This window comes from Pagrus pagrus (assembly GCF_965226575.1).
Source record: "Pagrus pagrus genome assembly, chromosome: 5".
Classification (NCBI taxonomy): Eukaryota; Metazoa; Chordata; class Actinopteri; order Spariformes; family Sparidae; genus Pagrus; species Pagrus pagrus.
In genome coordinates, this window is record NC_140189.1 from 32061283 (window position 1) to 32205461 (window position 144179).

Sequence of the window (144179 nt, forward strand, 5' to 3'; positions counted from 1 at the left end):
CCGTAGTGGGGCAACAATCAGCCACCTGCTCTACATGGATGACATCAAGCTGTATGCCAGGAGCGAGCGAGAAATAGACTCACTGATCCACACCACCAGGATCTACAGCGATGACATAGGGATGTCATTCGGATTGGACATGTGTGGCCGGATGGTCTCAAAGAGAGGCAAGATGATCAGGACTGAGGGGATTGACCTACCAGAGGGCAACATAGGTGATATCCAAGACAGCTACAAGTACCTTGGCATCCCACAGGCTAATGGAAACCATGAAGAGGCCACAAGGATGTCAACCACAGCCAAATACCTCCTGAGAGTAAGGCAGGTCCTGAAAAATCAGCTAAATGGTAAGAACAAGGTCCGTGCCATCAACATGTACGCACTACCAGTCATCAGATACCCCGTGTTACGCTCGACCTAGGGAGCCGAACCTAACATGTATAACCGACACCCAACACGGTGCAAGTTGAGTGACACAAAACAATTTATTTACAACACGAGTAATAAGTGCAGTTATGTACAGTGAAATAGGTGCTCTATATACAAGCGGTGAAGCGTGGCTTCAGGGTGAGCTCAGGCCTAGAACAACAAACAAAACACAGATCTAAACTCCAGGGTCCGAATCTATCTAAGCCCTATGAAAAAGAAAAGAAACAAAAGACAAGTGCTGAACCTAACTCCCTAAACTAATCAAAAACAGGAAAAAACTGATGTAAAGAGGCAGCTCATCCCTACTGCTTCCCTAGCCGCAAACACTCTTGCTCTGGTTTTACCCAGAGCACACGCACACTCAGAGACACTTGCACTCGGGCTCACAAACACACTCTAACGAATTCGACTAATTTCACAGTCAATCAACAATTGTATCACTTGAAAAGTTCATATAATGAAGGAAGAGTACCATCACACAGGACAGTACGAACCTCAACCTCATGTTCCCGGATAAAATAATACATTTCAGTAAATATTAGTTTTTTTTCTCCACGTCATTAATTAATGTAGCATCGAACATGTAGCACAATTTAAGTCAACAAATTGCTGTTTTTTCCTTGTACATTGCACAATTGCAGGAATTAAAGATTTCCAACTGTATTCATTTTTAATTTTGATTGAAATGTGTTAAATCAGTGGAGGATCCTTATGGAAAAATCTGATTTAGAACAAAATGTTCTTGTTTTTATTGAATGGCAGGAATAGAAGGCATACCTTCACAAGCAAGAAATGACAACTCGAGCCAACCAGTATGTGATATTGTAAGTATTGCTATTTCATAAACATAATTCACAGCAGCTCTGCATAAAAACATAACTATTCGGTCTAAAGAGCCTTTTATCTGCTGCACAGATGGAAGGTGGAGATGATCTGAACTATGCTGCGTTGCATTTAACTGGACGGAAAGCTACAAGAGGACGTATGAAGAAAGAGTTGAAGACTGAAGAAAGTGTGTATTCTCAAGTTAGATGCTGAATGTGAAAGTGTGTCCATGAAATCGTGTGAATCGTTGGTTTACAGTACTGGCTGACTGACATCGTAAATAAATAACGTGGCTTCCCTTCAAACTACAATGAGAATGAGGCGTTTCATGATAAACCATCCTGCAGCACATGCTCTTTATATTTCATGCTTGTATATTGATCATTGCATTATATTATGTGTTTGCATTTACTTGCCCTAGCTGACTTAAGTCAAGAAATAATACACGCAAACTTTAACAGAGCTATTAAAGTCTATAACTTTTTCATTACATATCTTTCAAACAGATTGATTTCTGCTTTTATTGTATTAGTTGAAAGAATTGATTGTCTGTATTTGAAATCTGAGGATTAAAACAAATTGATCAAAAGCTTTGTGAGTGTTAAATGTTGATGTTCAACAGGCCTGGTTACATCAGGGAACATAACGTCAGACCAAACGTAGCAAGTGCGGCCACAGATCACAGGTAGGGGCAAATCTAGTCTGGGAGAGCAAAACTTATATCCACATGTTAACTGAAATTGAGCAGTGTGCAAGCAATGTAATGGGAGGCAATACAACTGGTCTTCTCAGGCATTACTGGTTGCAATGGATATTGCTCCAATCATATTAGCTTTAGTGGAACAATGGATCTCAAAGAAAGGCTTCAGCAGTGTGATTGGTCAAACTACGGAGGCAGCTTCCAAAGTTAGAGCCCAATGAAAATTCAACTTTGTGTTTCTATTCCTCCAATGTGGCTCAGCAAGAAAACACAGTGCATGAAAACATAAAGAGGGAATATAAATACACAATATTATACATTATAAATAATATATATAATACCACACAACCAAAACAAATGTAAAGTAGCAACATAGAGAAACTTTAAGTTTTAACTTGTCTGTGGTTTTGTAAAAACATACTTAGCTCACAATTATTATGTGCTTCATTATCAAATCTGTTCCACTTTCTTTTGGGGAAAATTCCCAAATCAATGAAACTCCAAACCACGTTCTACCTGCTACCTTGCACACCGGTAGATTAACACATAGCACACACACACACACACACACACACACACACACACACACACACACACATTATAATAGATCTCCACTCATGTTCTTGCAAGACCTGCCCTACTCTGCCTCTGATTGGTTGTCATTGTTGGTTACCTTCTCTGTGCTTGACTCAAACTGTTAACTCACACAGTACCTCTGGTAATGTCTGCTTTTGGTGGTTTATAAGCTGTAGTTTTACGGGTAAACACAACAACCTCTTCAGCTTCTCTCTGTCTGCTGCTGCTCCTGTCTGGATTATTCATCCTCTGGAGCTGCTCTTCAGAGGGTCTCTGAGCTTGTTAGGTAGAGTGGACAGGTGGGCTGCCCTGCCGCTGTTCTGCTACCCGGCCTGTCTGCTCTACCTAACGAGCCCAGAGACACTGCAGCTGTGAAAGCCAGTCGTTGTGGTGTGTTTACCAGGGCAACTATGGCTCACACTCTGCCGATCCACTGCTGGCTGTTTGTTTTTACAAACCGCCTACAACCCCCCCCAAAAAAACACAAGCCATTAAAACCTGACAGCCACTGAACATACAGTTAGGAAATAATAACACATCAGTTATGCTCACAGAGATTTTTGTGAACCTTGTAGTTTACTGGAGAAAAGCGACAGAGACCAAGTTGAGAGACCTGGTAGTCCACTGTACAACCAGAGAGAGGGAGGGAGCTTAGTGGGCCTCGATAAATTTACTGTTAAATCAGATGACAAAAGAGACAAGGAGTGGCTAGCTAGCATGCTATTTCCTTACTGCATGCTCAGTGGCTGTCGGGTGATAATGGGTAGTGCTTGTGTTTTCTCGCAGTTGCTTAAAACAAACAGCTACTGCAGTGTCTTTGGGCTTGGTAGGTAGAGACAGGCCAGGTGGCGCCTGTCTGCTCTTCCAACCAAGCGCAGAGACACTATGAAGTGCAGCTCCTGAGGATGAGTGACTCTGACAGGAGCAGCAGAGGACCTGGAGAAAGACTAAAGAGGTCATGTGTTTACCCGCAAAACTACAGCTTATAAACCGCTGAAAACGGATGGTACCAGAGCTATTGTGTGAGTGAGCAGTTTGAGTCAAGCACACAGAACACAACTAACAAGGCCAAACAATCAGAGACATAGTCGGGCAGGTCTTGCAATATGTACTTTTAGCCACCAAAAAGGCTATATATCAGGGGCCTGGGCCACAAAGTTATTAGCCTATAAATTAGTCATCAAATACATTTCTGTACTTTTAGCTTTTTAATATCTTTAAATATGTGATCTGTACGAAATTACAAATGTACCAATAATTTTTAGCAAGTCAAAAGGAACCAGAATACATGAAAAGACGATGAAAAATGTGCGATGGGAGAACCCCAAGACCCTCGCTAGATTGTCCCACCCACATTTTAAATGCTTCCTAAGCTCTTGACAGTTGATACTTATCAGCAAGATTTGGTAAAAATGAAAAACCATTCCAAATTGAGAACAAATGTTGAGAAGTTACTGAAATTCAGAATAAATATCTTAATCAACACCAAAAAGTTTAGTGAGTACATAAGAGAGAGAGAGAGAGGTAACATGCTTCACACAGAGCAGGACACGACCCGTGTGGCAGGAAATGCACTTTGAATATATATTCTGTGATAACCAATCAGAAGCATTAGATGGTCTGAGCGTCTTGCCCACGTCACCACCTTCACTCTCTGAAATACAAACAAGCTTCCTTATAAAGTCAGTGTCAAGATGATCGTGTTCTGCGTTACACTGCTTCTCCTTCATCAAGGATGTAAGTGCTGTCGAATCATGACCATTATATTTTCTCATTGAGTATGGTGGTTAGTGTGATTATCTTTTATCTTATTTATGTTTTTACATTATACTCTAATTGTCATTTACTGATTAATCTATTGTAGGGTTTAATTTTATTTAGATGCACTGGTTCCAGTGACCACAGCTCAACTTGGTGAACCTGTGACCTTCACATGTCTTCTGCCGTTCCATGAGTTGGGCAGTAAACCTCTTCACTGGTACAAGCAGAGTGTTGGAGATGATCTGAAATTAATTGTAACACTCAAGAAACATTCAAACCCTGCCTACGGACCAGAGTTTTCTGCCTCTAGATTGGATCTGAAAGTTGAGAAGAATATTAGTAATCTGACCATTTTGACAACAACTGAAGAAGATGAGGGAATGTATCACTGTGCAGTCACAGACTGGAATGAGAATTTTTGGAGTGGAACCTATTTGTCATTAAAAGGTAATTATGTGATCTGTTTTTTAAAATGTTTTGGAGTCACTTCAACCACTTTCAGCTTCATTGTGTTAATGTTCTTTAACTTAACTGACTTACTCTCAGTAAATGCATTAAGCTCTGATTAATTTGAACTTTAAACATGCATTTAACACAGTTTTGCATCACACAGGAAACACTCAGAGGACATCGACCTACACTGTTGTTCAGCGGCCGACAGCCTCTGATCCAGTCCGTCCAGGAGACTTGAAGACTCTCCAGTGTTCAGTCCTCTCTGACTCTGAGAATAAAACGTGTCCAGGGGATCACAGTGTGTTCTGGTTCAGAGTCGGATCAGATAAATCTCATCCGAACATCCTCTACACTGATGGAAACAGACGTGATGAATGTGAAGACAGATCTGACACTCAGAAAAGCTGCGTTTATCACTTCTCTAAGAATGTCAGCTCCTCTGATGCTGGAACTTACTACTGTGCTGTGGCCACATGTGGAGAGATCCTGTTTGTAAATGGAGCTCAAGTGGAAATCGGTATGATTCTGTATTTAATACTGGTATTCATAACATTTTAATAACATCATGACTGGTAAGTTTTTCTCTTTGTTGTCTAGAGCGAAGAATGAGTCCTGAATGTATTGCTCTGGTGATAGCAATAATCTGCTTGGTCATTTCTCTGATTGGAAATATTGTTTTCATCTGTCGCCAAACTTCAAGATCAATATGTGAACAAGTTAAAGGTAAGTGTTGTTGACTGAACCTACAATGTTAGTACTCCAATTGTATGACTTTAAAAGTGCTTATAATGTAGATGATTGAAATGTGTTGAATCAGTGGAGGATCCTTATGGAAAAATCTGATTTAGAACAAAATGTTATTGTTTTTATTGAATGGCAGGAATAGAAGGCATACCTTCAAAAGCAAGAAATGACAATTCGAGCCAACCAGTATGTGATATTGTAAGTACTGCTATTTTATAAACATAATTCACAGCAGCTCTGTATAAAAACATAACTATACTGTCTAAAGAGCCTTTATGTGCTGCACAGATGGAAGGTGGAGATGATCTGAACTATGCTGCGTTGCATTTAACTGGACGGAAAGCTACAAGAGGACGTATGAAGAAAGAGTTGAAGACTGAAGAAAGTGTGTATTCTCAAGTTAGATGCTGAATGTGAAAGTGTGTCCATGAAATCGTGTGAGTTGGTTTACAGTACTGGCTGACTGACAGCATAAAAAAAATAATGCAGTGGCTTCCCAACAGACTTTAATGAGAATGAGGCATTTACATTGATTACATCGTTCGATTAGTTACATCATAGTGTGTTTGGATTTTGTTGCACTAGCTGACTTAATACACAGAATACTTAAATAGAATTAAATTCTATAACTTTTCTATTCTATATTTTTACAATTATATTTCAGATTTTAATTATACAAGTTTAAAAAATGTATTGACTGTATTTGAAATCTGAGGATTTGAGGATGAAAATAAATGGATCAAATGCTTTGTGAAGTTAAAATTTTCTTACCATGGTCTGGGTGTCAAGTAATTCCTGATGTATGAACACAAATGAAACTACTAAGTTGTTGTATAATATATATAATAATATGCTATACTAAGTGTTTTAGTGGTGCTCAACTCTACACAGTAGTATAACATTGGCTCTGTGGCTAATAGTTGAGCTGAAGGGCTGCATGAGTCGACTGGTCTAGGTTTTGTCTCGTTAAAATAAAGGTTTGAATAACATATCAGTGGTTTTAATTCCGATACACTCCAAACAATGACATCTGTAATCTGACCATGTATATTGTGAGCAACTTTGACATTGATCTTTTTAAAAATAGATACACACAGCACAACACACAAGACTGTCCGGAGACTATTCACCTGCCCATGACGCTTATTGCCACACATATTCAAAAAGTCGTACGTTAGTTATCCTGGGGCTCTACCACTGACAAGTGTTTGGACCAGAGGAGCTGACAAGATCTGTCCAAAAGAATTGAGACTTGTGGCTCTGGTGAGCCGCTCACAGAACGCCTCTCACCTGCTCGTCTTTAGTTGCTCGTAGTTTCTGTTTGAAGATCAACAAAGCCAGAGTACGATCAAAGTGACACTGAACAGAGGCGGATGTCTTAGACCCCATCTGTACACAAGGCAGCTTTATTTACACATAGCATGCGTCAGTTAGAGGCAATTCAAAGTGCTTTACACGGGTAAAGAAACGCCTTAGAATGATATTCAAAACAGAAGACATTAAAACCAAAGTAAAATACAAATTGAATAAACAAGAACTACAGTAAGACTGCAGCTAAGGTACAGTGAATGTTTGTTAAATGTCCCAAATGCAAAAGAGAAAAAAAAAAGGAAATAAAAGTCCATTAGAGAAACTAAAAGTATTTGAAAGTGGCCAAGGCTGGGGTGCATTTGACATCATCATGAAGTTGGGTTTTTTTCAGTATACAGCACAGTAGTTAACAGCTTTGCCATGTTTGTTACAGCACCTAACTACTTCCAAAAGATCTAAGTGCAGTACTGGGTTTATATATATATTTTTTCTATTGCCTGAGATAATGAAGTCCTTTAAGAAATATTTAAAAATCTATTCTATAAGTAGAACAGTGTACTGCTGCCATGCCAGAAAAAGCTAAATGGATTAGTATCACATTATAACGTCAAAAGTTATGACAAGATAATTTACCATTATTAGGTCATACAAAAGGTGTCAATATAGCAATGTTATAATAATATACAATTTATCTAGTATAACATGACAACGATTGTTCACACAAAAAGTAAAGTGAAAATATCTTGTTACAATGTGAAATGTTTCACAGTTTAACAAGTCAATAATATATGAACAGTCCTTTTGGGAAGACCAATCAAGCTGAGGAATAACTTTCCTCTTTCTTCCATGTTGCCAAATACGATCTCTGTCTTTTCTTCATTTCATTTAAGAAAATGTAATTGTATCGCACCATTTACTCGCTCTACATCTAAATTAATATCAGTAGAGTGTAATCTGCATAACTGTGATAAGCTGTTGTTGTCATGTCTGATTTGACATAAAGGATGAATGTATAGATTAAATAGTAGTGGTCCAAGAATCAAACCCTGGGGGACTCCATGTCATGGTGATCTGGATCTCATATTAACATCTGTTCTGTATCTTGACTATAACATTTCAACAGTTACCTTGTACATGAAGATCGAATTAAATAACATCGGGATAGTAATTAGGACAACTGATGTGTTCAATACTAAACAATCTGATATCTTAGCCTTAGGATTTTTTTTTAATGAAGACTGAATATTTAGAACTAATATCACAACAAGCAGAGCAGAGAAATTTAACAACAAAGGTTTAGGCTTTAATAACTCTATTACGAAAACCAGCAAGGGTTAATATTACTAAGATGAGAGAATGACAAAACAAACCAGTAATAGTAAAAAATGGAAAATAACAAGCTAGTCTGTATGCTATGATTTTGGCTTTTATCATAAAACACTTAACTCGGTAAAGTTAAAAGTGAATAATTTGTAATGTATATTGCTGTCAGAGGTCAATCTGATACACATTCATCATTCAATCTTTTTTTATGTGGACACACTTTCACATTCAGCGTTGAACTTGAGAATACACACTTTCTTCAGTCTGCAACTCTCTCTTCTTCCTCCCGCCTGTAGCTCTTCTTCCAGATAAATGCAACGCAGCATAGTTCAGATCATCTCCACTTTCAGTCTGTGCAGCAAAAGTCTCATTAGACACTGTAGTTTTTAAAAAACTGTTCTGGAATAATGTTATTAAAAAAAGAAATAATGTAAATTGGTATCAGTACTTACAATATCATGTACTGATTGACTTGAGATGTCATGTCTTGCTTCTGAAGCTGTGCTTTCTATTGCAGACATTGAATGAAAACAGGAATGTTATGTTACAAACCATCAGAGTATTAATGTTTTGATTCAGTCAACAACACTTACCTTTAACTTGTTCACATTTCGGTCTTGTAGTTCGGCGACAGATGAAAACAATATTTCCAATCAGAGAAATGACCAAGCAGATTATTGCTATCACCAGAGCAAGACATTCAGGACTCATTCTTTTTTCTAGACAAAGAAGAAAAAGGTATCAATAATGTTATTGTTATTAACATGTTATGAATGTGATCTCCAGTACTGAACACAGAATCATACCGATTTCCACTTGAGCTGCATTTCCAAACAGGATCTCTCCACATGTGGCCACAGCACAGTAGTAAGTTCCAGCATCAGAGGAGCTGACGTTCTTAGAGAAGTGATAAACGCAGCTGTTCTGAGTGTCAGATCTATCTTCACATTCATCACATCTGTTTCCATCAGTGTAGAGGATGTTAGGATGAGATTTATCTGATCCGACTCTGAACCAGAACACACTGTGATCCCCTGGACATGTTTTAGTCTCAGAGTCAGAGAGGACTGAACACTGGAGAGTCTTCAAGTCTCCTGGACGGACTGGATCAGAGGCTGTCGGCCGCTGAGCAACAGTGTAGGTAGATGTCCTCTGAGTGTTTCCTGTGTGATGCAAAACTGTTAAAACGATGCAGATTTTGTATGTCTCAAATGTTACTTTAATAGTTTGACATGATAGTATACTGATTGAACAAATGTAAAGCCGTTTCATCCAGGACATGAGATCTCAGAGTAAAATAAAAACAAATAGATGAACTGTATCTGAATACTATAATTGGAATGAAATGTGCATATTTGTGTTTTTCAAAACAGGCTTGTGATACTAAAGGGGCACTACGTAGTTTAGGGAGAAAAACATTCAAACTCAGAATTTAACTCAAAATATTAATGGAGGTAATTAAGCAAACTCAGACATATATTTTTTCCATAACTGAATAAACAAGCTGTTTTCAGAACACTGTTTGAAGCTAGAAAGGTGGCAGGATCCGCCAAATATAAACAAATTAAAACAGTATGAAATTGTGTTGTCCCTTGACATCAGTTTGTTTACTCAGTTTATTGAGTCATGAAAATGGAGAGTTTGTTTCTGCAAATTGTTCCCCCCAAAACTACACTGTGCACCTTTAAAGCTACGGCAAGGAACCTTAACTTTTTGTCGAGTCTGGTGGCCCCTTTGGACAAAAAATGATGAGGCTGAAACAAACTAAACTTTATAGTAGTGTAGAGTGTGAGACTCCTCAATTCATCCCCAGCACTCTTACATAACATTTTTTACTTTATTTTATGACTCATCCAACCTGGTTACAGGCATTAAAAGCAACGATAATAACTGTACAGATCTGGGCAGGCTTGCCGTTTCAGAACATGTTAAAAGTTCCTTGTAGTACGTTTGAAAGGTTCTTTTTCGTAAACATTTATATCCTGCAGCTTTTGATCAATGTGAAGCATGAGCAAAATATTTTATAAAAGTAGACAAGATTACCTTTTATTAACAAATATGTCCCACTCCACTCCGTTGGCATCAACCACTCCATTATTGCACAGTGATACATTCCCTCATCTTCTCGCCTTGTCCTCAGAATGGTCAGGTTGCTAAAGTGGTCATCATTGTTTACCGCAAATCTTGAGTCAGAAAACTCTGGTGCATACTCCGGTTGCGTAGATTTCTGCTGATTCATGATTAATTTCAGTACATCTCCGGCACTCTGCTTGTACCAATAGATGCTTCTACGGCTGACCTGAGCATTAGGAAAAGCACACGAGAAGGTTGCAGGTTCACCGAGTTCAACTGTGGTTACTGGCACCAGGGTGTCTGAGTGAAATGGAAAAAAAAAACAACATACAATACATAAAACAGTAAATAACAATTAACGTAGGATAAAGAAAATGTAGGAATTTCCGTACATCTGATTGACATTCTTAACTGAATAATTAGATATCACTTACATCCTCGATGAAGAACAAGCAACGTGAACAATAAGAGGATCATCTTGACATTGTGTCCTCTCAGGAACCTCGTTGGTATTTAACTGAATACAAGGGGTGACGTGACATGGGAACTCTACTGTATGTAACACCATCAATTGCATCACAGGACACAGATCAAGGCCACTTCCTGTCACATTGGTCTCATTCATGTCTTTGCGAAGCTTCGTGTCTTATCCGTCCACTACACATCAATGAACCAGCAGCGCAGCGAGTGTAACGCACAAGAAAGCAGATGGCTTTGAAGTTTTCACTGGAAACAGGAAGCCACAGGGTTAAGATTCCCTGAACAACAACATGGGTATTGTAAATGTGAGATGGTGTAGTAAGAAAGAAACTGGATTCACAAAAGCAAAGAACAGCTTTCATTTTAGTGCCTTGTGCTTCATGTCAGGAAAAGTATCGCTCGTGAAAGATGAACATTAAGTACTCGTAAAAAGCAGAACTCAGTAGGAAAGAGTTAAAAAAGATAACAGTTCATTAACAGATATGTAGAAAGTTGCATTAGCAGTACATTAGCCGGAGACAGCTAGTGTAATGGCTAGCTTGTCAACAGTAAACTGGTCACAGAAAATCTAAATTTCCAAATCACAAATCAGTAATCACAAAACAGCTGTAATATAAAATACCTATAGACAACACTGTCTTAACAAGGGCATGTGCGGAGAACATAAAAGATGTCCGTTAATTTCTGTACAAGTCACAGATTTGACAAAATGGTGGATGTATCAATGTCAGTTAAACTGCAACTGCTTTGGATCTTCAACAGAAACCGACTGATGTCAGCAGACAAGTCCATCAATCAAGATCTGTGATGAGTCAAAATCTGCAACTTCTCACGATGTGCCGGCCGTCAGCGTTCTGAAAACCTTTCCGGTTCACACACCACAACTACAAGAGTCTGGACTTCCATTCAAACTGCCCTCTATTCAGGCGTTTTTTTTTTTATGTTGAATATAATGTGTAGCACCTTAAAATATGAATGAGCATAGTGTGCATGATGCAAAGGGTTAGGGCCAGGAGTGAGAGAGACAGAGTGTTTGGGAGTGACTGTGAACGAGAGCAGAGCAGTGGAAAAGTGGTGAATTGCATGACGTGTATTTCGTTCTTTAACCACAAGCTGAGTTGAAGGCAACACCATCAGCCGGCCTGACTCAAGCTGAGACGGGCAGGTTCACACTGCTGCAACTTTCCCCTGCAGGTATACGAACGACACCACCATCGTCCACCGCATTTTAAACAAAGGTGGGAGGAAATCAACAATCTTGCAGAGTGGTGCACAGACAGCAGTCTACTGCTTACTGCTGATTGTTGATTTTAGAAAAAAAGGAGGCAAAAACACCTGTCCAGAACATCACTGGTGCCATCTACAGAGCATCAGCAACATCGGTGAAGTCAGATGTCTGCACAGAGCCCAAAGGATACTAAAAGACGACACCCACCCAGCTTCAGCCTGTTCACCCTGCTGCCACCTGGCAAAAGATACAGAAGTATCTGCTGCCGTACCACCAGACTATGGAGCAGCTTCATTCCCCATAAATTGAATCTTTGGTCTGAACTGGACTTTACAATGCTGATTAAACTGCAACTGCTGTCGAGCTGTGCCACTAGTGGTTGCTATAACAACTGAATGATGAACTGAAACCACCTGCTGATGGCAGACCAGTTCATCCCTGTCAGAAACCACTCCCTCATCCACTTATTCACTGCTCACTTTATGATATACAATCAACAGATTTCTGATGCTTGCTCATTATCATATTACATCATCACCGACAGCTGTAGGCTTGCATTAAGGTCACTTTGGCATTGGCAAGCTGCAGCGCTGTTAATTTGGCAAAAAGCTGAGGACCCAAATGCAGAAACACTCAGACAGGATTGGGAATGAAAAGCAGGCTTTAAAGAAACACTAGGAAGAGCAAAAACACCCCAAAAAAGGATCAACCGAGAGTGGCAAATTACAACTCAGGAAAAACAGGAAGAAAGCAGAAACATATAGCCTGGAACAAAAAACAGAAAAACATACCGTGGGGAGACACTGGAAGACTCGTGAACAGGTTCAGGAAATAACACAGGTGAGAACACAGGACAAGACAAGAGGGAGCACAAAGACTACACACACACACACACACACACACACACACACACACACTAACGAGGGGATGAGGTGCAGGTGGATTGAGGCGGGGAAAGGACAGGTGAGGGAAAGGAACGAATAAACACTGGAAGGAGGAAAATCACACAGAGGCAGGAACTGAAAAGCAACACACGACACGAGGGCACACTTTCAAAATAAAACAGGAAGTATGAGACCAGGATCATGACACAGAGCATTTCATTGTGGGATTGTTTTCAGAAAGTAGTGTACATGTCAACATCAATATCAGTGTGTTTAAATAAAGTTAAAACTACTGTTTTTTGTCTGGGATACAAGTTATAGTATTTTCTTTTAAATTGATGTACATCATATGTGTTAATCATGGGACAGTTCAAGCGGGGTAGTAAATTATAAGTAGGCTTTATTTAAATGTATGTATGTACTGTATGTTACAGGTCAACAGATCAGTTGAGCAATCAGTTTTTTCCCTCCAAATCTGATTGGAGATAAAATAAATGAATTTAAAGATGTGCTGCTTTCGCTCCGATGGCTTCACTGATAACAACAGTTAATATTTTCATTGGTTGTTTCTGCACTCATTCATCAAACAAGACATTCAAGGTTGAAACTTGTATCTTTAATCAGTTTGGTATCATACCTGGTCATAGTGTGTATTTATTTATGAAGAAGAAAGAAAAAGTTTCCTCGTAGTGCAACACCCCTGCATGGCATTGACACAAACATAGAATATGAGACATGGAGGAAGTTCAAGAGTGATGACTCACAACGAAACACACGTTTACAGATATAGATCCCTGCAGTAAAGGTCAAAAAGTGCCAAAAGCTTATCTATGATATTATTGATGCATCATCAGGAGCCATTATCTTTACAAAACATACAAATACAATGTGAAATTAGATATAATTCATGTTTTAAATAATTATGAATAAGAAAAATAATGACGCTGACTTTTAATCCAACTCCAGAGCCTTGACGTTAGTGTAGATACACTCCTCCTCCTCTGCTTTTGCTTCCCTTCTGTTTGCTCGGCCGGATTTTCTGCCGGTGAATGTCGGCGCAGAATAAACCAAAGACACCTCACTTGTCTGAGAATATATATAGAGACATATTATGAGACGGCCGATGACAAACATGCTGATAGCTTCACAGCTACGTCTTTTCTCTTTATACCTCACCTGCTGACTTTGGTGATCGATGCCGGCTGCTGCCGTGTTTGTTTGCAGAGCAACAGCAGCTGTATCACAAAATAAAAAGCATGAATATGAATCCAGTTTTACCAAACTATGTATGATAAATCCATGCGAGTGAGTTTGCTTACCAGTGCAACAACCACACGATTTTTTCTTGAGTTTCTTGATTGAATAAAGGAGAAAGGCTGTGACGATCAGACTCAGAGTCAAAGCAGCACAAAGCAGGTAGAGAACTGTATCTTTCTGCTGATCCAATTTGTCGGCTGCTGACGCAACATAAAAATGAGAAAATAGTATTAAGAGCAAAAACTTGAACTCAATAACACAAAAATGCTTATTTCGATATAAAGAAATGTGATGCAGTTACCTTCGCTGTCAGGTTTTGATCTGTTGCCACAATCTATCTCCCCACATGTGGCCACAGCACAGTCACAAGTCGCTGCATCAGAGGAGCTGACGTTCCAGAAGAAGCCGTAGATACATTTCTTTGTGGAGAGTCCTTCTGGGTTTTCTTGAATGTAATTAAAACTTGGATCAACATCTGATCCGGCTCTGAAACAGCACACACTGTGTCCTCCTGGACATGTTTCGTCATCAGAGCCTGAGAGGACTGAACACTGCAGAGTCACTGAGTCTCCTGGACGGACCGGGTCAGAAGGAGGGACTGTAGTAAGCTTTTCTCTGATGTCTTTACCTTGAACTTTCAGGTCTGCTCCTTTCAAAAATGTCAAGTTTTGTTTTTCTATTTTTAAACAGTAGTAAACTCCAGTATCTCTCAGCATTGCATTTGTGATGCGCAGGACAAAAGTTCCAGACTCTTCTGTGGATCTGATGCGAGGATCAACACTTGCAGAGCTAAATGTTTTATAGACTTCAGGAAGTTTTCCAGAAACAAGTCTGATCCAAAACAAGGTTTCTGACAGCTTGCGACGACATGTCAGAGCCACATTATCTCCAACTGCAGCAGTCTTTGTCTCAAGGATCTGCTGAACTGTGCATCCTGAAAAGACATTATTTTAAATCAACAAAAGATGAAGAATGATGTATGTCCTATCCTAAATAAGTCTAAGAGGATATACAATACTTTAAAAGCATATCTGGAGTAAATCTGATGCCTCTACTTCTACTCACCCACTCCGCTGAGCATCAGCAGTAAATAAAATACAATCATTTTCTGGTTATTCCTCTTGAGACTGCAGTCGAATCAGAGGAAATTAAAAGAAGATTCACTTTAATATAATCATATCAAGTGGGAGGCGACAGTTTCAGAGCAATCTGATTGGCCTCTCGTTACGTTGGCGTGTCGCTGTGCTACCACAGAGGATATAAATATCAACCATCTTTCCAACCTGAACACACGACACAACCCCAGCTGCAAGCTTCTGTTTCATGGTGGGTTTCTGTAACTGACACTGAAACCAAACACAAGAAATGACTTGATTTGAACTTGATTTTCCACTTCAGTTGATGCTCACTTAAGCTGTTGAGGAAACACACACGTCACTAAATGACATGTAGTTGTAACTTGTTTGGTTTGTGTGTCAGGAGACACAACACAGCACGTGTTTGTGTTGTTCATCTTCGCTGTGTTGCCTTCATTCACGACCATATTTATTGAGGTTGTAGCTCGATTTCCAGAAACGCTAAAATAGATGACAGGTGCTAATATTTCAGTGATTTATGAGGTGTGATATTGTCTTAACTTCGATGTTAATAAACTTAGTAAAGCAAAGAGACGAGGCCTGCCAAACCGCAGTTTGAGTGTGTGTTTCAGCAGTAGTAGGTGTGAAATTACTGCATATTTTAGATGAGGGACGACAGAGTTTGAATGGGGAGTCGTGCCATCTCCAGTCATGTTTGAATTTTAAGCCAGACCATTATGTCTTCCTCACCATAACCAGGTGTTTTATGTGCCTGAAGCTAACCAGATCACAGCCTTGTGACAAGAGAGGGACAGAAAATTAAGCCTAAGAAAACAACAAACTTGTTTGGTTTAAGTTCTCTGTGGTTAAGCAGAAATGTACTTAGCTCACATTTATTCTGGTGATTGAGTTGCAAATGGAGAAAAGCTAAAAACCACACTGGTGATAGGAACCACAGTATCAGAGGCTGATTCTCTGTGGTTTGTTTTAACACGCAACCTCTCTCACATACAGGAAGTGATGAGATCAATTGTTGATGTAAAATTACTGGAATTACATAGGAATTAAATTGATTGGTTTAAAACATTAAAAACATGTCGAGGTATCTGTGACGGTGAAACATGTTGATGGACCCAGGTGAGAAAGGAGACTGAGGAGACGTGATGCCTTATGTTGAAGTATTTAATGAGGCTCGATCGAGGAGAACAGGCTCAACAGTACACGTAGCAACACAGTGACTATGTCACCCTGATGATCAATATCCATATTAGGCTGTGCCTGAACCCCAAATATATATAGTGGGTGTCAGCACATCACAAGGAGCAGCACAGTGGACACAGTCATGGTGCTGCTACACCATCCTACTACTATACTGTACTAGTTTGTAATTCAGCTGACCCACATATGATCTGAAGGAGGGAGCTGAGTGAAAAATAAAAATAAAAGAACAACAGATTTGAGCCTAACACCTTGTTATGAAGCAGCACGACAGCATTAGCCTACACCTGCCAGTGTAAAACAGTCCATTACAACACCACAAACTCTGGGCGCAGGCCTCTTGAACAACTTCACCTGACTTACAAGACACCACATATAGATCACCAACTGTGAGAGTCAGAGCTGCAGCAGCATTGTGGTTTGTGGCCTTCAGCAGGGTCAGCGTGTTGTTTGACCACAAGCCAAAACATGTTGGTTTGATGATAAAGTTGTTAAAGATAAAGTGGTGCTGGAGGTGTGACTCATTAAAAATGCCCACACATTTAAATCAGCAGCTCCCTGACACAGTGCTGTGTTCAGCCCCTGTACACATAATACACACACACAGTTAAACATACAGCAGGGTGGACACAGGACACAGGACAAGCTACAACTGTTAAATGTCTTGCAGTGAATACTTTCATGTACTTTGTGTACTTTCACATGCACAGACACACACACACAAACACACATTTACAGGCACCAGTGACAAACGAATGATGCATGGAAACTTTGGCCTTGTTGTGGTTGGGCTGCAAACTGAGGTGTGAATACAGAGGGGCTTTCTCTGCCTCTCTCACTTTCTGCTTTAGACTCAGGAAGTTGGGCTCGAAGTGGAATAAAACTACAGCGTATTACTTTTAGAAGTGTATGTTTTATTACACTTTGGTCCCTCTGAAGGTAACACCTGGTCCCACCCTGATCTTTTAGGTGAGAGCAGGAGCTTGAATTGTGATCTTAAAGGAACAGTACTCCACATAAGCATTTCGAGAGCTTCACAGCAAAACATTGGTGCAGCGTTCTCTGAGATAACTGAAGTAGCTGAACACAAAAATATAACCTCCAAAAAATATAAGCTAGACGCATTAGTGTGCACGTGGCTGCATCATCTTTTCAAATGAATTTGAATGTGTTTGTCCAGTTTATTTATTCCTACATCTTTACAACGACTACATATTTATTTCTGGGTGAACTGCTCCTTTAAAAAGGTCTCACACTGTCTCTTTAAGGCCTCCCCTCCTGAAAAAAGTCTGCTCTGATTAGTCAGCTCTCGACGCACTAAGCTGATGTATGTGGTTGCATCTTAAAAAAAACATGATTCATTGACTATATTTCTTCTTTAAATGATCAATCAGGAAGAAAAACTGAATGAAGACACTTTGTTCAACTAAAAAACGGCGTGCTGAGACCTCGTGCAGGCGCCTCTTCCCTCGCTGCATCGTTACCCTCGCTACATATCCTGTTGAAGCACATAGTCAGGTCTGTTCTGAGTAAACAGCCTTGATGGTCGGTCAAAGGGTGGAAAAATGGCCCACCGCAGCTTGTGTCAGGCCGTGTAGTTGTTGCATGTGGCTTTGCTTGTTGTTTTCTTAAGATATACACACACACGCGCGCACGCACACACACACACACACACACACACACACACACACACACACACACACGCAGAGGGCCTTTACAAAGTGCTGTGAGACGAGGAAGATGGAGGACTTCATTCATTTGAGTAGTTGTCTGCAAACACTTTTTGTACTTTTTTTTTAAAGAAATATTTTGCGTGTCTCAACAAAGATTAACTGTGTCTACAACATAAAATACTGTGTGTGTATTTTATGTGTGGTGTAATCACACAACCAGCAACACCCTCTCAGAGCAGGCCTGTGAACCACGATCACCGTTTTCAGACCCTTTGTTTTCTTCTTGGTCCGATTCAGGGACTAACTGAATATTAATTTTGTGTTTTCAGCTTTGTTCATTTGTGTTCACATGGCAACATTCAAGAGCGTCTAAAACTTGTAATGGCTGAGCAAGCTCTTCTCTCATTGGTCAGAAATATTACCAGGGAGGAAGGCTTCCTCCTCTTTGTTTTTCCTCTTTTTCATTATGCAGCACAAGCAGTGTGTATTACTTTGTTTGCATGTATATTATATATTTATATTAACTGTGGTCATTAAAATTGAAACATGTAACTTTTCCCTCTTCAGTAAAATTCATAGTGAAAGTGAGGCGTATAGTGAACCAGTGTAAATGCCGATTGTGTCGTTACTGTATAGAGATTACATTGTGCAATCAACATTTACTGACAAAAATGTGTCTCAGTAGTTTGAATAAATAAAATATCCAGCTGTACAGAGTTTCTACACTGCAACTAGAAAACAGTGTCAGGATGCATTATGTTATCAGAACATGTGCCACCTCAAGAGTTGCTGTTAGAGATGTGCTCTGATGGGCGCACAACACCACACACTCACACGACAACTGTTCTTTAAACAAGATATTAAGTCTACTACTACTGTACTGATTACTTAGTGATTACTACTGTAGTGATTTTAACAAAATAAATTAATCATGGCGAACAAACTGAATATGAAAAATTATGAAATTAGAAAAACAAAATGAAAATGGTGCACATTAAAGTAAACAGGTTTTAATTTAATTATTTTTGCACTGCATTGAGACATATAGGAGAAGTTAACAGCCATAACATTGCATCAGACAGATTGGAGCCTCACTCAACAACATTTTCAAGAGTCTGTTCGATCGGTAGCATGATTAACCTCCTCAACAACGAAAACTGCACAAAAATGAAGACTTAATATATATGAGATGCAGGATATTACTGACAGCCATTAAAACTTACATGTTCTTGTCACGAACATTTCCATCATGATAATCTATTCCCTTTTATACACTTTTTACAGTGATTACAAACAGGTAAAATAATGTCACAATGAGAGAATTTTCAGGTTATCCAAATAAAACCTCGTTACGATATCAGGTGTGAAATTGTTGTGAAGCTGTAACTTTTTCCAAATGATACTGTGTTGAATTAGCAAATCCATAGTTCAGATTGTTAATCTATCACAAAAGTCCTGATGTCAGAGTAGGTCGTCTCTGCCTCTGATGTTTTTACCTTCAGTCTCTCTGCTTTGCGAGCTTTCTTCTTGGTGAAGGTCGGTGCAGAATAAATCAATGAGTCCTCATGTCTCTGAGCAAAGACATGAAACAAATGTCATGAGATGACGGATGTTAATATTTACATACGGTAATAACTTTCCCACTCATCTCTTTTCTTTGCACTCCTTACCTGCTGTCTTTGCGGACCACCGCTGGCATTTGTTTCCAGGACAGCATCTGTATTAGAAAAACAAATAATAATAAAGACATATTAGATAAAAGATGCTGTCTGTTAATTTAGATTTATTTATGGATATTTCAATGTAAATCCTGTGAAGTTAGCTTTTTACAAAATGCTGTTCGATGGATTGAAGTGTGAGAAACTTCTGTTACCTTTGCAACAACCACAAGATTTCTTCTTTATGGTGTAACTCAGGTAGGAAATAACAACCAGACTCATCACGAGAGCAGCACAGAGCAGAAACACGACTGTACCGGCCGTCTGCAAATCCCACATGTTGACTGCAGAAACAATATGAAAAGGAGAAAATAATAAAAGTCAACAATTATTTTAATAAGACGTTTAAATACATTGAAACAAATGTTCTTCAGAAATTACCTTCAATGTCCAGTTTTGTTCCATTCCCAAATAAAATCTCTCCACATGAGGCCACAGCGCAGTAATAAGTCCCAGCATCAGAGGAGCTGACGCTCTTAGAGAAGCTGTAGACACATTTCTGTGCAGAGTGAGCCTCAGGACTCGTCTCACATTCGTCACCACTGTTTCCATGAGCGTAAATGAAACTGGCATTAGATTCTGATCCGGCTCTGAACCAGAACACATTGTGTCCTCCTGGACACGGTTTGTTCTCAGAGTCAGAGAGGACTGAACACTGCAGAGACACTGAGTCTCCTGGACGGACTGGATCAGATGGAGGGAGTTGAATGACGGTGGTGATATCAGGTTCTGCTCCTGCAAAATAAAACATTTTACTCCCTTTAATGAAAATAAAAGTAATTAAATATGTTAATTTATAGTTTAAGGAAACGTGACATCTTTATATATAAATTAAAACTTCTACATATGTAAAGTGCTGTTATAAATGATGTTTACCTTGAATTCTTAGAAAAGTTCCTTCCACAAATGTCAAGTCAAGTTTGTCAACTTTCACACAGTAGTAAAGTCCAGTATCGTTCAACTGTGCTTCACTAATATGTAGAAGAAATGTTCCATCGCCTTGTTTTGCTGTAATGCGAGGAGTTTTGTTCACACCATCATAATCAAAGCTATGTGTTCCTCCCAAGAATTCAGGCTTGTTTCCAGAAACCAGCCTGATCCAAAACAATGTAGGTTGTGAAATCGAAGACTTCTGGCGGGCACAGGTCAGAGTCACATTATCTCTAACAGTCTTCACTTCAAAGTTCAGATCGTCTGTGCATCCTAAAGATAAAATTAAATAGAGCAGTGATTAACAACAGATACAGTCAAATGTTCTCTGCTCTAAACTGATGCGTGAATATAACAAACCTAAACTATATATGGATAAAAGACTGACTACTTACGCCCGACTCTGAGCATCAGCAGTAAATAAAACACCATCAGCATTTTCTTGTTGATTCACTCGAGACAGCAGTTAAATTAGATCGTATTAGAGGAAGATTGATCTTAATGTAACGGCATCGAGTGGGAGGGAATCATGTCAGAGCAGTCTGATTGGCTCCTTGTTATGATGTAGTTTCAGTGAACCACCACAGTGGAAATAATATCGACCACTTTTCCAACCTGAACACATGAAACAACACAAACAGCAAGCTTCTGTTCAGAGTTTCATGTGGACACACAAGAGGACTGACAGGGTGAACAGGGTGAAAGATGTGTTGGAGGGCAGGACAGGGCCTTTAAAGAGGAGGTAAAGGTTTGTTTTTACCGTGCTGCATCAATGACACAGTGCAGCAGTTCCTAAACATTAGTAGTGGATGTATCTCGCCATAATGTGTAATACACTTGCTGGTCCATTGTGAAACTGTTGCCTTTGCACTCACCTGCCCCTGAAAGCACCACGGCCTCATTCAGTGGTCAAGTCAGAAATAACAAAAACTTGATGTTCGCTAAGTTTAGGAGAAAATCATGGTTTGACTTAAAATAACTATTTCAGTCATCATTAAATGAAGTTCAGACAGGAAGATTACTCTACTGCGTGCTTTGTTGTCTAGTTTATTACTCGTACCATCATGTCATTCACTCCTCTCACTTAAGCTCACAATGTCCTGATTTGCTGCCTCATTATTTGGGGCTGTCAGTTGCCATCAGCTGGTCACATCCATCCAATAGACAGTGACACATGTTCACTGTTAGCCTATCATCTTGCTGCTGTCTGTTTAAATATGATGCCTTCAGTCCATTTCTACTGCTGTTTTGCGCGCCCCTCCACCTCCCCACCACCGTCCAGTCTTCACAGATTCATCAGCTGCATCATGTCATCAGCCATTTTTAAAAAAAAAATCAGATGCTTTACATCATCAGTGATGACCCGCCCCTCTGCCTGTCACTCACATAAGCAGGAAGAGCACAGCGTCCATCCTCTACACTCGCTTCACTTCTTGTCAGAGGGCTGGTGAAAGTCAGCAGTAGAGCGACACTCTCACAGTATCACACAAACACATTCACCTGAAGGCGACTGAGAGTTTCTGAACTATGTATTTTTTATCTGAGGAGAAAACCACAACATAACACAATCCAATACAACACCACACACTGACACACACAACCTATCTATCTATAGGGCGTGCAGTATATCTGTTGGACCAGTGTGTTGTGGTCTGTGGTCTTCATCAGGGTCAGTACTGTTGACCTCATTGGTTTTCACAAGAAAAGCACCAACTGTAAAATAGAGTTTCAAACAGAAGCTCTTCATGTTCTTTGTTTTCAGCGTCGTACTTTTGAAAACAGACGCACATGAACACACATTCACAGTCACCACTGAGAAACAAACGATGCATGGAAACTGAAGTGTTGTTGTGGTCGGGCTTCAAACTGAGGTGAGACTCGTCGACCTCTCTCACTTACTATTTCAGCCTCAGAAAGTGGCCTGTAACACTACAGTGCCTTCCTTTTATGGCTCGTGTTTAATATCACAACAACTTCAAAAGGGGCAGTTACAAGAAACAGGACGGTTGGAGACACACCTACCCAGTCACGCTATGTTATGATCGCCTTCAGCTCAGTTTTCTGTGATTCGGTCCTTCTGATTGGTCGTTCATGTCAGAGGGGGAGGTGCTAATCACTCACTGGTCTCAACCCTGATCCGTTCGATAAGAGCATGAGTTCTTTAATGAAGGAGTACTCACATGAAGTCTGCCTGATTATCCACCAACAGGTTTCACATGTGTGCTGAAGTCTCAAGTGATGGACAGGAATCAATACTATATAAGGATTGTATGTTTCAATATAACTGATCCGTACGGTTGTAGATCCCTTTTGTTGAATCTTTAAAAACCCAATTTATAATCAGTAGTTGTCCTCTGAATGAGCACATTAACCAGAAAATAAAACCAAAACTTTGTCTTTTGTTCAACTAAAATTAGCCTTCTGAAACCTGTTTTAGCTCTTCCCTCACTACGTATCCTGTTGAAGCCCGTAGTCAGGTCCTGTTCTGAGTAAACAGCCTTGGTGGTCGGTCTGACGGCCCACCGCAGCCCGTAGCTGTCAGTGCAGCTTGTTGCATGTGGCTTTGCTCGTTGTCACGACAGACGTGCAGAAGAGCTTCACAAAGTGTTGCAGCAACTGGACGAAGGAGGAGTTCATTAAGTTCAGTGGTTTTTCCCTCACGTTATTCATGCAATGTATTTTCTTGTCAGTGCATTTCTCTGAAGAAAGATTAATTGTGATGAAAACATCAAAGTTTCCATAAGTTTGTGTCGACAGTTGTGGTGAACAGACACACAGCAGTTCACTGTCAAAACCTAAAGAGTGTTTGTCCTCTGTTGTTAGAGCAGCTCACCACAACCAGCAGCACCTTTCTCTACAGGCAGAGCAGCGCCTGTCAACTGCTCTGCAACTGTGTTCAGAGGACCTCAGTTTAATTAGGGAGTGTTCACATGTGACATTTTATCCCCACTGACAACATATTGACTAGAGGTAGTTGAGTATCAGTCAGACTGTGTAAATACTGATCAGTGTTTTTGTGGGAGAGCTCCAGCTTTTCAGTTGTCTTGGTAATTAGCAGCATTAACCGCCAGTGTTTCTGTAAGGGGACATGTCGTCAACATGTCTGTGGACATCTGATTTGTGTTTTGTTGGACGTTTAGGAAATCTGCAGAATAAGCTAAACTTGTTTGACTCAATAACAGATGGAGTCAGTAGTTTAGCACTACGAAGCACAGTGTGTTTTATTTACTGAAACAGTTTGTTACATATTATAGTCGTACTGACCAGAAATCAGTGCTCTTCTCTAATTTCTGATCAGATCTGTTCCTCTGATATCTGAGCCATCTAACATGTCGGTGCCTACACTGATACATTGGAGCCTCTGGAGACCCTGCACAGAATAAGCAGGTAAATACAATGATCGGAAAAGTTCAACCCCACGTTCAATGTATTTCTATCTATTTCAATCTAACTTGTTTCTACAGTTATATGTGTATAATAAGTATAGAAGCTTGACCTAAGCCACTACTAGCTACTGTACATAAACCCATTGAGCTCAAAATGGACTGACATCAAGCAAACACATCATTTTAAGTCACTAATCCAACCCAAAAGCCTTGACAGCAGTGTAGATCCTCTCTCTCTCTGCTGCTTCTGCATGCTTCATCGCACCTCTGTCAGTTTTCATCGTGGTGAAAACAACCGCAGAATAAAGCCTCATGTCCACATCTCTCTGTGAAAATACACCAGAAGACAACGTTAAAAAACACAAACAACCTCAACTGTTTCAATAAGGTTAATCCAACATTTAGATTCCTCACCTGTTGACTTTTTTGACCACCACTGATTTTCTGCCCGGCAACAGCAGCTGGATTTAGAAACAGAAAGTATATATTTAACAATAAATAAGGATGGAGTAGCTTTAAAGTTGAAGCGTTGTATAGAGAACTATGAGTAACTTCTGTTACCGATGTAACAACCAGACTCTTGTTTCTTCATGGCGTAAATGAGGAAGGCAATAACAACCAGACTTATAGCCAAGGCAGCACACGGCAGATAAATAAGTGCATCAGCTGTGGGTGACCACATCCTGGATCCTGAAACATTATCAAAAGGAAAAAACAAAGAAAATTACAAATGGGTAAAAGTTGATCATCACTTATTGTATAATTTGAGATTTAAATGTGAGATAGCCTGATGAAGGTCTCAGTACCGAAACATTGTCAAGAAACTTAATCGCAAGTGAAGTGGACAGTGGGCGGCAGTCTTTTTCCTGATTTTGTCGGCCTTTGGTCTTCTCCTACGCACCTGTCGACCCTAAGGTGACTTAAATGTTCAAATTTTCTAAAAAACAGAACGTTACCTTCAATGTCCAGTTTTGTTCCATGTCCAAACAGTATCTCTCCACATGTGGCCACAGCACAGTAGTAAGTTCCAGCATCAGAGGAGCTGACGTTCTTAGAGAAGTGATAAATGCAGCTTTTCTGAGTGTCAGATCTGTCTTCACATTCATCACGTCTGTTTCCATCAGTGTAGAGGATGTTTGGATGAGATTTATCTGATCCGACTCTGAACCAGAACACACTGTGATCCCCTGGACATGTTTTAGTCTCAGAGTCAGAGAGGACTGAACACTGGAGAGTCTTCAAGTCTCCTGGACGGACTGGACCAGAGGCTGTCGGCCGCTGAACAACAGTGTAGGTCGATGTCCTCTGAGTGTTTCCTGTGTGATGCAAAACTGTGTTAAATGCATGTTTAAAGTTCAAATTAATCAGAGCTTAACGCATTTATTGACAGTAAGTCAGTTAAGTTAAAGAACATTAACACAATGAAACTGAAAGTGTTTAAAGTGACTCCAAAACATTTTTAAAAAACAGATCACAGAATTACCTTTTAATGACAAATAGGTTCCACTCCAAAAATTCTTATTCCAGTAAAAGAATGCACAGTGATACATTCCCTCGTCTTCTTCAGTTGTTCTCAAAATGGTCAGATTACTAATATTCTTCTCAACTTTCAGATCCAATCTAGAGGCAGAAAACTCTGGTCCGTACACAGGCTTTGTATGTTTCATAAGTGTCACAAGTAATTTCCGATTATCTCCGACACTCTGCTTGAACCAGTGAAGATGTTGACTGCTAAACTTATACAGATCCGGGCAGGCTTACAGCTTCATAACATGTCAAAAGTTCCTTGTAGTACGTTTAAAAGGTTCTTTTCGTAAACATTTATATCCTGCAGCTTTTGATCAATGTGAAGCGTGAGCAAAATATTTTATAAAAGTAGACAAGATTACCTTTTAGTAACAAATATGTCCCGCTCCACTCCGTTGGCATCAACCACTCCATTATTGCACAGTGATACATTCCCTCATCTTCTCGCCTTGTCCTCAGAATGGTCAGGTTGCTAAAGTGGTCATCATTGTTTACTGCAAATCTTGAGTCAGAAAACTCTGGTGCATACTCCGGTTGCGTAGATTTCTGCTGATTCATGATTAATTTCAGTACATCTCCGGCACTCTGCTTGTACCAATAGATGCTTCTACGGCTAACCAGAGCATTAGGATAAGCACACGAGAAGGTTGCAGGTTCACCAAGTTCAACTGTGGTTACTGGCACCAGCGTGTCTGAATGAAATCAAAACGTACAATAGATTAATCAGTGAAAGACAATTTCAGCATAATGTAAAAACATAAATAAGATAAAATATAATCACACTAACCACCATACTCTACATCTAGTTTACATACAGATACTTAAATGAGAAAATATAATGGTCATGATTCAACAGCACTTACATCCTTGATGAAGGAGAAGCAGTGTAACGCAGAACACGATCATCTTGACACTGACTTTATAAGGAAGCTTGTTTGTATTTCAGAGAGTGAAGGTGGTGACGTATTCAAGACGCTCAGACCATCTAATGCTTCTGATTGGTTATCACAGAATATATATTCAAAGTGCATTTCCTGCCACACGGGTGTTGTCCTGCTGTGTGTGGAGCATGTTACCCCTCTCTCTCACGCACTCACTATTTGATGTTGATGAAGTTTCTCAGTCATCCAGGTCAGGGTATATCTAGGTGCTACATTGTAGGCAACTACATTTATTTCATTTTCTTGAAGACGTTTCACCTCTCATCCAAGAGGCTTCTTCAGTTCTAGCTAACTGGAGGGGAGTTGCAGGCTTTTAAACCCTGTGTGGGAGTTTCCTCACAGAGACGTTAAGGACACGTGTGAACTCTGAGTTTCAGAGTCGTTAGGGCCACTTGTGGGTCATTGGTTGAAGTCGTTGGTCCAACCGGTTTTCATATAGGTTGTTAGGGCTAGGTGAGTCCAGGTGTGAATGGTTGTTAAGCTGTCTGGGGAGAGAACTCAGTACAGCATTGTAAGTGGGTGATAAGTAATATCTTAGGCCACCTCCTCTGTTCAAAGATGGGTTTTCCTCTGTTCAAGATTTCAAACCATCTGTCTTCTCTGGCCAAGATGTTCACATTGTTGTCCTCAAAGGAATGATTTTGTTTCTTCAGATGTAAGTGGACAGCAGAGTCTTGACCTGAGGAGTTGGCCCTCCTGTGTTGTGCCATTCGTTTATGGAGAGGTTGTTTTGTTTCCCAAATGTACAAATCTGTGCAGTCCTGGCTGCATTGAACAGCATAAACTACATTACTCTGTTTATACCTGGGTGTTTTGTCCTCAGGATGGACAAGTTTCTGCCTCACACTGTTGGTACTTTTAAAGTGAACTGGGATATGATGTTTATTGAAGATCCTCATGAGTTTCTCAGATGTTCCCATCACATAGGGAATAAAGATGCTGTTACGTTTTCTCGTTTGAAAAAGGAGAGTCAAACACCTGGTTGTATAAATCAGTAGACAGGTTTTGTCTCATGTCCTGATGGAAAGGGGAAACTCCGTCTTTGCCTTAGGTGAAGTGTAGAGTTTCTCCAGTTATTCCTGTTGTTATACTGTTACCTGGGGATAGCAACCAGGGAAAACAGTGAACCCCTTCCTGTTTTGGCTGTGCAACGACAGACTTGCTGTCTTTGTGCATGTAATTTGTTTGTGATATAAAGCCCAAAGTTCATACACTGAAAGGAGTTATTCTCTTTTGTGCCACCTACAGCTAGATGACCCAGCTTCACCTGTGTCACAGTCCCACCCACTGAAATCTAGTGGTAACAGTTCAAGCTTGAGGATGTATGATATCAGCTGACCGTGACGTGACTTCAAACTTGGAAGCTGACAGTTTTGCCTTGTTTTATGTTCTTTTAGTCTTTAATTTGTAGGTTAGTCTGTTGAAATTGGCGTGCTATTCTGAGGAACAATTGAGAAATGATAATTCCAGTATTTTTTAACCTGGGCCCCATTTCTTTAAATGTAATTTTTTTTATTTTTTACATATTTTGGTGTGTAATGTGAAAACGAGCTCAGATTGTTATTCAAAGAATCTGACAACATTATGAAGAGGATCCCTTCACAAAAGAACTGGTCTCTTATGAGAATAATGGAGGCCAACCCAAAGATCACAAAATCAGAAGTTAAGTTGTCACCATATATACGATGCAATGTATTTTAATAAAGCACAGCAGCAGAAAGAGACAGACACCCCCTTGGCTTTCCAAGTGATACTGTGAAATGTGTGAGTGTGACCCCTATTGACCAGAAGCCAGGAACCTGCCAGTGATTAACCACCAACTCATACAACTCATCATAACAATATCAAGAAAAACAAGAGCGGGAAATATAACTTTCTTTTCTTGCGACAACAGAGATGAGTGGCCAATTAATATAAACACTTAAAATAAAAGATGCATGTATGTACATGTAAAAGCTCATCATGGTCAGAACATGTGTAGAAAAGGAAAATATGTACAGTGAGTCCAATATGTATTTGATCCCTTGCTGATTTTGCCGGTTTGCCCACTAATAAAGACATGATCAGTCTATAAATTTATGATAATATGTATTCAAACATGGAGAGACAGAATATCAAAAAAAAAATCCAGAAAATGAACCTAAGGAATATATATTAATTGATTTGTATTTCATTGAGGGAAATAAGTATTTGATCCCTTAGTATTCATTAGGAGTTCTGGCTTTTAAAGACCAGGTAGACACTCCCAATCGACTTGTTACCTGAACTGAAGCCACCTGTTCTCACTAATCACCCGTGTGAAAAACACCTGTTCACAGAATCAGACAATCAGACAGATTCCAAACTGTTCACCATGGGGAAGACCAAAGAGCTGTCTCAGGACCTCAGAGTCAGGATTGTTGATCTCCACAAAGCTGGAATGGGGTACAAAAAGATTAGCAAGGTGTTGGATTTGAAGGTAACAACCATTGGTGCAATTGTAAGAAAATTTAAAAAGCATAACATGATCATCAACAGACCTCGGTCCGGTGCTCCTAAGAAGATTCCACCTCGTGGGGTAGCAATGATTCTGAGAACGGTCAAAAATCATCCTGCAACCACTCGGCAGGAGTTGGCAAATGACCTGAAGGCAGCTGGGACCACAGTTTGCAAGGAAACAATAGGCAACACTTTGCGAAGCAATGGGTTAACATCCCGCAGTGCCCGAAAGGTACCCCTTCTCAAGAAGGCACATGTGGACGCGCGCCTTAAGTACGCCAATGATCACCTGAAAGATGAACCAAGTTATTGGGAGAAAGTTATGTGGTCGGACGAGACCAAAATTGAGCTTTTTGGCCTCAATTCTACCCGTCATGTGTGGAGGAAAAAAAATGCTGCTTATGACCCCAAGAACACTGTGCCCACCGTCAAGCATGGAGGTGGAAGCATAATGTTTTGGGGGTGTTTCTCCGCCAAGGGTACAGGGCTACTTCACCGCATCACTGGGAAGATGGATGGAGCCATGTACCGTACAATCCTGAAGGACAACCTCCTCCCCTCTGCCAGGAAGCTGAAAATTGGCCGTGGTTGGGTCTTCCAACATGATAATGACCCGAAGCACACAGCAAAGGCAACAAAGGATTGGCTCAAGAAACATCACATCAAGGTCATGGAATGGCCCAGCCAGTCACCGGACCTCAATCCGATCGAAAATCTATGGAGGGAGCTGAAGGTCAGAGTGGCCAGGCGACAGCCCACCAACCTTCATGATTTAGAGAGGATCTGCAAAGAAGAGTGGGCCAAAATTCCACCTGGTGTGTGTGCTAAACTTGTAGTTAACTACAAAAAACGTCTCACTGCTGTGCTTGCAAACAAAGGCTTTGCCACTAAGTATTGAGTGTGTTTGGCCAGAGGGATCAAATACTTATTTCCCTCAATGATATACAAATTAATTAAAATATATTCTTTAAAGTTATTTTCTGGAATTTCTTTTTGATATTTTGTCTCTCCATGTTTGAATACATATTATCATAAATTTATAGACTGATCATGTCTTTATTAGTGGGCAAACCGGCAAAATCAGCAAGGGATCAAATACATATTGGACTCACTGTATATACATCAATTAAAACACCATCAAAATAATATTGATAATAAAAAAATAGTCATAAGCGATACATATACACATATATTTGCTTATGTTTAGTATGAAAATCAATCAGCATGTATATTGTTATGTTGTTGTAGTAATAACAGAATGCAGTGTAAACTTAGCACATGCAGAATCTACAGCGAGTATACTGTACAGATAGATACAGATTTACTAATGGAGATGAAAAATATAAAACGTAAAGTCTGGGTTACAAATGAAGTGTTTTTGATGATTTAACCAAAATGTTAAAAATGGAAGGAGGGTCAAATAATTTATAACAAACCATCTTACACAAATACTTTGTTTTGCCGGACTGCGTTGCTAATTCAACCCAAAAACTTTGACAGCAGCGTAGATCTTCTCTCTCTCCGCTGCTTTTACATCTCCCGTTCCACCACTGCCTTTTTTCATAACGGTAAAGGCGGCAACAGAATAAACCTGAGAAAATATATGGCAAATTCTGTCAGATGATTATCCTGATGAATGCACTTAAAAAGAACAACAGTACTAACTTTAATTTAGAAGATTAATCTTACCCTTAAATTGCCTAAATTCTGGCTTTGCTGCCCACCAGCGTTTTGCATGCCTGTTAATCAAAAATGAGAAATGTATTATAAAATGTACAGCAAATGAATACAATAACAATAATACAAATTAAAGAATACAACAAATAAATAAATTTAAAGGATTGAGTGAATGTCACTAAATTAAAGAGTGACGGTTCTGTAGGTTGATTATATTCTATAGACTAGTAATGTGAATCCAGTGAAGTTCGCTTTTCCCAAATTGAACAATGTGTAAGTAATGTATCCTTACCTTTGCAAATGTCACAAGAGTTTCTGGAATAAATGAGGACAGCTATCACAATCAGACTTACAGCCAAGGCAGCACATAGCATGAACAAAATCGTATTGGCCCACATGTTGAGTGCTGAAAAACAAAAAAGGACAAATAATAAAAATGCAAAAAAGCGTAACTAACTGTAATATGATCATAAAGTTTAAGGACAATTATTTGTCAAAGTATATCTTAATGGACTTCCAGGTGAACATACACTGATGCTGACTTCACCAGTATGTGAAAATGGTCTCCAGTTACCTTCGTTGTCAGGTTTTGATCTGTTGCCACAATCTATCTCCCCACATGTGGCCACAGCACAGTCACAAGTCGCTGCATCAGAGGAGCTGACGTTCCAGAAGAAGCCGTAGATACATTTCTTTGTGGAGAGTCCTTCTGGGTTTTCTTGAATGTAATTAAAACTTGGATCAACATCTGATCCGGCTCTGAAACAACACACACTGTGTCCTCCTGGACATGTTTCGTCATCAGAGCCAGAGAGGACTGAACACTGCAGAGTCACTGAGTCTCCTGGACGGACCGGGTCAGAAGGAGGGACTGTAGTAAGCTTTTCTCTGATGTATTTACCTTGAACTCGCAGGTCTGCTCCTTTCAAAAATGTCAAGTTTTGTTTTTCTATTTTCAAACAGTAGTAAACTCCAGTATCTCTCAGCATTGCATTTGTGATGCGCAGGACAAAAGTTCCAGACTCTTCTGTGGATCTGATGCGAGGATCAACACTTGCAGAGCTAAATGTTTTATAGACTTCAGGAAGTTTTCCAGAAACAAGTCTGATCCAAAACAAAGTTTCTGACAGCTTGCGACGACATGTCAGAGCCACATTATCTCCAACTGCAGCAGTCTTTGTCTCAAGGATCTGCTGAACTGTGCATCCTGAAAAGACATTATTTTAAATCAACAAAAGATGAAGAATGATGTATGTCCTATCCTAAATAAGTCTAAGAGGATATACAATACTTTAAATGCATATCTGGAGTAAATCTGATGCCTCTACTTCTACTCACCCACTCCGCTGAGCGTCAGCAGTAAATAAAATACAATCATTTTCTGGTTATTCCTCTTGAGACTGCAGTCGAATCAGAGGAAATTAAAAGAAGATTCACTTTAATATAATCATATCAAGTGGGAGGCGACAGTTTCAGAGCAATCTGATTGGCCTCTCGTTACGTTGGCGTGTCGCTGTGCTACCACAGAGGATATAAATATCAACCATCTTTCCAACCTGAACACACGACACAACCCCAGCTGCAAGCTTCTGTTTCATGGTGGGTTTCTGTAACTGACACTGAAACTAAACACAAGAAATGACTTGATTTGAACTTGATTTTCCACTTCAGTTGATGCTCACTTAAGCTGTTGAGGAAACACACGTCACTAAATGACATGTAGTTGTAACTTGTTTGGTTTGTGGGTCAGGAGACACAACACAGCACGTGTTTGTGTTGTTCATCTTCACTGTGTTGCCTTCATTCACACCCATATTTATTGAGGTTGTAGCTCGATTTCCAGAAACGCTAAAATAGATGACAGGTGCTAATATTTTAGTGATTTATGAGGTGTGATATTGTCTTAACTTCGATGTTAATAAACTTAGTAAAGCAAAGAGACGAGGCCTGCTGAACCGCAGTTTGAGTGTGTGTTTCAGCAGTAGTAGGTGTGAAATTACTGCATATTTTAGATGAGGGACGACAGAGTTTCAACATCTGTAAGCAGGAAACTTCTGGATATTTTTAAGAAGAACTCAGGACAATTTCCAGCTGTGCTGTTTGTGACAAAAACCTGGTATTTTTCATTGTCGTGCCATCTCCAGCCATGTCCAGCCAATAACCTCCCTGGTGGAGAAAAGCTAAAAACCACAATGGTGACAGGAACCACAGTATCAGAGGCTGATTCTCTGTGGTTTGTTTTAACACGCAGCCCCTCTCACATACAGGAAGTGAGGAGATCAATTGTTGATGTAAAATTATTGATCATAGGAATTAAATTGATTGGTTTAAAACATTAAAAACATGTCGAGGTATCTGTGACGGTGAAACATGTTGATGAATTTTTGTTCATCTGATGGACCCAGGTGAGAAAGGAGACTGAGGAGACGTGATGCCTTGTGCTGCTACACCATCCTACTACTACACTGTACTAGTTTGTAATTCAGCTGACCCACATATGATCTGAAAGAGGGAGCTGAGTGAAAAATAAAAATAAAAGAACAACAGATTTGAGCCTAACACCTTGTTATGAAGCAGCACGACAGCCTCACATTGGTTTTCTTGTTTTCAAATAAAGAGGAAGCTTTTTACAGCGGACCCCCTCACAGTGAGAGTGACAGGAGCACCTGCCAGTGTAAAACAGTCCATTACATCACCACAAACTCTGTGCGGAGGCCTCTTGAACAACTTCACCTGACTTACAAGACACCACATATAGATCACCAACTGAGACTCAAAGCTGCAGCAGCATTGTGGTTTGTGGCCTTCAGCAGGGTCAGCGTGTTGTTGACCACAAGCCAAAACATGTTGGTTTGATGATAAAGTTGTTAAAGATAAAGTGGTGCTGGAGGTGTGACTCATTAAAAATGCCCACACATTTAAATCAGCAGCTCCCTGACACAGTGCTGTGTTCAGCCCCTGTACACATAATACACACACACAGTTAAACATACAGCAGGGTGGACACAGGACACAGGACAAGCTACAACTGTTAAATGTCTTGCAGTGAATACTTTCATGTACTTTGTGTCCTTTGTACTTTCACATACACAGACACACACAAACACACATTTACAGACACCAGTGACAAACGAATGATGCATGGAAACTTTGGCCTTGTTGTGGTTGGGCTGCAAACTGAGGTGTGAATACAGAGGGGCTTTCTCTGCCTCTCTCACTTTCTGCTTTAGACTCAGGAAATTGGGCTCGAAGTGGAATAAAACTACAGCGTATTACTTTTAGAAGTGTATTTTTTATTACACTTTGGTCCCTCTGAAGGTAACACCTGGTCCCACCCTGATCTTTTAGGTGAGAGCAGAAGCTTGAATTGTGATCTTAAAGGAACAGTACTCCATGAAGACACTTTGTTCAACTAAAAAACGGCGTGCTGAGACCTTGTGCAGGCGCCTCTTCCCTCGCTGCATCGTTACCCTCGCTACATATCCTGTTGAAGCACATAGTCAGGTCTGTTCTGTGTAAACAGCCTTGATGGTCGGTCAAAGGGTGGAAAAATGGCCCACCGCAGCTTGTGTCAGGCCGTGTAGTTGTTGCATGTGGCTTTGCTTGTTGTTTTCTCAACACACGCACACACACACACGCAGAGGGCCTTTACAAAGTGCTGTGAGACGAGGAAGATGGAGGACTTCATTCATTTGAGTAGTCGTCCGCAAACTTTTTTTGCACTCTATATATTTTTTAAAAGAAATATTTTGTGCGTCTCAACAAAGATTAACTGTGTATACAACATAAAAAACTGTGTGTGTATTTTATGTGTGGTGTAATCACACAACCAGCAACACCCTCTCAGAGCAGGCCTGTGAACCACGATCACCGTTTTCAGACCCTTTGTTTTCTTCTTGGTCCGATTCAGGGACTAACTGAATATAAATTTTGTATTTTCTGCTTTGTTCATTTGTGCTCACATGGCAACATTCAAGAGCGTCTAAAACTTGTAATGGCTGAGCAAGCTCTTCTCTCATTGGTCAGAAATATTACCAGGAAGGAAGGCTTCCTCATATTTGTTTTTTTCTTTTTCATTATGCAGCACAAGCAGTGTGTATTGCTTTGTTTTAATTGCATATATATGGTTTATATTAACTGTGGTCATTAAAGTGGAAACATATAACTTTTCCCTCCCTGGCAAAGCTGACAAAAATGTGTCTATTCCAGTTGTATCTACACTGCAACTAGAAAACAACGTCAGGATGCATTATGTTATCAGAACATGTGCCACCTCAAGAGTTTGCTGTTAGAGATGTGCTCTGACGGGCGTACAACACCACACACTCACACACATCAGGTAAACTTGATAAGATTATTGTTCATCAGTCATTTCTGATGGTACAGTGGGTTTGATAACATTGTGACTGCACTGCAAATAAACTGCTCAAGAGTTAAAGTGGACGCAAGCCAAGACTACACTGTCTAGATGTGCCAGCAGCTTATAATGAGCCATACATGTATTTATGATTGTTCTTAGATGGCAACCTCTAGTGGCCATGGTAATTATCATGACAGCAAAAGAGGAAGTCAGGTAAAGTAGCATTAAGAGAGACAAAGTCCGCTCTGGGAGGAGATCGGGGCGTACGGGTGCTAAAGCGAACACAGGGCTTTCACTCAGGAGGCCACTGTTTGTGTCTAGTGCGATACTTAAGTTACTGTATGAACTTAAGTCACATAAGTAACATATTTAGTTTAACCCAAACCACAATGTTTTCCTGAACCTAACCAAATATTTTTCTTGCATAAACCCAAAAAAAACTGCACCCTGACAAAGTCCTGTCAGCCCGTCACTGGAACGCTGCAATGGTCACGTCATTTTTGGGACAGTGATGTATCTCGTTTTGTGAGTCACTGGCAGTCAACAGTCGCTTAAGTCTGAAGATGTGTTGTAATGTCCAAACAAGCTCAATATAAATACACCCACATTGATAAAGTTCCTAAATGTCCATAAAATGGTTTGCTTAGTTTTTCTTCTGTGCTTCAAACATTAAACAAGATATTAAGTCAGTCTCATTTTCTTACACTAGTTGCATCCTGCAGTGATTACTACTGTAGTGATTTTAACAAAATAAATTAATCATGGCAAACAAACTGAATATGAAAAATGATGAAATTAGAAAAACAAACTGAAAATGGTGCACATTAAAGTAAACAGGTTTTAATTTAATTATTTTTGCACTGCATTGAGACATATAGGAGAAGTTAACAGCCATAACATTGCATCAGACAGATTGGGAGCCTCACTCAACAACCTTTTCAAAAGTCTGTTTGATCGGTAGCATGATTAACCTGCTCAACAACAAAAACTGCACAAAAATAAAGCAAGACTTAATATATATGAGATGCAGGATATTACTGACAGCCATTAAAACTTAAATGTTCTTGTCACGAACATTTCCATCATGATAATCTATTCCCTTTTATACACTTTTTATAGGGAATACAAACAGATAAAATAACGTCACAATGAGAGAATTTTCAGGTTATCCAAATAAAACCTCGTTACGATATCAGGTGTGAAATTGTTGTGAAGCTGTAACTTTTTCCAAATGATACTGTGTTGAATTAGCAAATCCATAGTTCAGATTGTTAATCTATCACAAAAGTCCTGATGTCAGAGTAGGTCGTCTCTGCCTCTGATGGTTTTACCTTCAGTCTCTCTGCTTTGCGAGCTTTCTTCTTGGTGAAGGTCGGTGCAGAATAAATCAATGAGTCCTCATGTCTCTGAGCAAAGACATGAAACAAATGTCATGAGATGACGGATGTTAATATTTACATACGGTAATAACTTTCCCACTCATCTCTTTTCTTTGCATTCCTTACCTGCTGTCTTTGCGGACCACCGCTGGCATTTGTTTCCAGGACAGCATCTGTATTAGAAAAACAAATAATAATAAAGACATATTAGATGAAAGATGCTGCCTGTTAATTTAGATTTATTTATGGATATTTCAATGTAAATCCTGTGAAGTTAGCTTTTTGAAAAATGCTGTTCGATGGATTGAAGTGTGAGAAACTTCTGTTACCTTTGCAACAACCACAAGATTTCTTCTTCATGGTGTAACTCAGGTAGGAAATAACAATCAGACTCATCACCAGAGCAGCACAGAGCAGAAACAGGACTGTATTGGCCGTCTGCAAATCCAACATGTTGACTGCAAAAACAATATGAAAAGGAGAAAATAATAAAAGTCAACAATTATTTTAATAAGACGTTAAAATACATTTGTGGTACAACTTAACAGATTTGAAGAGATCAGAATGAATGATTATTATTGATCTTTTTGGAAATCTTTACCTTCAATGTCCAGTTTTGTTCCATTTCCAAATAAAATCTCTCCACATGAGGCCACAGCGCAGTAATAAGTCCCAGCATCAGAGGAGCTGACGTTCTTAGAGAAGCTGTAGACACATTTCTGTGCAGAGTGAGCCTCAGGACTCGTCTCACATTCGTCACCACTGTTTCCATGAGCGTAAATGAAACTGGCATTAGATTCTGATCCGGCTCTGAACCAGAACACATTGTGTCCTCCTGGACACGGTTTGTTCTCAGAGTCAGAGAGGACTGAACACTGCAGAGTCACTGGGTCTCCTGGACGGACTGGATCAGATGGAGGGAGTTGAATGACGGTGGTGATATCAGGTTCTGCTCCTGCAAAATAAAACATTTTACTCCCTTTAATCAAAATAAAAGTATTTAAATATGTAGTTTTCATTTATAGTTTAAGGAAACGTGACATCTTTATATATAAATTAAAACATCTACATATGTAAAGTGCTGTTATAAATGATGTTTACCTTGAATTTTTAGAAAAGTTCCTTCCACAAATGTCAAGTTAAGTAGCGTATGTTTCACACAGTAGTAAAGTCCAGTATCGCTTAACTGTGCTTCACTAATATGCAGAAGAAATGTTCCATCGCCTTGTTTTGCTGTAATGCGAGGAGTTTTGTTCACACCATCATAATCAAAGTTATATGTTCCTCCCAAGAATTCAGGCTTGTTTCCAGAAACCAGCCTGATCCAAAACAATGTAGGTTGTGAAATCGAAGACTTCTGGCGGGCACAGGTCAGAGTCACATCATCTCCAACAGTCTTCACCTCAAAGTTCAGATCGTCTGTGCATCCTAAAGATAAAATTAAATAGAGCAGTGATTAACAACAGAAAGAGTCAAATGTTCTCTGGTCTAAACTGATGCGTGAATATAACAAACCTAAACTATATATGGATAAAAGACTGACTACTTACGCCCGACTCTGAGCATCAGCAGTAAATAAAACACCATCAGCATTTTCTTGTTGATTCACCCGAGACAGCAGTTAAATTAGATCGTATTAGAGGAAGATTGATCTTAATGTAACGGCATCGAGTGGGAGGGAATCATGTCAGAGCAGTCTGATTGGCTCCTTGTTATGATGTAGTTTCAGTGAACCACCACAGTGGAAATAATATCGACCACTTTTCCAACCTGAACACATGAAACAACACAAACAGCAAGCTTCTGTTCAGAGTTTCATGTGGACACACAAGAGGACTGACAGGGTGAACAGGGTGAAAGATGTGTTGGAGGGCAGGACAGGGCCTTTAAAGAGGAGGTAAAGGTTTGTTTTTACCGTGCTGCATCAATGACACAGTGCAGCAGTTCCTAAACATTAGTAGTGGATGTATCTCGCCATAATGTGTAATACACTCGCTGGTCCACTGTGAAACTGTTGCCTTTGCACTCGCCTGCCCCTGAAAGCACCACGGCCTTATTCAGTGGTCAAGTCAGAAATAACAAACACGAAATGTTCGATTACATTTTTCAAAATAAAGGCACCAAAACTATTAAGTTAAGTTTAGGAGAAAATCATGGTTTGACTTAAAATAACAATTTCATCAAAACAGTCATCATTAAATGAAGCTCTGGCCAAAGTTCTACTTTATTGTGTGCTTTGTTGTTTAGTTTATTACTCGTACCATCATGTCATTCACTCCTCTCACTCAAGCTCACAATGTCCTAATTAGCTGCCTCATTACTTCGGGCTGTCAGTTGCCATCAGCTGGTCACATCCATCCAATAGACAGTGACACATGTTCACTGTTAGCCTATCATCTTGCTGCTGTCTGTTTAAATATGATGCTTTTAGTCCATTTCTACTGCCGTTTTGCGCGCCCCTCCACCTCCCCACCACCGTCCAGTCTTCACAGATTCATCAGCTGCATCATGTCATCAGCCATTTTTAAAAAAAAAAATTCAGATGCTTTACATCATCAGTGATGACCCGCCCCTCTGCCTGTCACTCACATAAGCAGGAAGAGCACAGCGTCCATCCTCTACACTCGCTTCACTTCTTGTCAGAGGGCTGGTGAAAGTCAGCAGCAGAGCGACACTCTCACAGTACCACACAAACACATTCACCTGAAGGCGACTGAGAGTTTCTGAACTATGTATTTTTTATCTGAGGAGAAAACCACAACATAACACAATCCAATACAACACCACACACTGACACACACAACCTATCTATCTATAGGGCCTGCAGTATATCTGTTGGACCAGTGTGTTGTGGTCTGTGGTCTTCATCAGGGTCAGTACCGTTGACCTCATTGGTTTTCACAAGAAAAGCACCAACTGTAAAATAGAGTTTCAAACAGAAGCTCTTCATGTTCTTTGTTTTCAGCGTCGTACTTTTGAAAACAGACGCACATGAACACACATTCACAGTCACCACTGAGAAACAAACGATGCATGGAAACTAAAGCGTTGTTGTGGTCGGGCTTCAAACTGAGGTGAGAGTCTTCGACCTCTCACTTACTATTTCAGCCTCAGAAAGTGGCCTGTAACACTACAGTGCCTTCCTTTTATGGCTCGTGTTTAATATCACAACAACTTCAAAAGGGGCAGTTACAAGAAACAGGACGGTTGGAGACACACCTACCCAGTCACGCTATGTTATGATCGCCTTCAGCTCAGATTTCTGTGATTCAGTTCTTCTGATTGGTCGTTAATGTCAGAGGGGGAGGGGCTAATCACTCACTGGTCCCAAACCTGATCCGTTCGACAAGAGCATGAGTTCTTTAATGAAGGAGAACTCACATGAAGTCGGCCTGATTATCACAAACAGGTTTCACATGTGTGCTGAAGTCTCAAGTGATGGACAGGAATCAATAAACTAATATAAGGATTGTATGTTTCAATATAACTGATCCGTACGGTTGTAGATCCCTTTTGTTGTATCTTTAAAAACCCCAATTTATAATCAGTAGTTGTCCTTTGAATGAGCACATTAACCAGAAAATAAAACCAAAACTTTGTCTTTTGTTCAACTAAAATTAGCCTTCTGAAACCTGTTTTAGCTTTTCCCTCGCTACGTATCCTGTTGAAGCCCGTAGTCAGGTCCTGTTCTGAGTAAACAGCCTTGATGGTCGGTCTGACGGCCCACCGCAGCCCGTAGCTGTCAGTGCAGCTTGTTGCATGTGGCTTTGCTCGTTGTCACGACAGACGTGCAGAAGAGCTTCACAAAGTGTTGCAGCAACTGGACGAAGGAGGAGTTCATTAAGTTCAGTGGTTTTTCCCTCAAGTTATTCATGCAATGTATTTTATCAGTGCATTTCTCTGAAGAAAGATTAATTGTGACTAAAACATCAAAGTTTCCATAAGTTTGTGTCGACAGTTGTGGTGAACAGACACACAGCAGTTCACTGTCAAAACCTAAAGAGTGTTTGTCCTCTGTTGTTAGAGCAGCTCACCACAACCAGCAGCACCTTTCTCTACAGGCAGAGCAGCGCCTGCCAACTGCTCTGCAACTGTGTTCAGAGGACCTCAGTTTAATTAGGGAGTGTTCACATGTGACATTTTATCCCCACTGACAACATATTGACTAGAGGTAGTTGAGCATCAGTCAGACTGTGTAAATATTGATCAGTGTTTTTGTGGGAGAGCTCCAGCTTTTCAGTTGTCTTGGTAATTAACAGCATTAACCGCCAGTGTTTCTGTAAGGGGACATGTCGTCAACATGTCTGTGGACATCTGATTTGTGTTTTGTTGGCATAAATGGATGTTTATATTGTCTTCTATCAGGAAATAACTTCATCTGAACTCACTACAAATACTACATGAAGTGTACACACACTCTGCTGTGATATCCATGTGAAACTGTGAAGGTCAGGAACTTGATTACAGAATAGTTTTTGTAAGACTTAAATACTGGCTGGATTTCAGTGATTCTGTCAAGAGATCACAAATCTGCAGAATAACCAAAACTTGTTTGACACAATAACAGATGGAGTCAGTAGTTTAGCACTACGAAGCACAGTGTGTTTTATTTACTGAAACAGTTTGTTACATATTATAGTCGTACTGATCAGAAATCAGTGCTCTTCTCTAATTTCTGATCAGATCTGTTCCTTTGATATCTGAGCCATCTAACATGTCGGTGTTTACACTGATACATTGGAGCCTCTGGAGACCCTGCACAGAATAAGCAGGTAAATACAATGATCAGAAAAGTTCAACCCCACATTCAATGTATTTCTATCTATTTCAATCTAACTTGTTTCTGCAGTTATATGTGTATAATATGTATAGAAGCTTGACCTAATAGCCACTACTAGCTACTGTACATAAACCCATTGAGCTCTAAATGGACTGACATCAACCAAACATCATTTTAAGTCACTAATCCAACCCAAAAGCCTTGACAGCAGTGTAGATCCTCTCTCTCTCTGCTGCTTCTGCATGCTTCATCGCACCTCTGTCAGTTTTCATCATGGTGAAAACAACCGCAGAATAAAGCCTCATGTCCACATCTCTCTGTGAAAATACACCAGAAGACAACGTCAAAAAACACAAACAACCTCAACTGTTTCAATGAGGTTAATCCATCATTTAGATTCCTCACCTGTTGACTTTTTTGACCACCGTGGATTTTCTGCCCGGCAACAGCAGCTGGATTTAGAAACAGAAAGTATATATTTAACAATAAATAAGGATGGAGTAGCTTTAAAGTTGAAGCGTTGTATAGAGAACTATGAGTAACTTCTGTTACCGATGTAACAACCAGACTCTTGTTTCTTCATGGCGTAAATGAGGAAGGCAATAACAACCAGACTTATAGCCAAGGCAGCACACAGCAGATAAGTAAGTGCATCAGCTGTCGGTGACCACATCCTGGATCCTGAAACATTATCAAAGGGAAAAAACAAAGAAAATGACCAATGGGTAAAAGTTGATCATGACTCATTGTATAATTTGAGATTTAAATGCAAGATAACCTGATGAAGGTCTAAGTACCGAAACGTTGTCAATAAACTTAATCGCAAGTGAAATGGACAGTGGGCAGTATTTTTACTGATTTTGTTGGCCTTTGGTCTTCTCCTACACACCCGTTGACCCTAAGGTGTGCAAAAGCTCCACTCTGCAGAGACTTTAATGTTCAAATTTTCTAAAAAACAGAACGTTACCTTCAATGTCCAGTTTTGTTCCATGTCCAAACAGGATCTCTCCACATGTGGCCACAGCACAGTAGTAAGTTCCAGCATCAGAGGAACTGACGTTCTTAGAGAAGTGATAAATGCAGCTTTTCTGAGTGTCAGATCTGTCTTCACATTCATCACGTCTGTTTCCATCAGTGTAGAGGATGTTCGGATGAGATTTATCTGATCCGACTCTGAACCAGAACACACTGTGATCCCCTGGACATGTTTTATTCTCAGAGTCAGAGAGGACTGAACACTGGAGAGTCTTCAAGTCTCCTGGACGGACTGGACCAGAGGCTGTCGGCCGCTGAACAACAGTGTAGGTCGATGTCCTCTGAGTATTTCCTGTGTGATGCAAAACTGTGTTAAATGCATGTTTAAAGTTCAAATTAATCAGAGCTTAAGGCATTTAGTGACAGTAAGTCAGTTAAGTTAAAGAACATTAACACAATGAAGCTGAAAGTGGTTGAAGTGACTCCAAAACATTTTAAAAAACAGATCACATAATTACCTTTTAATGACAAATAGGTTCCTCTCCAAATATTCTCATTCCAGTAAATCAAAGCACAGTGATACATTCCCTCGTCTTCTTCAGTTGTTCTCAAAATGGTCAGATTACTTATATTTTTCTCAACTTTCAGATCCAATCTAGAGGCAGAAAACTCTGGTTCGAACGCAGGGTCGGTGTGTTTCATAAATGTTACAATTAACCTCAGATCATCTCCGACACTCTGCTTGTACCAGTAAAGATGTTTATTGCCCAATTCTTCAGAAGGCAGAACACATGTGAAGGTCACAGGTTCACCAAGTTGAACTGTGGTCACTGGAACCAGTGCATCTAAATGAAATTAAAACGTACAATAGATTAATCAGTAAAAGACAATTAGAGTACAATGTATAAATAAGATAAAAGATAATCACACTAACCACCATACTCTACATCTAGTTTACATACAGATACTTAAATGAGAAAATATAATGGTCATGATTCGACAGCACTTACATCCTTGATGAAGGAGAAGCAGTGTAACGCAGAACACGATCATCTTGACACTGACTTTATTAGGAAGCTTGTTTGTATTTCAGAGAGTGAAGGTGGTGACGTGGTCAAGACGCTCAGACCATCTAATGCTTCTGATTGGTTATCACAGAATATACATTCAAAGTGCACTTCCTGCCACACGGGTCGTGTCCTGCTCTATGTGAAGCATGTTACCTCTCTCTCTCACGCACTCACTATTTGATGTTTTGACAGATTCTCATTTATTTGAATTTCAGGAATTGTGCAACATTTGTTCTCAACCTGGAATAGTTTTCATTTTGTATCCATTTCTGCTTATACATCCCTCTCTCAGATACCAGATAGCACCTCTCACTTTGCTTCATAGTAAAACAGACGGTGAGCAGCCATGCAGATTGGTATTTTGCGCCAGTGCAACACTTCTCAAATCCGAGGCTGCAGATTGATCCACGACAGCACAATTTAAGGAAACATCATAGATTTATGAAAACGTTTACCCATGCTCACAAACATTTTGGAAACAGGGTAAATTGGCGACGGTAGAACTTGAGCAGCCAGACTGCCATTTTAGCAAAATCAACATCATTAGCATTGATAGCTATAACATGGATAACAGCATGGAGCAATATGAAGGATAGCTAGTCTTCTTGTGTATTGAGGAGCTGTGTTTGGAAGTGCAGTACTAGTAAGGTAGCCGTGTCTTCTTTGAAGTGCTAAAGTGTTTTTTTCTTCTTCTTAGGTGAAGTGTGAAGAGATACAAAATATACTTGGAGAATTGCTGATCCTGCTTTCAAATTTCAACGGTCAAAAAAGAAACCCCATCTTGATCAATGTTCAATTAAGAATAGAAATTGTGATTGAATGAAGAGGCTTGACGATTGAATACAGCAAAAATGCTTTTGTGTTCCCGTGTTAAGTAAAATTCAAGTAGGATAAGAACAAAGATAAGACTGAAATAACTGTTGGAGCCGAGGAAGAACGACAATGTTGAAAACTACAAACCAAGCCAGAAAACTCGGTGTAATCATGGACTCAGACCTGAACTTCAGCAGCCACACTAAGACGATTACAAAGTCAGCCTACTATCACCTTAAGAATATATCCAGGATAAAAAGTCTTATGCCTCAGCAGGATTTGGAAAAACTTGCATCCATGCATTTATCTTCAGCGGACTCGGTGGACTACTGTAACGGTGTCTTTACAGGACTCTCTTAAAAATCCATAAGATCCAGAACGCTGCTGCTCGAGTCCTAACAAGAACCAAAAAAGTAGATCACATCACTCCAGTTCTCAGATCTTTACACCGGCTTCCTGTCTCTCAAATAATAGATTTAAAAATCCTGCTTTATAAAGCACTGAATGGTTTCGGGCCAAAATACATTTCTGATCTGCTGCCACGTTATGAACCATCCAGACCTCTGAGGTCGTCAGGTTCAGGTCTGCTTTCAGTCCCTACAGTCCAAACTAAATGTAACCTTTTTCTCAGTCTTCTCAAGTTCGTTCTGATCAACTAGGTTCGGGTAAGGAGACTGGCAGTAGCACTTAAGCACGAGAGCAACTGATCTCCAGCCCACATAACACACAACACAGAATGTGGTATAAATGTATATATCTAAATGTTCAATTTTTCTCTCAACATAAAATATTCAACCTTAAAAAAAAAAAAGTGTTTCTTTCCCCTTTAATGGGTTCAATTGTCTTTATTCTTCCCTGTTTCCGTTGTCTGTTTCAGTTAATTTATTGTCTTTCAGGGTCCTCCAAGGAGAAAACACTTCTTTAAGTTCCTTTGTCAGTTTGTTTTTTGCAAAGGGGTAAAAAAAAATAAAAAAATAAAATAAACCAAAAATACCGAGATCTCAGAAAAAAAAGTGCAACTAAAATGTGTCACTCCTCAGGACTGAGCCTTGTCCTACCACACTGATGTCCACACTGCGGTCCGATGAACCAAGAGCCTCCATGCAGCATGGCGGGTGATACAGGTTGCAGTTGAACCAAGAACCTCCATGTGGCAATGGCGGGTGATGTGGATCACAGTTGGGCGGAAGAACTGGTCCCTCAAAAAAAAACCAGCCTGCATAATATGCAGCGTAATTATTTATCAGCTTAAATGACTGTCTGTTTACTTCTTCCAGTGTGAAATTAAACAATGCAGCTTCATTACATAGAATGTAAACAGCTCAAATACAGAAAATATAAAACACATGAAATACTGCATCATGTCGGGGTCTGAGCTACAGCGACAGCTATGGCGCTACGCTCGGCCTCATTAGCAGGCCGCAGCGGAGCTAACAGCTCGGAAAACTGCTAACCGTTTGTCACGGTAACACACAATAACAACATATCATCACAACATCACAAAAAACATGTCTCAGTACGATTAAACATTTATTTACCAATCTGACTGGCTTTTTCTTTATGTACTGAACCAGAATGATGCTGCTAATCAAGCTAACGGTGCAGCTAACTCACCAGAATAGTTCAGAAAAGCTCGAGGAAACACTGTCGGAGTCGCTCCCGGGATCGATTTCACTTCCACCGGGTAATTATCTCTTCACACTCACTTCCTAACGACAGTTTTATCACAACATTCACAAAATATCACCACGTTTGGTCGCCGAACAAGGACACTTTGCTCCGAGGCTACATGAGCTTTCTCCTTCCTCCGCCGCTCACCTTCTCACACACCGAGAGCTGCAGGTGGTGCATTCAGGTAAGCTCAGAAATTCCACTACCAGACGAGAAACAACTACGATGAATTCAAAGGGTTCTGTAAATTACAGTACTATGAAACTAACCAGGGTTAAATAAACATGGAGGTTATTATGGAACAAATCCCCAGAAACCTGCAGGTCTGCTCCAACTCTCACCTCTTTTGAATCAAGGCTGAAGACTCTCTGTTTGCCACAGCCTTTCACTAGGGCAACTTTAAGGCTTTGAACTGCACTGTGGATTTTATCCTTTAGTTATGTCTCTTTTAAACCTTCTACTTTAGCTAATTTTTCCATTGTTAACTTGTTTTAATGTTCTGTTTCTTGATGTTTTCCTTCTTGTTTTTTAATGTATTTGAATGCAATTTTTATGCCCCTGTAAAGCACTTTGAGTTGCCTTGTGTCTGAATTGTGCTATACAAATAAACTTGCCTAAGTGAGGTAAAGTAAAGTAAGCAATGTGAAGCCATTATCTGATGCTAAATAAACTGTTTGTTGATGCGACTGAGTTATTGCTCTGAGAAGTTACACACATGCTCTGAACTTAAATTAAATGAAGTAAAGAGGCGTTTCTTTATAGATGGTTTATGAACAAACTGAACAACAATGCACACACATAATAAATCCACTCAGTACAATTGTTTTGCATTGATGCATACAGTAGATGAGAGTCTTACGAGGAAGTTAACAGCTTTAAAACTGCAGATGAAAGAGACAGAAAGACAACTCATGTCACACTTCTGCAAGATGAGTTTTCACTTATAAAATGTAGGAAACAGCAAAATTACAACAGGCTATTACCAAAAAATGGTAGTGGTATTTTAGTTTATCCAATTTATTACATTATTTTAATGACTTACAAAAAATAAAAAATACAAGTGCAAATTCTAACAAGATCTGTGGCACTCATTGTTTTTATGCTGGACCAATAACTAGAACTACATTTACACAACACAGAACCAAAGCTTGGCTGCAAGAAAGTGAAAGATATGAATTTTTGTAAAAGACAGATTCCTTGTTCTGGTAAAATGACTTTCAATTATTAATATGATTACTCTAACCATTCAGCAACAACGATTTAAAACAAAACATGTTGGCAAGTGTCCTTACGGTCTCTTGGATGTCCAGAACAAATTTCAACCCGATCCAGTGAAAAATGAACAAGATTTTGCAAGGTCCCGTGAATATAATAGAAGTTTCCACAGGAATATCTTCAAGAAAATCCATGTCAAGTACTGGCAGGCCCGAGGCGAGGTGAAATGCTTATTACCCATAAGCATCAATAATCAATCCAGTGCTGAGATTGTCAATCTACTGTATCACAAAAGCCCTGACATCAGTGTAGATCGTCTCCTCCCCTCTTTCACTTCTTCTTCCTGATTTTCCGGGTTTCCTCCTGGTAAAAGTTGGTGTAGAATAAACCAAAGCGTCCTCATTTCTCTGAAAAATCAAAGAGCAAAATTACACATGAGAGAGCAGATTGTAACACACGGTGATCACTCGTCTTACTCGGCTTTATCTTCTTTACCTGCTGTCTTTGCTGATCACCACCAGCCGGGGCAGCGTTCGTTTGTGGTGTGACAACAGCTGTATTATTAAAAAACATAAAGAGCAGATGTTTTAAAAAAGTATAGGTTCTTGTTATGCCGGCAGGAATGTGAACACTGGAAAACACAGTTTAATAGATCGATGTATGCATGACGTCTCTTACCGTTACAACAATCGCAGGACTTTTTCCAGATGGCATACACAAGGAAGGCTATCACGATCAGACTTACAGCCAAAGCAGCACACAACAGCAGGACAATTATATTGCTTCTCTCTGAGTCACACGTGTCGATCACTGAAACATGAAAGTTAAGAAACAATTATAGATAATTTACACTCTCAGATGAGATGATGCTGATAAAATGATACAGTTACCTTCAATGTCCAGTTTTGTTCGATTTCCAAATAAAATCTCTCCACATGAGGCCACAGCGCAGTAATAAGTCCCAGCATCAGAGGAGCTGACGTTCTTAGAGAAGCTGTAGACACATTTCTGGTCAGAGTGAGCCTCAGGACTCGTCTCACATTCATCACCACTGTTTCCATGAGCATAAATTAAACTGGGATTAAATTCATCTGATCCGCCTCTGAACCAGAACACACTGTGTCCTCCTGGACACTGTTTGTTCTCAGAGTCAGAGAGGACTGAACACTGCAGAGACACTGAGTCTCCTGGAAGGACTGGATCAGACAGAGAGTCTTGAGTGATGGTGGTGACATCAGGTTCTGGTCCTGGGAAATAAAAATTAATAAATAAGTAAAATAATCTTGTTTCACTCAGTTCTATAAGGATATATTATCAGAGGAGTGTTGATGAAAAACATAAATGTAATAAAAGCTTGTAAAACTGCCGTTATAAAAGCAGTGCTGCACAAAACAGTTCTGAAAGCAAAGGAATCTCTATTTTGCTGTATTTACCTTTAATTCTCAGAAATATTCCTTTCACAAATGCCATCTTGAAATATTTCGCTTTCATACAGTAATAGATTGCAGTATCGCTTAACTGTGCTTCTGGAATATGCAAAACAAATTTTCCAGGCTCTTGTTTTGCCGTTATGCGACGAGTCTGAACAAAATCCTCTACATCGTAAGCATATGTTCCTCCTAAAAATTCAGGGAAGGTTCCAGAAACAAGTCTGATCCAATATAAGAATTTTACATCCTGAGATTTCTGGCGGGCACATGTTAGAGTCACAGTTTGTCCAACACCAACAGTCTTTGTCTCAAAGATGGGGTCGTCTGTGCTTCCTGAAAGTAAAATTAAACACAGCAGTGATGAACAACAGAGATACATGTGCCTCCTCTATATGACTGCAGGAGGATGACTTTATATTTTAAAAACATACCTGGAGTAAATGTAACTTTAACACTTACCTCCAATTTCGAGCACGAGCAACACAAGAAATATGATCAGCATGTTCTGTTTCACCACCGGAGACCAAAGTTAACTTGGACTGTACTGTAAGATGAGTCACCTTAATGTAGCCAAATTAAAATGGGAGGGGACAAATTCAGAACAATCTGATTGGCTTCTTATTGTGCCGATGCTTCACTGTATTACCACAGCGGAAATATATCAACCAAAACTTTCCAACTCACGCACATGAAGCGACATCAGCAGTCCACTTTTAGCCATCTCACGTCTTGTTCTCACAGTGGGTTACTTACAGTGGGCTGTTTACAGTAAACACAGCACATTTTGTTTACAACATTTCTCCTGTGAAGAAATCAACTTCTCACATTTCTGCCCTACTGCAAGTTTATCTTGAAGTGAACTCATTCCCCACTAAACTCAACATTACTGCAGTTTAAGTATGTTTGGTAAATGTCAGTGGTTTAAAGAATAATGTTTTTGTACAGTGTCTGTCCTTGGGAACTACATCATGGTGAAGCAGTGGTTAAAGGTAGGTAACTATAAACACACTGTGTACACCACGCTATATCGACGGCACACGACTGGCACAGAATATGTGAGTAGATTTCTGCATTAAAATGTCTAAAAATATCTACATCTTTGTTTTTTATTTTGTCGAGTTGTGTTTACTCAAGTTAATGTTAAGCTGTGTTTGATTTCAGGTCAAACTCTCGCTGAATGACTCCAGTTCTGTCTCTTCTTTGTCCCCTCTCCTCCCTGTAATGTTACCTTCATGAAGTAAAGTACATTTCCCTCTCTGGCTCTAGTTGCTAGTCACTGGTCCATAAACACTCCACACATGGAGGTCAACTCTGCAGATTGCTACCACAGTCAGCTTGATAAACAGGAGTGAGGATAAATCTTCTTCCACTAAAATTAAACCTGTGAGCTCTCCTTCTGTTGGTAACCCCCAGATCAGAGCAGCATCTGGTGTGACTCCAGGTGTTTATTCCTCCAGAAGGTCTGGCTCTGCCCCGACTCTTGCAGAGCTGGCTGGGTCTGAGCAGTGCAAGATTTAAATACAGTAAATGATCGTTGTTGCAATTCTGCTGTTGAAGGTTATCATAATATTCATAAACCGAAGTGGCATCATTGTCTCCTACTTCGCACTAAACTTACAATAGTAGATTGTTGAGAAAGATAGTTGATTGTTTAGTCTCATTTCCTGGTCCTCAACCTCTGACCTGTGTGTTGGAGGGTCAGGCCTCCAACACTTCGGACTTTCTGTGTCAATCACTGAGAAACCATGGCAACAGCTTTTAAAAACAAAATGAGGCTTTGAATGTGCAGCAGCTAAAAGAAAACACTTGAAACTTGCAATCCAGTATAGCAACATCCCAAAATCCATGAAACAATCGAACACTTGCAGAGAAGTTTCTTTATGTAAAACACTAAACAATGTGCAGGATCTGAACACAAGGAAAGTAACAACTGAAATCTAAAAGATTAACACCGTGTGATAAATACATTTGTATGCTGCCCTGTGCTTTCTTGTGAATGTTTGTTCACATGCAGTTTAAGTCACCGCTGACAAACAAATGTTGGGTGGAAAGTTGAGCGTGGTTGTGGCCAGGCTGCCACAAGTAAGGTGTGATTTTAACTTCCATTTAACTTTCATCGTCACCATTTTAGTTTTAAGAAGCGGGGTCTTTTTCTTTTTCTTTTTTTTTTTGCAAAGCAGGTGTTATATTAACAGTTTCATAATGATATGCAGGACCTAGAGTACTTCATGGTCACTGAGTTATTTCAGTGTACTTGCTGAGAGACAGAGGATTTGCAACACATTCAGTGGTCACATCTCTGTGTAGTTTTTAGCGTATCAATGTGTAAACCATATCATACTGCTGGACAATGCGCCCTGACACACTGCAAAAACTGCTCAGGAATGACCTGACAAACATCACGAGGGGCTGCGATGAGGCCACATGCTGAAAAGCATCTGTCTAATAATAAAGTTGATCAATCTACTAATTCTACTAAGTGTTGGTGGAGCTTCTGACCTCTGAAGACTTTTTCCCCTTCTTCATGCACCTTGGAAGTAGGTGAAGTTGACCCAGAAACCCCCGCTCTCTGCTTTTAAAGGGCTCGAGGCATCAACCGGGCCTCCAATGATCACTGTAAGAGTTAACATTTGTGGGACGTGCACGGACAAGTCTGATCCATGGAGGCCACGGAGGCCTGTGGTTTGAATGTTGTGACATTGTGCTCGGTGCACTGACAGTGAATCATGCAGTTCAAAGAACACATGAATCCAGCCTCACCGTCCACCATGAAGCCTACAAAGACCACGTGAGGTCTTATAAAGAAGCTTCCTCCAAGGCCAAAACAGACTACTATTGGAGACCAGCAAAATAACCCCAGAATGTTGTTCTCCACCATTAACCGGCTCCTTAGCCCTCTCGATGTCCCCCACCTTTCTGATGCAACTGACCTCTGCTTCAAGTTCCTGGACTTCTTCCTGGAAAAGTTGGTTACCATTCACCAGCAACTCCTGGCGTCTGCCACCCCCCTACCACATGCACCTCTGACACAGATAGTTGATCCTCCCACTTTTCGCCTGCCCCAGTGCTCTCTCTCCTCCTTCTCTCCTGTGGACTCTATTTCTGTTGCTAAGTTGGTCTCCCAGGCCAAAGCCTCCACCTGCTCTCTGGACCCCATGCCAACAACTCTGGTGAAGTCTTGCCTGCTTGCCCTTTGTCCCCTCATGATGGACAATATCAACTTGTCCCTAGAATCTGGCATGGTACCATCCATCTTCAAAACGGCTTCAGTCACCCCTATCCTCAAGAAGTCAGGTCTGGATCCTGATGACTTACATAACTACCGGCCGATCGCCAACCTTCCTTTCCTAAGCAAAATCCTGGAAAGAGCAGTTGCCGCCCAATTCCATCAGCACATGTCCAACCATGAGCTCTATGAACCCTTTCAGTCTGGTTTCAGGGCACGCCATAGCACAGAAACTGCCCTCATCAAGATCACCAACGACCTCCTCATCGCTGCCGATTCTGGCCACATCAGTATTCTGATCCTCCTGGACCTCTCTGCAGCCTTCGACACAATCTCCCACACCATCCTCCTCACCCGCCTAACTGACTACCTTGGCCTCACCAGTACAGCACTCTCTTGGTTCTAGTCTTATTTAACGAATAGAAAACAGTTTATCACCATCGGAGACTTCAGTTCCACCCCAGCTCCGGTCAACCAAGGCGTGCCTAAAGGCTCTGTTTTTGGACCCCTCTTTTTCACCATGTACATGCTCCCCCTTGGTCAGATAATTCGCAAACACGGTCTCAATTTCCACTCCTATGCTGATGACACTCAATTATATCTCTGCACCAAACCATCCACCCAGCTACCCCCACAGTCACTTGTCAACTGCCTGCACGATATAAAACTCTGGATGACATCAAATCAACTCAGATTAAACACCAATAAAACAGAGCTCATGGTTGTGGTCTCCGAGGCACTGCTCCTGAAGGATGGAGATCTTCTCCTGGAAGTGAACGGCTGCTCTACCTCCCCATCCACGGAAGTCCGCAACCTGGGTGTCATCCTTGATTCCACGCTATCCTTTCAAGCACACATAAAATCCATCACCAAATCAGCTTTTTATCACCTTAAAAACATCTACAGACTCCGGCCCTCCCTCTCCGAACCTGTGGCAGAGACCCTCATCCATGCCTTAATCACCTCCCGCCTGGACTACTGTAATGGAGTCCTACCTGGGCTCCCTTCCAAAACCCTGGACAGGCTCCAGTATGTGCAGAACTACGCTGCCAGGGTCCTCACCCGCACCAAGCCCTGGCAACACATCACTCCCACTCTCATCCGCCTTCACTGGCTCCCAGTCAAATCACGCATCACTTACAAAATTCTTCGCCTTGCCTATAAATCTCTCCATTCCCTCGCCCCCCAGTACCTGTCTGACCTCCTCCACCCCTTTTCCCAGTCTCGGAAGCTGCGCTCATCAGGCACACACCAGCTCTCCATCCCTCACACCAAACTGCAAACCCTCGGCGACAGAGCCTTCTGTGTGACAGCCCCCACTCTCTGGAACACTCTCCCAGCTGAAATCCACAAACAGACTTCTCTGGAGAACTTCAAAAAAGACTTAAAAACCTATCTCTTCAATAAGGCCTATCAGCTCTAGGTCCAGCCCCAACAATCAACTTTTCTAATTCTTTATCTTATATGTGTTTTTGTTTATCCACCTATTCTTTGTTTTGTATGTTCCACTTGGTCCTTGGGTACCCTGAAAGGCGCTATATAAATTTAATTTATTATTATTATTATTATTATTATTATTATTATTATTATAAAGACACGACCGATCTTTGGTCAGTATGTTCTCAGAGACACACAATGCGCCTGCAGGATGGATGGAAACAGTCTACACACACTATCAGCGTGTGGTTAACTTGGTTTAATGTTTTGTTTCTTGATGTCTTCCTTCTTGTTTTAATGTCTTTTAATGTAATTTTTATGCCCCTGTAAAGCACTTTGAGGTGTCTTGTGTCTGAATTGTGCTATACAAATAAACTTGCCTTGCCTAAGTGAGGTAAAGTAAAGTAAGCAAGGTGAAGCCATTATCTGCTGCTAAAAATCTGTTTGTTGATGGGACTGAGTTATTGCTCTGAAAAGTTACACACATGTACTGAACTTAAATTAAACGAAGTAAAGAGGCATTTCTTTATAGATGGTTTATGAACAAACTGAACAACAATGCACACACATAATGAATCCATTCAGTACAATTGTTTTGCATTGATGCATACAGTAGATGAGAGTCTTGAGAGGAAGTTAACAGCTTTAAAACTGCAGATGAAAGAGACAGAAAGACAACTCATGTCACACTTCTGCAAGATGAGTCTTCACTTATAAAATGTAGGAAGACAACAAAATTACAACAGGCTATTACCAAAAAAATGAACTTTAATGTGATTATTTTTGTACCATAATTGATTTTCTTTACTGAAGTTACAGGACTCAAACTATTTCAGTGTTTGCACATTCAATAATATCCGATCAATACAAAATATTTCAATATAATGCACACAATACATCTTAGTTTATTCAATTTATTACGTTATTTTAATGACTTGAGGAAAAATACAAGCGCAAATTCTAACAAGATCTGTGGCACTCATTGTTTTTATGCTGGACCAATAACTAGAACTACATTTACACAACACAGAACCAAAGCTTGGCACCATTCAGCAACAACGATTTAAAACAAAACATGTTGGCAAGTTTCCTTACGGTCTCTTGGATGTCCAGAACAAATTTCAACCCGATCCAGTGAAAAATGAATAAGATTTTGCAAGGTCCCATGAATACAATAGAAGTTTCCACAGGAATATCTTCAAGAAAATCCATGTCAAGTACTGGCAGGCCCGAGGCGAGGTGAAATGCTTATTACCCATAAGCATCAATAATCAATCCAGTGCTGAGATTGTCAATCTATCACAAAAGCCCTGACATCAGTGTAGATCGTCTCCTCCCCTCTTGCACTTCTTCTTCCTGATTTTCCGGGTTTCCTCCTGGTAAATGTTGGTGTAGAATAAACCAAAGCGTCCTCATTTCTCTGAAAAATCAAGGAGCAAAATTACACATGAGAGAGCAGATTGTAACACACAGTTATCACTCGTCTTACTCGGCTTTATATTCTTTACCTGCTGTCTTTGCTGATCACCACCGGCCGGGGCAGCGTTCGTTTGTGGTGTGACAACAGCTGTATTATTAAAAAACATAAAGAGCAGATGTTTTAAAAAAGTATAGGTTCTTGTTATGCCGGCAGGAATGTGAACACTGGAAAACACAGTTTAATAGATCGATGTATGCATGACGTCTCTTACCGTTACAACAATCGCAGGACTTTTTCCAGATGGCATACACAAGGAAGGCTATCACGATCAGACTTACAGCCAAAGCAGCACACAACAGCAGGACAATTATATTGCTTATCTCTGAGTCACACATGTTGATCACTGAAACATGAAAGTTAAGAAACAGTTATAGATAATTTACACTCTCAGATGAGATGATGTTGATAAAATGATACAGTTACCTTCAATGTCCAGTTTTGTTCCATTTCCAAATAAAATCTCTCCACATGAGGCCACAGCGCAGTAATAAGTCCCAGCATCAGAGGAGCTGACGTTCTTGGAGAAGCTGTAGACACATTTCTGTGCAGAGTGAGCCTCAGGACTCGTCTCACATTCATCACCACTGTTTCCATGAGCGTAAATGAAAGAGGGATTAGATTCATCTGATCCGGCTCTGAACCAGAACACACTGTGTCCTCCTGGACACTGTTTGTTCTCAGAGTCAGAGAGGACTGAACACTGCAGAGTCACTGAGTCTCCTGGAAGGACTGGATCAGACAGAGAGTCTTGAGTGATGGCGGTGACATCAGGTTCAGGTCCTGGGAAATAAAAATTAATAAATAAGTAAAATAATCTTGTTTCACTCAGTTCTATAAGGATATATTATCAGAGGAGTGTTGATGAAAAACATAAATGTAATAAAAGTCTGTCAAACTGCCGTTATAAAAGCAGTGCTGCACAAAACAGTTCTGAAAGCAAAGGAATCTCTATTTTGCTGTATTTACCTTTAATTCTCAGAAATATTCCTTTCACAAATGCCATCTTGAAACCCTCCGCTCTTATACAATAATAGATTGCAGTATCGCTCAACTGTGCTCCTGGAATATGCAAAACAAATTTTTCAGGCTCTTGTTTTGCTTTTATGCGACGAGTCTGAACAAAATCTGTTACATCATAAGCTAATGTTCCTCCTAAAAATTCAGGGAAGGTTCCAGAAACAAGTCTGATCCAATATAAGTATGTGTTATGCCAAGTTTTCATGCGGGCACATGTTAGAGTCACATTTTGTCCAACACCAACAGTCTTTGTCTCAAAGATGGGGTCGTCTGTGCATCCTGAAAGTAAAATTAAACACAGCAGTGATGAACAACAGAGATACATGTGCCTCCTCTATATGACTGCAGGAGGATGACTTTATATTTTAAAAACATACCTGGAGTAAATGTAACTTTAACACTTACCTCCAATTTGGAGCACGAGCAACACAAGAAATATGATCAGCATGTTCTGTTTCACCACCGGAGACCAAAGTTAACTTGGACTGTACTGTAAGATGAGTCACCTTAATGTAGCCAAATTAAAATGGGAGGGGACAATATCAGAACAATCTGATTGGCTTCTCATCGTGCCGATGCTTCACTGTATTACCACAGCGGAAATATATCAACCAAAACTTTCCAACTCACGCACATGAAGCGACATCAGCAGTACACTTTTAGCCATCTCGCGTCTGGTTTTCACAGTGGGTTACTTACAGTGGGCTGTTTACAGTAAACACAGCACATTTTGTTTACAACATTTCTCCTGTGAAGAAATCAATTTCTCACATTTCTGCCCTACTGCAAGTTTATCTTGAAGTGAAGTCATTCCCCACTAAACTCAACATTACTGCAGTTTAAGTATGTTTGGTAAATGTCAGTGGTTTAAAAAATGATGTTTTTATCCAGTGTCTGTCCTTGGGAACTACATCATGGAGAAGCAGTGGTTAAAGGTAGGTAACTATAAACACACTGTGTACACCACGCTTTATCGACGGCACACGACTGGCATAGAATATGTAAGTAGATTTCTGCATTAAAATGTCTAAAAATATCTACATCTTTGTTTTTTATTTTGTCGACTTGTGTTTACTCAAGTTAACGTTAAGCTGTGTTTGATTTCAGGTCAAACTCTCGCTGAATGAATCCAGTCCCTCTCTTCTTTGTCCCCTCTCCTCCCTGTAATGTTACCTTCATGAAGTAAAGTACATTTCCCTCTCTGGCTCTAGTTGCTAGTCACTGGTCCATAAACACTCCACACATGGAGGTCAACTCTGCAGATTGCTGCCACAGTCAGCTTGATAAACAGGAGTGAGGATAAATCTTCTTCCACTAAAATTAAACATCTGAGCTCTCCTTCTGTTGGTAACCCCCAGATCAGAGCAGCATCTGGTGTGACTCCAGGTGTTTATTCCTCCAGAAAGTCTGGCTCTGCCCCGACTCTTGCAGAGCTGGCTGGGTCTGAGCAGTGCACGATTTAAATACAGTAAATGATCGTTGTCGCAATTCTGCTGTTGAACGTTATCATAATATTCATAAACCAGAAGTGGCATTATTGTCTCCTACTTCGCACTAAACTTACAATAGTAGATTGTCGAGAAAGATAGTTGATTGTTTAGTCTCATTTCCTGGTCCTCAACCTTTGACCTTTGTGTTGGAGGGTCAGGCCAGCCACCAGCTTTCACCAGTTTTACAGCATTTGTCAGGACTATAAATGACCTGCTTTCTTCACAATACCGCCACCTATTGGTCAAAACGAGATGACATCCAACTTAACAACACATTTCTGACTTCCAACTAGTTCATGTCACATATTTGTACAAGAATTTCTCATGACTGTTTAAAATCCAACAACTGTGTCGGTACCACTCTGAGTCTCAATGGATCATTTGTGTGGATGAAATAAATAACGTTTGTCACGTTGAATCAAAGAGGAGCCATCTTAAACAACACAGGAGTGGACGATTTCAAACGCGCCCTATCATCAGTGCAGACCAGCCCACGCTACAGTCATCTGTAGGCAAACAGCAGGAAGAGTGAGGGAGGGCTGTGACACCACCCTTTAACTTCAGACCTGCTGTGTCGATCACTGAGAAACCATGGCGACAACTTTTAAAAACAAAATGAGGCTTTGAATGTGCAGCAGCTAAAAGAAAACACTTGAAACTTGCAATCCAGTATAGCAACATCCCAAAATCCATGAAACAATCGAACACTTGCAGAGAAGTTTCTTTATGTAAAACACTAAACAATGTGCAGGATATGAACACAAGGAAAGTAACGACTGAAAAATCTAAAAGATAAACACCGTGTGATAAATACATTTGTATGCTGCCCTGTGCTTTCTTGTGAATGTTTGTTCACATGCAGTTGAAGTCACCGCTGACAAACAAATGTTGAAAGTTGAGCGTGGTTGTGGCCAGGCTGCCACAAGTAAGGTGTGATTTTAACTTCCTGTCATTGTCACCATTTTAGTTTTAAGAAGCGGGGTCTTTTTCTTTCTTTTGTTATATTAAGAGTTGCATAACGATATGCAGGACCTGGTCAGTAATACAGTACTTCATGGTCACTGAGTTATTTCAGGGTACTTGCTGAGAGACAGAGGATGTGCAACACATTCAGTGGTCACATCTCTGTGCAGGTTTTAGCATATCAATGTGTAAACCTACACTGTGAAACTGAGCTATCTACTTCTACTAATTCTACTGTACTCCAAGTGTTGGTGGAGCTTCTGACCTCTGTAGACTTTTTCCTCTTCTTCATGCACATTGGAAGTAGGTGAAGTTGACCCAGAAACCCCCGCTCGTCTGCTTTTACGTGCACGGACAAGTCCGATCCATGGAGGCCTGTGGTTTGAATGTTGTGACATTGTGCTCGGTGCACTGACAGTGAATCATGCAGTTCAAAGAACACATGAAGAGGCGACTGATCTTTGGTCAGTATGTTCTCAGAGACACACAATGCGCCTGCAGGGTGGATGGAAACAGTCTACACACACTATCAGCGTGTGGTTAACTTGGTTTACTCAAAAGTCACCTCTTCTGGTTTCCTTTGCAGTGGTATGCACAGTGCATGAAGCAAACCAATACACTGTTAGAAGTTTAAAAATACCTGTGTGCATTACTGTAACAAAAACTGTGATCTGATAAAAAATTCCTCATTTCAGATTTTGAGACACTAAAGCAGTGCCTGTTCAGAACCTGCTGTTCAGTACAGATTATCTGGTAATGTGAGGGGTTTGCAGATCCAGATCCAGCTGATGTATTTTTTTATCCGGTGGAGAGCAATGCTGAGGAGACCAAAGAGCCAAACTTAATGGTAAAAGAAAGTTTATTTTACAATTGTTTGAATGCATTCAGTTAAAAGAGTCCCAAATATATTAAAATCCCAGCGTCCCTTAAAACCTGCAGTCCAGTGTGGGTGCAGCAGAGGAAAGGTGGCGGCCTGTCAGTCTCCCTCTCGCTGCCGCCTGGTACACCACCGTCCCTGCTCTGCACGTCTCCGTCTCTCCACACTTCCTCTGTCCTCTCTGCCCACCTCTGCCTCCTTTTCTCCTCTCACGGTCTGTGCCAGTCTCCTCATCTTTAACCTTTAGCCCAGGTGGTTGGTCCCACCCGTCGAACCACGCCATTGGTCCCTTGCGCCATTCTCAGAAAACCAATTGGTGGTCACCAGTGCAGGCATCAAGCAGTGACAGGAAGTGCAGACACAAACCAATTTGCAACGATAAAAGCATGCAATAAAACAAACAAACTCGTGCAAATAAAAACACAGCACACAACAATATAAAATACTTAAAAACAGTCACTTCTGCCCTTTGACACCAAATACAACACTGCCTCAGCCACAGACCTAACAAGTGGGATGTGCGGGTTGTTCAGATATGTGAATAACATACAGAAGGAGACTTTTTAAACCCAATTTATTTACTTTATTGTAGGACCGATGTCTAGTATTGATTATGTAAATTGTGTGTTTTTGCAAATCTAATTAAGGATTAAAGCCATATAAATACAGAACACAGCTTTTACTCTTACTATTGCACCTCACAGAGGGTCGCCAAAGAAAACTTTGAAAAAATTAGCTGCCTCTTGCATCGCTCCCCCCTCCCCCGCACCTCTAACCTCACTACATATCCTGTTGAAGCCGATAGTTGGGTCTCTTCTGAGTAAACAACTTCTGTGGTTGGTCAAAGGCAGAGAAGCGGCCCGCCACGGCTTTTGTCTGTTGCATGTGGTTTTGCTTGTTGTTTTTCAAAGCACATTTCCCTTTACAATGTGTTATGAGACTAGACAGAAAAAACAGATGTCCCCAGATAAATTGTTTTCTTATACAGTAAATAAATTGAAAGCACTAAAAAAATAAACATAAAAAATCTCCCCGTTTCTTATCTGCAACTGTGGGATGTTGTAGGCGACAAACACAGTAGACAGAAACTGAAAAGCACTGCAGACCCCTATTCCAACACAGTTTACAGTGTGATTTTATACCATGAACGAATCTGTGAAATAAAATACCAAACTCTGAAGTCACCCAGTAACAGATATACAGTTTGAAGCTGTCACAGCACTTAAGCGTTAACAGTTGAGGTAGACAGGAAATGAGGGGTGACAGAGGGGGTGTGAACATCCATGGCTGGAACAAGGGGCACTGCAGCTATAAGGTATCCATCTGAAGCACGCAGCCACCAAGACGCCTGAAAGTAGCACCTCAAATCGATGATGCTGGTTGTGATCAGAGGGTCTAAGCTGACAAACACAGCACAGGAAAAGGAAGTGAGCTGTTGATATGTAATACACTTTACATACACTAAGCGTGGCAAAGACTTTGGGTAAATCAGAGTGATAAGTAATCCCATCAACCTTATCCCAGGTAGACCATTGATTCCAAGGTCACATTTAATGCTGGCGTTTGAACTGAGAGTCATAGAGTCCAGGAGTCCAGGAGGCCGGCGGCTGACACTGAAGCCCTCTGGAGGCCGGCAGCGAAGGCTGAGGAGCTCTGGAGGCTTAGCAGGAGAGCAGCAACGAAGGCTGAAGCCCTCTGGAGGATGGCTGCGAGGCTGGAAACTGCTGGCGGATGTCGGCTGGGCCGCTGACTGAGTCTGATGTCGACCTTTTGAATCACGAAGTTACGATGCTGAGGGATTAGAAGTCCATGGCTGTCAACCATCGGCCCGACCTCGAGGTACTGAGTGCAGATTTAACAAACCTCAAATCTCCTTTTTCTCCCTGCAGCTGTATTTGATACGCGGTGGAGTTTGGTCTGAAACACTTTGACAACATTACTGAGACAACAAGCTCACAAAAGGCCTGTTAGAGACCTGACCTGAAAAAGCTCCCAACTAAAAATAAATAACTTTTATTTCACTGTTGGAATGAAAGTTACAGCACATCTGTATTTTATTTAAGGTCAGGTGATCATGGGTTTATGTAAATCTTAGGTTATGTGAAAGTGTTTCAGCCAATCAGAATGACTTCTACTTTGTAAACCTTCATCGTCGTGTGACTACGTCTGTCATTTGGGTGGGGAGCATCGCTTGTGCAACAGAGGGCAGCTGCACCACAATGATCGGGAGACTGGCTGCTTCGTTTGTTCTCAGTTCTCTGTGTAAGTGCGGCACCTTTCTACTAAATATAGCTGGTTTTAAATGTTGTGCAAGAAGTCATGCAAAAAGTGTCTCCTGTTACACATCCTTCACAAGTTTTATGTCACTCTCTTCTTTTTTCTTCAGCTCTGATTCAAACTGCAGACGTTCCTCATCAGATGCCTCGAACTGTGGCAGAGCTCGGTGATGATTTGACTCTGAAATGTCCAGCGACCGGGGATAAAGTCGGGTTGTTTTTCTGGTATAAGATGAAGTTTGGATATATGGTCCAAACTGTTGCAGGGGGAGCTATTCATAAACAAATATCACTTGAGGGACAATTTAACAACTCGAGATTCAGCATCACAAAAGTGGATGTTCTGTATCATCTTGGCATAAAAAATGTGAACAAAGAAGATGAAGGAGCATACTTCTGTCAGTCAGGAGCAGCCTACTTAATGACATTTAAAAATGGCACCGTTGTGGCTGTAAATGGTAAAGTATCTTACTTTCAGTGTTTTGTTTGCTTTGTCTGTATCAGTGTCTAAACAATCTATCGGTTTATTCCAGATCCGAAAAAGCAGCAGAAATCGGAGACGGTCCAGGTGGTCAAAGAAACTACAGTTGAAACAAGTATGTCTTTACAGGTGTATTAAAATAAATGTATTTTTATGTCTTGTTTTTTAAATGATTATATTTGCTGTTCTATCAATTAAGGAGTATTTCATGAATTTCTGACACTGACTCTTTGAAATGCTTCCAATTAAAATATCATAATTAAAATATTTCCTCATAAAAATCACTTTATTAAAATTTGATAAGCTAAACAACTGATTCTGCAGAACGTAGCCCAAGTAAAAGTCATGGATGGGGTGAAAGTGAAGGAGGAGCAGAGAGTTTAACATTTTCTTTTCATTTCAGGACAAGACCCGCTTGTTGTCATCATCCTCGGGGTACTGTTGGGTCTCTGCGTGATCGTGATCGGCATCCTTATTTTCACAAGAGACTGAAGGTGAGTTTAGTAACACTGAAATGATACAGTACATGAATTGCATTTGTAGTTTTAGGTTTTTTGCAGAAAACCCTGCAGATTTGTGCTCCTTTTGACTTGTTTCATGAATCAAAACACACCACACTCGCCCTGTAGGGGTTGCAAATTGCATCTCGTTTATGTGGCTGAGCTGGTTTGTCTGAAGAGTTTATGAACGTTCTTCGTTCCAGTGAGCCTTTAAGTCCTGTTTGCTTCTAAACTAAATGTAAACCATTATTCTCAGGATGGTGGCACAGTGGCAGTGAACTACCAAATGTGTCTACAATAGAGACGAGGGAGAAAAAAAGAGACCACGGCAGCAATGATGAGACTTCTGTCAAGAACCATCTCAACATGTATTGCATTAATAAAGAGTGTTCATTTGACCGACTTCACGAGAGATTAGTTGTTTTTATGTTTTCCGTTACTTACTCAGACTGGAATTATGTTTCTGTGAAAATAAACATGAACGTCTGTGGGCGTACACAGGGAAGGGTATGATGGGTACAGGCAGGGGGGTGCAGGCAGGACGAGACATGAAGGCATCTGATTGGTTCTTTCAACTCGGACCGAGAGGCAGGGATTGGTCAGAGTCTTTACAGGCCTGCAGCTGCCACAGAGGTCTGATTTATTTCGTTCCTTTTTCCGAACACATTATGTATGGACTACTCTCAGGGTGGGAAGACCATTTCACCCAGTATAACAAATAGTGTTTCTGAACAGGATTACCAACTATACCTTTAACTTGTGCAGAAATAATCTGTGGTGAGATTTGGTTCATCTGATTTCATTCAGAAGAACAGATGTGACTATCGGGTTGGTGAACTGAAGTGAATGTGAAAGTTTTTCAGCGAGTCAGAATGACTTCTGCTTTGTAAAGAGTGAGATTAGTCGTTTTTATGTCTTCCGTTACGTCTAAGACTGGAATTATGTTTCTGTGAAAATAAACATAAACATCTGTGGGCGTAGACAGGGAAGGGTGGGATGGGTACTGGTAAGCGTGTTTGTCTTGTGACTACGTCTTGAGTTAGTGTGTGAGAAGACATCAGTTGTGCAAGAGAAGGAGGCTGCACCACAATGATCGGACGACTGGCTGCTTTGATTCTGCTCTGTACTCTGTGTAAGTGCACTGCCTGTCTACTATAACATGATAGTTTGTGTTAGAGGATAGTTAAAACATATAAGGCAATATGACATTTTAGATAAGTAATTTGTACTTTCATTAGTTTTGCCTTGTTTAACTCTGATATTGTCTTTCTTTTTCCTGTAGCTCAAACCGTAGACGTTCCTCCTCAGATCCCTCTGACTGTGGCTGAACTTGGTGATAATCTGACTCTCACATGTCCAGTCGCTGGGCATGAAACTGGGCTGTTTTACTGGTATAAGATGAAGTTTGGATATATGGTCCAAACTGTTTTAGCAGGAAGTCTTTACAAAATGTCACTTCAAGGACAATTTAACAACTCTAGATTCACACTCACACAAGTGGATGCTCTGTATTTTCTTAAAATCACAAATGTGACCAAAGAAGATGAAGCAACATACCTCTGTCAGTCAGGAGCAGCCTACACAATGAGATTTACACAGGGCACAGTTCTCGCTGTGAATGGTAAGTATGTTCATTTTACTGTGTTTGTTCAATATCTAAACAGTCCATTCGTTAATTCCTGCCTTTCTGTGAATCACACAGATCCTAAAAACAATCAGAAATCTATCTACGTGCAACAAAGTCCGGTGACAGCGTCAGTCGAGCCAGGCGCCTTGATTACTCTCCAGTGTTCACTTCTCTCCAAGAACAAAGACAACAGCGTCCAGTGTCCAGGTGAACCCAGTGTGTACTGGTTCAGAGCTGGATCAGGAGGATCTCCTCCAAGCATCATTTACCCTCACAGAAACGGCAGCTGTAACCAAAAGGAAAGGAGCTGCGTCTACAGTCTGTCCAAAACTATACAGAGCACCGCTGACAATGGGACCTACTACTGTGCTGTTGTCACATGTGGAGAGATCCTGTTTGGTGGAGGAACCAAAGTGGAGACAAGTATGTTTAAATTCTTATTTGCCCTCTTTATTAAGTGTAATGCTGATGCTTTTCTACATACAATGATGAAAAGAGAAAAGAGAAAGAAAAAAAAAGTCAGGAGCAGCCGACACAATGAGATTTACAAATGGCACAGTTCTGGTTGTGAATGGTAAAGCAACTTCATTTCAGTGTTTTGTTGGCTTTGTCTACATCAATGTCTAAACAATCAGTTTATTCATGCTGTTTTGTAGATCCTAAAAAGCAGCAGAAGTCAGAGTCGGTCCAGCTGGTCGAAGGAACTGAACCGAATTGTTAGAATAAATGTATTTTCATATATGTGTTTTTAATAATTGTATTTGCAGTTCTATCAGGACAAGAACCGCTTGTTGTCATCATCCTCGGGGTACTGTTGGGTCTCTGCGTGATCGTGATCGGCATCCTTATTTTCTCAAGAGACTGAAGGTGAGTTTAGTAACACTGTAAAGATTCAGTACATGAATTGTATTTGTAGTTTTTATTCCAGGACGATTTACAACTCTTACTCCTGTAGGAGCTGCAGATTGAACAGCAATCTGTGAGCGACAATCATTTCACCGTTTGTGTACAGGCACTGCTCGAAACTACTTTTGTTAAAATGGCCCGAGGATAGTGATGTCTTGGCTGTGTTTCAGTATGTATACAGCATGCCAAATTTGACTGTGGTTTTAAAACTCAAATCATTTAAAACACATAAATCTGAGAATTGTTATCATAAACCGCTAAAGTCTTGAATCACATGCAGCTGTTTTATGAGACTTGTTATGTGTCTGAGCTGGTTTGCCTGAAGAGTCATGAACGTTCTTCGTTCCAGTGAGCCTTCACGTCCTGTTTGCTTCTAACCTAAATCTAATCCACTGTTTTTAGGATGGTGGCACAGTGGCGGTGAACTGCCGGATGTCTCGACGATGGAAATGAAGATGAGCGGGGGAAAAAAGAGACGACGGCAGCAATGACAAGACTTCTGTTTGGGCGAAATCCACTGATTGTCAAGAGAGGAAGTTCAGCTAGTTGTTGTATGTAGAAAAACCTCTCAATGTGTTTTGCATAAATAAAGATAATTCCATCAACTTTACAAGAGATTAGTTGTGCATTGTTTTCTAAAAACATCTACACACAGAAGGTCGACACAGATAAAGGTATTATAAAGGTACCTGTTGCTGGTTTGAGAGCTTGTAGAGCAGTCAGGTACACCTAAAACAACCAGCTCCACTGGTTCAACTATAACTAGCCTGTTGCTGCTCCTCCTTCTTTGCACCCTCACCTCACTGCATTTCCTGTTGAGCCCTGTAGTCGGGTCTCTTCTGAGTAAAAAGCTCCAGTGGTTGGCCGAAGGCAGGTAACTGAGCTTGTGGCTTTGCATGTTGTTTTCAGGAAACCAATGCAAATATTTCCTTTTGAGACAAAGAAGACAAAGTAGTCAGCCCAGTCTCTTCTGAAAGAGTGTTGTTCAAACAATCCAGAAAGAAAGAAAGATGAAGTGCATTTAAAACAGAAGAAGCTTCCTGTTTCTTTGATACTGTTCACCTGCAGTTGGGGGAAATTGTGGTGGACGCAAAAATACAGACGCCTGTTCTCTCTCTGTCCTTCCTGTGCCTCATAAGCCCCAGGTGTTGTTTAATTTCCTGCAATCCAGTCTGCACTGACATCACTGCACTGAAATGACCTGGCACGTGTCTATTGGTGCATAAGATGCTGTGTTAAAGAGACGAACAGAGGAGATGCTTTCAGGGAAATGCGTGCTGTAATGTCTGATAAGATGGACTGGCTAATTTGGGTACAAGCACAAGTAAAAGCTGCTTAATGAAGGTCAATTCTGGTTTTGTAATCTTAGCATGGGTTAAAAGCTCGACTCAATCATGAAATCAAAAGCAACCAAACCAATTATTGGAGACGGATCCTTTATTTTCTGATAAAGTGCCTGTTGAATTCTTTAAAATCTGTGTTTCAATGATTTCGGTGAAAATACACAAAATAACCTTTTATTCCCATCAGCCAGATCACACAACAACACGTTGATGTATAATAAACCTTGATGCTCAATCAAATGGCGTTTCACTGTAGCTTTACTCTTTGACACCATGGCTACCGCTAGCAGCCTAGCTACTGTCCAAAGCACATCACAGGCTACGTTCCATATTCACACATGAAATGTGTCGTATCACGTTCACATTACATGTTTATTACACGACTAGTGTCGAAACTAACCTGCTGGATGTTTCTGACGAGGGACCACGGCCTTTCAACATAACATCGGCTCTCCAGCTGTGTTCGTGGCAGGAACTGGGTGTTTTTTAGGGAGACTTAAGGACATTTTTAAGCCGTGTTTGTAGCGACTTCCACAAACATGGCTATTATTTAACTATTTGAAGCCAAACCATGATTTTTTTCTCGCCCTCACCACATGTTTTTGTGCCTAAACTCAAATAAAGAAACGTCCAGCTTAAACGTATCTGTGGTTTTGCAGAAATATACGTAGCTATCATTTATTCTGGCGATAGTGCGATACGGAGACGTGTAATCTGACCCAACCCAGACTCTTTCAGGAGAGGCTTAACTGCTCATCAGGTTTTAAACAAACTTGTGCACAAGGTTGGATCATCTGTGGTCACTACAGCTACAAGCTGTTCGCCCTTTTCTTTGCGCTACGTACATACACGTTACACATGCTGCTCTGGAGAAAGACACAAATAAACACACAGACCACAAAGACAGCAAAGGCGCTGCCTGAACTTTAACCACAATTTACTTCTCACATAAACGAAACTATATCAGTAAAAGAAAACAACAATAAACATTATATGTGCATGCGAGCATTGTTTAAAATGGATCACGGGTTTGCTACATTTAGGCGGAGGTGTGATTTCTGTGTTTCAGCCAATCAAGATGATTTCCACTCTGTAGACTTTGATGATCGTGTGACTACATCTCCCATTTGGGTGAAGAGACATGACAAGAGAAGTGAGCTGCACCACAATGATCGGAAGGCTGGCTGCTTTGATTCTTCTTAGTGCAGTGTGTAAGTGCAATCTTTAAACAAAATGATTATTTTATTGAAGTCTGTGAAAGTGACGTTGTAGGAATCCTTCTGATGTCAGATACTTTTGACGTTTTGATGACTTGTGTCTCTGTCTCTTTTCTTCAGACCTCGTTCGAACAGCAGAGGTTCCTCCTCAGATCTCTTTGACTGTGGCTGATGTTGGTGGGAATGTTACTTTGAAATGTCCAGATTCTAAGGAAAATAAATTATTTAGCTGGTATAAGCTGCCTCTTGGATATATGGTCCAAACAATTGCTGCAGGGACTCATAACCAACTAACACTTAAATTCAAAGACCCACGTTTTAGTGTCAAAGAGGGAGAGGATAGTTGTTTTCTTAGCATTAGAAATGTGAGCAAAGACGACGAAGCAACATACTTATGTCAAACTGGATCATGGTTTTCACTGAGTTTTGTTAATGGCACCTTCCTGGCTGTGAATGGTAAATATTGTTCTTGTGTACAGCGCTTTCAGTCATCACTGTGTTTTTATGCCATAAAATAATTTAGATTGTGAATTGCTTTAGCTTTTTTCTTAACTGAACCACACAGATCGTAATCAGCAGAAATCTGTCAAAGTGAAGCAGAGTCCGGCGACAGCATCGGTCCGGCCGGGCGACCCTGTGACTCTCCAGTGTTCACTTCGCTCCAGGAACAAAGAAAACAGAGTCCAGTGTCCAGGTGAACGCAGTGTGTTCTGGTTCAGAGCTGGATCAGGAGGATCTCATCCAAACATCATTTACACTCAAAGCAACGGCAGCTATGACCAAAAGAAAAGGAGCTGCGTCTACAGTCTGTCCAAAACTATACAGAGCACCGCTGATAATGGGACCTACTACTGTGCTGTGGTCACATGTGGAGAGATCCTGTTTGGTGGAGGAACAGAAGTAAACACAACAACACGTACGTTATCAAGTCTTTAATGCTGAATTTTTAATGTGTTTTAAATGAAATTTCAACCAAAAGTGAAAATTGAAGTTTAGTATTTCATGAAACATTTCTGGAAAATCCTCCTAAACAACTGAAGCAGGTTTTAAAATGTAAAAACAACCGAGAAAAAACATGAAATGGCTCCATACGGATTAGATCCTAAGTTGGTTTGAATAAACTTTATTAACACCCTCCACGCACAGTCGAGCTTGTGCACTTGTTTCTGACGGGTGGACGCTCACGGTTTCAGCAGCTACAGGGAAGATTTCTGCTCAAAATATAAATGTGTAAATAAGTTACTTTCAAATCAATTTCACTGGGATTGCACCAGACGAGCAGTGAGGAATCATCTCATCTTCTCTTTCTTTTTTCATTGTTTTAATACATTTTAAAATAAATCCCTGTTGACTTCAGTTGTTTAGGAGAAAGCTGTTTTGCTGTGAAGCTCCAGAAATGTGTTGTGGACTAAATTCATTGGACTTTTCATCGACGAGGGGCTCAAACCATCGAAGCTGGTTCGATTAGATTAGATTTAATCAGATTAAGATATTATGTTCTTTGATTTAAAAAAAGAAAATGTGAAGCCAGTGGGCCGTTCTCATGGCATACATTGTAATATATCATAGAATAGTGCGATTAATTAGATGGCTGAATGCTACGATCCATTCAGGTGTTCCCGCTCTTGGTTCACTGGCACTGTCATCCATTATTGATCAGTATTGCGGGGTTAGACTAGTTAGACTAGTTAGATTAGTTAGAGGTAATTCCAGGACTCCTTTGCCGTAAAGACGTAGCCCAGACAAAAATGTATAAAAAACATCAATATTTCATGTATTTGTATTTATTGAAAAATATATTTTTCTGTGTGCATTTCTGTCCTTTCTGACGTACATATATATGTCATGTGTCAGTTAAAGAAGTATTTCCTCTCCACTACCAAAGGAATGCGGCTACTTTTGACAACATAATGCTTTTTGGGTTACTCTTAATATTGCTTAAGTTGGTAACTGAAACAAACATACATGAATAAAGTGTTAAGTGCCTCTCTTGACATTTTTTCTAATTCCAGGACCAGAGCCGGACCCAGCTGTCCTCGTGCTCGGAGGTCTGTTGGCCTGCTGTGTCACTGTGATCACTGTCCTCATCTTCTGCGTATGTCGAAGGAAAGTTTGTGAGCATTGCAGAGGTAGGTTTTCTCAAATATCCCATGAAAGGGAAAAAAAACTCACAGAGGTACATTTCATAATTAAAATTATTAAAATTAACTGTACTAAATTCTATTTTCTGACAGTTTTGCTTTTACCAGCAGGAGCAGGGAGAGCTTCCCCTCATCCTGGACATGACAAGTCGGCAGTGGATCGATCACCTGACCGGGTAAACATCCTCATTATTCTGACTGTTGAGTCTTTGGGCTTCTCTGTCTGATTACATACCTGAAGTCTTACAACCAACCGTTAGATAATACAGATTAAATAAAATCACCCACAGCAGTGCTAATCTGTGAAATGTGCATCATTAATAGACAGTTATTATTTGCAGGATGGTGATGCAGAGGCAGTAAACTATGCAGCACTGGATTTCTCATCACGAAAAGTGAAACGAGTGACGAAGAAGAGAGAGTCGCCACAGGAGTGTGTGTACTCTGCTGTGAGAGCGGAGTACCACACACAGACCCGACCCGCTCTGTAGGCTGAGCAGGGCCTCCAGGAGAACCGGACTCCCAAGTCTCCTCATCGGGCATCTTTTGTCGCCTCCATCCTGTAAACTTTTGATGCCTCATCCAGCCGATCAATTCATAAATGAATCAATGATTTATGCGTTTGCCGTGTCTGTTGTAAAACATGTTGCATCCAAACTCGACCACAGCTTTATGCTTACTTTGCTGTTAATAAAGTGACTTTCATGCCACTCATTTGAACTGTTCATGGCACTTTATTTTCATTTATTGTGAAGACGTGTGCAACGCTTACATTTGCACACAACTTGAACTTGAAACAGGGAAGCTATGTGTGATGCGCTGTGGCTTGTGTGTGTGCATCTATCCACTCTGTTGTGATGTGCTTGACATTTTATGTCGTGTGACTGTGGGCCCATTATTTTCACAGAAGGGGATACGAGGTCACTGTAAGTCATTCAGGATGTGTCCACTTCATACACAGCCGAGGCAGCTTTTTGAGACCGAACAGACAGGCGCTGGTCGAGGGTGAGGCTCACAACCCCAACAAACACTGTACAATTCAAGTGGATAAATGACCATTGTAAGCACTGATTGTGCAGAAAACAGAGTACTGGAGGGAGCTGAGTGAATCAGTAAAACAGGAAGAGGAACGTTGACCCAGGCCGCTGTTCTTTCAGACAAAAGTGCTTTGTGTGAAAAGTCAGTTTATTTGTTGGTTAGCAAAAGTAGCTGCTTACATTTTCTTATTAGATGGATAAAGTACAACTAGAATCAAAAGATTTTTTTTTAATTAATTAGACTTCACACCTGATTTTTGGTGTAGGGTGACTGCATTAAGGAATCTCATGCTGTCTGGTATCTGGTGTTTGTGTATGAGCTGCATCATTGGTGTATCAATAATTATTGCTATTATTTCACTTTTTTCTCATTTCATTGATAAATCTTGCAAATGAAAACAAAAATGAGGCAAAACTACTTTTTATTTTCACCAAAATCACAGCGAGGCAGATTTTTTTTCCAAAGAAAAACACATTACAACAACAACAGAACAAAAATGCATCACATTAGTTGATTCTTAAAGTTATTTTAGTGCCACCAGCTGGCTCTTCTGTTCCCTACACCACCCACACTCAATTAGCATTAAGCAAATGAGTGACTTTTTCCTCTGGATACCACAACAGTCCAAGATTTATTTTATATTCCAGTATAAATTGAAAAACACATTGAATGATCAGAGTTATACGTGGTGCCTCCCTTGTGGTTTATGGTGGCCACACACTGCACAACATCTCTTGATAGGCTGTCACACCAACATCAGCTATTTAGCACAGGAAGAGAACATTTTACACACTGACGTTGTTTCCTAAAAGTCTGAATCGTTTAACACCTACATTATAACAACACACACACTTCCTGCCCTGTGGTCTCTGTTTCTGAAGAAAGTTAGCCACATGACGATGCACCAGGATTATAAACGACTTTTTTTGTTTTTTCATTATGACTGGTAAAGTATTTCCTGTTGTATATGTATCAGCACCATAACTCTGCCTTTTACTCTTAACAATGAAACAGTAACACTTAATTTAAAACATATGGCCACATTACATATTAAACTCTACCTACGTCACATTTAGTTGTCAGAATGGATTACTTAGACATTTGGTAGGACCCTGATTTTAGAAACAGCATGCTAAAAGTTTTTTGTTTTGTTTTCTAAGGGGATAGAGCAAAACGAATATATATATACATATACATACACACACATATATATATACATACATGTATATACATGTATATTTGTAAGAAATTGCCAGAAGCATTGCTGCTTACTGCCACTCACTCTACTCTTCGCTGTAGCCGTCTTGGACTTAAGCGACTAGCTGTATGTAGCAGGTAGCTCAGTTAGCCATGGAGCTAAGTGGCCCTATTAGCTGACTGGGTCTGCCTGCGACGCAACCTTGGATCCTGGGGGCGTCACCGAGCTCAGCTGCCTCTCAGCGAACACCAGACTGTGAATGAACACAGCCTCTGAATACAACAGAAGGCTGTTTCAAAACAGGGGATAAAGTAAGGAGGTGATTTACATAACTGTGACTGTAACATCAACTATCACATATGGTGTTAACTGATCTCAGACACTAGAGTTAGTTTACTAATCCAACCCAAAAGCCTTGACAGCAGCGTAGATCCTCTCTCTGTCCGCTGCATCTGCATCCCTCGTTCCACCGCTGCCAGTTTTCATCATCGTAAAGACAGCAGCAGAATAAATCCTCGCGTCACGTCTCTGTGGAAATGTATCGCAAATTACGTGAGATGATGATATCAATCAAGATGCATCTTGAATGTTTGTACGTAAGTTGATCTTACCTTTAAATTCCTTTGAATAACATGTTCCTGCAGGGAAACAGCAGCTGAAGTGTGAAAGTAAATATCAATCAACAAAAATAAATAAGGATGTTAAGTTTAATATCTCAATTATATAATGGTACAATATGTAATAATTAGCCACTTGTCAATGGTCACTCCAAACCAATAGAGGGCAGCATATCACCAGAGTTACCGCTAATTACTGCTAACTGTAGCTGCCATTAGCTAGTCAACTCAGTTAGCTCTCAGTGTAGTTAGCCGTGCAGCTAGCGGTCCATGCTGGGATCTCAGAGTGGTATTACGAGACAGGACAGGCAGGTGCTAGTGGTTAGCATGCTAACTTCACTGGATATGGGTTGTTGATCATTTCATTTCAGTTAATTTCAAAATGTTTTAAACAAAAAATGTTCACATATTTTCACACATGCACATTCAAAACACGTAGCATTGGCTCAATAATTGGTGATACGGTGGGGTAGCTTCTCTTACCTTTATCACAATAATCACACTTGTTTCCCTTGATGGTGTAAATGAGGACGGCGACAACAATCACACTTGTAGCCACGATGGGACACAACAGGAACAGGATTAAACTGCACATATGTGAAACATGAAGAGACCCTGAGCTGCTTCCTGAAACATGAGAACAAACACACAGTGACATTTAGTAAAAAAAATGAAAAGGTCATTAAAACACAGGATTTACTATTTACACACAGTCTGGATTTTATTTGACTTCTTCTCTGCTGGTGGTTGTGTCCTTTTAGACTTGTGCTTTCTGGCTGAACATTGTTCAAACTCAAAGAAATGTGTTTTCTTTTCTTCCTATTCCAAATTATGCTGTCGATGGGGATCTGATTTTTTTTTACCTTTCAACTAAGGCTGCACAATTAATCAAAAATATTATTGAAATTACAACATAGCCAAGAGCAATGTCCACATTACAGGAGCTGCAATTTGTCTGATAAAGGTGGAAGCGTGTGCCAGAACAGCATTTTAATGGAGTACTGTGGTGCTGCAGAGGTGACCTGGTTCATGTTAATATGGGACAGAATACACAAAGTTTTTTTTTCTGTCAAAATGAAAAATGTGATGCTACAACGATCATTTCCAATAATCGTGAATTATATCACAATTGTAAAACCAAAATCAAAAATAATGACAATAATATATTTTTACCATAACATGCAGCTCTATTTTAAACCTTAAAGCTACTACAAGGAACTTTCAACGTTTGTTTATTCTGCAAAGATGACGATGGTGAAACAAAGTAAACTTTGTCTTAATGCCATGAGGTGTCAGCAAACTACAGAGCAAGCTTCTTTCCTCAGACTGCAGGACTCCTCAGCTCATCCTCAACAACCTGCCATGAAAATGTTTTATTTTACAACTTATCCTAATAACTTAGAATCGGGACCCTGTGACAGCATTAAGAATACAGCAACATACTATAATAATTATTCAGTAATAGCTGCTCCTCTTACTGATAATCTAAATGTAATACTGATGCCTATTTATGACCTACTTAAGCAACCGAGACTGTTTCATAACTTGTTAAAATTCCTTGTAGTATGTTTAAAAGTCCAAAAACAGGTGAAAACTAGTTGAACAATAAAGATTCAGTTACCTTCAATGTCCAGTTTTGTTCCATATCCAAACAGTATCTCCCCACACGAGGCCACAGCGCAGTAATAAGTCCCGGCGTCAGAGGAGCTGACGTTCTTAGAGAAGCGATAAACGCAGCTCATTGCAGGAGAACGTGCATCAGGTTTCTTGTCACATCCATCACGTCTGTTTCCTTCAGCGTAGATGATGTTCGGGTGAGATTTATCTGATCTGACTCCGAACCAGAGCACGCTGTGTTCATCCTCACAGGACTTCTTCACAGAGTCGGAGAAGACTGAACATGTGAGAGTCACTGAGTCTCCTGGCTGAGCTGGATCAGATGATGCCGACGACTGAACGACAGTGTAGTCCGTCATCCACCGAGTGTTTCCTACGAAATGCAAGAGTGAAAAATGTGAATGTAATTAATTTAAGTGAGTGTAAACATAGATATTTTCTTCACAATGGCGACACAGAGACACGTATTACCTTTAACAGACAAATACGTGCCACTCCACTGATCCTTACTCCAGGTTAAGACCCCGCAGTGATACGCCGCCTCGTCTTCTTGGATCGTCTTCAAAATGGTCAGAGTGCTCGTGGTTGAGTTGTGGCTCGTAGCGAATCGCGAGGGAAGAAATCCTTGTTCAAATGTGGGATTTTCACTCATTTTCATCAGCGTAATTATCAACTTCAGAGTGTCACCAACACTCTGCTTGAACCACTTGACTCGGGTATTGCTGTACTCCGAATCGTGGATGAAACACGAGAAGGTCACCGGCTCGCCAAGTTGAACTGTGGTCACTGGGATCAATGCGTCTGGATTACAAGAGAATATATAATAGGTGTAATGTATATATACCAGGACATCGTTTGTCAAAATCAAATAAAATAAAGAAATACGAATATAATGTAGAAATAGTTTGGACAGCACTTACATCCTTGACGGAGAAGAAGTGACACAATCCATATAAAGATCATCTTGTGAGGATCTTTGTTGGGTTTTCAGAGTAAAGGTGACGATATAACAGGGCAATGACTGAATATAGTGAGAACACCTTGGTTATCACAGAGGACTGGTTTCAACAGTCCATTTCCTGTCGCTGTTCTCATGCAGCTTCGTGACTTTTGAGGTTTTGTGGTCAGTTTGAATAGAGCGGTGAAAATGTTAAACTGGAGCATCTTTACTTCTTCGAGTTGTTGAGCAGAAGAGTATTTTTATTCGGCGTGCAATGACGCAAAATAAGAATAATCGATAATTCCTCTCTAAAGCATTAAAACTAACGTAACGCGCCTGTTTGGAAAATGTGAGGAGGAGACAGTTCAGATGTTTGAATGTAGGGAGGAAAAGTAAAAAGAATAAAAGATAAATACTCCAGTAAGTATTTGTACTCGGTCTTGTCGTCCTGCAGCAAAATGTCAACCTGATCTCATGACAGGTCATCTAATTGTTCTTTGGATATTTCAGGCTGGACCAAAGTGGTGGACAGACAGACTGACATTACAACACTGCTGAAAACAAAACCTTATTGCACTGACTGAGAACAAGTTGTCCTTCACTGTGCATCAAGGTTTCATTCATCACTGTTGCTTTATGAGTTGAAGCAGAATCTGTGACAGCGATGGACACGGCGGCTCGTTTAACAACATGATGGGAAACGTGATGGTCTCTCAACTCACTTTCATTAAGGAAATGGCTGTATATATGAAGTAGGGCACAAACAAACAACACACCTCTGTTTCAAGCCATTTCCCTTTCCTGAGAATTGTGGGTAATACCCACATGCTGGCTGACACACTTAAGTGCATGGTACAACACTGCATCTGTCAAACAGTCCTGTGTTGGACCATTTTGCTTTCCTCAACACACAACGTCATTCGGTTTCTTTTAGAAGTGGACTCAAGTGTTATCATCAAAGTGAACTCAAATTTAGGGATGTGTGATATGTATCGGGGGGCGGCTGTCGCTCAGTGGGTAGAGCAGGTGACCAGCGACCAGAAGGTCTGGGCTCGGCTGGACTTGTTTCGGTTTCTTGAAGACGTGTCACCTCTCATCCAAGAGGCTTCTTCTGCTCTAACTGGAGGGGAGCTGCAGGCTTTTTAAACTCTGTGTGGGAGTGTCCTCACAGAGTCGTTCAGGACACGTGTGAGCTCTGAGTCTCAGAGTCGTTAGCGCCACTTGTGGGTCGTTGACCCAACCGACCTTCACGTGGGTTGCTCAGGCTAGGTGAGTCCAGGTGTGAATGACTCATGTCACACCACTAAGGACACTTTTTTTTATGGCAGTTTTTGACATGGAACATTTTTTGGTCTTTGATCAGTTGCATGAGGGTTAAGTTTTATTGTGAGGACAGAAGGGAGATTACTTGTGTTTGGCCTATGAGCCAAAATACAGGTAAATTGCCTTATCTAGTGAAAAATAGCAAAAATTAAAAAAACTCATCCAGGACCACAGAATGAAAGCCTGATAACATGTGATGCATGATTTTATGCTGTAATGACAGAGGGATGAAAACAACACGTACAACAGTTTTAGTGTTTAACAAACAACTTTGTCAAAATGTATGTAATATATGTGTCAAAGTATTTATTGAATTAATCTTATTTTAAATGTGCTATTTGTAAGAAAGTTGATTATGAGTTTTATATTAAATACTGATGCTGGATCAGAACACAGAATCTGACAAGAAATGTTTTGTCACAGTGCGTCTGAAACTCAAAAAGGTCTTCAGTCTTCATTAAACTCAATGTCTCCATAAAAGCTTCTCTTACTCAAATATTATTACATATTAATATTATACTATATATCTGGTAAACATTATAAAGTTAAAGTTATGCAACATTTGTGTATATGATTAATTACTCAGTAATTTGAGACTGTAGGTCAGTTTTACATAACATTTCTTTAATTCTGTTTACAAGTTATTTGTCCAGAAATGTTTCATGTTATCACTTTGCCTTTTCTGACAAGGAGAGCTTTAATATAAATGTTCCACATAAGAGCTGCAAATTAATATATAATTATATAATATATAGTATATACAAAGAAAGAGGCAACACAAACAACACATTTAATTCTGACCCTTGCAAAAATTCAATCTCTGGTCCCATAACAGCTGTTTATACTGTCTGTGATGAGTAAACTCTAAGAAAGATAGAGATAATAAAAAAGATAAGGTTGAAAGTTTTACAGTAACTGACATTTTGTGTCTCAAGAGAAAAAAGATAACATAAGCTGCTAAATATCTCCCGTGGTGTACCTGACCACAGAGTAGATGCTTTCTGCCTCGTCTGTACCTGCAGCTCTCCTGACACTCCGGCCGCTTTTACTGATGAAGTTTGGCACAGCATAAATCAAAGAGTCTTCTTCTATCTGTAGGAATATAAAGCAAAACATTATCAGATGGTAGCTGCAAAAATAACATCTCATCTTGACACTGAGTTACTGACCTGCTGACTGTGTTGATCACTGGTGGTTGTTGCAGCATCTGTCTGCAGGGCAGCAGCAGCTGGATTATAACAGGACAAACATGAATAACAAATATATTGTATTAAAAATGATTGACCTACAACAGCGAAGTTGTTTTATGTATAAAACATAAAAAAATTGAATGTAATTATTTGCAATTGAACAATGTTGTCAATTATGTCAATCTCAATCTGTGATGAGTTAAGTCAGTTGTATTACCGTCACAGCGATGGCACCTCTTCTTCTTGACGGTGTACGTCAGTACGGCTATAACAACCAGACTTACGGCCAGAGCCGAATACAACAGAGTCAGAACTGTTCTGGCCCTCTGAGAGCGACCGGACACCTTCGTGTTAGCTGCAGAGATATGAAGAAAACAGTTGTTGAAGAGCAAAAGTATGTTTATAGTATCATTAGCCTCTAATGTTGTCTCCTGGTGGATGATGAGTATTTACTTGAATGTGGTCTTAATGGATCTAGCTTGACAAATGTAAAATGGTTTTTACCTTCAGTGTCCAGTTTTGTTCCATTTCCAAACTGGATCTCTCCACATGAGGCCACAGCGCAGTAATAAGTCCCAGCATCAGAGGAGCTGACGTTCTTAGAGAAGCTGTAGACACATTTCTGTGGAGATCGAGCCTCAGGACTCGTCCTAGGATCAGGATTAGATTCATCTGATCCGGCTCTGAACCAGAACACGCTGTGTCCTCCTGGACATGTTTCAGAGAGGACTGAACACTGCAGAGTCACTGAGTCTCCCAGACGGACTGGAGAGTCTTGAGTGATGGTGGTAACATCAGGTTCTGGCGCCGGGAAACGACGAGAGCCATATTTCCATGTTATTGATATAAAATAGATCGGTAACTAATGCATGTTTTAAAACAACATTTTTATGAATCACATAAATACATATACATATAGGTTGTTTTAAAAAAATAATTTTTCCAAAACTTATGTGGAAAATTAATGAATCAGTTCACCTTTCCTCCGCGTGATGCTCAGAAAAGTTTTATTCAGCAGTGTGGTTCGTAGTTCAATAACTTGTTCACAGTAGTAAAATGCAGCATCACTCAGCTCTGATTTGATGATCTTGAGAACAAATGTTCCAGGCTCTTGTTTTGCTTCGAAGCGAGGGGTCGTAACAACGCTGGAACCATTAAAAGTATACGTAGCTGCTACAACTTCAGGAAAACTTCCTACAACAAGTCGAATCCAAAATAAGGTTCCTGACTGTCCGGACTGGCGGCTACATGTTAGCGTCACATCTTCTCCAACACAAACCGTCTTGTTTACGAAGCTTCGGTCAGCCGTGCATCCTGAAAAACAAATTGAATGTCATAATTACACCATGAGAAGGTGATACTGACTGAAACTAACAGAAGTGAAACAGAATATTTTACTTACGGCCAACGGTGAACACGAGAGCGACGCAAAATATGATCAGCATTTTCTCTTTAATCCGCCCGAAACAGCCCTTAATTTCGAATGCAGTGCAGGATGATTAATCTTGAGGGAACAGAGGAATGGGAGGGAACAGTTTGAAAACACTCTGATTGGTCTGTCACCACGCTGGGTTTTTTGGTTTCCTAACAAAGTGTCAAAATAAACAACCGAGTCTATGCAATCTGCAGCCCTGGCAACACGAGCAGTTTGGTTTTGACATTGCGTGTCATGCGAACACGGCTCATCGCTGTGATTAACACGTAGATGGTGTGATGTTTCCATCCTGCGGCTGTAATAACATCTGACATTCATCTTCTCAACTGCCAAGTATTAACCTCCTGCGTGATCTCATCTTTAGTTTCAATCAAAGAGCATTTCCTGCCTCGTTCCTGAACACAGTGTTTCAGTAGAAGACAGAACAACCCACTGACATGTTTCCTAGATTCGTGTCCCCTCCCACATCTGTGTGATGATATTCATGAGAATTCAGACAGCTGTGATGTTCCTAAAGCCTGCAGAGGCCTATTTAAAACCGCTTTGTGGGTTTAAGTTTAACACAAAAGAAAACATTGACATCCGTCCTCCTTCGGTAGAAACAGAGTCATTCTGAAACAGAATGAGGTCGACTCAGTCATCATGAGTCAGTTTATGTCAAAGTTCAAACACAGAGCGCAGCAACAGGTGAGAAAAATCAAAGTGGCGTTCAACATCATCATCTTCAGCCTCTCCAGAGGACGATACCAGCTCAGTCCAGCACAGAGTGACAGTGAATCTAAAAAACGTGTCAATAAAATCCAACATTTAATCAAATCATTTGATTAAATCAAACCGCTGTGATTTAACTTGTGATTTTATTTGTTACAGTCGCAGATTTTATGTGTAGTTCTTCACATTATCTCCTGTGACTGTTTGTGTCTTTACAGCCTGTTAACTTGGATTTCTGTGCATCATGTGTGTTGATTCAATCCGTCTTTGCTCTGCTGCCGTCTTCTGTCACAGGTTTGTTGATTGAATGAGAATTAAGGCAACAGGCTCATTAAGACTAATCGATTAAATAAACCGTTTACTGGTTCAGTTGATTTTAGACAGAAAAGTTAACACATCTGAGCCGTTGAATCGTTTGAGTTGAACTGATTCAATTTGTTTGTCTGGAGATGTAAAAAATGTCATATCTACTTGTTTGCCTACCTTGAATAATTAAATTAAATGTGGAGTATTTATGTGTGACAGCATCATGAGATGAACTAGGAGCACTCGACCTATGCAGCTTTATGTAAGTGTCATTTTCAGTAGGACTTTGGGGTCAATCACTACAAGTTACAATCCCCCGGTGACTCTCCAAGTTCCTTTTGGGACTTTGTGTCTGTAAAGCAAACACTTGATGGTGCCGACACCTTTTGCTGGGAAGCAGAGGCCCCATTTTATGAAAACATGATGAAGGCATCCAAACCAAACCAAATGGATGTTTGTTGATCAAAGTTCAGTTTGAACTTTGGGGGAAGACCTTAACCCCAGTGGACTGTAAACATGCACCTACTGTAACCACGATGTGATCAGACAACAAAACAAGGAAGCACTTTGGCTGCAAACTGGTCAAGTTGCATTTAACATCCGTGTCTGTCCAGACTCATATTATAATATAATGAAGACTTTGAAGAACTGTAACAAAAGGTAATGAGTGTAATTCTTGGTGAAATGGAAGTTATCACTATACCGGCATGTTGATTTCCAGTGATCGATTTTACCTTCACTTTGAGACTATGTGAGACCACAGAGCAGTTCAGACGACTGAGAGCTTCATCACATGGTGCAAAGACAATCACCTGAAGCTCAACATCAGCAAAACCAGCGAGCGTGTGGTGGACGGATGTTGCTGCAAAGAAGCCACAAATTCAACCAGGCAGCACAGAAGATCTATACAATCTGTACAGATACACGGTGAGCAGCCAAGATTAGAGTCACTGATTCAGTATCCAACCAAATCAAATGTGTTTTATTGAACAATCGACTGAAGTACACAGCTACTGTTACATCAGTTTTCAAAGTGTACAATGTCTCCATCAAAGTGCACAGGAAAGCCTTGTTCGCATTTGATCGCGATTCTCCTGGTGCGAGCCTGACCACGGTACTGACAGTGGGGCCGCCTCGCACCCTGGTTTTTCAGTGTGCAAACAACAATGTCGAAGGGTTGCAGACTTCTGGTCATGTCGCCATACGGCTCTCCTGCACGCTCACAGATGGTTTTGATCACGTTGGTGGTGGCTCGGATGAAGGTGTTGGTCTCCTTGCACTCATTGCTGTTGGTCTTGGTGATGCCTCTACTTTGTATCTCCTGGTCACATCTGGTGACGCTCATTTGCCCTTTGACATGCTGCTCTATAAACTTTCTGTAACGAAGAGAGACGCTTGCATCCTGAGAGAGGACGGTAGCAGAAAGCAGCAGCAAACCAGCAAACAGGATCCGCATGATTCCCTGGTGGAGAAAATGATCTGTTAGTGAAGTCGTGGTAGCGTTTATTTACAGTTATTTTTCATATGTGAGTACGTATATTCTCTGAGGCTGTGGCTGAGTATTATTCATATTGTGATCAGCTTGTTAATAATAAATATAAATATAAAAGTATTAGACTTTAATACTTTTAAATACTGTGTGTACAAGATAATAATAAATATCATGAAATACTTAAAGATATCAAAAAATACTGACAGCCTCAGATTAAGACTATGAATTTAGTTGTTTTATGTGTTACAGATAAATCTGATTAATCTAAAATGTGACACAGCCATAAGCACAAAGCCCAGAATTAAAGGGATAGTTCGGGTCTTTTGATTCCTTTAGCACCACATTCCCTCAATGCACCAGTGTGTTTGCTGCACAAGGAGGAGAGCTGACAGTCGCCTACACTGACTGGTCCTTCACACAACCCCACATCAAAAGACCCAAACTATCACTTTAACTCTTGACAGCTGCTTTATAAAGACGGATTAACAAGGAAAAAACACAAACTTTAAGTTATAAGTAGAAAAGGTAACAGTTCCTGTTTTTGTCTCGTCAAAGTCGAGTACAAAGCAAACTCACCTGTATCACGAACACGGTGTCAGTGACATCGACCAAAACTGCTGATTCATTTATAGTCTGTTTTTTGAACTTTGATTTCTTGGCCCAGCGACACAGTGTGAAGGACATTGACACCACGAGCAACAGCAGCTCAAGCAGGCAGGTTGAAAAACTGGAAAAGCCATGTGGAGAAATAATGACAGATTAAATACAACTTTAAATTTCGATATTCTCCATTAACTCATCAGTTCATACGGTAGGTAAAAATATGTTCTTTGAAGAAGGCGCCAGAGTCCACACTGGATGGGAAGTGTTTCCCTCTGCATCACAGAATCTGTCTGTGTGTTGGATCTATGCTCTGATGTCAGCGTTGTTCTTTTATATGATAACCTGAAACAACAAGGCAGGTATAAATCCTGCCATGGAGGATGTGTGGTTAACATCGCAGGAGATGTCGACCTTGTTCTCAGCTTGATTGCTCCCATATCTGTCACTGAGCTCTGAGCCTGAGAGTGTTTGTGGTTGCCGTCTCTCAGGTTCGGGCCGCGAGCTCCCACACTGCAGCCGTCACTCTGCAGAGTTCACAGACTGTGACTCATAAGAGGTCTGAGCAGGACTCATGGCATCGTTGTGGCCGTGTTTCTGATGTGTTACTGTCCGTATTACTGTGTCGCTCTCACAGGTGGTAGAATAGCGATCGGTTCCACGTTTGAGGCCTTTATGAGTTTTCTGCTGTATTTTAACTCCTGTGTGAACCCTGTGGTCTACGCCTGGTTCAGAAAGGCTGAATCATTGTTACGCTCCAGGTCGCTCAGCCCGGCTCCTGTGAGGCCAACATACTGGAGACAGACAACGAGAAGATCACTGAAGCTCCACTCAGTAGCTTTTTACAGGATTACAACATGAGCAAATAAAATGCTGAAGACTGTGAGATGTTGGTGGAAAGCAAAGAAAAGGAAGTGTAACATTTACTTTTGTTGAGATTAATGAACTTTAATGATCAAATCAAGCTGTTGTTCTGTTAAATTCATGCATGTATTAAATATCCTCTGTGCTGCTGAAGATAAGATTTACTTTATTGTCTCTGAGGAAACTTTTCTTGGGTTCAACGTCACAAAACATCACGTATTGTTCATTAAAATCAATAACTAACAAGACAAACTACATTTACTTCTTATAAACTGAAGAGATCGACGGTCTTCACTTCACTTTAAGTATTTTAATTACATTTACATTTTATATCTCATTTAATGACATGAGTTCAATGTAAAGTTTCACATTTAATGCAAAGGTTTTTTTTTATCATGTTGAGTCGATGTGAATAAATTAAATGAATCCAGACTCACACATAAACCTCATGTGTTTATTCTATTATTGCATAAACAGACTGTGTTTATAAAGTGTTTATTATTCAGGTATTATACGTAAAAGTGATGCATTTCAAATTTCAAATTATTTTGTCTCCTGTATTAAAAAGCACATCTGGTAATTTAATTACTTCATATTGACTCAAAATGATAGAAAGCGTTGTAATAAATTAAACTCTTTACATTGAACTTATGTAACACAATTAACAAGTAATTAAAATGTTTAATTATTTTTTGAGTGTAGAATCATAGTTACAGTCTGCACACGACAACTGAGTATGTGATTTATATCTGAATATCTGATCATGTCTGAAAAACAAACCTGATTTCACTCTTCTGTTGACTAATAAAACTAAATCATGATTCTCGTCTACAACCTGAAATCTGAAAACATGTTTTTCTTTCATCAGTGAAACTTGTTCACTGCAGTGCTCGTGTGACGTCTTGTTTTTAGTCATTCAAGTTTAAGTGTTATGCTCAGATCTGATTATATTTGTGTCAGAGGGATTTTCCTCAGAACACTGATGTGACTCATGAGGCTGCTTTATAAACATCATGACGATGACGAGTCCTGAACATTAATGTCCCGTATACACATTTTATTCAATGTAACATACTTCTTCTCTGCACACTGCTGCCATCTTGTGGTGAGGCAGCAGGTTTTGACTTCTCGACTGTCAGCGGGAGCTCATCAGTGGCTCTGTGTCACGGAGGCAGGAGTCTGTATGTCTACGTACATGTCAGTGTGAATCCACAAGGATGAGAGGTGAACTCACTGACAGAGACACGTTCGAGGGATCAGGTTCTTCCTCGATTATCTACAACTATAATTAATAATGTTTTGTTTTTTTTAAATCATTGTACGTTACCTGACCCCAACCTCACATGTAGGATGTTAGAGAGAAAAGAGACAGCGGGCCAATTTTGGAAATGATGTTTTATGCAGTTTACGACTTACGAACCCGGCATGAAGGTTTCCTCATGTAAAGCCAGCATAACTTTATCTTTAAAACGTAACATATGAAATGTGAATAGTTTCACTGTTCTGTACTGTCCAGGGGAAGTCACTTCAGAGTCAGAATCAGTTGAGACAAACAACAAAGGAAACCTGCAGGTGTCTGAAAGGCAAACAACACTCTCACAATTAAGCACGGCCGTGATGCAGGTGTCCAAACTGAACGGTGACTTTTGACGGACACTCGACCAGAAAGCTCACAAACCTCCTCAACTAGAAAAACAAGGGCAGAGAAGAAACCTCCACAGGGCCTAAACAGACCAGTGTCTGACTGACAGTCTGCAGTGAGTCAAGGACAGAATCTGAATGAGAACCAGACTGACCGGGTGCCGTCCTCCACCTCTTTTAAGCCTTCACAAGAGGGCGCTGTCACACCCTGACAGACTATGAGAGAAATGCCCCAAGCTGCTTTCACTCATTAATTAGGAGCCAGTGTCCACAGCCTGCACACAGGTGATCTCAATCCACCACAAGCAACCAGGTTTGAAAGTCAGCCAAAAAAAGAAAGATAGCTACGCAACAGGACTGTTACAGTCACATCGGACAAATTGTTACAGACCTGAAATTTGTATTTATGACAGCGGTGCTTGGACGAAGTTGAGGGGAGATGTTGCTGCACAATTACTGAACTGCTGCAAAAAATGTTTTTCTCAAGAACTCAGACAAAGAAATTAATATAGTTTCAATGGTAGTTTAATTTTAACATTCAACATAAGTATCAATTATCATCACTCACATAACCATGTTTTTTTTATTTTGTAACCAAGACCTGGGAAAGCGAAGATGACTGTTCACAATGAGGAACTCGAACTTTAAGATCAGTAAAAGAGAATGGGATGAATCACTGGAGCTAAAAGAGGAGGAGACGTCTGGGGGAATAAAAGTCTGAGAGCAGCGGGGAGGGGAGGGGTTAGAAGAAAGAGAAACAGGAGGTGTAGGAAACACACACGGATAATACTGATACGTCTCAAACCCAGAATAGCAGAGCTGTAAATTAACTGTGAAAGTGTGACAATACTGTTGTAAACAAAGCAACAACGTATGAAGTAAACAATACAGTAGTAGTTACATTATAGTCTTTTGTTATACTTTTAATCGTGTTAGTCATCTATGGAAAGTATTTCTCAGCTGTGTTGTGGCACCTCGGTCAAAATCTCAAGCTACTTCGACGCAGCAGGCGACTGAGTTGTTGTCGCTGCGATCGGACTGGAGCGCTCTGTCTTCTGCTCGACAACTGCAACACACTCTTTTTTTTTTTTCTATCCTCGACCTCACACCGTCAAAGTGGAAATTAAAAACATTAACAAATCATCAGAAAGCTTCACCTCGAACTAAAAGGTGCATCCTCCGTGGAAAATGCACCTCAGACACATCATGCCCAACAATCAGTTAATGTTATTATTCAGCACACTGAATGCATCACACATCAACACTGCAAGAGGAAAAAAAGGTTCTTGTTGATGCTGCAATTTCACAAACACGAGGCTACGAACATGTGGTTTGTACAACAGACGGGTCGTATCGACAGGACTGTGGCACGATTAAGGCTTCCACACATTTCACACAACCTGATTAAGACAGAGGGATGTTTTATGACATGTGAGCATCATGTTTTGGACCTACAGAAGGCCACCATAGCATTTTGATTGTGTTGTCACGGAGACAACAATGCTTTCATCCATCCAAAAATGATCAAACATTCACGAGCAGCCGTCGACAATATTGCAGCAACATTTCTTTGAATTTCAAAGTAAGTAAACCAAGGCACTTTAACTTTCATAGATTACTGACTGCAGATAAAGTTGGACGACATGACATCTTGACCGCCCCCTGGTGGCCGGCTGCAGCACAGGTCACAAACCCCGTCCCCCTGAATTTTAGCCAACGGGACTGATAAATCCTTTCTAAGATGTTTTCTGTCATTTTAGGTCGCTCTTGTCACGCTGATGTATGTCCAAGTGTTACATTTTCTGGGTTTAATAAGTTATTTGAGGATATTAAAAGGGACTGTGATGTCTTGAAATCAGTCAGGATACAATGTGAGCCGTTAACGTTCCTGCAAACCACAGATACGTCCACGGTGGACATGTGTACCAGACCTAGCATATCACATTCACATTATATGCTTATTAGCCACCTGTTACAGCAGAACATGGAGGTGAAGGTGGTGGTGTTATTACAAACCAAACCTGTGGACATTTACGGATGTTTTTCACGGGAAGTTGGACCATCGGCATGAACCTAACCAGAGCATCAGCGTTGTGAAGAGAGGAATAAAAAAATCAACCTAAACAGATGTGAGGCTAACATTTATTCTGCTGATTGGGATGTCGAGATTGAGGAAAGGAAGTCACCGGTGCAATATCACACAATTGTATCCAGGACATTTCTGCCTGTTTTTGTACAGCGGGAGGAAGTGGAGACCTGTCGTCCATCTTTACGTACCGTCGACGGTAAAGATCAATTTCAGTCAGTGATTTCTGACACACTTATCTGTTAAGGCAGAACAGTTGACTTTGGTATAACGGCTTTATTCTAAACATCTGTGTGATCATGTTGAGCAGTCGTTTAACGAGCAACTTTAACCAGCGGAGAAATGTTGTTTTTGCTGTTTTTTTAATCCAGCGGTTTAACACGTCGCCGTGCTGCAGTGGTATGGAAGTGTACCGCAGGGTGTGTCGGTACACTGTGACATCACTGTCGGGGGTTACAGGTGTGACAGCATATACTTCTTACCAGAGCGCTTGAGTTAGAGAGAGTCACGTCATCTCCTTTCACACCTCTGGACCATTTTTTTTTTTTTAAAGCATTGTCAGATCGTAGAACGTCTCAATTTTTTTCCCGCAAGTTAGCTGCAAAGACCAGCAGCCCAGTACTGTAGATCAATCGATCAATAAATCATGTGTTAACCACAAACCACCACATTGTACTTCTGTACCTCTGTATTCATGCATTTGAACCGCTTGCTTAGAACTTCCTGGAACCACCTGAAGTCTCCGTGAATCACGAGACGATCTGCATTTTGAACTTCCATTGTCGCGACTCTCTACTCAAGGGCTCTGCTTCCTACACAGCTGACCTCGCCCAGATGTGATGCACAGTAGTTCAACCACGGGGGGGGGGGCAGTTAAAGCCCGGGGGTAAGTTACTGTCATGTGAACGGGTGGTGTGATTTAAAACATGGCTTCCTGTTTCCACCTGAACTAAGGACATGCGTTGTCATGACTTCTCCGGGACTGCCTTGGTATCCTTTCACTATTGTTGACCAGATGTTTTTATCTTAACGAGAAGCAAATTCAGATTTTCACGTCAAACCTCACGTGGCTCCAAGTCTGGTGTGCAACAGCAAACTAAAGAATAACACAATATTAGATCAGACTGTTAAATCATCTCTGTGGAAAGAGTCTTTTTATGTTTTCTCACATGTGAGGAAGATGTCCATTATATAGTGAAGCAGGTTAGCTAGGCACATTCAGTTCCCTTCTTCCTCCGAGAGAGACGGCATCAGAAGACCGCCGACTTTTCCTTGTTGTGTCTTCGCTGTCAGCCCTCCTCCCTCAGTGTCCACAGCCTCCCACACATCAGCACTCACATTTACATCATGCAAATACACTTGGAAATATAAAATTCATTGGGTTAGGGTATATATTTTTATAGATTTATACATACATATAAATTCATATACTTTTAAGGAATGTTAATCTATTTTGCGGCGTATTTTTTTCTTCTTACAAGGTACAAAATAACTTTTCATACTATGTAACACAATATATAATCAACATATTAAAAAAAACAACTTATCAGTCCTTTTATCATCATAATAAAAATAAGTTCTATGTTTTTTCTCACTTATATCTTACAATATATTTTCTCTCTGTCAAAAAACACGCACACATGTCCCATTTTTGTTTCCGTTTGTAGTTTCTCTTGGCAGCAAATTGGCGGCGGTCAAACTGAGCGTGTGTGGAAAAAGAAAAATCACATGATGGTGGTGCTCATCAACGTGTGAAAATCTCAGAGCGACAGCCTCGTTGACGTGTAGAATTCACAAAATGGCAGCGGTGGGTGTTGCAAAACAAACTGACGAACTGTTACAACGGGCACTTGGAGCAGCCACACTCCAGAGCCGTTTCCATCTCCTCGGAGTACGAGGTGCCGTCGGTGCAGCGGAAAACCACCTTCCTCCTCCTGCTCTTGGTGACGCCACAGCAAACACCTGTCGGTGCCGCCGCCTGGCAGGATCGGGGACAATCCATGCGGGGAATCTTGCTGGTGGACATGCATGTTCTCATCGCGTGGTGGCGCTTCAGCTGCTCCCGCACCATCTCTCCTTGACATGTGAGCTCTGGACATTAATGGAGAACAGAAACACAAACATCAGATTTACTGAAAATGATTAAATCTTGATGTCATTTTCCTTTTGATTTCCATCTCCATGTTACCTGTGTCACAGGTAGGGCCGGTGTACCCTGGCTGACATTGGCAGACGGGCTCTCCTGACTCTGACACGCGACACTCTCCATGTCCACAGCGCTGCCCCCTGCAGGCTGCAGGCTCCTGCCGCCTATCACAGTACTGACCCTGGTAACCTTCGCTGCACTTGCAACTGTAGGACTGACCCTTCGGCACACACAGACCATGAGCACATCTGGAGACGGAAGAAGGAAAGAGGAAAGACAGGTCAGAGGAGATGGGTATGTTGATGTTGGCAGATGTTTTGTTTTACTGGTGATTGCTTTAAGATTGGCACAACCGAATGATTTGTCACAGTTAATTTTCTATATTGATGAGTGACCAGGACGCACAAGTAGGGCAGATAGGCATCTTTGTGGATAATCAAAGGTTTTGGACACGGACGACTTTTTAAGGGTGGTGTGAGCAACTGTGGAGAAAGACAACTGACTGTTGTGTCTCATTTTCAGGTCGTCAGATACCGACAACTTGTGAATGAGACTCAACAATCATTAACTTCAGAATCACTCATCCAACCTTTAAAATATCCACAACTCCTTTTTGCTTCATTGCTAACATTTATTTGAGGACGACTACTTAGAGTTTAATTAAATCAAATTCAATTTAAAAAACCCATTAAAATCCTCAGCCCTGTTACTCTTACTCCCTTCCATACATTTGATAGATGGATTGATACTTTATTGATCCCCAGGGAAGTTTAGAGCGTGCATGTGTAGAGGTCCTGTTTGTGCATGTGTGAGTAAAACTGAATTTTCCCCCGAAGAGGAACCACAGAGTATGTCGTCCTCTTCTTCTGCTGTCTCGGCTCACCTGCTGTTCTGACAGGGGTTCGGTGCCGTCGTCTGGTCACACAGAGCCCCGCTGCGTCCTGGAGGACAATCACACGTTACCCCCGTCTCTCCTCCCTCCCTGCAGGCACCCTGAGCGCACACACTGCAGGAATGACACCCTGCACGAACGGCATCGACCTGGGGACAGAACAAGAACGAGAGAAAACACTGTTATTGTTTGGACTTAGCATGAAGATCCTTTTGTCTAAACCCACAAAAAAAAAACAGCATTATTGAAATAAGATCAGGTTCAGAAACAGTCTATACACACGATGCTGCCTTTTTTGTGCTTTTTTTAATCTTCCCCATCTAATTACCTTGGCCTCGACCCCTTGAGGTTGCGCTCCTCCTGCGGCTCGGAAACTCAGGTCTTGAGCCTCGCCGTTGATTCGGACATTGTGGATGCAGCCATTAAAAGCCTGAGGGGAACGTTCGGGGCCGGGTCGCAGACCTGAGGCCACCACCTGAGATGGTACGCCTGGGAACAAGACGGGAACAAGGCAGGAAGTTACGGATAAAGAAGAAATAAAAAGAAGCTAATTGAAACAAGGACTGCTTGATTACTGTTACTGTACACACTTCACTCATTGCTTGTTTCACTCCTAGTTGATTTTTATTACACAGAACAGTGTTTCAGCAATAACACTGCATCATACTGAAGCTCTCACTATTGCACAAGAACATCATGTTTCTTTCTACTACTTGAGAAAAAAAGTGGGTTTTTTTGCCCCTTTTTGAGGGAAAGTTGAACAAAAACAGCTCCTCACCACATCCCTTGCTGTGATTTCGTGAGCATGCAAGTGTGTGTCTGTGTGTGTGTGTGTGTGTGTGTGTGTGTGCATTTGCATGTTGTGGCTGACTGTATTTGTATGTACCCATGCATGGAAAACATGTCATCACAACCACAGAAAGGAAGTTAAGGGCAGGCGAAATAACATCCGTGTGTTTGGAACATGTGTCTAAAAACGAGGATTGATCTGTGTGTGTGTTTGTGTGTGTGTGTGTGCGCACCTCCTATGTAAAGCTGGGTGTTGTGGTCGACGGAGGGCTGACGTGCCAGCTTGCCCAGGCTCTTTGGGGCACCGTTATCCACCACCAGGCTCAGCGAGCGGTTCTGGATCAACAGCTCGACCGTGTGGAAGAGCCCGTCATTCACCGACTCCACGCTGTAACAAACACACACACACACACACACACACACAGAAAAGAGGAGGGAGAGATTTTCAGTATGGTTTCTATTATGATAAATTACTGTTGACTTCTACACCAGACAGGAGAATTAAGGGGGGAAAAAAACACGATAGAGCAAATTGGAGATGTGAGACACAAAACAGACTCCGAACAAGTCAAACATTTTTTTCTTTGTTTTGTTGTGTTTGCAAATCGACCAAACTAAATGAAAAAGGAATTAGGGAAATCTTTGTTGAAATGTTATTCTCAGACAGAAAACAGACTGATTACATCCTCAATGCACTTTTCTTTTGAAAATATGCTCTTGATCTCGGGCACAGTTTTCCTAACATGGGGGTTGAGACCCACGGTGGGTCTTGTTCTGATGGACAGGAGCCCCGGGCCGAGACTTAAATGATACAATTTAAATGGCCTGACTCAAACAGTTTGGACCCTCGTGTGAAAGAAAGAGGCTCTCTTACTGGAGCGCTGATTTGTTTTCGAGGAAATAAATGTTTCCACTGTAGAGGAGCCTGCAGTGAACCAGGATCATGACCTTTTGCACCATGTCTGACCCTGAGAAGAAAGCGTGTGTGATTGTGTGTGCATGAGATTCCCCACTAAACGGTTTTTGCTGGAGGGGAGACAAACAGCTATAGAGACAGTGGTTTGGCCCAGCCGAAAGAGGGAGAGCGAGCGAGAGACAGAGGGGGAAAGAGAGGTGGATAGCGGGGTTGGTGAAGTTGACTGTGCCTCCGTTCACCCAAGTCCTTCCTCCTCTGAACGCGGAGAAAACGAGCACAACATCAAAAAACACAAAAGAACAAGTGAAGCCACTTTTTTCCGACGGTGGTCTGCTCCAGACTCCCGCTGCTAAACGTCAAGACAATACATCCCTTTGTCTGCAGCCGCTCATCGGCTAACTAGCTAAGGAGCCTCAAGTCAGCTTTGATTGACAGCTGTTTATAAAGCGCTCAGATTACAGTGATGTTACATTAACGGCCAATGGTGCGGGGCTTGTGAGTTCTGGAGGCGGGCCAGCGTGACTTTCATACAAAGTGCTGACCGTACAAAAGAAGAAAACACAGGGAGCGGAGCAGCTGCAGTAACATTAGAAGCAGAGGAAGAGAGATAATGGTGATTAAAGAGATCGAGAAACAGATTATGGTTGGGACGGTGAAGAAGTGGAACAATACGAGGAAGGAGACGGAGCACAAGAAGTGAAAAAAACTATTCAGAACAGGAAAGAGGAAGAAAACACGACTTAAAAAACGTAATTATACATTTTTCCCAGAACATGTTGATGTGTATTACATCTGACTAATAATAGATTTATAATACAAAATAAAATAATTATATGAAAGTTCAGAATCAAATCTTTGTAACAACTTTAAGACATGAAAATGCAAAACCTCTGACATTTGGATTAATGCCTGGAGGGGAGAGATGAGTAACAAAGCCACTTATGTCATCAACGAGGGTAAAGAAAACATACTGTTCTCCTGCACTTCACTCTCGTTCAGCATTTAGCCGGCGGTTTTTCCAAAATAGGAGCTCCTACTTCACTCTAGACCCAACGCAGACACATACATGGTTTCCATTAGGAGCCATGTAATTTAATAATGATCTCAAACAGGCCTGCTGCAACCAAGCAAAAATGACGGTCTGCTAGCCTGAAAGATCAGCTCTCGATCTCACTCTTCACGTTGTTCTGTCTTTAAATGTCTTCTCCTACTTCTCTTCAGTTTCTTCCTCCACCTCCTCACTCCTGGCATCTCTGTCTCCTCTTCTCACTCAGCTGTGCCCTCCTCTCCCCTCCCTGACAATGGCTGTTACAACTCCTCTAACTCCTCTGAGGCTTCTCCGCTTTTCCGTTCTACAGGCACTTCATCCCCCTTTTTAAATTTGTTCAAGCGTCTGGAAAGTTCAATCAAACAAGCCGAGGAAATTGTCAAACTGATTTCGTGCACACGTTTGAAATTCACACACTCATTTTGAGACACACACTCTGAGCAGTGAGTCTGCTGTGACGCCGAAGCTCCACCGGGTGGCAGTAGATGACTGATGGTCAGTGGTTCTGATGTCCGAGCAGATGCAGGGGAGAGAGTGTGTGTGTGTGTGTGAGTGCATGTGTGTGTGTGTGTGTTTGCCAGCATCAGGTGCTGTGAGTGTTTGGCCAAGTGGATGTTTTCCAGAACCTAATGGAGATGTGTTTCTGTGTTTGTGATTCAACACATCACAAATATACAAACACAAATGATCTTTATGTTTAAGTACACATGCGAGCGAAGGTGTCCAGTTACACTTCTGACGGCTTCTTCATTTGAAACCCCACAGAACCAGAACTGTTCTGCTGGCCAGGTTCAACCGAGAGCATCGTCTAGGATGTCCACCATCAGCTACGGCGACCGTACCCTGTTGAATCTGGGGACGTGGGCAACGGCAGTTTGACTCTCTGGAGATTTCCAGTCGTTTTTTGTGGCAACCAAAGCCGGCTACTTTTCATGGAAAGGCGGACCGGCTCCAGCTGTTTTTTGTGGCGACAAAAACATTTTATTCCTAGGGAGACTTGGGAATTTCCAGGTGTTTTAAGCCAAACCACGCTGTTTTCCTAACCCTAACCAAGTGGTTTTTGTGCCTAAACCTAAGAAGACCATCAGCACATCGTTGTGACGAGAGAGAAATAGGAAATTTAATCCAAACAAACACAATGGAGCAGCATGAAGAAACGTTAAGCTTTAACGTATCCGTGGTTTTGCAGAAACGTACTCCGCTAACATTTGTTATAGCCATAGCTTTGCTCTTGTACTTCAACAAATAGCACTACGCCTCCGTGTGTGAGGAACATTTCTACGTTTCTTTATCAATATGTACATTGTTGAAGTCTGCATGTGTTTGTGTGCGTGCGCATACTTAAGTTTGTATTTCAGGTTCTTTGAAGTCGGCCCTGTTGGCCCCGTGCATCGGCAACAAGCGGCCCATTATGGAGTTCAATAAAAACAAACACACAGCCGTAGCAGATTTCAACTGCCTCCCTCTCTCTTACTCTCATTGTGTTCAACCAAACCCACAAGGGACGTCAATTTCCTGTCCGTCCGGAGTCAAATACACCCTGAATGAGCGCACACACACACACACACACACACACACACACACACACACACGAACAAACACACACACACACAGACACACACACACACAAATAAACTTCACTAAAAAAGTACTTCCTAAAAACCAAAAACTGCCTTTTTTATAATATAACCGAATCAAATACAAGACCAGCAGTAATTACAGGTCATTGACTGTATCTCAAACTGAATAAAATATTTGGATCTGCAACAACAGTGCAGATCCACTTACACTGTAAAATCTAATTAGGCTCTGCTATCATTTACTTTCAATGCTTCGAAACCACATTCACAGTGTGTGTGTGTGTGTGTGTGTGTGTAAGCGCACAATGAAACCTGTGTGTTTGTGAACTTGCATGTTTTTGTTGATATACACTTATGTGTTCATGCATGTTTGTGAGTGTGCACGTGTGCAGTGTGTCCTCATACGCGTCGGGCTGTGTACGTGTTTGTGTGTGTGTGTGTGTTTAGCAGCCCAATCTGATTAAAATGATGTTCAGCAGACAGGCATCCCAGTCCCATATTGCCGTGGTAACCTCAATTAGTCGCCGCTGAGACGGCAGCTGCTGAACGGCGAGCTCCTTCGCTGTTTTCTTTCCTTCGTTTTTCCAGCTCTCATTAAACCGGGCCGCCCGGTTCAGATGAAATTTGTACTTTTCAGGAGTGGATTCGTAGCTTTTTCTGATGTAGAGTTTCAGGGAACGAACGCTCGCTGGTTCAGGCCTATAAGGTTTCAGCGTTACAGTGTTTGAAATGCCTCTGAGCGTTTAAAACCTATAATGTTCAAGGACTGTCTGATTGTCTGTTTTAACTGCAGCGCTGTGGTTTTTAAAAGCTGCGTCCAGGTCAGACACTCAGTCACTTTCACTCATTTAAATCAGGGTATAAAATCCGTTTGTACGACTTGATATCTTAATAGAAACTACATGTAGGAGTTTCTCTTTTTCTTATTAAGATGCCAAACATCAACTGTGTCCATGTGTTGGTGTGCATTGAGTGTGATTATACAGTGACACATGGGACACACTGAGAAATGAGGTTTGGACACAATTAAATGAACACCTGTACGATGTTATGAAAACCAATACATGTTACGCTGGACATGTGTTGATTCAATCTGGCAGCGCTTCTGTCTAAAAAAACCCATAAAATTCAAAGGTGTACCTAATGTCCCCGGAGTATCTTTGGATCTGTAACTCATTTTAATTCACTTTCTGGATAGTTTCCCTTCTGAAATGCAGCCACGTCTTCACTGTAGACTTTGGAGAGTGAAATATTTGTCTTCTTTGAGGACATGTGGAGGTCAACACGAGCATCTCCACCAACCAAAATCATGTCCTCGGGGGTCAAGACCTCTTTTTTGTTTAGCACATGATCGCTCACTGGCTTCCCGTCCATTCAAACTGCCAATGATGCTCAACTTAGCAGACAGATTGAACCTCGCAGTGTTGGGAGAGTATTCACTCCCTCATTTATTCCTGAATAAATTTTGACAACTGACCCAAAAACGGGGATATTTTGGTTTATAATCAGTGTTGTCACATTATATTTCTGTCCCTCCTGCCTCAAATCATGTCTTCCTCTTTCCAACAGCGAGTCTCCTCCTCCCCTTTCTCCGCATCCCTTTCCATCTTCTTCTGTCTAACTATCCATCATCGTCTCTCCTCACCCTACTTCTGTCTCCTCTCTGTCCACTCGCCCATCCATCAATCCATCGCTTCCACTGCCTCTTCCTCTTTCTTTATCATCTTCTCCTCCTTTCATGTACACATCCCCTCCTCAGCTGCTCCCCGGTGAATAACAGAAGATGTGCTCTCTTTGACCCGATGGGAGATCAGTGTGGCATTAGCAAAGGGCAGCACGTTGATACAAAACAAACACACACGCCGCCTCTCTCTCCCACACACACACACACGTTCATGTAACATTGAGCATGCATAACCAGTTTCATCTGTTGCTAATGAGGGCAAAGTGAAGGACTTGTACACCTTTTCTGTCACTGTCTCTCCGCCTTCTTCTTGTGCTCTACAAATCCAAAGCTCAGCCACCTGTTTGCTTCTCTTGCATGATTTTATTTTCATTATCAATCCCTCCTGCTTTCCTGCCTTACATCTTTCTGCCCAGCCTGCTGAGATTCCTCGCTCTCTCTTTTCTAATCCAATTTCTCTGTTTCAGTGGGGGGGTTGTACCTCCTGTCCAGATGTCATCCGGGCAGACGTGCGTGTGTCTATAGGTGTACGCCCGTACATAATTTATCTTTGCATTCATTCTGCGTGCTTGTGTGTTTCTGTGTACGGCACTCAGTGGGTCTAGGTTCTGCTCCAGACCTCCTCTCTGACCCGCTCCACCCCTTTCTTTTATAGAGCAAACTTAACCTAAACTCTTAGGTTTCCAACCACAATACAATTGGCATCTCAAAGCCAAAATGTAACTGTTAAAACTGCAGTGACTCGTGATTTATCATTTAACCAGAATTAGTTTGACACAAGTGTGTCTTGGTCTGGCCTCGACTGCTACATTTCAGCTCGTCATCAAAAAACTGGCTCCAACACGTTGCCCTCCCTGGCTCTCCGGTTTCTACACAAGATAACCGACCCAGGGATCGTCCAGAAACATCCCAGGGACTGGCAGCGGTCCCTGGCCCTCAGTTGTACAACCGCAGTAACTGTATGGACAGTGCCATGTTCGAGATCTGCCAGAATTGCTGTGCTCAGACTGCGGTGGTTAAATGGTTACGCCATTCTGGACAGTATCAGCTGAATGGTGGCAGGACGCTCTGCTGTGCCTGCCTCGCCATGTGGTTTGAGTCAGTTTGTGATGTATTTCCAAATTAGGGCAGATAAGATAGACCATTTGCAATGCTCAGATTCATGCAATCAAAAGATGGCACATACAAAGGGCTACATAGACGCATGTGGTCAAAACGAGCCGCAAGCCTGGAGCTGGGCCTCGTCTCCCTCCAGACTGCTAATGCTAAACATAACACAGAGACAGTGTTTACTTAGTGCTTAGCATTGTGAATTGGATTCTATGGATCTCTGTTTCTTTCGCTCACTCTTAATCGCTCATTTTTCGTGTTGTCATCCTTGTCGACTTTCTCATGTTACCCTTCTTTTTCCCCCGGTCTCTTTTTCGCTTAACGCCTCCTGCATCTCTTATTCAATCTTTCCTTTTCCACACTACTGTACATCCCTCTCCGTCTTCATCTGTCTCTCTTTTGCACTTTCTTTCTCTGATACTCTCAGTTTCTTCATGCACTCTTTCTGTCTGTCTGTCTCCCTCCCAGGCGTGGCCCGTGTCAAGTTAATGCGACCAGACAAGGATAATTCCCTGACTCACTCTGCGGTTTACTTTTCCCCTCTGCTCTTCCCCCTCTTTCACTCCATCCCTCTGTCATCCCTCACTCCTCTCCCATCCGTCCTGCTGTTCAACCGTGTTTCATGGTCTTTTTCATTTCGACTGTTTCTATCCATCTGTTTTTGCCTCTCCCGTTTTCTCCTCTGGCGGGCGACCTATTCTACCCAGTTATCTATTTATTGCGTTGTCTGCTAATTCACACACGCCCTCCTTCCAGCATCAGTCCTTCCATCTGTCTTTTCTGGCTATCTCTCCATCTATGTCTGCCTCTCAACTGATCAATCTGTCTTTTATCCATCCATACGTCCATCTGACTGTCCTCCTCTCTCTCCTACTCAACCTTTTCAACCCTGCCTCCACCCCTCCCCATCTGTGCCAGAAACTAATTAGATTTACCCAATCGTTTCCATTCTTTCATTCGATTCTTCCTTCCGCTCTAACCATCCCTTCCTCTTGTCCTCTCCTTGCCTTTCACAATGTGTCATGTATTATGAACATGAGCGCAATCTCTGCTAAGGTCATATTGTGGGTAAGTGGTTCGTACACATCTACCCACCCAGATTACAAACCAATCTCGCTCATGTGGAGAAACAGAATATCGCCGCAGTAATGGAAAGTGCACAGACGGCACAAAACAGCAAACTAGAGCGGGTGGCAAGCTGTTATGGCCAACAAAAACTGTCTTTCTATCCAGACGACCTCTTTGAATATATCCTCCCTGCTGAAGTGTCCTTGAGCAGGTCACAGTCTCTAACAGCTCCAGGGCTCTACAGCTGACCCTCTGCTCTGGCCTCTCTGTTGGGGGGGTGAAAGAAATCCACCTGCATGCTTCAACACAGCATCACATTATTATTATAATTAAGCTGTTTGTATGCATCAGTTTATCAAAGGTCAATGAAGACGTTTGCCAACACAATGCGACACTAAACAGACCCTGCATACATGTGCTGCTGGGGTGACGCCACAGTCCGTGTTGGGAAGTCGCTCGTCTGACTTTAGAGTGTTAAAAAGCTGCAAAGACCTCCAACATAAACAACTAAAATATTTCTTTACCTGACTTGTTGTCAGGGTCAATGGTAATAAATAACTGTCCTAACTAATCACCCTTCGAGGACAACAACTAAGTATTAAAAACTGATACCATGTTACAAAAAATGGATATGCAACTTACAAAACAATAACATATTTCTAACCATAAAATCGCCCCCTGCTGGCCATTTGGAAGAATGCAGGTCTAAGGCTCTTCCACATTAGCTTCACTTGTCAGTAACACTATAAACACTGTTACTACCATGACACGACTCGATCATTTCTCCCCTGGATGTGAGGTCAGCTTGATTGACATTTTATCAAAACCCTGACTCAATTTACTGCATTTTTTAAGAAGGGAAATACATGGAGACATGTAAAGTCCTCTATTATGAACGACTGCAGAATAAGCCAAAGCCAAGTAGAAGAATGTGAAATGCACATTTTTCCTGTGGGAACATGATTTTCTTTCGGAAACTATAAAAAAAATGTGGAGGTTTAAATGAATCATAATTGAGATACCTGATGCAGAAACAGTCTTACCCTTGACAAAGTAAATTGTGGCTTCAATTTTCTTTTCCTACAGCTTCTTGCAGGATTTATAATATGAAGTAACATGCTAATCCTAAAGTCAAATTTATTATGGACCCGCTGCATATTATCATCAGAAGCAGTGAGGCTACCGGTACCTCCTCCTTCTCCTGCGACCTTGTCTATATCCACAGAGACAATAGGACGGAGAAGGGCCAAAACCATAAAGCGATATGTCACAAGCTAAGAAAGTCGCTGATTGAAATATATAGAAAGGAGAATGGCGAGTAAATGAGAAAGTAATAAGCTCTCTCCCTCCTTCCTCCCTCCATCTTCTTTCACTTCTTTCTCTCCAACCTCCATCTCCCTTAATTCATTCAATTACACCAACATCTGTCTCTGTCTTGTCCTTGATTTGCAGCTGGCATTATTACACTGACTGCTGCAATCATTCAAAAGTAGTACAAGAAGCATTTTCATTATCTGTGTAATACCTTGGTATAATTACCATAAACATGAAACCATGGTCAAGATGATTGGTAGCCTCTGTCTCACACCAGTGGTATTGTTGGTGCCTTTTCAAGTTGAAAGGTTTTTCGTAGTCCTTTCCAAGCTGGACTCCATGCTGGAAGTTATTTTCCATCCGATTTTAACACCTTCCATTATCTGCCACTGCAGGGAACTCTGGAAACTTTAGCTCTGTTTGGACTGGCAGAGCAGTGCCCGCTCCCTGCCGTGTGCAATAAACCAATTTCTTCTTTGACATAAAGTATAACAGTAATGCAAATACAGCATATGATGCTTTACTTCGTTGCATATAACTTCCAGTCACACTTAAAGGTGCAATTTGTAGAAGGAGGCCAGATTTATTCAACCAACAACTGCTGTTTTTTTGCAAGCTATCCTTGGCTGTAGCTAGCTACCGTTAGCTAATTAGCTCATGGCTCTGTTAGAAATGGAGCTAGTGGCCCTTGAGTTCGTCCGGACCGAGACCTCGGATCACAGGGGAAACAGCTCAACTGGATTTAGAGCCTGACGTTGGAGTGAATGCAGCATCCACACAGCACAAAGGAGCGTATGATCGTATTTATCTGTTTAGTGAAGACAGCAGAGGTATGGGTATTTCCTTTCTTGATATTTTGTGAGTTTATTTTGTGAGTTCATTAAACTACGGACTGTTGCCTCCTGCTGGTACAAAGTGGTATTACAAGACAGGGCGGGCCGGGGCTAACTGGTCAGCACGCTCATCTTCAGTAGACATCTCTGCAACACGATACATAGACGTCTTTTACGTAACGTCATCACTGTTGTTTCTTCACACTTTTGATAATGTGTTGAATGTTTTAAACTTATATTTTGGCCATATCTAACCAAATGAAGAGGCTAGCAGCCAATCATCTCGTCTGTAGTCTTTTTGGCTCTCGGTATTTTTCCGACGACTTGTTATGTGTTTTGCATCGTTGTACGTGTTTGCAGTACAAACTGAATATCCCTTCGGACGATGCATGGTACTGAATCTCGTATCATATATCCCTCTCACATCTCTCTCCCTCTTTCTTCCTGCCATAGACAGCGAAGACGGAGAAGCAGACAGAATCAATAGAAGCCAATCAGCACCAGACGAAGACGAACATGGGCCCTTTCTCCCTTTTCTCACTGTCTGCTTTAAAGTAAAGTCAGGCAATCCTTTTTTATCTCATCTCTCTTCTTATTCTTTATCTACTTTCTTTTTTCTTTCCTCTCTCTTTGTCGAACACCTTCACCTCTTTCAGTGCTCCGGTCAGTTTTTTTTTTTGTGCTTCTTCAAAATGGCGAGGGCAGAGAGAGTCAGTAAGGCATCATGGTGAGCTTCTTCCGTACCGTATTCTGTACATGAAATGTTATGAGGTAATGTGTATTATCTTCTAGATCTCAGTCAGTTTTTGTTTTTTTTAACTCTCTTATTATGTCAAATGCCATGATAAATGTCACCAGAAACAACAAGTATTGTTCATAGCGGTTTGTGAGGTGTGTCAGAAAAGTAACCGCGACAGAGATTATTACATTTTATGCTCTGACAAAAAGCCACACGACCACATTTTTGTTTTTTTCTTGAATTATAATGAGTACAATAGTCTTTTATGGGCTGAGAGAACTCCATCACCCCTCCGCCTCTTTTAAAATCTTCTCAACAAACTCGAAAAGAAAGAAAACGCAAGAAAGTTTATCTGACTTTTTGAAGTCAAACAGGGACACATGTTTTAAATATATGGCAAAGCTTTTTGACCGTGGTGGTTCCACTTCTGACAAATGGTTTAAATGCTGAGTTCAAGCTGACCGGCTTGCATCAAATCATATAATCATAGCTTTCTTAGTTTTCACTGCATCAAATGGCTCCTGACATCTTGTGGATGTGGATTTAACCAGGCTGGGTTTTGACTTACAGTTTGACTTGTGTTACTCAAAACTCTGGCAATGTCTTTAATGATTATGTGAAGTTGGATTTGTGCGAACCACCTTTCCAATGATCATTCTTCATGTTTGCACGTGTAAAGTTTACGTTGGTCTTGTTTGTTTGTAATGCCACATATTATAATACGTATCTCTGCGTATATTTAATAAAAAACCTTAAATGATTTCCTCCCGTAAGTAACGACTGAAAACATTACCTCACTTTTCTGGATTACCGTCGCTGTTAGCATAGCTTACCACGCTAATATCCATTCCTATAAAACCATAAATGTAGTTGATTATATAATATCCACAGACTTTCTCAGACTAACTCACTGAATGAGGCCTTTTGTTTCCTCTGATTGAAGTTGTACCTAGAGAGACTTTTGGTGGGTTTCACTCAGGGACGCGACCGTCTCGTCAGGATTGTAAAGGAATTCTTCTGAGTTCATGTTTGTTTATAGAGGGAAGTGCTCAGACGTGGATCTATTACTCTGTGTGTGTGTGTGTGTGTGTGTGTGTGTGTGTGTGTGTGTGTTTGTGTGCATTTATGTGGGTGTAAGAAAGAGCATGTGCCAGTGAATTTCTATGTTCATGGTCAGATCGAAGCCTCCTTTAAAGAACTATAACTCTAAACTTTAGCTTGTCTGTATGTGTATGTGTGTTTGCTTTTCATATCAGGGTTAAAGCGCACTAACGCAACCTTGAAGCTCTGTAATACTTAAATCTTGCGAGTGTTTTACAGTTCAGTAGCTTAAATCTTTAACCTATGCTGAACCTGAGCTGTAATCAAATGTATGTTCTGAATATTACTTTTATCTCTCTGAGTGTGTGTTTAAGTGCTTTGTGATTTTGAAGTGTGCTTTCACTACCTTGAAGTCTAGTATCTGAATCCAGTACAACACAACTTTAATTTTTATTGAAGAACTGTAAATTAAGCACTTAAAATGAATTAACATGAATAAGAGTATGACTAAGTGTGCATGCATGAGTAAGACAACAGGAGATCACCATTAATACACTAAGAAATGAAGTCAGTAAGATCAATAAGAAAGTAAGAAAGCACTTTTCTTAGTGTGTGAGTGTGTGGGTGTGGGTGTGTGTGTGTGTGTGTGTGTGTGCGTGGCCTACCTGTACACAGTGGTTGGTGGGTAGTTGGCGATGTCGTAGATGAGTCGTATGTGTCCCTGGTACAGCTCCAGCGCCAGCGGGTCGTGGTCCTCCTTATACAACAAAATACCGTTGTCTTTATCTGTAGCCACCTGGAGGGACGTCGGATGAGAGTTAAAGAACAAAATATTTTTAAGACGGATAAAATGGGCACAGTCTGTGAAAACTTGCTGTTTTAATTGCTATACAATTAAGCTTTCAACGTCAGACACTGTCAGACACAACAAAAATGCCAATTGTGCTAATTTCTATTGAGACCACCTGCTGGGATGCATAGTAAGCCAACAGCCAGAAATAGCTCAGTAGCAAGAATGACGTGGAGCCAGTGGTTCTGCTGCTGACTGGCAACACAGAGGTATCTGCTGCCGTACCACCAGACTACAGAGCAGCTTCTCTCTCCAGGCCATGACACGCAATTCATCCTCAGCACTTCACTATAAAAAAATGTTTTAATTTCATAACTCATTATTTCACGGGGGAATTCACCCATGTGACTGACATTAAGAATAACCATTAGGAAATAGCCAAATCTTCTTGCTGATGGTCTCGTTTGCTTGTGCCGGGTCATAGAGGCGTCAGTGTGGAAAATAAACTGCTACATGGCCGGGTAAAAACTCCTCGTAGTATGTATGAGTTAAATGTGTCTGTGGCCGCTGTCACGTTACTGCAGATAATCATTTTTAGCTTCTTTTTAAGAGCTTAAGAAGTGGTGAGTTTACTGTAATCCACTCCTTGGCTGCAGTGTTGCAAAATCTACACAGCTCTGCCCTCAAGTTTCTAAGACCTGGCGAAGCACCTAACCGGCAGCGAGCGAGTATTTAGATCTCAAGTGTTGATGCAGCTCCGAGTCAATGAGAAATGAAATCGACTTTTGATTCGCAGTGGTGTGAAAATGAGGAGAAAATGTAAATTTTGCCACTCGCGTCCCTAAACGAGGTCACTCTCGCTTCCCTCTCACACAGACACACTTGACATGTCACACTTGCTCGCGTGCTCCGCTAAGCGCTAACTAACTAGCGAGTGGAAATGGGGCCAAGGGGCCAAGCACTTAACACTCTTGGCTTCAATGGAGCATAGCCAAGTCAACACCTGCTAACAAGCTGCTGGAGAAAAAGAGGAGATCGAGGCAGACCAAGAGGAGGAGAGGAGGGAGAAATGTAAAGGAAAAAAGGGAGAGAGACAGAGACAGAGAGAGAGAGAGAGAGAGTAAGGGGATTGAAGAAAGAGGGCTATAGAAAAGTGGGAGCAGACTGAAAGAAAAGAGCGAAAAGTGTTAAAGAGAAAGAGAAAAAAACATCCAGTGATTTATGAAGTGCTGTGGCCCTTTCATTCTTTTTTTTTATTTTCTCTCTCTTGCCTCTCAGTCAGGGCCTCTTGGTGGAGTTTAAACAGCCTTGGCAATGACATTGAAAGCTCTTGGCAGGGATGCAGAAGCACATGCACGCTCACACACACACACACACACACACACACACACACACACACACACACACACACACACACACACACACACACACATACCCACACCAACACACACACATGCTCACACAGATCCAAACAGGTGGTAAATATCAATTAGATCGCTCTCCGTTTCTTGTTTCTCTTTCGCCCACTTTGCGCTCTTCTTTCCAAAAAGGAGGAAAATATGTCTCTATTAGGATATAAACTCTCAGGTGTCCAAAACGTATATGAGCGTGTGTGTGTGTGCATGTGTGTGTGTGTGTGCGTATGCGCGTGCACAAGCAGGAGAGCTCAGTGTGCGATGGAAACAGAGGGTGTAGCAGATGTTTGCTTTGCTTTGTCGGCACTAAGCCGTGCAACTCTATAGGCTTGATTTGAGCAGCTCACGGCTGTTTCGGGCAGCCCAAAAAGGTTTTTCCATGTAGCGCAGCAGAATACGGCTTTTCTCCTTTCAAAGGCTGGCATACTTTACAGGGTAGGGTTTTAATCCTTTATTAAGGACAGCAGGAACAATTACGTTACTTTGTAGGTTGAACTTTTTCTATAAACATCTTGTTTTTTCTTCAAAGGTCGACCATACCTGTAATGAAATGTGAGCTGTGGGACGGAGCTTCGCGCCCGGCAGCTCCACGAATCCATCTCTACCCAGGAAGTGAACGGTGGCCATCTTGTCACATTTGCTGCCGTAGAAACTGGGCATGCAGCGGCAGACGGGCTCCCCAGCAACCACCAGGCACTGGGCGCCGTTCTGGCAGTCGGATTGGTCGCAGGGGCTGGTCTGCAGCAGGATCATTGGCGGAGGGTTCTCACAGAACAGCCCACTGAGGGAGGGGCAGATTAAACAGGAGATAACTTATTCATGGAGCTTTAATGGGGTGATTTGCTGTGTCTGTTTCCCCTGATAAAACTTGTTTGGTACTTCCTCTTTGCATTGCATTTGGGTAACACATTTTTGAAGCTGGAAAGGTAGTAATCCTGAAGGAAATGAACTCCCACACAGGATCCGTCTTTATTCTGCCGTCTCTCTCCTTTTTCTATTTCTTTCCTGCTATGCCTTCCTCTCTCTCTCTCTGTCTCTCTGTCCCTTGTGATGAATTTGTTTCTCTCATGCCAACAGTCTTTGCTATAATTAACCACATGGAGCTGCATCTGCTGCACACACACACACACACACGAGCACACACACTTGCACACAGTGGGTCCAGACAGTCAAGTGTCTGATTATGAAGCGCCATCTGTACCTCCTCCCAGTCTGGCCCCGCAGTGTGTCGCTGTGTTTGTGTCTGTTTTAGAGCCATTTGCCGAAGATGTGTGTCCGTGACTCTCACCTGAATCCTTCTTTGCAGACGCAGGTATAGCCGTTGACGGCGTCCACACACTCCGCTCCATGTTGACACTTATTCTCCAGACAATCATTATAGTCCTGCTCACAGTGTTGGCCCACATAGCCCGGTAAACACTCGCACCTAGAGCAACATGGAAAATATGGATGGGATTAGTGTGTGTGTTGGCGACAAGCTCAGCCTCATGACCACAGATGCTTGACAGTTCAAACAGGCGGCGGTTTTCAGTAATTTTCTAAAGCTCATGTTTTTAGAAGCAACAAGTTTCTTACCAAGCTTTGTACTCGCTGTTAAGCTCCAACTTTGTGTATCTAAATGTAAATAGGAAGCTTGCAAGCTATCTGCTGCTACTGTTGCTAAACCAATGGGCAGTAACTGAGCAATTCTAGAGGAGAAAATGTAGATTTTAGTTTATTAGAAAATTAGGCAAATGGATAAATTATTAAATGTTCGGCGGAGAGTATTGTTATATATATTATACTTTGTGTGGGCTGATTGTTTAAGTGTGCTCCTTGGCCCAGGAAACATACGGATGTAAAATATCTAAACGTCTCAGGAGTTATCTTTTGTTTGATGACAAAAGGTCGAATTCATACTCACAATGTGGGGCAGCATATCATCAGAATAACTGCTTATTAGAACTGTAGCTGCCGTTAGCGAGTTAACACAGTTAGCCGTGCAGTTAGCAGTCCAGGCTGGGAGCCCGGAGCACCGGGGCAGCCTTTGGTGTTTACACTGCTAGCGTTGGAGCTTTGAAGCCTTACGCCCACGGGGCTAGCTGGTTAGCATGCTTAAGTCTTGACTGTTTTCAAAAGTCTTACATATTGCAGCTTTAAAGCTCAAAGGTTACAGACCTCTGACCTTTTTAAGTGCTGAGCCCCCTGTGAAGCCGTCACTCACCTGTAACTGCGGCCAACGTGGACGCACTTTGAGTCGTGCTGACAGGGGTCGAATCCGTGGAGACAAGGGTCAACCACCTCCTCGCACAGGTCGCCTGGTGACAAAGCATGAAAGAACATTTTTTGCGTCTTTAGTTATTAAAAGGTTTGCGTGTAAAGTCATTTTTTTAGTGCATTGGGAAATGAGGGAGAAGAGTGTCAGAAAGACAGAACATGTTTTAAAAAAGGAGGCGAAGGAGTGGGCCAGTCTAACCTTTTCACATGCTCTCTGTCAGCTTCAAATGACAGGGGAAAAGAAAGAAAACAAGCTGGTGGAAAAAGAACATTTATAAATGTGTCTATCTTGTTCAAGGCCTCAGATAATGTGCAGAAGAAGCCCTCATGTACACATGAACACACACACCTACACACACACTCAGAAGGAAGAGCATTATCAGCTTTTTCTCAGAGTTGATGGAGAAGAGGGTTAATAGGCTGCTGTGTAACAGTGGCTATGGTGCACACACACACTCACACACACACTCACTCACACACACACACACACACACACACACACACACACACACACACACACACACACTCACACACTCATATGCTCAAAGGGTGAGAAGGGTTAACAGTGTGTGTAAAAGCAGTAGCTGAAGTCGGTCACATGAGGGAAGAGGGGACTGAGAAAGGTCAAGTACATTTCCATCGTTCTCTGCCTGCTTTAATCTAATCCTGCCGCCCCTCTCCCGCCCTGTCTGTCTCCACCGCTCTTTTCTCAAGTCGCTTTAAGACTCATGTTGTTCTGAGCTGTGGCGTACACCTGCAGCTGCTGAGAGATGACATCAGAAATCCTATAATCGACAGCAAATGTACCAAAAATCTGCATCTTCAATCTTTGACAATCAATTTGAATTGACTTCGTTAAAGCAGCGTTTCCATACAAAGAACCTGTGAGGGAACAAAAAAAGGTTCCTCCGCTTTGTTGTCGAACAGGATTTTTTGCCGCAGTCTTAAGACCCATGAAGTCAAAATAAAAAGTCAGCTGATGTGTGAATGATATGTGCCTGCAACTAAGGCTTTCTTCTGGAACTCCATCTTGGATGTGTCGAAGCACAATTAACTAACCAAAACAAAAAAAAGGCTGCTGAAATACTACCCAGTACTACCCTCGGAGCTGAGGACTGGGTGGGGAAAATGTCCCTGGAAGTTAATTTTAGACCCTGGTCCATGTGGTGGAAATGCACTGAGCTCCTTCCCAAGGTTTCCTCGTCCCTGGAGAAAGTTCCTGCAGTGGAAACGCAGCTCAAGTGCCTCCTCGGTGAGGCTATTTCACACTCTTGTTACTTAGTTAAAGATGCCAACATTAATTCATCAACGTGAAATTAACGAATTAGACCTGTCGTTGAGGTTGTTACTGAGGATGATAAACATGTTGGGATTGATTTACCCAGTGCTGTATTTGAATATCAGTGCTTGTGCCATAAAGCAAAACACAACAGATTACCAGTAAGTTATTGACAGTGCTGAACACCTGACAGAGCACGACAGTGTTATAGTCTTTTCTTTCACACAAACTTACCATGAAAGTGATTAAATTAAAACTACTGACCAGATAGGGACTTTAATTTGTATATTTATCCTGATGAGTTTATTGACTCTCTGATCCTTTTGTGTAGCATCATCTTCAGGTCCAAATGTCCCCTTCACAAACACTTTGCTCCGTGACGAATCATTTCAAACACCAGTGGTTGCATTTTAATTCAAATGTGTTGTGCAAATGATGAATGAGAACGAACCCTAACGGTCTTGGTGACCTCCTGACTTTTTCCTCTACGGCCAAAAAGGTCAAAATTTGCACACAAGATACAGCATCTCCTAATCTACAGGACGGTGTGAAGCACCTTCAGGTTCATGTTCATTTTTTTCTTTAAAGCGTGACTCTCTGATTTTGTCTGTAGAAAACCTCATATCAGCTCTTTAAAAGGTCTTGTGACCTTAAATCTCGATTTTTCTTCCCCTCTGGTGCAAATATGACGTGACAGTCCTGGTTTGCTGAGTTCGGAGAAAGCTTGAGCAACTAGCGAAGGACTGTCCTCTTAATGTGACACCTGATGATTACGCTCCGGTTCATTGAGCTGAGTGGAGGTTCAGAGCCAAAGGAGCCAGCTGTGTGTGTGTGTGTGTGTGTGTGTGTGTGTGTGTGAGGAGTGTGTGTGTGTATGTGCAACAGCTGTATGTGGTAAGGTGGCTGGCAGCATGAGAGGAAACTGTATGCCAACAACGATAATGACCCAGTGTGTGTGTGGGTGTGTGTGTGTGTGTGTGTATTGACCGTTATCCAGTGTCAAAGGGGACCAGCTGTGTGTGTGTGTGTGTGTGTTTGTGTGTGTGTGTGTGCGTGTGTGCGTGTGTGTGTTTTAGAGGACACTGTCACAGATAGAAAAACTTAACTTCCCAGTCAGCAGTTTAGCTTCGACTTGCTGGACTCCACCAAGTGAGGGCTCTCTCTCCTCCCCTCGCTCGCTGCCTCTGCCCTTTATCGGCCCACTCTTTACCCTTTTCCCTTCGCCATGTTTATTTTTCCCTTTCCTCTCCACTACACGCTCCCTCTCCGCCGTCTCTCCGTCATTCTCCCCGTCTCTCTCCCTCCCTCTCTCTCTCTTCTGTGTGATTGCTCTTTCAACCTCCTGTAGGAGCAGTTTCAGGTCAGTGCGGAGAGGCTGTCCATTATAACTTACCATCCAGTAAAGTGGAAAATATGATTTTCTCTGTGTGTGTGTGTGTGTGTGTGTGTGTGTGTGAGTGTGGTCGTGGAGGGACTTGGTGACCCCGGCGGTCTCTGAGGAGCAGCGGCTGACGGTTTCAGGAAGAACTGAGTGTAGAAATAGATTACATATGTGTGTGTGTACCTGTGTAGTTGGGCGGACAGACGCAGGTGTAGTTGTTGACGCCGTCGATGCAGGTGGAGTTGTTCTCACAGTCGTTGTCTTCACAGTCGTCCGGGTTCATCTCGCAACGTTGGCCCTCGAAACCCGGCGGACACACACAGCTACACACACAGAGACATAAACACAATGTGCGTTACAAGACGTGACCGAGGCCGGATCGGATCACATACTCGCACCGCTCTACTTGAAGCAAAATCAATCGGCTGCTCAGCTTCACTGGTCCTCAAATTCTGCTTTAAGAGCTTTAAATGAAAACTCTTTAATCTGTATTCTAGTGGGTTTCCTGTCCGGGTTCTGACACACCACCGGAGCCAGAGCAAATCTATATTTAGTGGTCCAACAAGAGGCACCACTTCATGCCTCATTTTATAGCAGAAATTAAATTTTAACTGGACTGTTCAAGGTTTAAACTATTACTGCCCCACACAAACCCTCCCCGACGATCCTCTTCAGCACTAAAATGTAGACTCCTTTGATTTGTGTCTTTCTTCTTGTCGGAGGACGTTTCCCTAATGAACACCAGAAACTTTCAAACTAAAACACAGCAAACCCAGAGCTGAGAAAAAAAAAACATGCTGAGATAAACTTTTTTTTCCTAATTTGATGCCACCACTGTCTGACACCGCCCACCTGAGTAACTCTAAAGGAATTATCAAAGCGTCTTCCTCCACCTCCCCTCCTCCATCTTCAGATTCATTTCGCCCTCCTCCTCTCTTCTCACCAGCCCTTGATCTCCCTTCTTCCCACCCTACGTATCTCAGCCCGGTTAACTTCTTACAATTGATCACATGCACTCAAAAACACGCACTACCTTTACATAAAGATCAACCTCCGCTACACACACACACACACACACACACAAACACACACACACACACAGTTTGATAAACAGCTCGCCCTCTCCCACGACTCCTTGTTCTTCTTACATGTCTTTGAATCAAGTTGCCTTTGGATGAAAAGGATTTAAAAAGGAAGGTCATCCTAACACATTAAGCACACTTGAGAAACAACTATCAGCCCACACAGATACACACTCATTCCTAAGACAGTGTATCCTCCGTCCTCCCCTTGCACCTGTAAAACTTACTCTGTTTTTGTTTCACTCTCACTTTGACTTTTCTAATCTGAAGTTACTGCCCTCACAGACCTTTTCTCACGCTAGCACTTATCTCACTCACTCCCTCTTCCCACACACATATATGATATTCATTGCCCGCCCCCACCCTGTCTGTCTGCTGCTTTTCAGAAAAAGCTAAATTTAAAGCTGGAGCCAAGACTCCAAAACACAGTACAGTAAGCCCCCTGCAATACAATGAGCTTATTAAATTGTTGTGGCTGACATATTAGCAACCGCTTGTCTACTTACACACCCAGCAGGCCCAGAACAATATGAACACATTGGAGTCATATTTCTAGCCAAAATAAAGTTAAAAAAATGCCCTGTTGAGCTGTGGTCTGGTCAAAAAACCTACTAAAAACAGTCCATGTGTTCGCATTTAAAACTATAGAAATGCACTTCTTTGCAATGTGTAATTGGATGTCTGAGGCCGCTCACATTTGGCATCACCATCCATCCTGAGTGATCACGTCACATGTGGGCAGCTCTGAGTACAGGTGTGACGTGTGAACCCCCCCAAAACGCATTGAGGATGCATTTGAGATCCAGTCACTCAGACCACATTCAGAGGTGGTCTGGGACACAAGTGACCTCATTGTTTTAGCAGTGTGTACCAGATGTGTCGTGGGCCACGCCGAAGAACCGCCTACTCAACTGACGTCACAATAACAATCATTATCAATTAAATGTTGTCTGGTTTCCATGTGGTTCACGCTTAGGAAGAGAAATAGGAGGCCCATGTCGAGACGCATTTAATGCCAGGAGTGAACTGACGGGCTTTATGCTGTCCACTTGTGATCAGATCACTCAGGACGGATGGTATCCCCAATGTGAGTAGCCTCTAATTCAGACATAAAACGGCCTAACATGTGCTTAAAAAACATGGGGAAGACGCATTCACCCTTATTGCACAAAGAAAATGTTGCCTTTGGGTGTAATTACATTTTTGATTGGCTTGATCTTGTGTAGTTATGTTAATAAGTGGCCACTCGTCTACATAAACATAAAAAAGAGAGAAGAAGAGGAGGAGGAATAATAAAAGAAGTTGCAAGAAAGAAAGACGACAAGAACAAAAAAAAAAAGACATGAAATGCAACTAAAGTTGAAGATGAAATGTTCCCACGAGAAACAAAAGACAAAGAAATACAAATGAGGGGAGCACTGCCAGACCCGACCCGGGTCAGAGAGCACTGTTCCACTAATCAAATCCCAGTCCTGACATTTAAAGTATATAGTTTGACAAATGGGTTCCTGCTAAGAACCGAGGCTAATTGGAGTTACTGAATATCCCCAACTGATTATATAACATGTTAAAATGTCAAAGGGGTCTGGTCTCCCACTCTCTCTGTCCGTCTCTCTCCGTGTTTCTCAGAGGGCACGCGTATCTTTACCTGTGTTGGTATTAACATTAAGAGAAGGTCCGTAAAGGGTAAGGAGACCCCTAATAGCATTACCACGCGTGGACGTTAAAGGCCAGACGCACATCAAAACTCCACAAAGGGCAAAGGCCTTGTTAAGGGGCTCGCAGAGGAGGCAGATCTGGTTATGATATTTATAACAATTGTTTCAATCAGAGTGGCTGTTTGTCATGAGTCTGGGACAAAGACGGAGATTTCTGACAGATGCCGGTGACCCTGGCAGGCAGGCGGGTGCTCATGCTTGCACACGATTACTTGAATTAGTTTTATTATGCCCCAACTAGCTGGAAGTCATTACAAAGCACCCTGAGGATTAACTTTGATACTATTTGGTGAACGTAAAATCCATGACCATAAACCATCCAGTTTTAATTGAATTTCTTTTTGTGTCTTGTATCTTTTATGAACTGCATTTATATACTTGTTTTAATGAAGGTTTTATTTTTTGTATCTGTTTATATTTTGTATGTTTTAGTCATTTTTAAAACTGTCACTTGATGACATCGTAAATAAGGGGCATGCCCTCAATGATCTTAAAAGCTAAGATAATTATTTCACACTCAGAAAGTGCCGTATTTGATTGTTTTAAATAGAAGCAATCTCACGTCCAAGGCTGCCTCCTCGGCCCCTTCAAAGAGTTTTTAAAGAGTTGAAAATATTGTGTATTTAATGTGGTTTGGTTCAATTTAATGGCTGTTTTCTTAAAAATGTATCAAATTAAAAGTCTGCTTTTAATGAATTTTTTACTTCTAAACAATTGGAGACTATTTTGATTACTTTTGGTCTGCGGTCTACAACCAGAGTTAAGTTTTGTCTCTCTGCGCTTCATTCCAAATTCATTTTAGCGTCTCAGTCCAAAAGGGATTAGTCATGAGACGACAGGCGACAACGGGAATGTGGCGTTTAATATTTAAGATTGTGGCCATAAAACATTCAACGAGTTTTCACAATTCTACTAAACATTTACAGTATTTCAAGCTGTCGGATTGTGGGAAAAAAAAAAAAAACGCAGCAGAAGCCCAGAGGCGTGAGAAGCACGTTTGAGCTCCTGTATCAGCTCCACTCTCCACAACCCTCAACAACTGCCACTGAGAGGCTCTTGACCCCCGACGTCTCCAGCGGAGCTGCTCTGCTCAGCCAGGAGTCAAACTGTGATTGTGTTGGGCAGCTCCCAGGTGTGAATGTGTGAGACTGAATGAATGTGAAACAGGAGGTTCCTGGACAGAAGCGAGTGCGGTACGCTTCTCTCGGATGAATATAGGTGAATAAAGGGGTCAAGTACATCATCGACTGTGGTTTTCTGCTTGTGTTATATATGAGCTTTAAAAGGTCCAGTTTAGGGGGGTTAAATGCAAAAATGGAAAATGCTAAATCTATAAAAATAATTAAGTTTTTATGAGTTTATAATTAAATAAAATTAAGAGTCGTTTCTGTTGCCTGAGCCTTTTTATCTAAAAAAAGGAGCAGGTCCACCGTGTTGCATACTTATCTTTATCTTATCTATGAAATTATCTGGCATAATTGCAAAGTTTTAGGTGTAACTGAATGTTATGTTAGTATATTATTTAAATTCTTAAATATCTGTCGTTTTTCGACAGATATTTAATCTGTGGCTTTTTTTGTTCTTCCTTTTCTTTGTTTTGTTTGACTCAATGTCATTGTAAATGAGGGTTACCTCGTCAATGATCTCTCGAGCATAAATAAAGGTTGATTAACTGAACATGTATTCAGTCAGAGAGAGACAGTCTTATACCGCTGTGCTGCATCGTGCTTGCATTAAATTTTGTGTGTCTGCAAAACTGTCAAAATTGTGTAAATCTGCTGTAGTTCAGTGTTTATTTTTAGGATCCCAATTAGCAGTGCCCTAAAGCACAGCTGTAGATGAAGTTGAGCTGTAGATTAAGTCCACACACACCTCGTTGTTCATTTTAAAACATAAAAAATTAGATCACACTTTTATTATATACTGCTGCTTTTCAGTGCTGCAGTTGAGGAGCACTGACAGAAGTTTAAAACATCCCTTTAAGCGAGTGAGGAGGTCAGAGAGGGCACAAGGATTTAATGAGCAGACCAAATGGGGGCTTCCTCCTCTCAGAAGTCCCCTCTGTTCCTGTCTAACCCAACACACACACACACACATGGGCAGTAAAAACACATCATGAGGTCAAAGTAAGTCACTATCTCGGGTAATGCATTGTCCAGTGAGGCAAGACTGTCCACTCTAATCACATTGTCTATATTTCTGGGAGCACAGTAAGTTAATTCCCCCTGAAGATGAGAATACAGGGTGAAGTTTATAAAACGTCTCCACTGATGGGGCGGGGCAGCAGGGTGGGAAGGAGCAATGAGATCTGACCCACAGCGTAAATGGATTCCCTCAGGATTTCTTCTGAAAGGACTGTTTTAGTCTTCTCAATCTCCTACATGCAGTATAAAAACAAACGGTTGTGTTGCTGATTTCAAGAAGACTGTACTGGAAAATCTTAAAAGAAAGTTAACAACTGATCTTCTTTGTACCTGAAGTGGTCTTCATGGCCAGGCTGAATGTGGCAGGTTCCTCCATTAGAGCAGGGGAAACTAATACAGGCGTTGATGGGTATTTCACAGTTTTGACCCTGAAGGAGAGAAGAGGAAGGAAATGAATAATTGAATATTGGAGGTTTTCCATCAAGAGATAATTTCACTTATTCAAACAAAGACAATGCGGCTCATGGATGCTTTGAAATCACTTCATAGTCCCTGTGAGACAATCTCTCCCTCTCCCTCTGGCTCAGGATTACATTCTGCTTCTTCCTGCTCTTCCTTTCTGACAAAAGTACAAGCAGTGGAAGTAATCAGTTACATGATATTGATGATACTGATGGGTGTCTGGATGGTAATGACTTGCATTTAAAAAGCACTTTTCCTGTTCTACCAACCACTCAAAGCACTCAGTGATGGAATGTAACTAAGTACATTTACTCAAGTATTATACTTAAGTTTGATGTTGAGGAACTTGAACTTCACTTGAGTTTTTCCATCTTCTGCTACTTTCTACTTCCACTACATTTCGCACTTTTTACTCCACATTTTTTTTTTAAAATAACCTTAGTTACAAGTTACTTCACAGATGCTGCATCAGAGCCAAAGTAGCTCATTTTAAAATCAACGTATTTCATCGGTAATCGGATAAAAAAAACAAAAAACAAACAACTTTACTTCGTATAAACAGGAAAATACTCAACATTGCATCTAATAACTGGTGGGGCTGACTCCGTGTATACGACACATATATTTAATATTTTATAATTTACTTTAATTTGCACTTTCCATACTTAACTACATTAATTATGGTTGGTTTCAAACTGACAGTGTTTGATATTTGATTAGGCTCGATTGAATCAAAGGGGACTGTTGGGCCTTTGGTGGAGGTATACGTTCTACTGAGTGACGTTCAACTTTGTTATTGATTTACAATGTCAAATCACAGTGGATCAATAAAGTTTTCCTTCGACATTGATCTTAATGAATGCAAAATGATGTTTCTTTTCATCACTTTCATAAATACTATTTGTAGGTGTTTTATATTTTTCATTAAAACAAAGTCGTCCTTTTTTCCTCCGCTGCTTGCAGACAGTTATTATTTATTTTATGCACTCGTAATTAACAACCAATTTTCTGCTTTCGGACCGCAGAATTTTGAATATTTTAGCTGCGGTGAAAAAAAATAGCCTGCAGACAGATAGAGGGGTTGAATAAATCGATTCTGGCTGCTTAATCTCAAAAATACAGCAATTTCTCAACCGACCAATTTCTCAATGAGTTTTCATTACTGTTTGTCTCCTTTCTGCCTCGGCTCTTACAAACATTCATCGGCTTACACGTGTGTATGTATGTGTCTCGCAGTATTCACACATGATTCAACCTACTGCCTCAGTTTCCTAAATAAACAACTTTCACTGGGAACTCTATCATGTATCGGAGTCCTACACTCGCTCCCTCCACATCGAGCCCTGCGGCTGTAGTTTTAATTTCAAACCACCAAACCTTTGGTCGCCAACACACCCACTTCCGACGATCAAAGCAGAGAAGTGGACGTTTCTTCTCGTGTTCCCTTTCCATCCATCTTCATTATTTCCTCCCCTCTTTTCCTTTTTATCGTAGCCATTTGTTTATGTTTTGTTCTCTCTCGCTCTCTCTCTTTCGCCGTCCTTTCTATCAGATGTTTTCTCTCTCACATTTACCTCTTTCCTGCTGCATTTATTATTCTTTTCTTGCACATCCACCTCTCTCACTCACGCTCTCCAAGTTTCTCCTCACTTCTTTCTCCTTCTCTCTCCGCCTCCTTTGTTCTCCGCTGCTCCTTCTTTGATTCTTCTAACACATTTTAATTAACGTCGTCCCAGCGGACTCCGACAGAGAAAGGAAAACATGCGCACAGACATGTACATGCACAGGCACACACGCGGACGTGCGCACACACAGCCGACAGTCCCTGCTTCCCAGTCTGTGACCTTGGCAAGTGATGTTTTAATTAAAAGCGAGATTAAGGCTTTGTCCTGCTGTAAAAGCCCAAAGGTTATGAGGTGTGTGTGTGTGTGTGCACGAGACAATAAGTGTATCTTTAAAGTGCTAACTCACACTCATACACAAACTCCCACAGACACTTGAACCCACTGATCTCTACACACAAAACAAACTGCTCGGTAATCCAACACGTGCACACCACTCACACAAACTCCACACATCACCCGACCACTTGTAGATCTGCGTGCCTCCCCTGATGCAGGGGTCTCGACAATTATTTCACCGTCTGTCTTTGAACAGTCAATACCGCCAGTTCAGCGAGCTGCAGTCATCGTTTCTCTATTGATGAACAGGTAGATGCATTATGCATGCGCGGCTGAAGCTAAGCCTGATAATACTGCTAATACCACAGACTTATGCAGCATGGCTGTCAATCTATAGCATATCTTTCACACATCGAGCCAATTCCATGAATCGGGCAGCAAGGATAACATTTTTTCTTCTTACTCGCAAGTATAATAAATAAAAGAACCGCCAAATAATGCTTATTCATGTGACAGCGTGGGTAGCTGGTATTAAGGGATCAGGAGAAAGCATGTTACTAATATTTTCAGGGTTCAAAGACTGATTTACACTGCTTCAACACATGCTAGAAGAGATTTTCACTCTCTTTTACAATCCCAACAAACAGCATCGATGATGGAAGAGCTGAGGAACATAACATCCAATATTTACTTCAACAAAGGCCAACATCAATTTGCATGGGACCACAACATGTGGAGCTGAATCACAAGTATTGCATTAAAGCATTTTGAGGGTTTTTTTTACAAATTCAAAGAAAATGTTGATTGGCGCTCTTAAATCTTAATATTTTGCATCAACCGAAACCTCAGGTGATCCTCTCTCTCTCTGCTGCTGCCTGGTGTCTCACCTTGAATCCATACGGACAGGTGCAGTGGTAGGATCCAGTAGCATCGGACACACAGGTGCCGTTATTTTGGCAGGGTGCTGCCAGGCAGGGGGCGCACTTCGACATCAGGCTGATATCTACCGGACCTGAGAAAGAGAACAGAAACAGTAAGACATGTAGTCATATTGTGCTGTAAGGTGCTCACACAGAGAGAGCCTTACAGGATAAGCAAATAAGAGCTTAGGAGACCAATAAATGTGATTTATTTTAGAGGGTAGGAAGCAAGAGGAAGTGCAAGAGGAAGGGACTATTTGACTGAGTGTAATGGTTTGATAGAAGTGGAGTCCTGGGGCAGGTAAAGTTAAAGGTCAGCTGCTCCTGTACTCTGTTCTCTGTGAATGAAATACAACCAAAGGGAAGGGTATATCTGGTCCTACTTCTTTATCTTTGGACATAAGAAATCTCCTGTAACACACCCAGCAGCACGAACAACAACCATTTTAAATATTATAATATATAAATAATATTGTTTGATACGTAAATCTTGGAGTGCGGCAAGTCAGTTTTCAGAAATAAGCAGCTTAAGCTTGGGGGAAAATCAAAGTGGCTCACTTGAAATAAAAATGTTCCACTCCTAATTTTAGCTCAATATTATCACATGTACATTATTAACGTGATATCCATATTTAATTCTTTATGTCAGGGTAGTCGGGGTACCCCTATTTTAGCCTCAAGCCACTTCAAAGTTTGTGATTTTCATAATCTGCAGGGTTTTGGACAATGGGAGGAAAACCAAAAACACCCAGTAAGTGCACAGAAAGACCACGTAGTCCACTGAGTTGTGTTCAAACTCAGAGCCCTCTTGGTGTCAGACGACTGCACTTACCACTTATCTGCAATTCACATAATCATGTAAATATAAAACCGCTGGCAGTGATCCTCAACTAACACCACTTGCCAGCAGACTGCATTAAGACAAAACCCAGACGAGTGGAAGGGAAGTAAACCGGAAATTTTTTAGACACTACAAGGTCGTGGGGATAAAACACTTTAACAATGTAAACAAGAAAGAATCAAACCTCTTAAAAATCTGGACTTTGCTGGGATAGTGTGACAGAGATGGAAAAGACAGACTGTAACTGCTCAGGTGATGTAGAAAGAGTCAGAACTGATTCACTCTCAGTATGATTGAGTTTGACATGATTCTTGCTGCCACTTATTGCTCTTTCAAACACCTTTCAGTGCACTAATCTCTCTGAATCCAGGGATTAACCTGCCGCTAACACAGGTCGACACTGATATATATGTACAAATAATAGGATGTACTGTAGCAGTGAGCAGAATAAAGAGGAGACTATTCACCTTTACACTGAAATCTGTTGAGTGGCGTTGTGAGCAGCAGTCTGTCGGCCATGTCGGGAGGTCCGGTACAACGAGCGATGCCTGCAAAAGCAACACTTAGTTGACATCAACAGCATCTTCTCTTAGACACAGTGTGAGATGTGTGTAACAGAAAATGTAAAACTGGGACGCAGGTGCTTTTATAGAATATAGATTGTGGTTTTTCTTCTTACCAGGTTCTTTAAAGCCGGCCTTCACCCACTGAGAGAGCCAGCGCAGGTCACAGTTGCAGTACAGGGGGTTAGCGCCGAGAGCCCTTGAGACACACACACATACAATTACAAGTAGAGTCGACAACACTTAAACACACACACACAGAGATTTATATGGGGCTGCACTTACAGGTGGGACAGAGAGGTGAGGTGGTTGAAAGCTCCTTCTGGTATGGTTGAAAGGTCGTTGCCGTGGAGAGTGCTGGAGGAGAGATAAAGAGAGGGAACAAAAACGAGTGTCTATGAATATTAAAACACAAAACTGACCTCCTTACAAAGTCAAGAGGTGACTTTTCTGACCCGTTGTTAATTTTAATGTGAAGTTAATTAATTTGATGAAGTATTCAGTGTTTCTTTGTAATCTCACTTTTTGCAGCAAGGACAGGAACTTAAGACTCACACTATGACTAATGCTCGTAATGCTATTATACACTTAACTTGGTAACACTTTATAATAACCATAATTAATAAATGGTAGTTATAGTTGATTGAATAATTGATAAAAGCTGCTTTGAGCATTATTTTCTTATTAAAATGAGTGTTGAATAGCTCTGTACTCCAACAGTAACACGTGTCTCTCCTCCCCCTGCTCATGCCCTCAAACAGAGAAGAAATATTCTGGTATCCCGGCCCACTTTATCCAGTCAGGACAGAGAACTTCATAAAGAGGCGGTCAGGATTATTTTGCTTTTGGTACCTACAACCAACTAATATTAGCGCTCCCGGTGACGGCTTATGCTACCAACAAAAAAGGCCAAGAGATGATATACGCTTGAAAAAGAAAGGTGTCGTGCAAGTGTGTTGACGTAGAGAGGAGGGAGGGGATTACTGAAAGATACCTGAAATGACGACGCTGCAGTGTAAAGGTTTATAATCATCAGCTTCAACTTTTTAATGGCCATCCAAATAATGTTTATTGATGGACAACACAGTATTTAATAGCTATTTACAAAGTATTATAGACAGAGTGTTACCTTTACTTGAGTTTTTCCATTACTTCATACTTCTACTTCACTACCTTTAATATGAAATATTGCACTTTTCACTCATGAACATTTATTTGACAGTTAAGTTACTTTTTAAATAAAAATAACGTGATATGCTGTTTTATTACTAAAACACCCACTAGTATTGGCTCCACACTTCAGAACTACAACATTAAAATACTCTTTAAAAACAGAATAATGTAATATTCTAAAATAATATAACACTATGAAAGGTCAACGTTAACTTTTAATACCTCAAGTAAATTTAGCTGGTAATACTTTTACTGAAGTAACAATTTGAATTTTAGACTTTTTAAGGAGTATTTTTAGATGATGGTATCCCTACTTTCACTTCTTGTACAGGTATGAACACAGATTTTTTTCTGGTGTGTAGCATTTCTATTCTACCTTATTTATTTGAGTATATTTTCTATTTTATTTCTCTCTTAGTCTCGTACCCCGGGCTGCTACTTTATGTTATTGTTTACACACTGTTTGTTTCCTTGTGCTGCCCTGTCGGTTGAATTCCTCCCACAGGGGCTCAATAAAGGTACATCTTATCTTATCATATCTTATACTACTACGGTACTCTATACAGCTGCTAGTATGAACTGACTGGTCTATACTTAGGTCAAAACGTTGATGCTGTATTAAAGGTCTGCCTATAGACGACAACTAATTTTACAAGACATATCTAAACAAGCCTGCTGCCTCACATCCATATCAGATGTAAATGAAATCGACAGCCCGGCTGCCTAATACGTGATTTTCAGCTAAACTAATACACCAACCCTGACTAGCTGCATGCTAAATTATTTAAATTATTTGTGGTTCCTCAGCTGCAGACGCACCATCATCTCCTTCCATAATGGAAAATAAATAAAATATTTATGAAAGAATAACACAAAATAAACAGAAAGCTTATTTTCATTGTTGGGCAATAAAGCTTGTCCTGGTCTCTGAATGGAATATAAACTGTCTCATATGGTCATCTGGCAGACTACAGTGTGTGAGTGTGTGTGCACGTGCATGTGCACGTGCATGTGCATGTGCGTGCTTGTGTGTGTGTGTGTGTGTGTGTGACATGGGGACAAACTGCAGGCTGTGATGTGTATCGGTGGGAGCGTGTGCATTACTGTTTTGTGCCTCTGGGTTTTCTTTGCATGTGTGTGTGTGTGTGTGTGTTTAGAAGTGTGTGTCTGAAACTTTTGTCTCCAAGGCTCACAGACTGCAGTGTGTGTGTGTGTGTGTGTGTGTGTGTGTCCTTTGTGTCTCGCAATCTGAGTTTGTCTCGCCATCTGAGTGTGTTGCCTGCTGGATATAAGTTCACATTCCATTAGAGCGAAGGGCTGTAGCAGGGGACAGCTATCAAACCGCCACTATTGGAAAAGTGTATGTGTGTGCGTGTGTATGTTTGTGTGCATAATTCAGTGTGCGCACGTTCAGGTCAGCGTGTACCAGAGTGCATGCAAGTGTACGTGTGTTTGTGTGTGTGTGTGCGTGCCCGCGCAGTTTTATGCGTTTGCGTGCATGTGTGTGTTTGTGCATCTATGTTCGGTCGTCTAACAGCCCCCGCGTAAAGGCTGGCCCAGAGGGGGTTGTGGGTAATGAGGAAGTGACAGTGATGGCTGCCTGGCAACCAGTTGCTATGCGGGGGCAGAGAGGGATCAGTCCCCACGGCAACATCAACTAAAATGAAAGGAAGAAAGGAGGGAAGAAACAAAAAAAAAAAAAGCGATCGCTAAACTTCTGCAAGGTGAAAGCCTGTGAGGAGATACAGTCGATATGGAGGAAAGGGCCAGAAACAAAGCTGGCTGCTGGGAGGGCACAACACTGACTTTTTCTATGGCAACAAACAATGGTGGCCAAAGAAATGTCTACAGAGAATAATGCAAGGTTAAAAAAACAAGGTAGAAGTTGTTCCAACACACTACTCAATACAGCAAAAACTAAAAGTAGCAGCATTATCTGTTCGATACAAAAAATCAGTGATAACTGTCTGTAACTAACTCAAGCAACAACAAACACTTAGAGGATTAAATAAATAAATAAGATATATTTTGGGTGGCATTGTTGTGACCACTTTCTTCTATAGAAATGATCCTGGGCTGATTATCCAGAGTAACTGTAGAAAAGACAAACTGCAGTTGGATTCTTGGATCTGCAACAATAGAGAAGTTCATCTCAGCTCCATCATATCAGGGCTGAGATGCAAATATCAGAGGCGGACATTATTGTCATCTGAGTAGACAGAACTTTTATGAGACGCTAGAAATGAACTAAACACGCTCTGGAAGCCGTGTTCTTGCTGGCCTCCAGTGGTTTAACTAATCACTGTGCCACAGTGATCCACAGGTGACTATCTGGTGTGGTCATATAACACCCATCAATGATTCTGAGTGAGGTATCACAGACTTAAACCTTTTAGTCCTGTTTGATTGATTAATATATATTTCTCAGCCCAGTCGCCAGGATATAACTTTAGCACCGCCAAAATCCACAGATGTGTCTAAGGTCCACATTTGTACCAAACTTGGCATGTCATGTGGACATTATATGCCTATAAGTCACCATCACGTCAGGAGGTGCAGGGGATGGTGGTTGGCGTTATTACAAGCCAACAAGGCTGCCAAACGGCCAATCGCAGTTCGACTCACACCACTGGATATTTTTAAGGGACACCTGTTGAGGTTTCCAACTGTTTGTGGCGACCAAAGTCAGAAGTCAGACCATCTCTATTCATGATTGTGTGCAACCAAAACAGGTTCTTTAAGCCAGACCAAGATCTTTTTCCGAACCCTAACCAAGTGGTTTTTGTGCCTAAACCTAACCAGAGCAAAAGCACAGCATTGTGACAAGAGAGGAAAAAGAAGAAGAGGAAAGAAAGATGAAAATAAAACCTAAACAAACCTGAAGTTGCAACATAAAGGAACGTTCAATCCTAACTTATCTGTGAGTTTGCAGAACTTTGCTCAGCGAACATTTATTCTGGCGATTGGGTTTATTTTTATCTCAAACACGTAAAACAAAAGAAAAAAAAAGCTTAAAAAAAACAAACCTAATCAACAAATTCAATAAAGAACATTTCGAAAACAGCAACCAGAGAGGGGGCGGCAAAAAACTGCTTCTCAGTCTGGCGTCGAGTTGCTCTTTAACCACAGATTTATTAAATATACTGAGGTTAAACTGACAACCATAACTTACAATTTAAGAATCAAAAGTTAACTCTGCTGTCATTGAGCAACGATGGCGCCGCGAGTGTGTGTTCATAGGAGTGTGTGTGCGCATCGTACACGGTACCTGTACGGTCATGTTTGTGTGTGCTCGCATGCGTGTGAGGGGATGGTCCGACAGCAATATTAATGTGCGCGCCGTGCGTGTGCGTATGTGGGCTTGTGAGACAGAGGGTGGACAACCAGATGGATGACTGAGAGAAACAGAGGCTGAAGGTCGATTCGTCAAACACAACACTGGGCAGCGAGAGAGAGAGAGAGAGACAGAGAGAGAGACAGAAAGAGAGAGAGACAGAGAGAGAGAGAGAGACAGAAAGAGAGAGAGAGAGAGAGGGTCCAGAGCATGCAGATGGAGAGGGAGTATTAAAGAGGAGATGAGACATTGTCACTTTTATCTTTTTTAGTACCCTGAAACAACAAATGATCGGGTCGCCGTGACTCATTTTGTGCCTGGGTCTTAACATGGCACTCTGTCTGGCACCAGGGGAGTGATTAAACTTTGATTTAGCTCAGTACTATAACTAGCGAAGGGGGAGTGTATGAATATTGAATCCACTGCGGCACTTGAAGATGAAGCTTGCTACTCACAGCAGGCGAAGCGCCTTGAGTCCGTCGAAGGCATGAACCGGGATGCAGCGAATCTGGTTATAACTCAGGATGCTGGAAGACAGAGGACATGAACAAGGTCACAAGAATTAGATTCTGACTCAGAGTGCTATTTTATATGTATATATACACACACTCATTCAAATGATTTTCTCTTGTCATGACTTCAACCCTGACGACATAAAAATTAATGCAGAGAGACGAGAGAATAAAGAGACAGAGACGTGGGAAGACATGAGAGATGACACAGCAGATCTGGTTTTACAATAAGTTAGTACAGACTGTACAGCTGTAGCCACTGTAGGTTAAACAAGGGGGAATAAACAAGGGAGCCACATTTCAAATTAAGGAGAACAAAAAAAATGGGTAGAGGAAAAGAACTGCCAGAGGCAAAGCTGAGGCTTTTAGAAAGTCAAACTCCCAAACCACAGTAAAGATTTTCTCTTTTAAAACTGCTAATGAACCAAAAATGAAGTTTAACAATGAATGAAAGTGAAGGAGACGAAAAGTTAAGGACAGGGTCAAAAGAGATAAATGGACGTTTCAGGGTGCTATCATTATTTAAACATAATTACGCATGGAGGCGGATAATGATCCTGGTGTAAAGAGCTGACTGTTGCGGTCTGATATGTATCTTTAAGACAACAATAACCTGGAAAATTAGTTTTCAGCAGTTTTTGGCTGATGACCCTCAACAGTGAAGTAGAGCCTCTTCATAATTACTGATTATCAAGAGGCTGAAAGGAGGAAAAAATCTCATGTCTAACTTTAAGTTAACAGGTGCAAACGTTGGAGAAAGGAGCATAAAAACTGATAAATCATAAGAGAAGTCGATGTGAGAACTGAAACACACTTCAACTCTTGGCGAGGTGTGACTGAGCAGAGCGTTTAACTCAGAAAGCGTTCCACTGATGCTATCTGGGGGCTAACAGGAGAGGCCTGTGGTTGCACTGGGCAGCTGCCGGGTGTGAACGAGTGCAACTCCATCAAATATGAAACAGGGCGTTGCTGGACAAGAGGAAATGTGCGTGTGTCAAATTTCCCTGGACACAGTAAATCCTATAAATTGATGTAGAAATCCATCTAATAGATAAAAAAAGATGAAGTTTGTATGTAAAATGACAGTAAAGGGTTGGATAGAGAGGAATATAAGATGAGCTAAATGTAATTTAATGTAACAAGTTCGTTGAGTGAGTGACGGACGAGTGAGAGGACGCTTTCGAGAACTTTTAGAAAGCAATACGAGGACTGGAAAGCGATGTACTACATGTGTATTAGCAAAGAGATGAAAGAAGAAGACGATACAAGAGAAGCTTGAAAATGAGACGGTGGGGAGAAAATGAAAGACGGGGAGAGAGAGGAGTGAAGCGATATTTGGGGGTGAAAGGAGGACATAAGTGGAAAATCTAAAACAGAGAAGAGAGAAAGTGAGAAAATGGGGAGGGGAGAGAAAAATGAAGACACGGACAAGAAACGGGAGAGAAAAGAAGAAGAAGCAGGAAAATATGAGAGGGAGGAGAGAAGATAGGATCGATTAATCAAAGTTAAGAGAAGAAAACACTGATTTATCTTGTGGTTTTTAACCTCTCACACACACACAGACACACACACACACACACGACATCAAGATATGGGTGGGGATGTGTGTGTGTGTGTGTGGCAGGGTTTGCGCGTTGCCATGGTAACTTACAGTGTGGCCAGTTGGGTCATGTTGCTGAAGGTGTACGAGGCCAACGTGCTGATGCTGTTGTTGCTCAGGTCCCTGTGTGGACACAAAGCATACGGTAAACGCACACAGACAAACACACACACATACAGGACATTCTGTACATATGCATGTCGGGTTTTCTAAACAGTCCGCACAAGGGTACTGTACTCTGTTCAAGGTTATACGAATGGTACGTACACCAGTGACAGCTGCTTCAGGACTGCCAGCTCCTTGGGCACAGATGTCAGCATATTTCCCTCCAGATACCTGCGAGGAAAGGTGCATAGTTAATGTCGTATATATACACAAACATGGGCCTGTGGGGGTGAGAAAGTGGCGATATAGCACATAAAAGTTTTGGTTTTTGCAACTTCTGTCACATAAAGTGCCGGAGACATGGGACGGGAGAGGCAGATGGGAGGAGCGGGGTATGAGTTTGGGCTCAGTTGAGGTGTAGTACCTCAAATCTGTCTTTATATGGCATATTTACATTTACCAGAGGAGTGCAGAGACTTTCGGCACCTTTGTGTGTCCATGAGTGAGATCAGCTACAAACTAAACAGAGTAGAGTTGACGGTGGGGTGAGTGATTCAGGAGAAAAATAGTTGATTGCTGAGTCTCATTTCCAGGTCGTCATCTGCTAAGGAATCGTTTGGCATTCTGGGAAACGCTTTTATTCGCTTAAAAAGGAGATGACTGGTTGCTTTATGTAACACAATGTAGAGGAGGATTGTGTCGGGCGCTCTTGAAAAACAGGATTAAGAGTACATCAATAACCAGAGGCAATCCAGGTACACCCAGCAAGCAGAAAAGAGGAACATTAAATATTAAAAAGCCTTTATTATAGTGGCTTAATCATTAAAACAAAAAAAAAATCCAACATGGTTCCACCACTAATAATGGTTATTTCATTGTTTCTTTATTTGTCTCACCTGAGCCTGACACAAAGTGCGTTATGGGAGCAATAACCAGTCATACACACCATCACACAGAAGTTTGGGGTTCAGTATGTTAACCCAAACTTACACTTGCAGCGCAGGGGCTGGGGATTGGACTAACTTTTTTTTTCAAATAAAATTTGCTTGCTTGCTAACTGACCTTCCGGTTAGTGGACGACTGCTCTGTCCTGGTATGGTGGCATATTCTCATCTAACTCTTGGCAAATTTTGTTTTTTGACACTGTTGTTATCTCATGTTAGCTTTCACACCGACATACAGGTGGGATCCTGTCAAAGCTACATTTTCTGCATCAGTACACGACTGTGGAAGAAGATCTCTCTGTATTCACAGGACAGCCAATCAAGATGGGACAAGATAACAAATGTCTGGGTGTGAACCTGCCCCCGCTGAGGAGGAGGAGGAGGAGGAGTGCAGCACTGACAACAGTTTCATTATGAAGCTTTAAAAACATATTTCAACCTTTGCAAACGCACAATATTCACCTGCTGATCCTTCAACGTCTGTGAGTGTGTGAGAAACAAGTGAACCAACATATACACTCACATACACACAAACACACACATACACATTTCATGATCCATTGCTCTCTGTTCCTCTCTCTCAGGTCATAAGTAGGTCATGTGGACAGTATGATGGAGTGTCTTCTTCAGCCTGATCAATACCTAATCACTGCTATTGACCCTGCAGAGCAGCCCTATTTCACAGCGAGAGGGGTTTCTGTTCGTGTGTGTGTGTGTGTGCAGTTATTCAACCTCCCCACGAGAGATTTTGTTCCTACGTTCTTTTAAATTTCCTAATCTCGATTAACATTGTTTTACCCTTGTTTTATCCTACATCAGCTCTAACAATTATAGACATTTCCTTTAGTGGTCTCTTTCTTTATTACACAGAGTCCGACGTGCCAAAAATTAATGCCAAAGACAAAACAAGTAGCATCTGGAACGTGCAGGAAAATAATACGCCAAATGCATGATAAAAGGTTTTAGATAACTACATATGAAGCATATTTTGTTTTTGTCTTGTCAGTGTCTTTCTAAAAAAAAAGTGAAAAAGGTCAAATTACTGTGAAATCCTTCACTGCTCTGGTTAATCTTTCAAAAATAAAGTGGACCACGGCTTCTTTAAAGGTATCGGTGACATTTTTAACATTTGGAGCTGAACATTTTTTAGAGGGAATTCATGAAACAGTTTTAAGAAAATAACCTTAGGACACTTTCTGTAATCCCAGTGTCTCCATCTGTTTTGCTATATAATGAGTTAGACAGTCAACCATGTGTTATAGATGATGTTTAAATATCTGCGGTGATTCACAGACACATAACAAACACATGAACACACAAGCACCTGAGTTACTCACTTTAAACCCATCAAGCCAAACAGAGAGAATGAAGGACGATAAGTATGTGTGTGTGTGTGTGTGTGTGATTTTGTGTGTGGATTCACTAAATAGTTTTCTTAGTTCCCGAAGCAGCAGAGGGCAAACTGCTGCATCAGTAGTGCACTGCAGCAATGTGTCGACGGCGTGTGTTTATGTGTGTGTCTGGTTGTGACTTTGCATGTTACTGGAGGGCAAGCGTTGACAAAAATGCCCCATTTCTGTTTGTGTGCATGCGGTGCGTCTGTGTATTTGAGCAAAAGCGAACGCGTACGTCTTAGTGTTTAAGTTGTGTGTGTGCGTGCATGCGTGACTCACAGCTCCGTGGTGTCCTTGGGAATGCCCTTGGGCAGAGAGTGCAGCCCTCTGTTGCTGCATCGCACCACGCCGTCTGAGCACGTGCAGACGTCAGGACAGCCAGACGCAGGAAGACAGCCATTATCCTCAGCACCTGGAGAGAGAGGGGGGGAGAAAGAGAGAGGGTGAGTGGGATATTCGGGAGAGACAAAGAGAAAGGAGGAGAGGGACACAGAGAAGGACAGACGAATTCAGAGAAAGACAGAGGTGAAAGAGAGAGGAAAAGGGAGGAGGGGATGAGACAGGTTAGGACAAAAGGTGGAAGAGAATAAAGAGAAAAGGGAGAACAAAGAGAGATCGAGAGGGATTGTACACGATAAAGACTGAACTGTAAGTGAGGCACATGGTAAATATCACCCAACTCTGCACTCAGCACTTTTAAAGACTACATTATAATCCATATCAAATGACCAGGGGCTGCTAAAATCAGCTACATCGCTGTGTTTCAACATCTGGTTCAGGACCTGCAGGCAGGTCACTGTGATATTAAAAACTCTCAGATGATCCCGGAGAAACACTGAACAGATGTTGATAGGACGTCCTGCAACAACTTTGGAAAGTCGTGCTAATACAGAAACAAAAGGAAAGTTCACATCCTACCAGGGCTTCCACAGAATAATCGACAAGTCAACACCAGTATTTGACACTGAGTCAGGGCAGGATCACAGCGTTACATACAAGTTTCCTTCAACATGCAACAAGTTTTCAACACATAACAATGTTATGATGTAATGAGTTTTGTTTGTAGTTAGCGCCTACATTACATCTGACAGATTGTTACAGACCAGGGATTTGTATTAACGACAGCAATGTTGCACCAAATTACACAAAATGCAAATTTCTGTTGTTTTAAGCGAGATTAAATTGCACCACAGTAAGCTATCCAGAGCTTTTGAGTTGGCCCTCTGATAACAGGGTGGATATGATTTTTAATAATTTGCTTAAAAGTTAAATAAACAGAATTTAGAGAGGGAAAACAGTGTCTCCAGCTCAGACAAGCTTGTCCTATCAGATCGCCTCTCAGAGCCAAGTTTCACCTGACATCAAGGTTGGTCCCACTTACATCAATTAATCCTTTATTATTGTAAATGTAATGTCCTTCAAGAAATATTGTTTTATTATTATTATTATTATTATTATATATTTCACAATATTATGCATCTGAAAATGTCACCACTTTCATGACAAATGTCTTTATTAAAAGTGGATGGAACCTGCAACTTTCACATTTTAAGCCTTTTGCTTTATGTCTTAGATTTGACACCTTAGTCTTGCTGTAAAAAAAACTGTTAAACTAAACTGAACAAACCGCTCAACTGAGGCAAAGCAGCTCGGTTTACTCAATGCACACATGCCGACAAACACATGGTGGGGAGAAAGAAAAGCGTGATTGTAATCATTTAACACGCAGAGATAAGAAGGATCAGAGGCTACAGGGTTGTTCTTGGCTTCTTCCATTTCCTTGATTGGCAGACAAAGACGCACACTGCTTTAATCTGGCTCTGCAGTATGTAAATAGCTGAGCTGTGGTCCCAAATGTAAAACAAGCTGGGTTAAAACCATAATGAAGGATAATGAAGACTGGACACTGAGCCAATCATAACACAACTGCAATCTGAGTTTGTGTCCGTGTGTGTACTTGTGTGTGTGGAGAGAGGAAGAAGAACCAGGACTGAGAGAGAGTTTATGTGTTCATGCTTTTATTGTGTAGTTGTGACTTTTTGTTGACACGCTGCAAAGACTCACATACTTTGCACACTCCGTGTAAGTGTGTGAACACGCACATGCTGAGTGTGGTGCACGCTTAGTTTGTTAATATCTACCCCCCCTTGTCCTATGGCCATTTTCTCAGTCACTTTGTAGTTTTCTAATTGTGCTAATGTCTAAACGTCGAGTAAATGGGCGCTTACGTGCCAGTGTGTAGAGCGGTGTGTGTGAAAGAGTATATGTGTGCGTCTTATCTGATGTGTGTAGCTTGTGAGTCCACGGGGAGGTGTAGCCGTGGGCTGACTCACTCTACAGTTGGCTGATTGAACTAACATCTAAATGTGCGCTAAATATCTTCTCACAAATTCAATTAACTTTACCTTTCCCCCGGCTGCCTCTGGACAACTTAACAGTCATTTTACTCAGCTATAAATAGACCGGACATGTGGACCTTGGTGCTGTGTGTGTGTGTGTGTGTGTGTGTGTGTGTGTGTTTCTTTGCTTCTACTCTTTTAAGAACCAGTTTGAGATTTACACCTTCAGAGTTTGGACAATTTACCATCACCAGGAGTTTATGTGCCCCCTGTTTGGCAGTTTGTCTGTCTGACTGTCAGCAGGATATCTTCAAACATTTAAGGATAGTTGGGCCTTGAGCCAACGAACAATTGATTGGATGTCGGTGATGATAAAGATTTCCGTCATCGAGCACTACTTTTTGACTGCGAGATAAAAAGAAAAATCAATTTTAAATTAGAGGTTGACAAGGTCAAAATACCTACTAACAGACATTTTGCACAAATGATTTTCAGTAGTTTTGGCGAGTGTCACCCAGTGAATTGTGGACTTTCTTGAATCCTCAAGTTTGTTCTTATCAAGACAAATATGACCATATCTGTATGACATGGTGGGGCTGGAGAGGATACCGTTATTGGATCTAACCGAGAACCTGAGGACAGGCCGTGGTAGTGGTAGCCGCGCCTTGAGGCATACCCTACTTTATCATCTGTTTTACTCCCAATTGGACCATAGACTACAAAATCAACATCATGTTGAGATTCTCTTCTAACTGACTAGTGTCGAGTCGCAGGCTTTAAACCCTCAAGGTCACATGTGAGCTCCGAGTTTCACAGTCCTTAAAGTCACATGGGAGTCGTTGACCCGCCCGGCCATTGTGTGTTTTGTTGAGGTCAACCGGGTCCAGGTGTAATTGGCTCTTAAGCTGCCTGGGGAGGGAACTCAGGACCGCATTGTAAGTGGCTGATTTGTGTTCATAGGCCACCTCCTCTGTTAAACGATGTCCAGTTTGATGTAGACGGCTTCTTTCATGCCTCTTTCAAACCATCAGTCCTCTCTGGCCAAGATCTGTAAGGGTTCATTCCCCCAGAGAGTATAAAGCCTGCAGCTCCCCACTAGTCAGTAAGAACTGAATATTATCTTGGATTAGCGGTGAACTCTCTTCAAGAAACTTGAGCAAGTCCAGTTACCTTCATACAGCACTTACATATATCATGCTGTATTGAAGAAGACTTGAGACCGTAAGCTCATTTCGGAAAATGACTGTGGAATCACCGCCCTGCTGGCCATTAGAAATAATGCAGGTTTAAGGCACTTGAGCACTTCTCAGATCCTGAAGCTCCATCTATACTTCATACAGTGGATTCTTGCAGATTAATTAACATGTATGACGTGTTATATTAGAATCTGTATTAGCATAGAGTTAAGATTAAATATTTAATTCAACCACTGCACGGTCCTCATAACGACAGAAGTACGAAGGAATTGAGTGTGTTATCAGCCATTCAAATTTCTATTTGTGCAGCTGAGTGAGTTTGAAGGTAGATGTGTGTCTGTGTGTGTGTGTGTGTGTGTGAGTGTGTGTGCGAATGCAAGATGCAAGAATGAATATTAAGATCTGATACCATCTCAGAGTTTCCTTACTAGAGCCAACCCAGCTAACTACTTTCCAAAGTCATTTTCAGTAAATGGTTGCAGCACAGCTACAGGAAATTAGAAAAGTGTAATGAATTCAAAGACACTCAGGAAGGAGAGAGAGGCTGAACGAGATGGAAAGAGAGAAAAGGGGGAGATCGAAAAGAGAAAAAAAAAAAGGGGGGAGGGGGGAGAAAGGAAGGAACAAACGGCAGAGCCAGACCACACTTTGTCTACGGCGTCAAACTTGGCGTCCTGAGTCGCTATAGGCAGGCATCGTCGTGGTAACAGCAACGTCACTGTCAAAACCACAAGCTGATGTCATCTGCGTATGCTGTTTGCCAGTGGTTACTGATCATTCTGTCCTCACGATACCCTGCTGAGGATGTGCATGTGTGTGTGTGTGCGTGTGTGTGTGTGTATCTGCTGGCTTAAGATCTGGGATGATGGAAGTTTTTACAATGAGTATCTGGAAAGCTTGTTGAAGTTTGGCTCAAAAAGATTGGATTCAGAGATGAAGATTCAGCCACTTCAGTCCTGTACAAACCACAAGATCTGACCTGAAGACTTCATTGTCATATCAGTAAAAATCGCCCTCAGAACAACTTATTTTCCTTATTTTTTAGAGGGATGCAGGAATAAGTTTTTAGAGCCTGGGGCACTGTAAAAATGTAGCTCTAACACTATAGAGTAATCTCTGTTGCCCTTCTGCTCACCACCTGATGCTCCACTGCAGCAGAAATTTGCCCAGAAAAAATGTTTTTCCTTCCGACCTTCATGTCTCACATTAAGACTTTAAAGAAAACTAAATTTAAAGTTATGTTAGGGCATCAGAAATGTCCTCTGAAAGGTATATCTTGGCAAATGCATTCAGTTATTGCGATGAGCAAACATGATGCAAAACCACATTTAATTTACCTTTCAGTCACTCGACTCATGCTCTTATCTGTTCGGGACACATGGCTGCTGAGTGACACGTGTCATTTGTTTCAGGTTTCAGGCTGGGACCTCTTTGGTCTCTTGACACGCCATCATTTTAGCAATGTTATTTTGAATTATTTTAAATCAAGCCGAAAAGAAAAACAGAAAAGCAAACATTTAGCTGAGTACGTGCAGAGTGAGAGAGGGGCTCACCGTCACACGTGAAGTCTGGGGTGGCAACGTCCTGGATGGGGATCTCCTTCAGGAAGGCCGGCTTCTGACAGCGAGGGTTCCCACTCACCACCCGGGTCTTCTTCAGCCACTGACCGAGCCAGGCCAAGTGACAATCACACACATACGGGTTGGACAGGAGGTTACTATGAAAATAAAGAGCGGCAGAGAGAAGGACGTCATTAGCACAGGGTGAATGCAGAACTTAAGAAATGGACACTGACGTTGACAGCTTCTCAAACTTTGTGTTGCTGCACGATCGTTAACAATTATTCCACAACGTAATGAATTCATCCTGGCAAAATGATGCACATTGAAATCTAAATGTTTTCCCTGAGTTTTACCCTCATAAATAAAATATTGAGGCAGAAATTCTGCGAGTGAGCAGATGCCATCCGTCGAGACAACCTGCACTCACTACAGATTGACAGACAGGACTGTGGAACAAAACCGACAACAAAACAGGAACACGAGACAAAAGAGAGAGATTATTCAGTACTAATTTCATATGCCATTCCAAATAACAATAATAACAATAATGATAGAAATTTGTATATATTTGTCTACTGTACACTGCAAACCACGAAGATATAACTGTTGTTTTTCAGTCAATCATACACTTGAATACATTTATACGGAAGACAAAGGGAGGCAGCGAGGGAGAGGAAACAAAAGAGAGGCGAAGAGAAAAGGTTATCAGTTGTTTTTATTCATTTTGTAAAGTACAAGAGAGACGGAGAGTAAGAAAAGAAAAGGTGGCAGAGTGAGAAATCGTGAAAGAGGGGAAGAAAAGAGAAAAGGTTATCTGTACAATTTATGCGTTTTTGAATCATCTCTCATTGCATTTTTGTTGCTTTTGTAACACGGCTCATGTAATATTTATGCTGAACTGCATTTAAACTGGATGCTGTGGGAGGAGGCATCAGCAGCACATGCAAGACAGGCGGGGTGCTGAAGGTAAAGCTGCTCGAGGCATCTGAACTCTGCTGGCACATCCCGGCTAGAGATGGCCAAAAAATATCAACAGTGTCGGGACACTGTCTTCTGTTGCACCCAATCATCTGATTAATACTATAAAATATAATTTTACCAAAATGTTTTGACTGGTGCAAAACAAGTCCTCTGAACAGCAACGAAAAATAGTTATATTAATGAATCCTGGAAATTATCTGTTAGTATCAACAGATGAGTTGATCATGTAGTATCGTGTTAGAGGTAAATACCCTGATTTTCTTATGGAGCTGTGACATGAGGTTGTGCAAATCTTCCAACAGTATTCAGTGGGTAACGACAAGAGATGTAGAGGTGCTCGTATGAGGACTTTTTGGATGTTTTGCACGACGGCAGACAGCAAACTTAACACCATACTTCACAACATACTATTGGTCAAAGCAGCCATCAACTACAATAGCAAGAAGATGAAGAGGGAGAGAAATTCACCAGACTCCATTATAAAATTGCTCGATTTTGTGAGTTGTTGAGTTAGGAGAAACTTTATCAACTGTGAAATGCTTTCTATGACAAATTCTTGATAATTTGGACCCTTGTAAACTCGGCATATGTTAACATTAAATTCTTTCTTTCTTTGTGTAAAAAACGTTGTGACAGTTTGTTCCAGCGATGTGCTCGTTTATTTGCATATAGAGTGGGGAAGTGAGATCCGATCACAACGGGTCACTTCTTTGTTCTTGCTGCAACCTCGAGTGGTCATAGTGATTATTATGGCAGCAACGGAGGTCAGGCGAAGTTAAAGAGCAGAACAGGCCATATAGGAAGGTGGTAGAGGACAGTGGATGGAATAAGATCCACGTTCGTGTCTTTTGTATAACCAAAAGTCAATGGCAAGTTATTTTTAATTTATAAGCGCATAACCAAGTATTTTCTTTCCTGAACAAAACTGCGACCGCATGACGAAGGTCCAGTATGCCTGTTGCTGGTACGCTGCGGCAGTAATATTGTTTTGGGAACATTGACATATGTCATTTTGGGAGCCACTTGCCAATTAATCTATGCAGTTTTTAGGTATGAGGATGGGTTTTTCTACCTCCCACTGACAGGACAGTATAATCTTAGGGAATTATACTTCAGCAGTATATCCACAGCTGTATTAAAACGTCTCTCTAATGATGACAGTGTGCCTCAGAAATGTGTCAGGAGATGTCCAAGTGGCACGTTGCCTCTCACTGTGTCTGCTGAACTAATAAACCTGAAGGTTGCTGTTTGTGCTACAATATTAATGGTGTGCTGCTATAGATAGGGACGAGTTATTTCCTCATTTCCTTGTAATGAATTGACCTCACTGCGTGGCAACGAGACCTAAGCTTAATCCCTTCCTTCCTTTTCAATGTGTTAATCTTTTAATTAAATGGACAAACTCTATTGGGAAACAATGCACTAAAAATGGAGACAGATATTGAAAATAGTAGGAGCGAGAGAGAAAGAGAGGAGAGATAAAGACCTGAGCAGAGGAGGTGTAAAGAACAGAAACACGAGAAACAAGAATTATCCATCTTTCTTTCACGCCGAACAGCAGGCAGGTGTTGCATACAAAAACAAGCGTTATTAATACTACAAGGCCAATGAAACGAACGAATAGTGAAAATGACAGGGGGTAATATTTCTGTAGTGATGATCACCGACAGCCCCACTGAGCAAACCTGAGTTTATACAACAATGCATCCACCCATCCATCCCCCCTCTCTTTGTTTCCTTTGCCTTTCCTCCCAAAAGACTCAAGTTGAAACTTGAATCAAAGATGACAGGTACACAGCAGGACAGCGAGCGAGAACAAAATGCAGAACAAAGGAAGGAAGCACGGAGGAAAAGAAAGAAGACAGAGGAGAGGATGACAGCAGACTGTCTTTCTGGCTCGGCATGTTTAAAAATATAAAAACCAACCTGTAATGTTTTATTGAAATGAGAAAATCTATTTTTTCACATCTGGGTGGTCAGAACACAAAACCAAACACACACGTAACATTAAAGAATATGTCATCCAAGAAATCGTTTCCTGTCCGTAGCAGGTGTGTACATCTCTGGGTCTGCAGAGATGCTCGTGTGTGTCCGTGTGTGTGTGTGTGTGTGTGTGTGTGTGTGTGTGTGTGCCTGGCTGTGCAGATGCAGAGATATATTTAGCTTTGACAACAAATGTCCTGGGATCCAGACCAATCTAGTCGATAATGATGGAGAGCATCTGTGAGGAGAACACTGTCCAGAGATCAACATGTGTGCAAATGTGTGCGTGTTGCATGGCGGATAACTCCAGCAGCAGGACCGGACTTTGAAAAATGAGAGGATTGAGAGAAAGACGGGGAGAAAGAGGCAAAGACGAAAGAGTGGCGTAGATTTGAGCCAGATTTGAGAGTTGACAGAAGGAGATTGTAGCGCACGTTGAAAGACAGCGAGAATAATGAGATTGAAATGGAAATAAAAATAAATAAATAGAAAAATAAGCACGAGTAAGAGGAAGAAAAGCATTCAGCTATGACTCACATGGTTGACAGAGAGTGCAGGGTGGAGAAGGCTCCCGGGGCGATGCTGGAGATCCTGTTGTCGTACAGTGACAGCAGACGCACAGAGCTCAGACCAGTAAACGTACTGTTGTCGATGCAGCTGATCTGGTTGCTCCGCAGCATTCTGGAAACACATAGATTATATTTTTATATATTTAGTGAATGAAGGCTAAAAATGTACTGTTTGCACTTTCTGTTTGACCTTGAAGACTTCAGATTACAATCAAATCTAGTCTTTTAAGCATTCAGCTAAGACTCTCATGCTTATCGCCTGAATCTTAAAGTTGATTATTCTCTTCATTTGCTTTTACTCGAGGTATGCCTTTTGACAGGCAGCCTCGGTGTTTGTCCTGAGAAGAAACGTGGCTAATGAAACGTCTCGTCTATGAATGAAAAATACCAAATTTACATATTTTGACTGTGTGTGAAACAAACAAAAGGCAGCCGAAGAGAATAAAAGAACAAACCATATAATGACATGGACCAAAGATAAAACAGAGAGCAGAGCTAAATTCAAACCAGTCCCCATAGGACAACTGTGACAGAGTCTGCAATATGACATTAGCTTTTGACATGCAGTCATGTGGGACCAGGCTAACTGAGTTAGTTAGCATTAGCCATCTCTGGGACAGGCTAACCTAGTTAGCAAGGCTATTACTGGAGCAGGGAGCCTCTTAACATAATACAGAGACAGCCATGATGCCATTAGAGAGTCATTAGCCGGCATATATATACATGATAGCATTAGCTAGTCATTACTGAGCATACACAGACAACATTAGCTCATGATTTCGTACACTATCCTGTAACCCCTAATTGGACGCTAGCCTATTTACGATGGGAGCACAAATGAGAGGAGCAACAATATGCTGTCATTAGCCTTGATTTCAGGGTGAGGGAGTAAACAGTCCTGGTGCTCTCTCTTTAGTATGGAGAAGTTAAAGTTAATGAAGTCCATCGTTAGTTAGATACTTACACAAGTCATTGTCTGCACTGCAAAAACTCAAAATCTTACAGAGTATACTACCATTGGCAGATTTGTTTCACTTATTACAAGCAAAAACGGCCTGTAGTTATTAAGACTGACTGGTTATTGACGGCTGTATGGTCACTACATGACGGTTTTTAATCGATGTAGGTTTTAGGCGATTTCATATCTTTATTATCTCTTTATCGTATCTATTCTATATCTGACCTTTATGCACTCGTGCATCAGAAGCAAAAAGACTTGCACTTTTCCAATCCATAAACATTATCTGAACACAATAAACCACACACACGCGCTGTAAACACGACTTACAGAGTCTTCAGGCCGACGAGGCCTCTGAACATGCGTCCCTGCAGTCCGGTCAGCTTGTTCCCGGTCAGCAGCAGCTCCAGAACTCCACCCGCTCCATCAAACGTACCTTCGCGAATGTCCCTCAGCTTGTTGTTGCTGAGGTTGCTGCAGTCGTCAAAGAAATTATTATTAACAGATTTCTTTTTCATATAAAGATGTTCTGCTTGTTTTTGTTTTCATTTCAGTCCACGCAGATTAACCAATGAAGTCATAACCGTGCAAACAAACATAGATGAAAAAAGACATATAACTAAAGTAATCAATCGTGTCCTTTAACACATAAAAGTTATCTCCTTTCTCTTTCTTCATGTCCTCGTCTTGTACAGCAGATATTCTTTCAACAGCTTACAGCCCTCGCCATAACTCTCGAAGCACAACACACACACAGACACACATAAAAGTAAATGAGACAAGTGGTCACAGACAACTGGAAATGATTGTTATCTATCTTCCTCGCATGCACAATGAGAAAAAAATTAAAATGAAAAGAGAGCGTTTGGCCACAGAGACAATAACTTGAGATGATAGCTATCACAACCGCTGTAGCTTTCATTCATGGCTAGTTTTGTGTTTCATCTTATCAGCTTTGTGAGAGAGGAGAGGAGAGGAGGGGAGAGGAGAGGAGAGGAGAGGAGAGGAGAGGAGAGGAGAGGAGAGGAGAGGAGGGGAGAGGAGAGGAGAGGAGAGGAGAGGAGAGGGACAAAAAAATTATGATTGAAGACAAACTTTGACTAAAATGGAAAGTAGCAGAGCAGATGCGAGGATAAGAGGAAATGTGAGGTGAGGTGAGGAGAGAAGAGGAGGAGATGAAGGAGAGAGGGAAGGAATTGAGAGAAGGAAAATGGAAATGAGTGCTAGCCAATCTATATCGTCAGTGACACTGCTAGATGGTTAGCAATTTCCTCTCCAATAAATCAACGGCTGGTCTCTGCTCTGTCTTTCTCTATCTCACTCTGACACACACACAAACACACACACACACACACACACACACACACACCTCAAGTAGATAAGGACTGACTGTAAATCTGAACCGAAGGCCCATCTTCTATTTCGATTTAATATTCGCTTCCTCCAAACCTCCCACCCACACTTCCTTCCTCTCCATCTCCCTCTGTCCCATCCTCTTGCACGTCTTCAGCCACTCCTCTCCCCCCGTCCCTCGCCCGTGTCTCGCTCATTTTCCCGTCTGTCCTCTTTGCACGCACTTGTTTTGGCACTTTTCTTCCTGTCCTCCTTCCTTTCTTCTCTCTCTATCACCTTCTTCCTCCTCACTTAGCTTGTAGCTCTTCTTGCATCCCTTATCTCTGTCCCTCCACCTCATCCATCCGTTCTCATCCATCTTTACTCATTTCAGTCATCTTGTAATTGCAATGTTTGTCCCGTCTTCGTCTATTACCAATGTTTAGAACAGGGAAAAGGAATCAAAAGGGAAAAAGGGAAATGTGTATCCGAAACATCCAAACAGATTCTGCTCCCATAAACAAGATCCCCATCTCCCTCTTCGCTTCCATGTATGGTCTTCTTCATCTCAAAAGAAAACAAAAACCCCTAGCCATGAAAAAAGGGAAAAAAAAGTATACGTACATCTTTCTTAAGTTGGGCAACTTCTTAAACGTCCCTGCAGCCTCCAGGACCGTAATTTCATTGTCGTTTAACCTCCTGCAGAGAGAAACGATGGAGAAAGGGAGTCACACATTTATTCTGTCATGAAGGGAAAACTGCTCCGAAGTCAACACGCCAGCGTGGGAGGAATGACCGTGTGAAGGTTAAGAGGCCTTTAGTGACTGTTGAAGTATGATGCGGAACAAAACCAGAGGAGGGTAGGGAAAAATAACTTAACGTATTGGGGAAGAAGAGAAGAGACGAGCAATGAATCTTTTCTACGCGGTCATCAATACCCACACTGCCCAAAGCCAAGAGGAAACAGGTTGAGAGATAGTAAGCTAGACATCTGCTTTATAGAGGTAATTTGTACTAAAAGGCTGCTGCTAAAAGGATGCTCTTGTTGTGTGTGTGTGTGTGTGTGTGTGTGTGAGAGGGGTAAAATGAGAGAAATTGGGGAAAAGAAAGTGAAAGCTCAGCTGGAGGGGACACTGTCTAATGAGATACAGGGGGAGTAAAAGATGGATCCACCTGGATGAAGCCAAAACCGTAGTAACATATTGCAAAGTCCGAAGTGGATTTGTAACAGCAGGAAAACAACACTGTTCTCTCTGCTTAGACGATTTGATCTAAAACGTATAGATTAAACATTTCTGATCTCTTTACCGTATGATCTCATTATCACCACAGAATCCACAGCATTGTTTTATCGAGCGCAAATAATTCTCTTAAGACCCGACTCTTTCGTAGTGATCGAACACTCCCAAGGCCGACGTCAAGGACTTTTATGGCCGGTGGGAAGAGTCGCAAAGAAAGACAGAAAGATAGACAGAAGAGAGAAAAGAGAGTAAAAAATATATAAGCCTTCAGCTCAGCCACAACCTCCCCTGATTTCCCCTGATAAGGCAGGTTACACAGGGCACAACTGGCGGCTTGTGTGTGTGTGTGTGTTTGTGTGTGTGTGTGTGAATGTTTGTGGCCTTCAAAAACCCCAATGGTTGTTCTTAAGGAAAAAGGCAAGAGAAAGAGAGAGAGAGAGAGAGAGAGGTGGTGTCAGAAATAGTAGAAACTTTGATCTGCCCTCTAACCAACCATAAAGGACAGAGTTTATATTTTTGACATGAAGCACCCTGGGAACAGATAGAGAGCAAAGGAGGGAGGACTGGAGGATACAGAGAGAGAAACAGAGCCACAGTGAGAGAGAGACAGTGGTATCTGGGGCTAATGGTCTGCAGGATACTGACGTTATTAGTTATCCAAAGTGGCAGCCGTGGCTGAATTCACCATTAATACAACCAACCCCATAAGTAAAACCGTGGCAACCGTCCTGCAGCTATTCTCCATCAGCACCGCAGTCGTAGTAAGAAGCCCTCCACCCTTCACCTACATTTAAAAAGCTGCTGGTGATTCAGCATCATTAGGTAAAACTTTGCCTCAGGCTGAATTGCTATTTCCTGTGTGAAAATATTAGCTTACTGAATATTAGATAAAGTGCCAGGTGCCGAATGTAAAAATGGGGCAGGCTGTTTTTCCTGCAGTAACACACTCTGTCACGGTTTCGAATCAGAAATAGGTGTCATGATTCTACAGACCACATTTTGATTTGATTTTTGATTTAAACTAGTTTTTGTCATTGTTAGACTATTGCATCTGAATTTGTAAAGATCAGCAGATTATTGGTTTTATGCACTCGCAACTGCCATTTACATTTTCACACTCTAGTTTAAAAAGATGGAGGTGTTTTACAAGAACAGTTTGACTGAATCCTGGTGACTTTTTTTTTTACAGATTAGGGTTAGGCAAGTTTAAAGGTGCAATACGTAAGATTGAAGTCCTGTCAAATTCAAACTCCAAATAAATATGGTAGCACCGTAATACCAGAATAACAGCTGACTGCTGCTACCTGTAGCCGGTTAGCTCAGTTAGCTGTGCAGCTAGCAGTCCAGACTGGGTGCTTGGAGCACTGGGGAGCACTTCACAAAATATCTAACTTCAGTAGATATCTCTGCAGCACTAGACATGGGTGCCATTATGTCAAAACTGTTATTTTTTTTACATTCTATTGATCATTCAGTAAATGTTTTAATGTTTTCTATTTGACGACAGACAACACATTTCTCACAAAGTCTGGCGTCTCAAATCTTTCCAGAGTAATCCCTCTTCCCAAAGAAATCAATTGAGGATCTCTGAAAAAGAAAACAAACCCAACATCTCTAACGATAAGTAGCTAGCGTTTTCCTTTGGACATGCAAAAGAAGCAGGGGTAGAGAGAAAACAATACTACGCTCATTACGATTGATTTTCCATTCAGAATCAGAATCGTGACACCTCTCATCAGAAGTGTGGTTTTTGTTCTCAGTTTGTGTGTACATGTACATATTATCATAATTCTTCCCACCCTGATAAAAGCTCACGTTGTTTATTTGCTCAGTGACTTAAGCAGATATTGAACACACGCAGACTTTTTAACCTTTTCCCACAATCAGATTACAGTATTCCTGTTGCGTGTTATCTGTTACTCCCTTTCCATTTTTTAGTAGGAGAATGAATGATCCATGGGACTGTTCAGTATTCTAGTGTGAGACCCTTCGCCAGACATGATGATGGCTCCTTTGGGACCGAGAGGGAGATGGAAAAGACTGTTGAGAGGCATTTCGGTCTGGGAGTTAAAAATGAAAAGTGACGTTTGTGATACTGCTCCGAGAGAGGCAAAGGGAGGAAGGGAGACATGTGTGCGTGAATCGCATATGTTCATTTGTGTATGGCTCTGTGTTTTTGGTGTGTGCCTGAGAAAGTGAAAAAAACTTCTTGACAGGTCAGAGCAGTCTAACACATGGCCTTCGATCTGATATTTCATCGTGTGCTGTGTACAATACGGTGTATGAATGTGAAGCAGGAAACGCCGGCCGACTTACAGGTCTGTGGTGTGTTCGGGGATGTGTGGAGGTAAACGGGTCAGTTTGAGATTGGAGCAGTCGACAACGGTGCCTTCGCAGCGGCATTTCTCCGGACACACGAGATCCTGGAAACACTCTCCACTCAGACGACTGCGATAGTCCTCCTGACCTGCAGCGGAAAGAGGGAGGGGAAAGAGACCGAAAGAGAGGGAGAGAGCAAGTGACACAGGAGAAGCAGAGAAACGGGGAGGGAGGACGGACAAAAGGTTAGAGAGCAGGAAGAAAGGGAAGGAATGCAGACAAGGCAGGTAAATTAAGTCAGCAGAAGGAGAAGGAGACAGAAAGCAAGAGAGAGAGGAAGAGAAAGACAAGGAGAGACATCAGAAAGAAAGTATTGTCTTATTTACATGTGACCAGATTTAAAGACATTTCTGTATATCTTATAAAGACATTATTATCCCAATAGTAAAAAAAGAACGCACGCATATTCACATGTAGCCACGTCAACCGCCTCGCCCCTGACAGGTTTTTCAATATCTATCTCAACTGTTTCTTGTTGAAGTTTAATTGTTTGGAAAATCCCCACTTTTGTGCTAATTTCAGCTGTCAAATGCTGTAAGACGTAATTACCCAACCACTCGTTTGGGAGACATGAATGAACTGTATCAACATCATCTATTAAAAGAGGAAACAGGCTGCGTGCTGCTGCAGTATGGCGCTGTACAGCAGGCACAGGGGCTGAGGCAGGGAGGGGCTCACTCTGCATGGTGCCACTGTAAAATCAAATTAACAAACAGATGTCCGTGTGGTTGTACCGAATCAGCTCGTAGATAAATGTGGTTTAACCCGGGATGTTTTTGTCTAAAAAGGTGAGCCAGAGACCTCTTCTGTTATTTAGATATAATGTGAGCAGGTATTATTTATGACCGCTCGTGCCTGTGGAGTAGACCTGGTTTACATCATGCCGCACTTGCATTTATGCAACACATACAGTCTTTATACTGAAGTTCTCACGGTTATCATTACCTCTTTCTCTTCCTCTCTCTCTTTCCAACCTTGTTTGTCTATCTGCTCTCTGTCAGTGTAACCTTTTTATGTTTTCTGACTGCTCTTATATCGGCTCTGACTACTTCACTGTCTGTTCTCTCTCCTGGCACACACCCTTTATGGCTCATATGTTTTCTACTTGTGACTGTAAGAGAACTAAGACCACCTATTGACGGCTAATCTGCAATGAAAGTCCTCAGTAAATGATCACTGCCATTGAAAGGCGTCTATTGGTTGCGGAGAATTGGCTGGTTAGCTCCTTTCAGTGGCAGAATGCTTTAAAAATGACATCTATGGGCTGCTGCGAAAACCTGCAAGTTGACGGAGAGGAAAGAGCAAGAGAGCGAGTACAAAAGAGAGCAAAGAATTGCTATACTAAAGAAAAGAGGTGAGAAGAGGAAGGAAACTTGTATAACTGTATAAAAAAGAGTGAAGCAATCTGTACAGAGGTGGTGGGATAAGCCATGCTAGCCACTGAAGCACTGAATATTAGACAGTGGAGGCAGGTGTACACGTGTGGCCACGCCAGATTGTTCCAGACAAAAGTTAGCATGGCTAGGAGGCTAATGACAGCAGTCTACAATATTGTAAATTATGCAGCTTCTTATCAAACACTCCCAACGACCCATAACCCCAAAACCCCAAAATCAATCTGTAGTGCTATTAATCCATCTAGATCGTTTTTGGTGTGAGTTGCTGAGTTTTGGAGACATCAGCCGCAGAGATTTCTGTTTCTAAATGAAACTGCTCACAGCAAGGTCTGTGGATCATTTTAGGTAACCAGATAATGATTTCTGGAAAGAGAACTTTTTGTTCAGTCTTTCAAGTGTGGCTTTTTTTTGGGCGCACTGAGCTCCACAAGTCGAGTGCCATCCAGTACTATCATATCCAGAGAAGGCAGCGAATAAAGCGGCACTCTCTGATGAAGGCTCAGTGCTGAAACATGTTTGGTTTTTTTGCTCACAATAAAACATAGATTTGTTCTCTGAGAGTGCCGGAGTTTTGTTCGCTGTCGATTCCTGCCACTTGTGTGCACATTGGGGAGCAATTTTTATGAGTCAAAGTTTAATCAGATTGAAATGGAAGTGAGTACGTCTTTCCCTGTTCTTCAGTGCAGTGAAGGGGAAGCAAAATGTGGTGTGACTGCACTTTAAAAAGCATTTGTCTTTATGTGGTTTGAGACTCTAACAACGGCTTACTGATACTTCAAGGGAAACAACACTAAAGTAGAAGGAGAGTCTGTTGAGAAAATTGAGCTGAAATTTATGCCGGCTATTGAGAACTCATGGCGGAGATGGG

At 41.3% G+C, this 144179-nt stretch overlaps 8 protein-coding genes and 5 long non-coding RNA genes across 17 annotated transcripts in view; 4 read left to right on the forward strand and 9 right to left on the reverse strand.

Moving 5' to 3' along the window:
• Positions 1-4224: 4224 nt before the first annotated feature.
• LOC311256947 (immunoglobulin superfamily member 3-like) lies at positions 4225-5360 on the forward strand (the record flags this gene model as incomplete). Its single annotated transcript, XM_084352358.1, has 4 exons — positions 4225-4267; positions 4412-4738; positions 4905-5232; positions 5342-5360. 4 exons carry the CDS (start codon positions 4225-4227, stop codon positions 5358-5360), a joined length of 717 nt encoding a protein of 238 aa, XP_084208484.1.
• Positions 5361-7676: 2316 nt separating this feature from the next.
• On the reverse strand, positions 7677-10361 carry LOC311256948 (uncharacterized protein; the record flags this gene model as incomplete). Its single annotated transcript, XM_084352359.1, has 5 exons — positions 7677-8473; positions 8575-8630; positions 8716-8841; positions 8929-9285; positions 10166-10361. 5 exons carry the CDS (start codon positions 10359-10361, stop codon positions 8351-8353), a joined length of 858 nt encoding a protein of 285 aa, XP_084208485.1. The 3' UTR covers positions 7677-8350.
• Positions 10362-19064: 8703 nt separating this feature from the next.
• LOC311256949 (uncharacterized protein) lies at positions 19065-37378 on the reverse strand (the record flags this gene model as incomplete). Its single annotated transcript, XM_084352360.1, has 4 exons — positions 19065-19582; positions 19682-19728; positions 19885-20013; positions 37009-37378. 4 exons carry the CDS (start codon positions 37376-37378, stop codon positions 19448-19450), a joined length of 681 nt encoding a protein of 226 aa, XP_084208486.1. The 3' UTR covers positions 19065-19447.
• On the reverse strand, positions 22923-36858 carry LOC311257968 (uncharacterized protein). Of its 2 annotated transcripts, XM_084353965.1 has the most exons (4): positions 36737-36858; positions 36534-36580; positions 36360-36434; positions 22923-24371 (listed from the first exon to the last, which is right to left on the reverse strand). In XM_084353965.1, exons 1-4 carry the CDS (start codon positions 36801-36803, stop codon positions 24237-24239), a joined length of 324 nt encoding a protein of 107 aa, XP_084210091.1. In that variant the 5' UTR covers positions 36804-36858; the 3' UTR covers positions 22923-24236. The 2 variants fall into 2 exon arrangements, 1 of the variants encoding a protein (XP_084210091.1); XR_014622688.1 differs by lacking the exons at positions 36360-36434; positions 36534-36580; positions 36737-36858 and adding an exon at positions 24460-24596.
• Positions 30354-31995, reverse strand: LOC311257185. Its single transcript, XR_014622595.1, has 3 exons — positions 30961-31995; positions 30681-30730; positions 30354-30582 (listed from the first exon to the last, which is right to left on the reverse strand). It is a non-coding gene; the product is annotated as an uncharacterized lncRNA (long non-coding RNA).
• Positions 37379-40863: 3485 nt separating the features above from the next.
• On the reverse strand, positions 40864-45843 carry LOC311257967 (uncharacterized protein). Of its 2 annotated transcripts, none has more exons than XM_084353964.1 (6): positions 45660-45843; positions 42681-43007; positions 42155-42514; positions 41740-41868; positions 41593-41639; positions 40864-41504 (listed from the first exon to the last, which is right to left on the reverse strand). In XM_084353964.1, exons 2-6 carry the CDS (start codon positions 42862-42864, stop codon positions 41370-41372), a joined length of 855 nt encoding a protein of 284 aa, XP_084210090.1. In that variant the 5' UTR covers positions 42865-43007; positions 45660-45843; the 3' UTR covers positions 40864-41369. The 2 variants fall into 2 exon arrangements, with proteins under 2 accessions (XP_084210090.1, XP_084210089.1); XM_084353963.1 differs by lacking the exon at positions 45660-45843 and adding an exon at positions 45104-45228.
• Positions 45844-47209: 1366 nt separating this feature from the next.
• Positions 47210-51131, reverse strand: LOC311256950 (uncharacterized protein; the record flags this gene model as incomplete). The annotated part of the gene is made up of 6 exons (XM_084352361.1): positions 47210-47338; positions 47427-47485; positions 47610-47741; positions 47822-48178; positions 50892-50975; positions 51122-51131. The coding sequence occupies 6 exons, from the start codon at positions 51129-51131 to the stop codon at positions 47210-47212; spliced, it is 771 nt and encodes a 256-aa protein (XP_084208487.1).
• A 2982-nt stretch (positions 51132-54113) lies between these two features.
• Positions 54114-54807, reverse strand: LOC311257632. Its single transcript, XR_014622646.1, has 3 exons — positions 54716-54807; positions 54533-54591; positions 54114-54444 (listed from the first exon to the last, which is right to left on the reverse strand). It is a non-coding gene; the product is annotated as an uncharacterized lncRNA (long non-coding RNA).
• A 6107-nt stretch (positions 54808-60914) lies between these two features.
• LOC311256909 lies at positions 60915-62509 on the forward strand. The gene is made up of 5 exons (XR_014622535.1): positions 60915-61113; positions 61238-61585; positions 61661-61723; positions 62012-62102; positions 62365-62509. It is a non-coding gene; the product is annotated as an uncharacterized lncRNA (long non-coding RNA).
• Positions 62510-63504: 995 nt separating this feature from the next.
• On the forward strand, positions 63505-65151 carry LOC311257080. The gene is made up of 4 exons (XR_014622576.1): positions 63505-63729; positions 63811-64158; positions 64503-64602; positions 65044-65151. It is a non-coding gene; the product is annotated as an uncharacterized lncRNA (long non-coding RNA).
• A 4071-nt stretch (positions 65152-69222) lies between these two features.
• Positions 69223-70056, forward strand: LOC311257170. The gene is made up of 3 exons (XR_014622593.1): positions 69223-69330; positions 69451-69518; positions 69684-70056. It is a non-coding gene; the product is annotated as an uncharacterized lncRNA (long non-coding RNA).
• A 10682-nt stretch (positions 70057-80738) lies between these two features.
• On the reverse strand, positions 80739-84416 carry LOC311256951 (ribonuclease-like; the record flags this gene model as incomplete). The annotated part of the gene is made up of 3 exons (XM_084352362.1): positions 84352-84416; positions 81786-81936; positions 80739-81179 (listed from the first exon to the last, which is right to left on the reverse strand). Exons 2-3 carry the CDS (start codon positions 81891-81893, stop codon positions 80739-80741), a joined length of 549 nt encoding a protein of 182 aa, XP_084208488.1. The 5' UTR covers positions 81894-81936; positions 84352-84416.
• A 405-nt stretch (positions 84417-84821) lies between these two features.
• slit3 (slit homolog 3) overlaps positions 84822-144179 on the reverse strand; it is a 266581-nt gene continuing 207223 nt past the window's right edge. For all 3 annotated transcript variants that reach the window (XM_084353294.1, XM_084353293.1, XM_084353292.1), the window contains 24 exons: positions 141852-142002; positions 138919-138993; positions 137293-137436; positions 135973-136116; positions 132463-132626; positions 127654-127786; positions 125199-125267; positions 124983-125054; positions 123275-123346; positions 118598-118669; positions 118429-118511; positions 118217-118297; positions 116876-117000; positions 113956-114053; positions 108865-109004; positions 105969-106062; positions 105054-105191; positions 104306-104546; positions 102226-102356; positions 90461-90615; positions 89767-89927; positions 89430-89587; positions 88589-88794; positions 84822-88491 (listed from right to left, as the gene is read on the reverse strand). In XM_084353294.1, the coding sequence (XP_084209420.1) occupies positions 88238-88491; positions 88589-88794; positions 89430-89587; positions 89767-89927; positions 90461-90615; positions 102226-102356; positions 104306-104546; positions 105054-105191; positions 105969-106062; positions 108865-109004; positions 113956-114053; positions 116876-117000; positions 118217-118297; positions 118429-118511; positions 118598-118669; positions 123275-123346; positions 124983-125054; positions 125199-125267; positions 127654-127786; positions 132463-132626; positions 135973-136116; positions 137293-137436; positions 138919-138993; positions 141852-142002 (3161 nt within the window). In that variant the 3' untranslated portion in view covers positions 84822-88237. The remainder of the gene's footprint in view (positions 88492-88588; positions 88795-89429; positions 89588-89766; positions 89928-90460; positions 90616-102225; positions 102357-104305; positions 104547-105053; positions 105192-105968; positions 106063-108864; positions 109005-113955; positions 114054-116875; positions 117001-118216; positions 118298-118428; positions 118512-118597; positions 118670-123274; positions 123347-124982; positions 125055-125198; positions 125268-127653; positions 127787-132462; positions 132627-135972; positions 136117-137292; positions 137437-138918; positions 138994-141851; positions 142003-144179) is intronic.

Coding starts and splice junctions, on each gene's coding strand:
- LOC311257968 (XM_084353965.1), bottom strand. CDS start 36,803: ATGAGTCTGATTGTTATTTCCTACCTGAGTTACACCATGAAGAAGAAA. Junction 36,435..36,533: donor GTGGTCCGCAAAGACAGCAG/GTAAGGAATGCA, acceptor GTCTTTGCTCAG/AGACATGAGGACTCATTGAT. Junction 24,372..36,359: donor GCAAAGCAGAGAGACTGAAG/GTAAAACCATCA, acceptor GTATTTTCACAG/AGAGATGTGGACATGAGGCT.
- LOC311257967 (XM_084353963.1), bottom strand. CDS start 45,155: ATGCTGCATGGAGGCTCTTGGTTCATCGGACCGCAGTGTGGACATCAG. Junction 43,008..45,103: donor GCAGTGTGGACATCAGTGTG/GTAGGACAAGGC, acceptor AATTTCATTTAG/ATGCACTGGTTCCAGTGACC. Junction 41,869..42,154: donor AACAAAACTGGACATTGAAG/GTAACGTTCTGT, acceptor ATAATGTTTCAG/GATCCAGGATGTGGTCACCG.